Genomic DNA, 127,430 nt, shown 5'->3' on the forward strand with positions numbered 1-127,430 from the left:
GCACCCTTCATTGATGTACAAACTGGAACCTCGTGTTCAAAATCCTCAAAGAAATAAGATTTTGAAAAGAAGTAAGTGAAGTGGATGATAGGAGGTCATGAAGGAGATACAAGCTTCAAAAGAGATTCCAATCATGATTATATCGCCTACAAACATTATTTGAATTGTAATATGTTTTTCTTCGTCTTTCCATCTACCCTTTTCACTCTTTTAGTCTTTTGCCTTATTATTTTCTACCCATCCTTTCTTACATTAAATTAGCTTTGCTTAAAAGTTTAATCATTTCTGTCACATCAATAGCATAAAAAATTATGACAGAGTTTGGAATTTAGTTGGAGATCTCTCTACTTTCATTATGTACACTGAACGAATAGGTATGGCATACAAGGAGTAACAACACCGAGAGTGACATGCGTCCACCACATAATCTTCGACGACTTTGTACTTTATGGTTGTCTATAACCATGAAGTAATTATTGCAAGGGTCACTGTGAGCAAGTAAAACAAGAATGCAATGAAGAGGTCAACGTAACCATCTTGAAAGAGACAAGTACATGAGTGTTAGATAAAAAGGATAAGAGAAACTACCTAGGCCTACTTACGATCTCGGCTGGAAAGACCACATCCACGTACTCTCCGGGTGCGAGTTGCATTGGGGCTCCATTAAAACAAAATACTGTGACGTTTACCACCGAGTTTATCGAAAGCGAGGAAGAGGACGACGACGACGAGTCCTCTTCCTGTTCCCCCAATGTCGTGTCGTTGGTAATGTCTTCAGCACCAGATGAAAGGTCAGCTCCACAGTCTTCCTTCGGTTCATCAAATGCTGCAATGGATAGCTTGACTAAAGATAGGCAAATAACATGAATATGCCCTGTCATCATAAATGTTTCATTTCATAATTCGCCAATCGATTTTTTTTTAATTCTGGAAGTTTAGTCTTTTTTTTAAAGCTTTTGAGAAGAAATTGTAGGAAAAGCCTTCACAGTGGTAACGACTGTAGTTACAAAGCTACATTTTGAAGCATACAAAGTTTCGATCGAGTGGGGAAGTTGTTGGAAATGCAGTTGTTCTATTACAAAGCCGCAGCGACATGCTGCGGCATGGAATGCAATTACTCTGTGTAGCCAGGTTGACTATGCTCGATAAGTTTTCACTCCAATAAGCTTAGATGCCAAAGGCATTGATTAAAATTTCTTGAATTAACTTCACTCTCTCGCAGTTTTCTTTCTTTTTAATATCAGAAAATTTTCCCCAATGGAAAATTCCCATCTATTTTATTTCATATTATTCTTCTTGACATTTAAGTATTTATAGCGAGGTCATTTCAATTCATCGCCACACATTAACATTAAAGTTGTCGATGTGGTGGATCTTTAGTCACAATGTAATCTTCGACATCACAAGGAAAGATGCAACGAAAAATGTAATTGTACCTGGTATGCGTTCAAGTGAAGCCGACTTGAAATTAACAGCTAACTGTGGTTTACCAGGTTCGCTGGTTGACGTAAACGAAATAGGTCTGTATGGCTTGACGTCTGTTTCCCCTTGAGTTGCGTTACCTGATGGACAATAAAGGAAATCGAACATCGAAACACTCCTAAAAGCGCACGAATACAAAAAGTGTTTTTTTTTTAGTCATTCCCTAATTTTTGATAAGACGAGCTGCGCAATACCACACAGACCCCAGCACCGTTACGAACAAAGGAATTTGATAGTGTGTGTGTGTGTTTCCGTGTGTATGTGTACGTTTACACTTTTTTCATAGGAAAATAGATAATACCCCTGTAAGAAATTGTGGTATGTGCAATCTGAATTGCACATTGTCATATGCTCTCAAAATGATTCTCCCGATTACACTCCATCCTTAAAGTGAATTTATTCTGGTTTAGATAATTGAAAATGGTAAAACTGATTATTATTGATTTGTTTCCAATTTCTGCACGACAAAGGTTTTATAAAGGTACACATTTTTTGTATATGATTTTATCGATTATTGAGATTAATTATGAAACATGTTACTCAAAATTAAAACCAAGGAAGTGATCACGTGGCTAAAAAGTCATTTTAGCAAATGTTTTCTTCTCTGTAAAAGTGAAGATAAAATGCCTTAATACTCTTACAAATTTTTTTTTTTGGTAATTTTTATCACAGGGGTCACATAAAATACCGCACCAATTTCATCATACAATCTCAATTTGTGTTCCGCTCGTGCTCTTCCATTTTCCTTTCCCAATTTAACTCCAATGATGATTGAAAAGAGGTTGACATATTTTCTAATTTTCCTCTTCCAATAAGAGCAAATACAACCACCAGGCACATACATGTAACCGTCAACCCACAAATAATCAGTGATAGTAAAAACAAAGCTGATATTGAAGGAAATAGCCTCACCAAAGCATGCCAAGAGTAGCTCTTCGGCGGACAACGGTTCGCTTGTGGTTGTCATGGAGACCGTTGTAGAATTGGCTTCCACCGTCGTGTTGGCTTCCATTGTCGTGTTGGCTTCCACTGTCGTCGGAGAGGTCGTCCCAAGAGATTCGGACATTGTAGACAGTGTCGAAGAGTGTGCTAATGGTGTACTGCTTCCAGTCTCGTGTTGGGTCAAAATGGTGTTGGTAGTACCAGTGTCATCGGTAGTGATCTCCATTTCATTTGTTCCAATTCTAAGCTCACGAACTACGCCTTATAGCATGAAAATGACATGATTGTGACAACAAAAGTGTTTATTCGAGAATAAAAATGGTCTCTAAAATAAAGTTATGATGGCCCTTTACGAATATAGATTTAAATCATGTTATGATATCTACATGTACAGTATTACTGTGTTCAAATAGCTAAAGAGCGCGAACAATGACATTGATCTCTACATTGGTATGACGTAATGACTTTCTTCAAAGCTTAACAAAATTGATGTCTCTTCTAAAAAGGGGAGGCAAGAGAAAAGTCTAAAACAACATTAAAAGATGTTTAACAGATAGAAAATATCAGGAACATCGGAAGGCAAGATTCAATGTGCAATTCAATATTAAAAAACAAAAGAAATAGGGGATCTTTAACTGAATAAGAGCAGGCTAAACACCTTTAAGCATGGATGTTACAATATATAAACAGATTTTTCTATTTATTTATCTATACATTCATCCCGTTTTCTTTTTAAAGCGTAGCCCTTTCAGCTCACTCGGAACTATTCTGTCAAGGAGCCCTGCATCACATACAAAATGCAATTTGAGTATACAAATCTAAAGAGCGTACACGAAAAACGGTTGTATACAAGCCAATGAAAGAAAAAAAATCAAATCAGGGTGAGATAAAAAAAATACACAGCGCTCGCACGCACACGCACGCACATTCACACATACCCCACATACAAACATACCCACGCTTACGAATGATATCTAAAGTAGATCAATTAAGCTAGATTAAAGCATTCTGCAAAATGAATGAGGTAATGGAGGTAGCGTTTCGAATGAAATCAGGTAAATTTTTCGGATTTTAGATCCAAGATGACGAAAAGATTTCTTTGTGATATTCAGTTCTGATTAATATTAAGAGGACAGGTGATGGCATACCTACTGAGAAAAATGGATTTCGTTTTGTTACTAAAGGTTGTAAAAACGTTGGGATAAGGTCATGGCAACTTTGTATACAAAAACCCAATGTTGGTACTGGATTCTTTGTGTCACTGATTGCCAGTCTATAAATGTCTGTGAAGCAGTATCCTGTTTGGGTTCAAAAAATCTGCATTGGATATTAATCGGGCGAATCTGCGTTGGAGCTTCTGTAACCTTGTTATGTAACAACTGGTTGCATTTTCTCATACAACATTACAGTAATGGAGATGGGGTCAAATTATACTATTGTATTAACATATTATTTCATCCGGTAAAGAGTCCTTTGTCCTTTAAGCCCCTTTTACACTTTCACGGATCGCATCACGGATGACCACGGATCGGCGATCCGGGATCATCCGTACTGTTTCCTGCATGACCGTGTTGACTCCGTGAAGTCATCCGGCATTTTATCCTTGATCATCCGTCATGTCCGCGGACAAAATATTAAGCTTGCTTAATTTTTCATCCCGGACATCACGAATAAAAATCAATAAGAATTCTTCCTTGTTGGCACCGTCTACTCCGTGTTGTCTCCGTATTCCTTCCTTGTAGGCACCGGCTACTCCGTGTTGCCTCCGTATTCATTCAGGGACAATCTGTGAAGACATCGGGACGTCCGTATTAGCATCGGCTCCATCCGGGATGAAAAATTTGTGTATTTTGCCAATACAAGCTGATAAAGTTCATGAAATTTGTTCACATCTTCCCCCATCAGTACAGCTGTCAACCCCTCATACTGTTCATTGTAATGGTCGCGTGAGAAGCTTCAGTGACCCAAACACACTTTCTCGATGTTGTTGTTGTTGTTGTTGTTGTTGTTGTTGTTGTTGTGTTGTGTGTGTGTGTCTCTGTGTGTGTGTGTGTGTGTGTCTTGATTTGTTATGCTTTGTTTATGTCATGATGTGCCCGCAAAATGAGAGTTTACAACAAGAGATTTGCCGTGATGTCGACAAGCCGAGGCGTATATATGTAGGCTACTGTAGATTTTCTGGTGTGCTTATTATTAGCTCTGGAGGCATGTTGCTCGAGAATGATAAAGTATCAAAAGCAAAAGTAAATGTCATCTCTCAACATTTTAGGGATATCCGTGTAAAGACCGCGAAGGGGCCCAGTTGCATCCGCGCTCTTCCTTGATATCGGTGTTAGCTCCGTATCGTTTCCACCGTGGTCCGCGTTCGTTCCTGGTCTGTCCGTGTAGCCTCCGTACTTGTCCGTGTAGACACCCAGTTGGGATCGTATTCACACCGGCACTGCGAGGAAAATCGATATTTTGCATGCCGGAACATCCGTGGTCATCCGTAAAGCAATCCGTGAAAGTGTAAAAGGGGCTTTAGAGGCAACAACTCGTCCTACACATTTCCTGCACGGTGTGATTAATGTCGAATTATCTCTCTTGCTTTTCTCTTTTAATTCGCACAACATGACTAGTTGATGCCGTTTGCCTATTTTTGATAGTCACCTGGGGCGAACCACTGTAGGTAGGTGTACACCACTTGACCGGGTTAGCCCCTGCTCTTAGTGATGAATTAAAAAAAAAAAAACAAAAGGAGTGGGATTTTCTACTCACGCGAGTCGTGCCTAACTCACACCGGCACATGGCAGAGGATATTCATTTAATGTTAATGAGCTGCTCCTTTATCCAAGGGACAGAGTGTGTTGGCCCTATCTAGAGGGGACATTATTCACGGGAATTGAACCCTGGTCATCTGGATTGAGACGTAGACTCTCTACCTATTGCACCAAACTACAGCCCTGCATTTGTTGCTTTAACTTACATCGGTATCTGACCTCCGTGAAACGATGACTTGCGCTGCAGTAGGCCCTCCAAGGAAAATTACATTGATAATCACAGCGGCTCGAACCGTTGCAACGTCTCTCCACATGGGTAAGTCTGTCGCCCTGGCACGTCTGTATCGTTTGATTGGTGGGTACTGTATCGCAGCCATCCTGGCGGAGGCACACTGCCCACACTACAGAAATTACGAGGCCTGACTCGCATGAGAGATGTACGGCCGGTTTGTTCCTATTACAGTCCCGTACCTTTATTATGCTTGGATCTGTTCCAGAGTGGGAGATGGAGAACTGCCACTTTTTTTCCAAACATGATTATGATTTGAACAAACATTAACACACGAGTCACGCACACACACACACGAATAAATACTGAGCGTGGAAGTTACCGTTACTATTCTGACGTGATGACAGATGCCTTCATGATATTTCATTGAAAACTTCTTGTAACATATTTGTTCTATCAAAAGTTGAAATCGTGTTGAAATCGTGGACAGTATAACTAATGGACTGTATGATTTGTGGGCTGTATAGCTTGTGGACTGTATGACTGTCAGTTTCGTGACGTGCACCTGTACGTTTTGCCTACTGAGGGAGGTGTATTTTCAAAGCATTATTCAATACCCATAACATTGTGTGCATTAATGATATATCTATTTGTATTCAATGATTTTACAGGTATGCAGGTCATATACTGTGCCTATCAAAATTACCTTCAGTTGTAAAGATGACGTCTGATGTGGAAGTAGGTTCCTAGGAGGAATTTATGCAAGTATACCATTATTATAACGTGGGTCAAAGATAAGCAAGGCGAATTTTTTTTTTCTTTGAGGCGGCATTGCGGTTATATGATTGATCAAGAACCTTAAACAAAAAGTCATTTACGCTTACTCTAAGAGAGTACTAACAAAAATAATCTGTGTGTGTTTCATTGAAATTGGTGTGTAACTGCTTTTTCTAATTTCTGAAGAGCTAAACAACTGATAACACACACATATATGTATGCAGTATAATATGTATACTTATACACACATTTTATGACATTATAATGTGTGTATAAAATGTGTGTATGTTCGTATGAGGGAAAATGCAAGGCAAACGGGGTCTTATTAGGAATGGGTATTTAGAAGAGGTGAACGAGGGCGATGAGATTCATGAACTAACAATGACTGGTGTACTAAAAATGAATCACAAGATTAAATCATGACTGACCACGCGGTGAAGTACGATAGAAGAAATCCATATCATTCACATACGTTAAAATCATTGTAATTACCCTGACCGTGCATTATGGAGAAAAATAATTCAATACATAGAAAAGCTTGAATGGACTCACCGAACTGGTTAATTCCATTCTTTCTGTGGATACAGGTACGGGAATACCTGATGCACCGCGAACAATATGGAAAATGTGAGACATCGAAAATAAAAATGATATGAGGCATTTTAGTGCTGTTATAAAGCCTTATCAATCACCAACCATGAGTACTTTCAGTATGATATGTATAATTTCAGCAGAATGATGAAAGTGGTAACAAAGATAAATTGTAATCTGTGTATAGCAGCAACACTAACCACAAAGAAATCAGGCCATAGACGGAAAAAAAAAGTCTGACACTCTGACTCCTGTGAATGTTAGAAGAGATTTCATGCCAAATCTGTAGGGCTTACACGACAAGGGTGTGCAGCATCGTTAGCCGTTTCCCAAACCCGTAGAGGAACAGAATACTCTTTTTTGAATTTAATAGGCATCCTCTGCTTTATACTACTTGAACGCACCAATAGACAGACAACATGACTTTGAAGTGTCGATGATACCAGTGTTTAAATGGAGTTAATTTTTCATGTGTCATGTGTTCAAGCAACACATTTTATTGAAATATGTTTCAAATCAAGACTATCATGGAAGAACTATTAAACAATGAGATTGAAAGCAGAATTTCCAAGAGTTGCCGACCGACGTTTTACGAATAACAAGGTCCTACTCTCATTCTTTGATTGCCAATGTCCGTACGAACACAATGGTACCTCTCGGTCTTCGTATCTGTCTTTGCCTCTGTCTTCGTCCCTATCTCTGTTTTAGATCTCCATTTATGATAATTTGTTATACTGCAACATACTCATTATTAAGGCTCACTCGCCACAAGTGCTATATTTCTAGAGAGCATGCTCAAATTAATGGCATTGTTATTTGGACTTAATAATACAGTGTTTGTTGGAATAAATGTCGAAATCTTTGAAGGCTTCCGTGGTGGTTAAACGTTGGGTGGTGGAAGGCTTCACGGTGCACCACGTATTCCTTCCGGAGTAAGTGAGTGGCCCTGAAAAGCGCCTACCCGATCCCGACGTTTCGGCAAGCATGTTCTCGCCGTTCTCAAGAGAACGGCGATAACCTGCTTGCAGAAACGTCGGGATTGGGTAGGCGCTTTTCAGGGCCACTCACATACTCCAGAAGGAATAAATGTCATTGAATTGTACTGAACTGAATTGACTTTGTGCTTCTACTCGAAGAATAATCCTGAGATTATTTGACATGTTACAACATTCGATCATATATTTTTCATTGAAGGGAGAGAGAGAGAGAGAGAGAGGGAGAGAGACAGAAAAATGGAGAGAAGCACTATTTGAATACATGACTCTAAAAAAATGAAGATATTTGATCAAATATGTGCACCGATTTTGCCTTTGCTATTAGATTTTTTTCTTGTATTCATTAGCGTGCCTAGTGCAGATAAGAATAATTATGAACATTATAAGGCTTGAAGTAAACATAAGACGTTACATATGCCTTCTTCATTCCAATTATGAAAGATAAAGTCATCTATACTCGTATTGCTCACAATTGTGTACTTATGATAGCTCCCCGAAAAAGTCTACTTACACTCATATATCACGCTTATAAACACTTCAGGGTCGGTGCATCCATGTTCTTTTTCCTTCACTACTTTGTGGCACCGCGTCGTACACTCCCAAGCCCCATTGCAATGTCCCCGGAATCTTTCCGTCACATTGCCTTGACACATCGAAACTCGCCCATCGGTGTAGCTTGTATTGACGCCGTTACACACAGGGACGCGCACGCACAGAGCGTCGAGAACCTCAATTGTGAACCCCCTGTCACATTCAATCCTCACTTTATGATCTTCACTGCATGTGGTAGCTACATGCAGAGGGAGAGGGAGGGGAGGAAAGGAGAACATGAGGGGAAAAAATGCAAGTTGAAATTCATTTTTTCATAAGTCTTTGACAAAGATCAGCAAAGCCTAGCAAAAGCTGACAGAGTTGTTTTATGGGATAGTTATCATTCTTTATTTGGACCTTTTTGTCACACGTCACACTTATTATCACTGAGTAATTGATCAGAACCGAATTATCTTTCCGCAGTTACGATTATGACAGACATATAAATGTATTGTGACAAGGATCATTACTCCCCTAGTATATATTCCCTTGTTCTGTTGACATTGATCCCCTAAGACCAATAGTATCCCTAAAGGGATCGCTGATGAACGGTTCAAATAGACAAGGTACCCCGCATTCTTATTTCCTAAATTCACAGCGTTTTAATATTTTAACAGAAAAAATCATATAAACGAATATAAAAATATGTATCTGCCCTTGTTCATAATGGCAAGATGAGTATACCAATCACAGTTTATTGTACAGTGATGTATGATTTGAGAGTTTTTTTGTTGTCATAATCAGTCACTCAGCTTGCTACGATATGAACAATGAGTTCATTTTTCTCGCTTGCATCATGAAAACCCCGTTTTACACTTCTTTTGTTGTTAATATAAAGCTAACACACTAAATATGGTCTGCATGATCTAATATATGAATACGAGTATGTTCAATAGCGGATGATTACCTATGAGTGGATCAGCACCCACGAAAACAACAGGAATAACCAGGATAAAGGTCACCTGAGGGATATCAAAGAGAAGCAAGACTGTAGGGTTTTTTTTATTTTGCATACAAAGATATCGTTTAGGTATTTTTTAAATATAGTAAGTTTTTTTAAGTTTAAAGTGTTTCCAACACCTCTTTATTCAAGAGTTGCCGAATACCCTATGTGTAAGAATGAAGTATGCTGGTATATCCAATAATGTTGCTTTTTATACTGTATTTCAATTGCCAAGCTTTCGACCTTTCCTGGCTTTGTTCTCGGCTGAATGTGTTTGACAAGAAGTGAAATCATTTCAAGTGTGAAAGTATCCAAAACATCATCAACTGCTAACTGTATAGTACCAACATTTCTTTTTACATTCCATTTTAACAATCCTCTTTGTTTCCCCATGTACAACTCATCCACACAATCTTTATTGTTACATAAGCTTTTTGTGAATTTCCAGTGCAATTTGCATATCAAAATAAAACCATCCATCAAATTAATTTGCTCTCACTCCATAATATCAATGTGATTGTCCGTCAATCTTCTCGACACTTTGAAGAAATTAAAGCATAATCTAATATACTCTGAGCCAATAATTTCTGTCTATAAAGTATTATTCAATTCATCTGTTCTCTTGCATCATGTAGCCTCAACAAATTCATCGAAACTCTCAATAATCTCTTCCCAAGCACCAAATAAACATTCAAAATATTCAATGCAGAAGTAAACTTCCTCGACACAACACTCAAATTATCAACTCCCATCTTCAAGCAGAGACAGCAAACCAGCAGATACACACTCATACCTTCTCCCGCCCCATACACATAATACAAACAGTATCTCATACCGTCAGGCCCTACAATTATACAAAAAATGTCTAACAAAAAAAAAGTAAAATCTTTCACTAAACAGACACTCCTACTCGACCGCTAGTACAATCCCCCTCCTCCCCCTAATAAAAAAAACACCGATAAACTCCGTATTTACAATGAAAAGGCACCCAATCATCGGATACCCTTTGTGACCACATTCTCCAATACCAAAAACAAAATAAAACAAAATAAAATGAATTCTAAGTAATGCCAACTCAAGTCTAAACTATCCAAAAGAAATGAAATCCACATTCCCAGACAGTCCCTCATTTCATTCAGACAATACTTGATGCCCCATCTTCAGGACCTAAAAGTTTACGCCCAAGACCCAATGCCGAACAAACCTCCGTCAAAATTAGGATTACACAAATAAGAATTGAAAGAATGCTTCCTCTGACCATGTACCCAATATACAAGGACATTCATCGTATCTTTAATTAATCAATGCACCTGTACATCTCAAAAGCGCCACAAAGACATTTTAGGATGCTTCACTGCTTTGATACCATCGTCGTCACCGCCAGCAAGCCGGGAGAAGAACAAGACGAAGATTCGAGAAATCTAAAACTATATGCGCAGAAGAAAATAACTCACAAAAATCAAGTAAAATGAATATGTAGTCGTGGTGTATGTTAGGTAATCATGCCTCAAACAAATTCGCTTGGGAGAAGCAGGCAGTTTTTAAAAGAAAGCTAATATTTTGGCAGAATTATTGTCATTTGTGATCTCAATATTTCACTTTTCTGCAGCTTATTCCAGAACAAAAAGGGACGGTAGCGGTGGAGAACAGGTATATCTTGCCATTAGGTAAGGTCTTATGCGTGTACGAAAAAGTGCAATCAGCAATTACCCATCTTTTGACACAAAATTTGTCATCATCTCAGGTTTTGCTGCTCCTCATCATCTGTATTCATTCAAAGACATTTCCGTCTGAAAAAGGCACATCAGCGAAACAAGACTGAAATGAGGGAAGCGATTCTTTTGTTAGTGACGATACATGATCACACAATCGTTTTTGTCCAGACACCTGAATGTACTCATTAAGATGCACATAATCATGTGTCGGTGACGATGTTTACATCAAAGAAAGACTGCCGTGAACAGTCAATGTATATTAGGTCCATGCCCTGACAACAGGAATTCCAAATTACATCCTCCCCTTGGCTGCAACACCAGATTGGGCTTTCTACTTGATAATATGTCGGTAAAACAATCAGCTATCAGGGGAAAAATACACGGAAACCAACTACAACACAGAACGAAGCAAAACACTCCCATACACAGTCCATTTCAAGTCCCGAAGCCACGCGATATAAACCAACTCACTATAACATTAATTGAAACAATAATATCCACAAAACGCTGCTCAGTCATCCTCAACAAGAGTCATTCTCGCTGCACAAACTCAAGACACTCGCCCACACGGTATTAGTGCAGAATAATAACATACAACCTATGTTGTATCTTTTTTGATCGGCAAGGAACTTCTTGAATCTAGAACTTTCAAAGAGACTTTTGGGACAGAGTCTTCGTGTAGTGCAGTTAGCCAAGTCCTGTCTCAACTCATGTCGACTATGTATGTTAACGCAAAGTATCTGCCAATAAACTAGCAGTTCGCCCGGAAATACGCTCTTCGATTTGAACTCCATGTTGTACCTCTTTCATCATAATGGTGAATTGCGTGAATGTATTTGCACCCTATAAATAATTAACTCTCTTCCTTTGCGGAAAATCTGTCTATTTGGGGCTTATAATTCCCGCTCGGTCAACATCCTGCAAAACCCCTCCGATAGATTTCAGAGCTATCATCGTTTTAGGATCATCGAAATGAAAATTACTTTTCAGATTGTCCTGCAGGATATGAGTGTATACCCATGATCAACTGAAATAATGAGGAAAAAAAAGAAAATGGAAACTGACACCATGCAAACGAAATATAATTCTGTTAATATGGGAACTGAATGATCCTGAAACCTGAGTTAGTGCTTTCTTTTGTAAGAGTGATCAGTAATAATATGCTATCATTATAACTTTTTGAGGGTGCCCATGTAGATAATGTTGCAATGTTAGGCGTATGATGGTATCAAGTAGTTATAAAGCAGGAGTACACTAAATATACCTAGAAACATTACGGGAAATGTTATCACAGTTATGTTGCACATGAAAGTTCCATTACAAATTTTCAGCTTTACAAATCCCAAGAAATCCAGTGCTCTCTAATAATGTATCATCCACCATAATGTTGGGATATTGCCCATCTTCAATAGTATTTATAATAATTGAAAATGAATAAAACTAATCTTGTTTAAATTGACTGCTAATCTATTGCTATTAAATCATGAAGACAATTTCGGTAATTCAGTATAAAGAGTTCGTAAGAATGACTGAAATAATTAAATTGGGAACGGGATGGATCGGTATCGTCGGCATATCGAATGTATTGTATAGTAACAAAGTTAAGTTTGCTTATCATCCATCGAACGCCAAGAATAGTAAGGAGCCCAATATAGAGCCCTGTGGGAACCCACGTAGTCATGGTAGTGTGGGTAAGATAGGTAATAATTTAGAGTTAACTGATTTATAACACAAATATTTCTTTATACTTGACAAATAATTTTTATGCGTACAATTTGCAAGTATGTAATAAAATCATACAATATTGTGTGTACACGATGTATGCGTATATGTCCCATGTGGAAGTGTATATTGTTTTGGTTCACGTGTGTATTTTTGTGTAAATACTAATGAAGACATGTATACTCATGTAATAATTTCCATATTTTTACTGTTCTTTTGTTTTTCTTATATAACAAGTCAAGCAAGTTCTTTTTGTGAAACACCTTAATTGAACTCTTTTTTTTTCAATCTTGATTTGATTGATTTGTGGTGATGACGGGTCACAAATCAGATCGGAAACTTTTTTTTTCTTTCAGCAAGGAGATTAAATTACATTTTATCAATAAAAAAAACTCTAAAAATTTACGAAGAACTATAGGTAACACATGTATCAGAATACAGTATGTAATACAATTACAGAGAGCTGTAACATAACTCATAAAATCAATGTAAAGCAAATGTAAACAAATGAAACTGATATCAAACAGTCAAAAAGTCATTGGGTATGTCGTCGAAATTTGCTCTAATCATGTTTATGCTTTCTCAAATCGGACGTTTTGAGGAACATCAGTGGACATTTTTTTTTTTCTCTAGAGCAAGTTGCTCTGATCCACACAGAACCATGCGTCCGGTAAAATCCGAACGCATGGCTCAAGCCTTGTAAAGTGTTGTATGTGTACCGGACGAATGACAGGAAACAGGTTGAATTTCATGAATTTACGCGCCGAGTCTATATTGGACGGTCTCGTTTAACTTTGGAAACATTATAACTGATTTAAACAGTTGCAAAGTTAAAGAGATGGCATAGTATTGGTGGAGATGAGGATTGGCATTTCAACGTTTTGTGAGATATCTAGAAACCACTTATGAAATATTTAGATAATACCATCTTAAGAGGAATTCTAAATTAATTAGATAAAAATCGGTTTTAGAATGGCTGAGAAATCAAAAAGAAAACAAAGTAAAACAAAGTGATCCTAATAAAAGATGGGTCCCACTTTTCATTACGATTGCCCTGTTTGGATATCTCAGCTATTTCAAACCCAATTTTCACCAATAAACTCTGAATCCCTGTTGGAATTACATGCCCTTTCATATTTCATATGATGTTTCTCATTAAGTTAGAAACCTGACATTAGGTCTCAGCCGAAACAACTTTGTCCTGTACATATAATTTTCAGCAATAAGGTATAATTGCGTAGCTCTCTAACATTATAGGTAAATTTTGAAGCCTCTGTAGTATATACGAATTACAAAAAGTCAAGGATACTACGTAGTCTCACTTTCATATGCCACCTGAACTTTCTAAAAATGTATAGTAAATTAGTCTTTTCGATATTTCTGGTGGTGATATAGTTGTGGTTCGTTTGCTTTGAATATTCAGTATTTTACCAGGAACAAGCAATCCTACAATTTAAATGGTCACTCAAAGTTATATAGACGGCATCACATTTTCAAACATTTGATTAAATATGTGAATAAGCACAATCATTTAACGCATTCGTAAATGTTCTTTGATATCTTTTTTGTCCTTATATTGGCCAAAAGCAAACATTAGCTAATTCAGGCGTCCCTACATAATCATGAGAGTTCCAAATTATTGAAATTTTGAAATTTATTCATATCCCATGTAGTGGACGTAATATACAATAAAATGATAACAAAAACATGAATTAAACAGAAGACAATCATACGAGTATGCATTTTGAAAATACTTCTTGAAAACATTGGTTAAAATACATTGATATCAAGTACCGTGAAACCAATTATTGATATTCATCAAGAAGTATATTTGGAGCTTATATCAAAAGCTTTTGAAGCTTTGAGCTTGTTTCAATGAATGATAGAAAGAAATCCAAAGCTTAGAACCGGTAAACATAAAATTCCTTTCTCCGATCAATCCCTTTGCTCTTTTCTATAACCAAAGCACTCTGTCTATATGTTTGCACTGCATTCCCCCATGCTATTACGCCATGATTGAGGTGAGGTAGAATAAGAGTTGAAATCAACAACCAAAGTACTGATTCGGGGAGAACCAGTTTGACGTGATTGATAATTCCAATATTTCTTGAAACTATCTAGTGAATGTTATCAATATAGGATTTCCAGGTGAGCTTATTGTCAATTGTAAACCTAGATATTGTGTGGTCTTGACTTCCTTAATAACAACATTGTCAAATATCATTTGGGTAGGAATGTGAGTTATCGAGTTACTAAATAACATATAATTTCTTCGGTTATTTTAAGACAATGTATTCGCTTTTATCCAATTTGACACATTTACAAGCTCTGTATAGGCCTACATTAAAAAACCTTTACGAACTTATTAGGATCAGTTGGGTATCAAATAAACTTGTAATCATAATCAAAATTAGCAAGCACGGGAATGCAGCTTACCTCTTTGATATTTCTTTCTTTCTTTTTTTGTTTCTTTCTTTCTTTTTGTGTATCTAAAAATGTGCTACATTAAATCCAGTGACAGATTGTAGGGAATCAATTTGCATATACCTCGTTTCGATTTGTGACTTATCTTTTCACTTCTCCGTCATTCTCGAGTGAACCGACAGCATAAGTGTACAGATGTGAGGGCATTTTGATTTTATTTCGCACATTTCTCAGACTGTAAACAATGATTTTATCCCATATGATTCCGACACACAACACATATTGATTTTATTTAACTGTAAATACAACATCTCGGTGGCAAATCACTGTCATTTTCAAGTTTAAGACTTCGAGGAGACATTCCTTATACTGTATGGGGAAAACGGCAAATGACATCTTACACTTATGAAAAAAAGCAACAACTATAGCTTTCTTGTTCGAAACGACTTTCCTGATTGATGGTCCTTTATGACGTACATTTTAATATATATACTTGTAATTTATATTCACTGCATGTTCGCCTTGATTTGCAAGACATAAAATTTTGCTTGCACCACACATCAACATGATGAATGATCTGTTAGTGTAAATATAAAAAAACACTATTTTATCTTTCGCAGATTTTAATTTCACCATTTCTCCGCGTCCTATCCAAAAGCAGTGAAATAAGACCAAATATCAGGAAACTAAACATTTTCCATCCCAAATGATGAGATCCGTGAGCGAGTGAGAGGACGGCGTGTATGTCTTACCTGTGCGGTGATACTTCCCTCTTTCATTTTGTTCCTTTGTTCGTTGAATTACATTCCCTGTCGAAAGGGCGTTGACTACAAACGCTCAGATCAAAACACTCTATCCTCGAAAAGGAGACAAACTTCAACGTCAAGATTGAAAGAATACTAGTATCCTGTTGCATTGATGAACGTCTCCGACGCCTGATGTCAATGTGCGTATCTCTTCCTGGACTTTCTTTGCGTTCTACTACAAAACATTTGCATCGATAACTAGTAAATTTTTGGTAATGATCAAAGTGAAAGAGATGATAAAAAAGATGAAAAAAATACATAGATACAAATATGATAAACATATATATGTGTATGGAATCAAACTACAGAACGAGGTGAATGACGGATGTTCAAGACCACCCTTCCTCGTTGATGTGTTGCGAGTGTTCAACAAACGCAAATTTAAAACTCGAGGAATTGCGAATGCAGCAACCGGCGGTGGTTGAATGTGACCATGACAGGTTGGCATCACATGGAATGGTGCAACTACCGTGGATATTTTGGGCCAATCAAAAGGAGAGACCGTCCTTCTCAAAACTCTTTAATATGTGATGACGAGTGCGAAGCAAGACCGTCCCTTTTCAAAGGGCAGGTTATATTGTTCGTTGAAGGGGAAATCCAGTTCAAAAATAAATTAGTCTGATAGGGAAGGAAATGATCACTTTGCCATTTGCATATTCATATTGACCGTTCAAAAACTGTTTCCTGAAAAATTCGCAAAACTTCAAAATGTAAAAACTTCCTTATTTGTCACCCGATTTCGGTTAGAATTTTACCATTGAACTCGCAATATTTTACTCTTTCTTATGAGACTAACTTATATTTGGACTGGATTTCCCCTTTAAATTTTCATATTCTGTTATAACTCCTTCTCCCTATAAACCAATTCGATTTTGGTGCTGTTTTTATGGTAATTTCTAACTGGGGACTTCAAGTATACCGAACAAAAGATTTTTTTGCACTGACATAGCAATGCACCTGGCTCATTGCATATCCAATTGAAAATACTTATGTTGTTCTATGGAAGCCTCATTCCCTCCCACCCCCGCTACGGCCACCATATGTTACAGTGCTCTAAAGTCCGATTCATCTATGTTTAAAAAAAAATGGTGACGTGTCCTCCAACAAAACCAAATAATGAAAATGATGCCAGCAGAACCTGCTGCATATGTATACACTGTCTCTGTATAACTTGTACAGAGAGAGAAAATCGGGAGGGGGGACTTAAAAAAGGAAAACCTATACTGACAACGCATATTCGAGCTTAAGTTGCTGTCAGGAAAGCAACATACATTAACTATACGTGCACCTGAGCTAGGAGACTTTGTTGAATTTGACCTTTTATCGTATTAGACAATCATCATTCCTTAATAAAAAAAAAAAAATAATAATCGGAATTTTAGCCTTGCTCACTTGAATAACAATAAAAAGCACACAGGCAGGGAAAGGGAAATATATAAAAAAATATCCATAGTGTATCATGAGAACTTTTATACTTGTGTGTGTTGAGTTAGAGACTATTCAATGTGGTTATGTCTGTCTGACCAGATCTGTCAAGTGCAAGGGGTAAGGATTTATATTTACATACATAGTAAGGATTGTCAAAAATAAATGTTAATTATGGTCAAATCATAGAAATTAGAATTTAAAAAAAAAAACCATACAATTTCCTTCTTCAAGTAAACTTCGACATTCTGCAGCACACCACTCTTTGTCACCGGCAATTAATTAACCATGAGGTTCCGGAATGAAAAGAAAGAGAGAGAGAGAGGGGGGGGGAGGGGGAGAGGAGGAGGAATGGAGGATCTTGCGAGAGAAAGAGAGAGAGAGAGAGAGAGAGAGAGAGAGAGAGAGAGAACAAGCAGCTAGATGGTTACTGTCATCAGACTCCCGTGTGACGTGTGTTACAGAAAACAACGAACAGACAAGCAGGGTGTATTGTGAATAACCTAATGCCAGATGATATGCCTGCCTGAAAAACTAATCAAATATTCATGTTATAATCCTTTTAGGTGCCTCTGCTAATGAATATTACTTCCCGGTTTTATCTTGTTTGCGACGTAGGCACATTCCCCCCCCCCCTTTTTTCTCTCTCCCTCCTTCTCCCTCTCTCCCTCGTTCTTATCTACAGTATCTATCGGTGTCGCCCGCATGTTTTATTTTCTCGCTACATTTTGACGACCATTTTAAAGGAAAAATCTGTTTTCCAAATTTTAATTTTAATGAGAGGTGAAGAATTGGTATGACGTTAATGTCCACGAAATCAATGTGTCTTCGCGATTCTCAGAATAATGATTACAAAACGGGGAGTGCATCTATGTATTCAATGGGAGGGGGATAATTGCAAAAGCATCAAGATGATAACATGAAAATATCATGTTCAGTCACCTGATATTTCTCTGTCTATCACCCTCTCTCTATTTCAATTTCTTTTTTTCGTTCACGCTTTCTCATGGGTTTCTCATTTTACTTCTATCTTTTTTCTCTTTTTGTTTTGTTTTTGTTGCGTCTGTCTCTGCCTACTTCACTTACAATCATCTTCTCCTTAATGCTCTTTCATGCGTTCCTTCTTCAATTTTTATTTGTCTTGCTCTCATTATTTTTTTCGTTCTTATGTTTTCTGTTTAACTATCTCTGTTTATCTATCTGAGAGGACAATATTTAATTTTACTTGAAGTTTGACTTCGAAGTTTGATCATTTTAGTCTTCGCACATTTTAGTCTTCGCAAGTTACAAATATTCTTGTTATTTCGCTGAGGAAGAGCTGACTGCGCAGTGAATCATTTCCCTGAACCTGTAAAGGCCCCAACTCTACTTCTGCTGGACAGGTATAACTGTTGAATATTACATAAGGTACTAGAAGGCGACACCAATCAATCATCAGAGAGAAAATAATGACATTGAAATAGAATATTTTTGACCCTGATAGCTTCCTTTTAGCATCATTTACTTGATGTAGAAATTATGTAAATCATCAAACGTTTTTAGTTGTCTTGTCTGGAGCCATGATGATAGTCTAAAGAAGGCAACAAAATGATTATACAATCTGAAAATAAAAAGAAAAAAACTTTCAGTTTTCGTTTTTGTTTTTGTTTTGTTTTTTGGTCCATGTGCAAAGTATAGCCCCCTGTCCGTTTATAGTTCAAGACTGACGTTATTCATAAAGCGGTTATATATAAAGTGTGCTGGCAACTAAACCATGTGTTTATTATTTTGTTTGCAGGAAATAAAAGATATGCAGACAATTTGTCATAAAAAAAAACGGTTTAGCTATACTTCCATGCCAGAGGGTAGGATTATACGATTAAAAACACACTCTATAGTATATCCAGCCTTTGAAACCAGTATGAGCCAGCTATTCCTTTAAACCTCTGTGTGCCTAATTAATTACCCGTTCATAGATTTGTGAGTGAATTTTGTGCATTGATTATTGACTCAATTTCTACAATATTTGTGTATGTTTCTGTTGGAAATGAAAAAAAAAAATAAATGAATGAAATGAATGAATGAATGAGTAAATGAATGAATGTATGAATGAAATGAATGAATGAATGAGTAAATGAATGAATGTATGAATGAATGAATGAATGAATGAATGAATGAATGGATGAATTGAACAAAATAGGTTGAAGAAATTATAAAAACCATGTTCAGCAAGATGGTTTAATAATGAACTAAAGGAGATCAGTAGGTACGTAAATTGAGGGGTGAAGTCATACATCATTGAATGCCCATCGTCATTATAGACAAATTTCAAAATTGACGTCGACGGTAATAAAGGCAAGATGTGAGTTTACATCAATCAAGGGGATAACTGATGAAAACTCACATCAATCTTTTCCGACATAGACCTAAACACACAAATGAGTAACACAAACATAATGAAAATGGTTTCAGTATTAATTTTATAGACAGCATGTATTACTAGATGTATGTAAGTTGCATCATTGTCTAATGTTATTGTACGGTTGTTGTTTGACAGCTGAATATGATTTGCTTGCAAAAGCTGCAAGCAAAGAAAAGAGGGGCACTTTTGCTCTCTTGCTGAGATCATGAGAACGGAAAAAACATAAGGATTTGTGAAAAGATGGCAAAGAAATAATTTTGATATACCCGTCATTACTTCAATAATCATGAACTTACCAGTTACGGAACTTTCCTCTTTAAATATTTGATAGGTATCCGATGTTATAATTACACTTTGTAAGCAGTTCATAGTATACTTCATTCTATTTGAGTGTGTACTTTATTCATGATTATTATGTAGAATACAATATACATAAGGTCTTTGCCTGGGGATTTACTTTCGTTTATCTCAGCAAAAATCATTCAAATAGGAATGCAGTCGATCAAAATACATACATACAGAATATGTGAGAAAATATCGACGAATATACTGATGGATAGCCATATGAAACGCACACGAATAGTTAAATGGGAATAGTTTGTCACCTGAACCATACCAATTCATCTGTGTTCTAATACGTCTCTTTTATGTTTCAGTCATCTTCTATTCATACTTTTATTTCGGGAAGCATATTTCATAGGATGATGCATAAAATATCGTTTGTACATAACTGGTACACATCTTAGCACATTAAAGGCCTATATGTGAAGCAGGGGAGAGAAAAAAAATATTCCAAACCAATGACTTATGACTGACATCTAAAAACAGAGATCCACTTCAGGTGAAGCCAACCTCAAAAGGAGAGCTAGACAGACCTCTCTGGAGAGTAGCATGAAAATATCAAAACAGCAGCTATCCGCAAAGCATCCCCCTCCCCTTACAGATCAATGTGAATATGATTAGCTAGCCTACAACGCCATCGCCCAACAACACTCTTAACATAACCACGTCCACTCAAAGATAACAATAATCTCACACCACATAATCATGAATACCAACCACTCTCCAACCTGGTGCCAAACGAGGACACGCCTACATCTGCTCGCGCATATACATACAGAGACAAAACACGCCTCCAAATTACATGTTATTAACTATATCGCACATGTACATAGCATTTATAACCAATATCGTGATGAAATGACATCACCAACTCTCCTAATGTACAAACCGCACTGTCCCGAAATTGAGCAAAGATGGACACGTGATAAAAGGAATTTCTAATTCGGCTCTCATTGTATAAACTTCCTGTCATTCGCGAAGGCATCTCATGCTACAGTATGTCGTATGACCGTCGATAGAGTTTCTAAAGCTCCGGCAGCAGCTTCGTGAGTGGTGGAAATTTTTGGCCTTTCGAAAAATAGCCAGATGATCTTGCATCTTACATCTTCGTGTAACCTTCTAATATTGTTCGGGTGCCATCGTGTGACCTTCTTTAGGCGTCGTATTTGTTTCGGCTGTTGATCGGTGTTTAACCGAGTTTGAGGCCAACTTCATGTAAAACTGAATATTCCATATTATGTAACCGCGCACTCCAAAGCCAACAAAATGTCGCCAGACAAGGATTTTTAGGTAAGAACAGATTTGAAGGAGCAGAGTCTAAGCTTCAAAATGATGCATAACACAATTCAAATGGACTCTCCTATCAAACCTATCTAATGTTGAAAAGAAAACACCAACTGTGGAAAAACGTTTACTGAGAAATGAGGTTCTGAACTATAGGATATTTAAAGCACTCTTTACCATGCCATGCTGTGCAATGAATGAGACGAAAAAAGAACAGGATGTGAAACTCCGCAGTATAAACAATGAAGGGATTATCATAATTAGGCTGAAATTGATCACGATGTATCAACACATTTTTCTGTCAATGACTTGCACCAATTTTCAAAGCAGTGGCATCATCCTTTCAAAAGTTATTAGAGTTGAAAGAGAAGAGTGTGCAAAGGGTTTTTAAGAAATGAAAAGTGGATTCTAAGACACGCCTAATCACACTACTATAAAAAAGGTGTTCTAGAAAAACTGCTAAAATCACAATTTTCTCTTCGTTTTCTGATCTCAAACTTTACCGTGACGTAGCTGAAGTCTTGCACTTTCAGAAAACATGAAAAACTCAAAATTGAATTAGTTGACCCATGTCACCTATTTTGAGTCCTGACACAAAACCAGTGTGTGCGACTTTTTTTTTTTTTTTTGGTTGTGTGATGCAAGGTCATCTTTTGTCTCTATTTTGGGACAGTGTGACGTCACCGGTCCCTCTGAACACACATTCGGACCGGCCGACAAATGCCCCTTGAAAACATAAACATATTTAACTCACCTGTTTAATGTCTCATTGCATACCGGACTCATTCCAGATGAATGGAAGAAAGCCTGGGCCGGATGCATAAATACTGGCAATAGGCTTAGAGACCAACCATTTGCTTGAAAACGTATGCATAAAACGGACCTTTTGGCTTACAGTGCTTCTTGCTAGTAATTGCTTTCGATTTTCCAAGCTCTGTTAAACGAATTTGAGCTTTTGCTTAACTGGAACCTTCGATTTTCAAGCATCATTTTCATAATAAAATTCATAAAAGATTGGCCAATGTTGTTTCATTTATCAAGTTTCCACACAAATCATACAGTGTTATGTTTACAACATCCATCCATGACAATGTAAAATAACACATAAATTATAAGTTATAAGTGCAGAATTTACAAATAGCATTTACATTGCACAAAATCAATATTGAAATCATTCTCAAGTACATTACATTCATGACGGATAAATGAAATTGTGTGTGGTGGGAACCTACATAGAAGCCGATGCTTGTGAGAGTAGGTTCGCGGAAAGAAAGTTAAAGTTTTGGGTAAAGTATGGAAATTAGAGTTTAAAAAAATACATAATTTGCTACTTTAGGTAAAATTAGACATTATGCGGGACATTCACTCATTGTCACCGGCAATTAATTATCCATGAGATTCCAGGATAAAAGCGAGAGAGAAAGGGAAAGAGGGAGGGGGGTGGTAGGGGATCTTGCGAGAGAGGGAGAGGGAGAAAGAGAACTAGCAGCTAGATGGTTACTGTCAACAGACTCTCGTGTGACGTGTGTTACAGAACAGACACGCAAAGTGTATTGTGAATAACCTAATGCCTGATAATACGCCTGCCTGAAAAACTAATCAAATATTAATTGTATAATCCTTTTAAGTGCCTCTGCTAATGAATGTTGCTTCCCGGTTGTATGCTGTTTGCGACGTAGGCGCACCTCCACCCCCATCTTTCTCTCTCCCTCCCTCTCCCTCTCTCCCTCGTTCTTATCTACAGTATCTATCGGTGTCGCCCGCATGTTTTATCTCTCGCTACATTTGGACGAGCATTTTAAAGGAAATATCTGTTTTCAAAAGATTTTCAAAACCGTGCATTTTTGAGAGGTGAAGAAGTGGTATGACGTTAATGTCCACGAAATCAACGTGTCTTCGCGGTTCTCAGAATAATGATTACAAAACGCGGAGTGCATCTACGTATTAATGACAAATGAGGATGGGGGATAATTGTACAAAGCATCAAGATTATAACATGAAAATGTTATGTTCAGTCACGTGATATTTCTCCTTGGTTTCAGTTTCACCGTCTGTATGTCTATCGTCCTCTCTCCATTTCAATTTTCTCCTTTCGTTCACGCTTTTTGTTTTGCTTTTGTTGTGTCTGCGTGTTTCTGCCTACTTCACTTACAATCATTTTCTCCTTAACGTTCTCTCATGCGTTCCTTCTTTAATGTCTAGTTGTCTCACTCTCTTTATTTTTTCTTTCTGATGTTTTCTATTTACATATCTCTGTTATCTATCTATCTGAAAGGACAATATTTCATTTCACTTGAAGTTTGACTTATCATTTTACTCTTGGCACGCTGGTTACTATTGTCGATCATACTGGCAGGCACAACACATGGACTCGTCTGTGCCGCTTTTATCCACGGATAGCAAATTAGTTCTTTGCTATGGGAGACACCTCAATCGCTAAGTGACATCAGGGACGAAGCAATAAGATCAAACATAAAAAACGCGGTTGTTGTTACCATGACATTGAGTTTCAAGTCTGCCGGAGTAATTATCACGATCAATCGCACGAGGGAAGACCAATTTATTAATGAAATACCATCATGAAAAAGTTACAAATAATTCTTGTTATTTCGCGTAGGATGGCTGAGCTGACTGCGCAGTGAATCATTTCCCTGAACCTCTAAAGGCCCCAACTCCTCTTCTGTTGTGCAGGTATGACTGTTGAATATTACATACTAGTAGGCTATACCAATCAATAATCATAGAGAAAATAATGACAATCTATTATTAACTTTGATAGCTTCCATCTAGCATCATCTACTTGATGTAGAAATTATGTAAATCATCAAAAGTTTTTAGTTGTCTTGTCTGGAACCATGATTATAGTCTGAAGAAGGCAACAAAATGATTATACAATCTGAAAATAAAAAGAAAAAAACTTTGAGCTTTCGTTTTTTGTCCATGTGCAAAGTAGCCCCGTATCCGTTGATAGTTCAAGACTGACGTTATTCCTATAAAGCGGTTACATACAAAGTTTTGCTGGCAACAAAACCATGTGTTTGTTATTTTGTTTGCAAAATAAAAGATATGCAGGCAATTTGTCATCTTAAAAAAAAGACATCGGTTTAGCTATGCTTTCATGTCAGAGGGTAGGATTATACGATTAAAAACACACTCTATAGTATATCCAGCCTTTGAAACCAGTATGAGCCAACTATTCTTTTAACCCTCTGTGTGCCACATTAATTACCTATTCATAGATTTGTGCGTGAATTTTGTGCATATTGACTCAACTGCACAAAATGGGTTAAATAGATGTTCAGCAAGATGGTTTGATAATGAACTAATGGAGATCAGCAGGTACATAAATTGAGGGGTGAAGTCATAATCATGAAATGCCCGTCGTCATTGAATTATTAAACGATGCCCATCGTTCTATTAAATTTTTAGGCATCTTTATCGATGAAAACATATCTTGGAATGATCATATACGTTATGTTACAACCTGTATTTCTAGAAATATAAGTATTCTTTCAAAGATGAAAAGTTATCTTCCAAAATATACTCTTTTATGCTTTACAATTCCTTAATCCTAACCCTGTATTGTAATTTAGTGTGTGCAAAGACATTGGGATGCACCTTCCCCTCAACTCGGCATAACTTGCATATTCCCTCGCCATGTCTTTTCTTAAGGGGGTATCTCACCGGGCTTGAAACTAGTTCGCGACTAGTTCACGACTCTAGATTTTGCTAGTTGCAGAGACGTCTCCGCGACGTCTCCGAGACGTCTCCTGAAAATTACAGAGTCTCTGATTAGTCGCCAGTTAGTCGCAAGAAATTTCAACATGTTCGATTTTTCGCAAAGTCTCCGCGACGTCTCCGCGACGTCTCCGCGATGTCTCAGAGACGTCGCCGAGACCTGCTGGAGACCAGAAAAACTGGTGAGAGGTCGCGGAGACGTCTCCACGACGTCTCCGCGACTCTATTTGACGCTGTTTCACCTACTTTAAAAACCACGTGACCTATCTGCGTGCTGACATCCTGCCTAGATCAAGTCAGGTGATCCTGCAACGGCTCCCTCATATTTGATTTTTTTTTTTTGGCACCTGCCATAACTCGTCTCAGAGACTTCTCCTTGGTGAGACCGCAAGACATTTTTACGTTAGAGACGTCTCCGCGATTGCTGCGACTGATAAGTTGGAGACGTCGCAGAGACGTCTCCGTTGGTGAGATACTAGCTTAGTCACATTGATATGACAGAAACATGCAAGTTGTGCTGAGTCGAGGGGAAGTTGCATTCCAATGTCTTTTGTGAAACATTTCAGTATTTTAGCAATGATTGACAGATGAGGTTATCTCAAGAATATTGATATTGATTGGTTTGGAAGGATTTTTTTGGTGGGCGTTCCCAAGGAATCTGAAGAAAAATAGAAGAAAAAAAATCGTTAGAAATATACGAAATGTTTCTAGATATTCGTTTCACCGCAAAAGTGATGTTGAGGGTATCATAAATCAACACAAATCAACGTGCGTTTGAATTTCAGGGCCCCTTTAACTATATCGCACACGTACATAGCATTTATAACCAATATCGTGATGAAATGACGTCAACAACTCTGCTGATGTACCAACCACACTGTCCCGAAATAGAGCAAAGATGGACACGTGATAAAGAAAATTTTCTAATTCGGCTCTCATTGTATAAACTTCCTGTCATTCGCGAAGGCATCTCATGCCACAGTATATCGTATGACCGTCGACAGAGTTTCTCAAGCTCCGGCAGCAGCTTCGTGAGTGGACGTACCACCTTGTAAAAACAAGACTAATACATAAATACATTGTAGATAGATAGATAAAGAATATGAATAAATGAATGAATGAATAAAGGCCTTCGATACCATTGACCACAAAATACTTCTTTACAAATTATCCCATTATGGTATTCGAAGCATGGCCTTGGAGTGGTTCAGGAATAAACAATTCGTTTAAATTAATGGCCATACAGTCATTTGTTATGCATGATATCACTTGTGGTGTACCGCAAGGAAGTTTACTTGGTCCACTTTTATTTGTTCTTTATGTCAATAAAATTGAAAATTCATCAAGTATTCTTTCCTTTTTATTATTTCCTGATGATTCAAATGTGGTGGGGTTTTTTTTAGTTCTGATCCTGAGTTTTGGTTTGAATATCGAGTTAAAAAAGTTTCTTTACTGGATAAGAGCTAACAAATTGACAATTAATCTTTAAAAGAAACCTAAATGTATGCTGTTCAGTAATTCTTTGGAAAAATTACCTCAGAACATTTTCTTGGATAATATATCCGTAGAAGAAGTTTCTTCAATTAGATTTTTAGGTTTGATTCTTGCTAATAAGCTCACCTGGAATTTTGCATATCAATTCAATTTGCCGTACAATCTCTAAAAATATCGGCATTATCAATAAAGTTAGATTTTATTTTCCCAAAAATGTTTGACCAATGTTATATTCATCTTTAATTTTACCCTATCTGAATTATGGCATTCTCGCCTGGGGTAACACTTATTCGTCATATCTAGAAAGAATATTATTATTGTAGAAAAAAGCTCTTCGTATTATTTGTAGAGAATCGTGGAGATGTCATACTAATGATATGTTTCATCAAAATGATATTTTTAAAATAAAGGATTTGTATTGTTTGAATTTAGGACAGTTTATGTACAAATTCATAAATTATCCTCTTCCTTTTGTGTTTGACTCCATGTATATTCAAAATAAAACTGTACATTCATACCCCACTAGACAAACCAATGAAATTCATTTACCACTGTTTAGGATGATTTTTGCAAAGCCTATATTCTCTTTCGCTGGACCTAAATTCTGGAATTCCCTTGACAGCAGCATAAAAGAATCTCTAAGTTTCAACACTTTTACTCTGAAATTGAATAAAACTTTTATTAATTCTTATATCACGGGGATTTGCACTTTTGAAAGCTGCTTATTGATTTCTTTGCTGCTAACGTCTTAAACTTTGTTTAATTTATTTCATAACCGTTATAATACATTATGTGACCGTGCACCTCAAATCGAACATAAAGTCGCACACACTGATTTTGCGTGAGGACTGAAAATAAGTGAAATGGGTCAACCTAGCCGAACTTGACTTTTTCATATTTTCTGAAAGAGCGGGTCTTCTTTTACATCATGCTAAGATTTGGTATCATAAAACGGGCAGTAAAGTGTGTTTTTCAGCAGTTTATCTCGAACATATTTGGTAGAATAGTGTAATTAGGTGTGTCTTTAGAATCCCTCTACATTTCTGAAAAACCTTGTCCACACTCTTCACTTTCAACTCTAATAACTTTTGAAAGGATAGTGCTACTGTTTTGAAAGTTGGCATTAATTATGGACAGTATGTGTTAATAAGGCATGCTTAATTTCAGTTTAATCTGATAATCCCTTCATTGTTGTTACTCTGGTGGTTTACTTCCTGTTTTTTTGTCCCATTCATCTCACAGCCAGCACGGTTTGGTAAAGATTAAGCGCTTGAATAGACACTGTACTTCAGAGCCTCTTTTCTCAGTTCACACTTTTCCTGAGTTTGTGCTTTCTTTCCAATATTTAGATAGGTTAAGAGAGTCCATTTGATTTGAGTTATACATCATTTTAAAGCTTAAAGTCTGCTCTTTCAGAATATGGTCTTAACTAAAAATTCATGTCTGGCGACTTTTTGTTTGTTTTGAGGTGCAGGGTCACATATAGTCCACTTCTCGGTAAGACCAAAGTCTCATGTGCCTTAGCATCGACCCTTGAACTCTTCCTCCTTTGCTCCTTCCTCTGTCCTCTTCCTGTCCCTTTCTGGCCTTTGACCTCCTGTTTATTCTTTCCACGCGTATGTAAGAGAGCTGCTTTGTTTCTGTCTGTGTGTGCGTTTGTGTGCGTACTTGTTTTATGTTCTGCTTCCCGAGGAATATGTATAATTGTCTCTTTTCATTTATTACTACAAATTTTACTACTCACGAGGGGACTGCATTCTACAAGCTTGGCTTTTTAGCAGTCCCCTCCATTTCCGACTTTTTCTTTTTTATGATTCAGTCACATTTTGTCCGTGTATTTCTTCATCTAGAGTATGTTTATTGTTTCATTGTAAACAAATGACGTGCATTTAAATCCCATTTGGATATGCAAAAGTTACAATGTACTTTACTTTGTTTATATGCAATTGTCATATTGTATACTTTGGCCTGAAATGAAATAAAATGAAATCAATTAAACGACTAAATAAATAAATAAATAAATAAATACATAGATAAATAGATAAATAGATAAATGAATAAATAGATAAATAAATAAAAAACAAAACGATGAAATAGAAATAAAAAAAAATGCTCGACTGGGCATGCCCGGGCACTAATGTGATATATCTTTCAATATAACCATATCAATTTTATTTGTGGTAATAAAGTTGAAAGTGATAAAACCGGCTTTCCAAGACGCTACAGTTTTAAACACTTCCACATGATACAGCTCTGATTTAAACTTTTGCATGAATCTAGAACCTTTTTCTTGGGGGGGGGGGGAGAAAAAAATCCATCGCCTAATATTTACAGTTCTCACAAGAATTCCAATGCTATGAAAAAGTTCCTTTGTATAGGACTAAACAGTCACACAACTGTTCTCTCCTTGATTTTCACAAATTTAGTCGGGTATATCTTGATTACTCGCTTTTATTCCTTTAAAACAGCAGAGGACAGGAATTTGACATTTTAAAAGACCCGCGGCTACATTATGCTATAACATTAATTCAATTTCTTTTTCTTTCCATGAAGATGAATTTAATGCATTTATGTGTGTGTGAATTTTGAATGAACATCGGATGAAAAATGTATCTCGTTCAATCGATATCCCGTTTTTGTTGTTAAGATATCTAGGTCATGTTGCCGTGGTATTCACCCGTTGTATCTGTGTTCCGGTTTATCCGAGCTCCGCTTTCAATAATGGCGATTATAGATGATAATCTGTGAGCATTTGTGTGTGAGTGCTTGCAGATTGCCAGAGTGCCACTGATATCTGCCACCAAAAAGTAACCGGTGTAGCAATAAGCGCCATTACTTACTTATCGTAATTTGATAAGAAAAAAGACACGGCAAGAGATGGCGTTAGACCATTTTTCCCTGATGGGTCATTCAGGCCAGGGGCTTGACGTGATCGATATTTCTCATGCGCAGCTGATAACAAACAAGAGATGGCGCTAGCCCACTTCACTTGATGGGATACCATTTGACCCGCTCGTCAATGGCAAACTACGAAATTTGTAGAACAGCACAAGGGATTATAATATCGAGATTTCGAGTTCTATAGTACAATATCATTGCATCAATAGAACATGAACTACTCACAGCAGATTGACCCCTCGATCTTCATGCATTTTTCATAAGTCTATCGAAAATTTCTATTGATATAGCCACGCTCATAAACATAATCTCCCTGATCGACAGCCTTATTGTAAAACAATGTTTTCTTCTCGAAATGATATAGGTCCCCAAACGATAACACTCTTTTAAAGGAGACGTCCGGATGATTTTAAAACTTTTACGTTTGAACAACCATAAATTAGTTAAACTGAGTACAGAGTCTAAGAATTTATAGTGATTGGAATGAGGAATGAGATTGTTTTCAAAATTTGTGACAAATTGCAATGAAAAAGGATGATGACATGGCAGCCTCACCATAAGAATGCATGAGTTGGGGCTCAAGGAAGCAGAACAAAAGAAGAAGGCATGTAAAGATTGTTCACGGGTGAACTTGTTGAGCAAGCAGTATTGTAATAGAAATACAATATAGTTTGTTATTTATAAATCTATTTGGAGAGGCCCAGATAGAATAAGGCGAGATGTTTTAGTTAAAGATTATGAGGAGGGAGGTTTGAAAATGTGCTGTTTAAAGGCAATGATGCAAGCTCAAAAAATAAAATGGGTGCAGATGTTATTTGGGGCATGTTCAAAAGGGTGGAAATCCATTTGTTTGAATTTGTGACCGTGCACCTCAAAACGAACATAAAGTCGCACACACTGATTTTGCGTGAGGACTGAAAATAAGTGAAATGGGTCAACCTAACCGAACTTGACTTTTTCATATTTTCTGAAAGAGCGGGTCTTCTTTTACATTATGCTAAAATTTGGTATCATAAAACGGGCAGGAAAGTTTGTTTTTTAGCAGTTTATCTCAAACATTTTTGGTAGAATAGTGTGATTAGTTGTGGCTTTAGAATCTCTTTTTCATTTCTGAAAAACCTTGTCCACACTCTTCACTTTCAACTCTAATAACTTTTGAAAAGATAGGACTACTGCTTTGAAAGTTGGCATTAATTATGGACAGAATGTGTTAATGAGGCACGCTCAATTTCAGCTCAATTTGATAATGCCTTCATTGTTATTAATCTGGTGGTTTACTTCCTGTTTTTTGTCCTATTCATCGCACAGCCAGCATGGTTTGGTAAAGATTAAGCGCTTGAATACACACTGTACTTCAGAGCCTCTTTTCTCAGTTCACACTTTTCTTGAGTTTGTGCTTTCTTTCCAATATTTAGATAGGTTAGGAGAGTCCATTTGATTTGAGTTATACATCATTTTAAAGCTTAAAGTCTGCTCTTTCAGAATATGGTCTTAACTAAAAATTCATGTCTGGCGACTTTTTGTTTGTTTTGAGGTGCAGGGTCACATTTGGTAGCATCTGTAGGAGGTGAATTTTTGTTCTTCTGCAACTTTGATGTTTCAAAGTTAAAGATTAATGTTTCACGATGGTTTTTAGAGGTATTAGAAACGTGGTCCCTCCTTCAGAACAGAGAAGTAAGCATGCCCAATCAAATAATCTGGAATAATAAATACATTTTGTTTCATGGGAAGTCTATGTTTAATACACATATAGTACAGAAAGGTTTTATGAAGGTAACCTATATGTTAGATGAATACGGCCGACCTCTGCGTTGGAAGAATTGTAAGGGCAAAGGTTTGCAGTTTACTCAGTATTTCACTCTTCTTGATTGCTTCTAGAAGATATCAAGTGAATGGAAGCTCTTTTTTCTTCGTCAAGATTATCACCCCTTTATCAAACCCCTTAGTATTTTTCCTTTAATAAAGATTGAGGGTAGATGATTGGAATTATACAACGTAACAACAAAGCAGTTATAATATGTGCATTTGAAAAACCCTGGAAAATCTAGTGTTTTTGATCGTTTTGATGTTATGTATGACATTGGATTTGAAGATGTTCAATCGTTTTTCAAATTACCTGCCAGTTTGACAATTGATACAAAATTAAGAGTAACACAATATAAGATACTGAATAATTTGATCCCCATTAATTCGTGGCTAGTTCGAATAGGGAGAAAAGATGACTCAAGATGTTCCTTTTGTAAAAGTGAACCGGAAACAATAGAACATTAAGTTTTGTTTTTTGATTGCCGGAAGGTGTCAGTATTCTGGGAATCATTGTTTAAAGAGGAAAAAAGGAAAACTGATTCCTTGCAATTGTTTTCATGTCAAAAGGTGTTATATGGTGTTATACATCCGAGGAATGATTTTGTTTTTTCGTACAATTCCATAATATTGTTAGGTAAGCAATTCATTTTCAGCTGTAAGTATCAAAGTTCATGTCCTCAAAGGCAACATTTTGTGCAATATGTACAAAATATAGTTTGATTGAAGAAGAAATAGCTAAAAGCAAAAATAAATTTGATTTGCATGGGGCAAAATGGAGGAAAATCCTCACGGCAGTTTATATTCCTTTTTCTAATTCCCTCCCCCCCCCCCCTCTCTCTCTCTCTCTCTCTCTCTCTCTCTCTCGTCAAGGCGTTCACTGCAGTTTATGTTTATGAAACAATTGTTCTGTCCTGCATTATCATCCCAAAGACTGTTTAGCGTCGAATACCACCACCCCCCCCCCCCCCGGGCCGGGAGAGGGGACAAGAGACTTGGCATCTTCAGCCCAGGGCTGGGTGTATATGTTATTGTAGAGAGGAAGTTACGGAAAGTGCATAAATGAGCTATAGCTGAATAGTACCTTTGTTTTGTTTTTTCTTGGTTTTTTAAGATTGTAGTGTATGTTCTTGCACCTTTGGTTTGTTTTGTCTTGTCTTTATATAGTAATATTTAGTGTTTCCATTGAAGGCTATTTTTTTTCTTTCTTTCTTTTCCCTTGTTTTCTGTGTATACGATTCTAGAGTTATTGGTGTTAACGTGTGTTAGAGAGTATAGTCAAAAAAAAAAATAAAGGATCAGACGCCTGGTAATTTTACTATCATTGAATGCTATCAAATGTTTGTTTTGTGATGTCAAAAAGTATATGTCACATGATTTATGAAAAAGCACAATGTTTTTGATCTGATCAATAAAATCCAGAAATACAAAAAAAAAATAGAATTACACTGCTACATTTCTTAAATATGTGAGGCTCTGATGTCATAAACACTGTCCAGTGTAATTTTTGTTCAAGATTTCAGTTTATTGGTTTCTCTGCTCAAGGACTACAATAAATTCCACGAATCTATACATGGAGCTGCCGATGATGTAAAATTATGAAAATCGTCTGGAATGCCCCTTTTACAAATGACTCTTCTCCCATTTATTTACCACCGTGCTGAAATCAACGGTATGTGGCACGATCGAGCCCTATGCCGACATTTTCACACAATTCACAGATTCCAAACTTAACAGATCGACCACTGACTATTATGTTTTATATATTTGCAATATTCTATGTATGTCATGTATTTCTTTTAATTTTGTTATATTTGATGTAATTTTTCATCGAGAAATATGAAAATAAATTGAAATTGAAATTGAAATTGAAATTGCGCATAATCAGTAACCTATTTACCACTAATGTTATCACGATTTGATGTATAAAAATAATCATCACTACTCAGACGACACAACAGAAAGGCAAGACCAAGCAAGAGGGCGCCCTACACTTCTATTATTTTCTTGATTCATTCGATTCCTGTATCTGCACAGATAAAAGAATGGGAGAAAGGGAGAAAGGGAAGCAGATGGGCAAAGAACCAAGAGAGCAAAGGACGTTGTTTTGGTATTCTTTCTTGTTCATTAAAACATCCTCCGGTGTTGCAAAAAAAAGTAGGCAATACGACTTGTCTCACTCAAAATGTGGTCAGGCAAATTTCATAGTTGAAACAACAGTTGCATTTACAAAAGTAACGCTTTTGAACGGGTGCATTTCTGATAATGTGATCGCATTTCTAAATCAGCAGGACGTTGTTTTAGTGTTCGTTCTTGTTTGTTAAAACGTCTAAAATAAAGAGGGTAGACAATACGTTTTGTCTCAAACAAAATGTGGTCACAAATCTCATATTGCAATGAAACAACCGTTGCATTAAAAAACAACGTTTTTGTATAATGGGTCAGTTTCTGATAATGTGATCGCACTTCAAATCAACCTAATCATCACAATAATTCACGCATTGTTATACTGTACTGGTTTGTATGTTTCATGTTGGAAAAACACAATAACGCCGAAATTAATTTGAATATACAATTTTGTTTATTCAATACTACGTCAGCATATAAATAGATATGTAACACAAAACATCGAGTAAAATACTATCAAAAATGGGATGATTTAATGTACAAGGCATATCACGCATATGCATGTTGATTTTGGCAGAAAGAACTAAGAAAAGTTATAAAAGATGGGAGATTTAAAAGGAAAACAAATCAATTCATTTCTTAAATTCCCTGACATCATAGTGTGAGCCATTATGTATACATTTGAGTTGCATAGTTGACTTGCTGAAAGCTATACGAAGAGAGTAATAACCAATGTTCTAAACCTTACAGAAGTTTTTTTATTTTTCCATCATCAATACCATTGTTCGAAATACACAGCATGTTTAAGCGACGTAATCTAGTGTTGTGAGGTCGCATAGGTAAATTGCAAGAACGTATAGTTATACAAAAAAAAATATAGATCTTCACTACTGTTTAAACATGTAAGTAAATTGTGAACGAAATTCAAACTTGGGTAAAAGCGAAGTGAGACAACTGATCACCTATCAAAAATAAAAAAGGTGAGAAAGTGAATTTCTAGCTACATACGAGATCTTTACGCAGCAGGGATGAAAGACATATTATTATATGAAATATTTTTTACAATAATTAATTGTAGAGAGAACTTCAAGAGCCAAACTACAACGAATTTCACATTGCAATGAGGAAATTTACTGTAGTATACCGGAGGGTTTATCGTATTGGTGTTTATGAGGCAGTCACTTTGCATTTGGGTTGACAATAATGTTTTATATTTCGTATTAATTTAAAGTACAACTGTACATGTACAGGTGTATTACCACGTACCACTAACTCAACAGTCGCTTAGATTATAATACTGTACAACTAGTATATTAACAGAATATTTGCCAGGGCATTATGAATATTTAATACTAAAATGACAAATAATGCTATTCCATATTTTTTTTTTCAAAATCCTTCACTCACTCAGTCAGTACGATTTTCCCATGGTTTGATTGATGATTTCACATGCACGATCATCTTTAAAGTTGTATTGAATTTTCTATGAAAACAACAACAACCAATGTAGATGCACAATACTCATAATTACAATACGTATCAAAATAATGTTACAAACGACGCAAAGTTTCAAACAACAGAAAGTATTGTTTGTTTGCTTTTTCCTTGAAGAAGCACCGTGTTCTTTATGAGAGAATGATTATGCATACAAGTGGTAGGGTGATAGCGATAAGGGCGTTAAGTTGCCACTAAAGCCATTCGAGGAACCTTAACGCCCTTCTCTTCTCAATCGACGAAGTGTCTCTATTCTTAAAAATCTATTCTCAAAAATCTTTCGGGCCTATCTCCACTAATGTATCGGTTGAGAAGAATGTTGTTTTCACATCCTTTTACTGTTTACTACGTTCGTGTTGATAACAGTTACAAAGCATAATTCACTTATCATCAGCCTTTTACCAAATCAACACGTTGCTGATCCCGTTCAACTATACGGCTTTTAATTTAGACCTTAATACACTCACCACCCGATGCCGCCCTCGTCCTCCTTTCTCTTTTGTTTTCTTCATCTTTTCCATTTGATTACAAACACCATACGGCACAGGGACAAGTACTCAAAAAAGAAAGTGAGAATCAAGCAGGCGCGAGTGACACTTTCTCTAAGAAATAAATGAACAACGAGGAAAATTATAAACATTATGTACAATTCTTAATACGTTCTCCACCTCACTGAATCTTTGAGCTCATTGTTTCAGGCCCCATGCTGTACGGAGTTGGTTTTAAAGCCCTTGTGTTTGAAAAGAAAAAAATTTGATCTTAATTTTTCAAGGTTTTGACAGTCGTTAAAGATCTTTTAATCTTTTTTTAGTATCATCCTCTGTCTTCATTCATTAACGTTATTCCCCATCGATGTTTATGCAACGGGGTGTAAACGCCCGTTTTGAAATCCATAGCTGAACAAAAATTGCATCACTCCTGTTGTGAGCTCTCCATAGAATGATATCATTAAAGACATAATTTACCATTTGCAGATGAAACAAAAAACAACCATTAGTGCTTTAAAATAGTTCTGAAATGTGAGTTAGGGATTGAAACAACCACTGTAAAAAATAGAATCCGTATTATGGATGTTAAGTGTTGTTAAATACACAGAATATTAACGATAGCTTTAATAAAAATGTTTCCAGACTAAACCGTCTACAGTTATGGTTTAATGAGAAAAATACTGATATCTCCTTATATTCAAGGCTTTATGCAAAAACTCTATTATGGTAGGATGTTTTGTGATACAACAGGGCTACACATGTACATCAAATGTAATATTTTGAACATTTTTTTCAAAATTACTGCTCCCGGAGGTAAACTGGACCTTTAAGTGCAATTGAATTGTCGATTATAAAGGGGGAAATAATTTAGCTCAATATTTCAGATTTTCGCTTATCTGCAATCGAGGAAGGGGACATCGTTATTAATGTATTCGATGCCTTTCTATACTGAATAAATATCTGAAATTCCAGAATCAGTGTTTAAGTCAGGTGCACTACGAACATGAAACATGATTGCTTACTGCCAATGTGAGAGATCTTCTCCAAAATGGAAAAAAAAAATCCGTCATTATTCTAATATGAGAACTTCAGATTGTATTTTTCTTTATGAAACACGAGACATGGCAAAATTGATACAAGTCAAGCTGCCTTAGAATATCAAATAAAACCAAAATGGCTCAGCTAGATTTCTCAATTGTTCAAGCATCCATTACGTTTGAAAAAGAGTAGATTTTGAAGAAGAAAATATTGTGGGTTTAACGTTATTTATCAGTTCACTCGCTCAAAAGGCACAATCAGATTCACTGATAGCGATGCTCGTGCGTGTCTCGTGCATGCCTCTGTTTCCCCTCTGTGTTCGAACCCCCTGAATTCAGGTCTGTCTGTGACGTCAACGCGCTGAGCGAGCTTTGGGAACGGATCATCATGCGGAAGGACTTGAGGCAATACGTGTACTTGTGGCCCTCCCACGTGCCCCAATTCACTACGGCACCATTGAGTCCCCGGGCGTCGGCCCTTGCCAACCATCGGCCGTTCGGATTTGCTCGGTTGCACGATCGGAACCAGAATCCAGCCTGGCGTAAGTAAGCACAGTTTCCGACGCTGTTGTCATGGTCGCGGTCCTTTAACGGAACAAAAAACAGAGAAAGATTGTCGAAGGACACTGAATTGCAATGACAACAACAATCATTATTGTTAAACTTCCTTTTATTCACATGGTTTACTGCATGACCTCACTGAATTTATCATGATCAAAATTACAGACGAGTTGTTCTGTGTTTGATACAACGCCTACAATGTATGGCTTTCCCAAAGATATAGGTTTCATGACGATAGAGAAACAAAATACCCTTTTGGTAAAACTTTGTAGTAACAGAAAGTCATCTGTGGAAATATCTTCTTTATTCTCTTCCACAATTCATTTCCTAATATAAGTCATTGTCTTAACCACAGCTCTCACTGTCAATCAAAGGTATTTTTCGTAAAAATGATAATAACAACCTTAGGGAGAAAGCACCAACTAACATCGGTACGATAACGTGAAAAAAGTCGATTCCGATTCTTTGATGACAACCTAAAATGAATAAATGAATAAACGCCGTGTTAATGCTCCCTCCGAAAATAAATGAATAAAAAATAAATCGGGAGGAAAAGGAGGGGAAATGAGGAGGGGAGGAAAAGGGGTGGGATGGAGTGAGGGTGGAAGGAGGAAGATGGGGAAGAGGGACGGGAGAGGGGTAAATGGGAGGAGAGGAGGACACACCCAGTATAAAACACATAGACAAATACGAGGGCTAACAAGTGCATGCATCCACAGGAATCATTGTTTCACCGGTAAATTGTCATCTCTGCTTACCCTGGTGGAGAACTGCGAGTTGTTATGGTAAGAAAGGGCGTCCCCAGCGTTGCCTCCCGTAAACTCGCCCAAGGTCAAACGGTAGTAGTCTGTCTCATCATTGACCCGGAAGAGCGAGTATTCAGCATAACCCTTCACGTCATCCCAGTCAGTAAACTCTGAAATAAAGTAATCAAAGTAGAAAATCAACGGTTAGATTTTTTAACTTGCGGGTCTATCAATAACACTCCTCAAGGATTTCACGCGTCACAACTTCTTGTCCAATTAAACCGTGGTGATAGCGGATAGTATCGACCTGGCGATACAGTTTTTTTAAGTTGAATGACTTAAAACAAAAGTGTCTGTAACCACATACATGTACTTGTTTGACATTTGACACACAGTAGGCTTTACACCAATTGTATCTACAGCTGATGTGAGCGCTATTTTATGCACTGCATCTTCTAATATCATGATCTACCTTTTTTTAGGTATGTTTGCATATTTTTGTAGCATACTGTAGAAAAAATGCCTTCGAAACAGAATATGTTGTCTTTGTCCCCCCCCCCCCCCCCCCCCTGGATACCAGTAACCGAGCTGACAAATGATAGGGTTTAAGGTTACAATGTGGTTTCCACTGTTTTGTTTTAAAAGTTGTAACGGTTCTAGTTGCTATATGATGTATACCCCCCCCCCCCCCATTGTTTAAAAGAATGCAATTCTACTTTGTTTTTAATTGAGAAGCAGAGTGAATGCAGAGAATCACGGAAAACATTGTAGCCAACGGTATGGTGAATAGGCAGCGACACCGTCTGCTGTAGAAGTTCGTTTTTGTTAACTTATCACAGTAGCAAATTTTTCTGCGTTATTGAACACTGAAACCTGAGAGATGAAGTCATATAGAGAGATAAATTTACATCTTACCGACTCTAAGAACGAAATTTGCCTGCGAAGTGATAGCGTGAAGCATAGCATTTCCAAGCCAGAAGTCGGCGTCGAGGTATCCAAAGCCTTTTGCGTAGTCGTTCCAACCACGGTAAAAGTTTGTCGTGCCATTCTGAAGGGGGAAAATAATCAAAGTTTAACTTTTAGAATGCAGTGAAGCAGAAAAGGTCTCAGGAATAAACATAGGTCAACTGCCATGAAAGCAAGGTGAAATCTATTAGAGAGGTCACTTTTACGGCTATGTTAATTTCCGTTGATGAAGCAATCGAATCAATCAATCCTATGTTTACCTATAACACCTTGTTTAAAATTGAGTAAACAACAGTTGCAGTTGCTTATAGGTCTACTTATCACACCTATTGTAAGTCATGTTCCCAGCTTTTGGAAAGCTGAGACGTTTACGGGATCATAATAGAATATTCCGCAAATATCTTACCAGTAATCTTGTTGTTGTTGTTATTGTTGTTGTTGTTGTTGTTGTTGTTGTTGTTGTTGTTGTTGGGAACAGAAGAAATTTCTTAAAAGCATAATTACCACAGGGTGTCTTCTTACTATTGGAATTAACATTCCTATTCGATTTTCGCCCTATCACTGGTTTTGTAACTAGTACTTCAAGTGGGAAACTTATTATTGCTCACTCATCCTTGGATGATTTATTTTACAACTTGACCAAAATAAAGCATAAGGATTAATTGAAGTGTTACATGTTCAAGCATCAAATTAAAGCTGTTTGTGATATTATTGTGTTTGTGTTTGTGTTTGATAAAGCGTAACCGTGTGTTTTGGGGTTTTTTTCTGAAATTTAGTGGAGTGAACAACTTCCACAGTTTTGAAGCAATTGAAATCAAATTTGGTATGCATTATGGCCTTGAGGCATAGATGTGAGAAAAAAAAAACGTTGATTAGAAGTAGAAGATCTGCTGAAAGTTGATTTTTTTTAATAATAAGTATAATGATTATAGAATTTATTTAAATTAATGAATTGGATGAGATATATGTAATATGTATTATGAATATAACGGTTATTAGTTTCATTTTTTCTGCAACAAGTATTGCAAAACGTTTATGTTTCATGTTATTCGTAATCTGTGACGTATATGTTGTTCAATGAACAATTGTTATCTGTTTGTATCTCTTGTGTGTAACGCTGGTGGAAGGCGCATTTCCACATTCGCATTGTGGACAATAAAACAATCAACTCAATTCAATTCAATTCAATATTATTTTGTCAAAGACATTGAGGTTACACATAGAATTTGATATTTGTGTGTATGTAAATTAAAAGGTGCAGTTTGTACTTTGCTTATACTTTTCGAAAATAAATGTAAAAGGATAAATGTTACCTGTAGTTTAATAGGTGTAGTTTCACAATCACGTGACTTTTTGTGTAGGACAGCCATATTCTGTCAATAAGGACCTGATAGGTGAGCTTACTGGACTCCATCCCCTTGGAAATGTAATGATGTTAAGAAAATGATAAAAAAATGGTGACTTGAATGAGAATCATGTAATACATCACACCATTCATTCATTTTGGTATTTTGTTGTCTTTTGAACATTGTCATTATGAGCTATTTGGGGAGTGTAAAACTATCATTGATATAAATAATGATATTGTTGTTTGTTGTTGCTGCTTTTTCATTAATTCATAGTAAATACGTCGTTATTTGGAATGATATACCGGGGTGGGACAGCAAAATTCACTACCAATGAAACCTACCTGTCTGCGTTGTATGACCGTCCAACCACCGCCATCAGTTGTCATATCGCAGAGGAGTCGAATCCGCTTCCCGCGCTTGCCCGAGCCCTCAGGGTTGCTCATGTAGTAGATGCCGTCCTCTGTGAATCCCTTCATTCGCAGACACTGGCAGCCATCAATAATGCAGTCGTTGTTCCTGCCACGCCCCTTAGGGCGGGGCCTTTTCTCCCCGTCGAGCATGATGTTTCCCCGAATAGTCTTCAAGTCCATGAGTTCTTTGAAAATCTGTGGATTTTGTGATAACAGTATTAAGGGTACATCATAAACTACATGGGGACTGTGACCTAATGCATCCACTCGTAAAGTAGGCTTCGTTTACAAAAGACCATCAAGCAATAATTATTCGCCATTTCAAGTATTACTAGCTGAGCAGCCAACACATTGTACCGTTTAGTCCATGAAAGAAAACAACCCAATCCCCGCCCCCTTCCTCACCTTTTAAGACTGATTCCCTCATTTGCATGTCTAAAACTTTTTCCTTTTCCATCAATTTAAAGAGGAACGGAAAGCAGCTTGCTTAAAATTTTGAGCAACTAAACATGAAGGAGATCTATTATATCCAGTATTATGAGAAGCTATTGAATATATTTCCCTTTTGGTTGCACTTTTGCATCATGTTTATTTTGGCTTCGATATATTTGGATTAAAATGTGCTTAAAATCTGCTTATCAGAGCGCCATAGGTTCCACTTAACGCGAAACTTGAAATAGAGATGTGGTACTTATAAATCTCACTTGATTTCTTTAAGTCGTAGTCAGTTGTGGTATATAGGAGGAGGATGACATTGTCATTGTCATTGACTTGTTCAGAAAATTTAACTAAAATACTCTTTTTTTTACATAAACATGAAGAAAAAAGAAAACATATTATTCATATAAAATCTTGTAACCTTTCATCAACTAAGCATCCATGGTTTCCAAGGGGAAAGTGTTGTAATTACTAATTATTGTATTATCGTGTACTCAATTCATCTCTGTATGGTCTACTCATTCGTTACCAAAAAGAAGAGTAATGTATGTTTCGTCGAAGAATACAAATTACTTTTGAATTGAATGTCTGTATTTTTTTTTTCGAGGTGACATTCGATTCCATATGCATTGGTTCATCTGTATTGAGTTATGATTTCTCTTTTTTTTCCTGTGTATTTTTTTTTATGCTTTGCTTTGCTTTTTTTAGTCTTTTCGAGAGGAGTGGGAGGAGGTATTTTGGAAAATTACCTTCCACCTGGGTTTGTTAAGCTCTCCCCGATGGCCGTCCTGACTGGTCATTACGCCCATGAATGGACGAGGTGTCGTAGTCTTTTCCAAGTCCTTCCCATCTTGATCTAAAGAATCTAAGCCCTGTTCCTCGTGGACTTCGGTTGGGTCTCCGTTGTCGTCCCCGTCCGTCGGCACGGACTCTTCCGCTTCCCCGTCGCTGGAGCTGAAGATCAGGTATGAGCCTCCCTCGATCTCGGTGTCAAGGTACCTTTCAGACGACGTGATGAGAACATCGGCTTCAGAAGGAAAGTTTGCGACACCGCCATTGCTCACGTCTTCGACGAAGCTGATGCTCTCAGTCTCGGCGTCTACGTCGATATCAGCGTCACCGCCATCGCTTCCTATCAGCCCCTCATGTCCACTGCTTGTCCTGGTGCTCGTGATCGTTGAGGGTTTTTTAAGGGGCTTTTCCACCTTATCGTCAAGAGCGAGAACCGTTCGGTTTGGCGAGATCATATCTTCCTGGTGGGGTTTCGGTCTTGCCTGAGGGACTTGAAAGAAGGGCTTGAAGGGTTCGTCAGGCATAACCTCGCGTAGCGGAGGAACAGGCTGATGAGGTACGAGCACCTCCTGTAGGGTTGGCTTTGATTCCACAGAGGGGGCGCTGTTCACATCCACGCCCGGGGCGTCTGTGTTTTCTTTCATCGAAGACGAATAGGCTTCCGTAATTGAGTAGTCAGTATCATCGCAATTTGTGCACGGAACATTGGGACTGGTATTTCTGGCATCTAACAGAGTGGATAAACCAGATGGAAAGTGGAAAATCATCAGCTAAGATCGGTAAACAGCCCTGTATTTAAAGGGATGATCCCCGAGGTGCATGTAGCTCTTAATAAAGGCGTCATGTTGACCAATATGATCTGAGAAATCTGTAAAAATATTTCATATCAACAATTTGTAAACGTTTGACTATTGAATGCAAGTACAAGACCAAATATTGCATCACAAACTGCATATTTGTTATAATATCATTTGTTCATAATATATACTTTTATATTGTGTTCGATGAACTGTCCTTATCAGATAAATGAAAGTCAAATTGACAACTTGTACCGCTTTGAATAATTTTTTTTCTTTGATGGAAATAAACCATTGAATTGAATGGAATGGAATGGAATTGAATTGAATTGAACTGAATTAAACTGAATTGAATTGAATTGAACTGAATAGAATTGATTTGAATTTGTCTAAATACTGTGTGGTAATATCAGTTGGAACGGAGCTAAGTGATTACTTTGTGATTACACTGAGATAATCATCTGTGATGCAAAGATTCATGACGTAATCTTTATGATGTTTGCCAGCACATCCAACTGACAGCTGCATTCACGTGTTCATAAAAGTATTTGACAATATCATATTTGTATATACATAATACTTAAGTTTGTTCATGCAATCAATGCAAAACAATGAAATGGATGCTTCCCTAAATGTGAATTAATGGACCTTTCTAGGCACCTGGTGTACGAAGATTCACCCTTTGTTATTTCTTTCACGTAATGATTTTTATTGATTACCAAAATTCGCAGTCTGTGTCTGATTAACAATAATAAAAGTATTTAAAAAACGATAAAATATACTGCATGTAGGCCTACACTAATCATGCTATAAGAAAACACATTAGATAATAAATTTAGAAAAAATAGCATCAGTACACCAATACATGCATTCCATAATAGTTTAGGTTGAGCAAGATTTGCATTATGTCGCTCTGACATAGAATTAAGTGCAAACCTAAAAAAACTGAGGAAAAAAATGCCGACGCAGTCAAAACGCAGTCAAAAAAGGTCGACGCAGTCAAATGTGCACACTAATTACGATTTGGCTTTACCTGGAGAAATGGTTACATTAAAGTATAGAACTGTATTCTCATACACTTATGTAAAATCACACTCACGGTGAGGATAGAACAAGGATACGAGAAATCTTCCCTGACTCAACAGAAAACAAACGATTGAGACAACGCAGGAATGTGAAATACCTCGAGACTCTTGTATTAGAATCTACACTCACACGAACATCAGTTCAAGAGGTTGCTGCCCTCACCATGGCAAATTAAACCCTAGCTAAAGAGGGCGCTCTATCTTGATTTATTGTACGTGCTTCATTTCAATAAAAACTTGTCGACGAGCTTACACACGGAGAGTTAAGTATTTTGAAATATGTTGAAGTACTAGCAAGTGTTATTCCTTATTGTTAGTTTCGTTCATTAACTACAATACCATTAAACGCAAGATACACTAATGTGGGTTTGTTTGTTTTTTGTTTTTGTTTTTTGTTTTTTGTTTTTTGGAGATTTACCTAGAATGTAATTCGACGTATTTGGGTTGCATTGCAGATGGCGTGAATTCATTTCCCACACTAATTTAATGGTATGAAAAATTAGGTACAAGTGTCTACATCTGTAAGATGTGCACAAGTTGATGTGTCATGTATGACGTGACAGATATCACGCATCTCTATTGAATAATATATATATATATATATATATATATATATATATATATATATATACATATATATATATATATATGTATATATATAGCCAGCCAGCTTTAGGAGCTAGTCCGCCTGAAGATCGTCCAGCGGAAGGACGTGAAACCGTCGGTAGCGCTCTCCGTGCGCCCAAGGTGAATGACTATATTATACATACATACGCAATACATATCATATATATATGTATATATATATATATATATATATATATATATATATACATACATATATAACATTGCTCATTTGAGAAGCAAATAAGACGTAAGAAAAGTAACATTCAAAATAAATTCAGCTTTTCCCAATCCAAATAAAGTCTGGACTAGAGATCTTGATTAACTGAATTCCATTCATGTATAACAAATTGAATGAGTCCTAACTGTTAAACTGTTTTTCACTGCGACAAAAAAAAAAGAGAAAAGAAAAAGAAAAAGGTGGGTAAGAGAGAGAAAGATCAAAGAGTCCTTGCTCTCTCAGCCTACGTGATATTGTGTGTTATTGCGCGTTTTTGTGTTTACACCCAAACAAGCCAAGTTTTCAATTTCCCCCTGTTTGTGTCTTAACGGTTGACCTCGCATTCCGTACAACGAACTTAATTATCTACTCGCGTCGTAACGATCTTACTGATTGCAAAGTACTGACCTGGAAAGGCAATAGAATCTGCATGGGATTTTTGATATTACAACATTATTATTGTAGATAAGACTCGGGACTATAATTGCCTTGTCGGCAGAATATCTATCAGTTGAACTAGTAAAACTGCCGAAAGAGTAATCTGAACGTTCAAGTTCGTTTAACTGGTGTTTCTGACAATAAAAGGAGAAATTTAACAAAAAAAACTGACATGCAATTTCTCATCAGCTCTGCAGCACCTTACACGAGACACACGACAAGCAATATAGTAATAGGATAGCATGGGTATTTTTTAACACAAAGACGAACAAAATAGATTATTGCATCTGGTCCACAGGGGTCTTGTGGAGACAGTGGAGTTACCATAAATAATTTTAGAGATAAAATAGAGAAGTACAGCAAACTAGAATTCGGGATTTATCTCAGTTTTTAAAGCACTGTAAGTTGTAATGATTGGCGGTAATACTCGATACTGCAAGCACTATAAGATTGAGTTATGAGTTTTTCATCATTTATATCGTTCTCCTCGACAATGCCAAGAAACTTGTAAATCCTAAAAAAAGTGAACTATTTCGTCCTAGTAGTGGCACCGATTCATCTATGAATATGTGTAGGTAGGTAGGTTTATTTGGATATGTAAAAGTTACATTGTACTTAATCTGTTTATATGCAATTGTCATATTATATGCTTTGGCCGGAAATGAAATGAAAATGAATGAATGAATGAATTTGTGTTTATGTTTGTGCGTTTTTATGCATGTATTTATGTCTGGTTTTTTTTCTTTGTGGGTGTGTATGCATTTATGTTTTTATGCATGTAAGCTCTTTATCTTTTTGTTTGTTTATTTCTTCGTGTTATGACTTGTCGCAGCTAGTCGTTCGACGGGGTTCTTTTATTCAGAGTGCCCAGTTTTGGATAGTCGTCCGACTATCAGCGTACGATCGTCCTCACAATATCAGCGATTCACGTAGATCTGGCAAGTCCCAAAGGAGCTATAGTTAAAGTGATCGCAAGGAATTGCAAGACCTCGCATGTGAAGTTTCTTCAGACACTTGTCTCTCATCGATAAGACAACTGACTGCGCATTCGTTGAACCTGTTGCTTTTTCCTTGCCAACCATCTCTGTGTCAGGGAAGATGTCTCGAGCACACATTAAAGTTTTAGGTCAGCCAAGAAGATTCATTCTGCATGGCCATTTAAAATCAGTTTTCTTTATCACTCAAGAGCTTTGTATACAGAGGTAGTAATTAAGCTTGGCGTGGAATATGACAGAATTTGGCAAAACAAACCATCTTGATTTTGTCGCGTCTGACTGATTTAGTCGTAAATCTATATCTCAGCACAGTATGCATTTTTTTGAGTCATCCCTAAATGAATACAGCAATTACAACTGGCTAAGCACAGTGCATACTATGAAGTGAAACGACAATGGAAATTTTATTAGTATCATTATGAAGCATCTTGTGCAGTTTTCTGTATAATTTTGCATGTAGACAACTCATTTGGTTACAATCACCAGTGATCACGTACGCCTTGACGTCTTTGCAAGGTAATTTTTCTCTATGATGAAGGAGTTCTAAAGAAGAAATCCACTCCAGAATGTTATCGATTCCATAAGGAAGTGAACAAAATCTTCGCAGAACAGTGCAAAAAATGATCAAAATGGAATAAGAAAAAAGGAAGTTATGACATTTCGAAATTTATTTCAAAATTCTTCGGAAAACACTTCTTGACCAGTCGGTACGAATATTTAAAGCAGCAAGTTGAAGCTTTCATACTCTCACATTTTCTTACTTATTTCATGCAGAAATTACAAAAATCTCGTATTTCAGCTGTATAAATATAAAACTTATATATATACAATGTATATCTATATAAAAACTTCCTTATTACCACCTAAAATAAAATGGAGCAAATGTTAACTCTGATATATTTTAGTATGGGAATATGTTTTTGTTTTTATAAGCAAAAAATAACAGTTTTTCCGGATTTCGTATATAGCATAAATGAAAAAATTGTGAGGGCATGATGTCGTCAACACGCTCATTTGAATATTCATAAGGAGTGATCAAGAAATGTTTTCCGGAAAAAAAAAATGTGAAGTTTTAAAATGCAATATCTTTCTTATTTCTTATGCGATTTTGGTCATTTTTTGGGACGTTCTGTATGGATTCTTTGGGGGGGGGGTTTCTCTGGAGTTTATTCATTTTTGGGGTGGATTTCCTCTTTAATATCTCTCGCTTTTATCCCGCTTTTTATCTCTCGCATGCTCTCTATAGTTTGGTGATCTTACTATTTCTACTCTGTAAATTTCAAATGATTCATGATATCATGACTCTTTTCAGACAAAGAGATTTAAGACACTAAAGTTACTCTTTCTCATGTCATGTAGTGATATCTGATGTTTGTCTTTTTCTTTTCGACATCCACAGTACAAAGCTTACACGAGTTTGACATGTCCCGTTTTAATTACAGGGTATGACGTGACACAGGTGCAAACCATATGCCAACGTTCGGAACCATTCCACTCTTAATCTGAACGAACAGAAATAAGAAATTTTCGTGTTCAATTACCCTGGCGGAAACAAAGTTTTTCAAATGGGCGAAATATCAGTCCGCATGACGAACCCCGCTCGGGTCTCTTAGCAACATTGCGAAAATAACGTTCTGCAGAATATGACACATCCTTTTCTGGCATAGAGACGGTCGCAGCAATATTTCGTCACAGTGAGACATTTTGAAGTGCATGTGAAGCAAGGACAAGTAAACATAAATGCTGATGTCTCGGGCAGATAAGAAAAAAAGTCATTGGTGGAAATGTACAGTAGTAATGTTTTAATTCCACTGTGACTATCAACCGCACATTAGCGTGATTGCACAACTGCTCCCCACCATAATTCGATCTTAAACTGACGTGATCCCGCCCCTTGTCCCTCTTTTTTTTTTTTTTTTTTTTTTTGCTTTTTTGCTATCATTTCAGTTCATCAGTCTTTCTGTCTGATTGACACTACCTTCCATTGATACTCTTATAATCATTTTGCTATCTGTTTATCAATTGACATATCTATTACCTATTTATTTAATTTCCTAAACATGAATTCATAAATGATTTTATATGTCTGTTAATCTATCAGTTTCTCGCTGATCCGTCTTTCCCTGTCCCTCGATCCATTTATTGCTTTGTTCGTGCATTTCTTTCTTCAAGAATATTTGATATGACATGCATGAACTTTATATGTTTACTGTATACTTTGTATTATGTTTTACTTTTTGTTTTGTTTCATGGAAATAAAGTATAAATGAATTGAATTAAATCAAATAAACTCACCAAACCATTACTAAGACAGCATTACTTTCTTCTACCATGGTCAGAAAAAAACAAACAAAACACGTTTCCGGAAATATCTGCCACCCAATAGCAATTCGCTGAGACAATAGATCCGAAACTAATTGCTGTTAAAAAAAAACAACTTAAAAAAAACCCGAAACAGAAATCGTTTAATACAGAAGAAGCATGCACCGTGCATCTCATTCATGCAATAAATCAATGGGAGTATGTCTGTTTCTTAGAAGGAATAACGTAGCGAAAAGTGTTATTGATAAATTGTAAATGTAAATCCTTACCCAGCAGCTCTTCCACCAAGGCCTCCAAAACACTGACTCGCTCCTTCAGTGTGTCAATCTCACCCGTGTAATCGACGTGCTGGAACGAATCAAACAGGAGGAAGTTAATTCAGCAATGATCTATAGGGGAACAAATGAGTTTTAGCAGTATCATTGTTATATCAATAGCAGAATAGGCATGCTGGATTTACAACTGGGTTGCATACCATATTATTTGTACATGTACAGGACTAAAAATGCTAGACCACCTAGATTGTGGATAGGGTCATACCAATATGAATACCACAGCATTGTCGTGCATCCAATCGTACACTCCTGTTCAGAGATTAACGCAATCGAGTCCAAGATTTCTTTTCAATAATTTCATGCTCGAATCAAAATCTTAAGATCTCATTTCAATTTCTTACAATGAGAAATATTCGAATGCTTACAAAACGAATGTGAGAGAATGTGAAGACAACCCGAGGAATAAGGAGCTGCATTTGGCCAGGGTTTTGTTTTGTTTTGTTTTTTCTTCTTTGTTTTTGCATATAGCTACCACTATAGAGGCAATCCAAGGAGGTCATTATCAAACTGAGAGCAGTTCGTGGGCAGTTCTCCGGTTTGTTTTGTACATGAAATAGCGTGTTCTACAGCCCCCTCCCCTTTTCTCTGTCTATCTGCCTGTCTGTCTAAGTCTGTCTGACTCTCTCTCTCTCTCTCTCTCTCTCTCTCTCTCTCTCTCTCTCATATCAAGATGTTCCTATTACGCTACCTTATGAAACTGGACGCATTCACTGCAACGCCAATGAAAGTTTACAAACAAACACTTGTTTCCGCTTGAGCGTCGCGCTCTTGTTATGATCCTTTAAACATTCTTTAACCACTGTAATCTAATTCATTTGAACACTGCACAATTTGTACTTTTACTAAACGCTTATCGGATTTTATTTTCCTGATCGATTTAGCTGTATCATTTTCACCACTCTTCTTTTTGATTCTTCATCATGACCGCTTGGAGACTTACGTGCTATTTGCCCTTGACAAAAGGACAACTATTGTGATGGTACAACGTAGTTTGGTTACAGTTCGCTATTTCGAAGGTTCGTTTATCAGAAAATGAAAGAAGGTCGTTATTCCGAAGGTTCGTAATTCCGTAGGTTCGTAATTCCGAAGGTTCGTTAATCCGAAAATGAAAGGAAGGTTCGTTATTCCGAAAATGAAATAAACTATATTTAGTGACAACATACGGTGTTGTAGTTTAAAAAACTAACAACAACCAGAATAAGATTTTTAAATGAAATATGACAGCACGTACACAATCACACACTAACACACTAAAACACACAAACACTCAAGCACATACGATAAACACTTGATGAATCGGAATACAAACGTAATTTGTAAGTTTAATGCGTTTTTGATGAAAAAAAAAGCACTTTCTCCTCCTCCGTATTGTACCCTTTCCCCTCATCTGCATCATCATCAGGATGAGCCATTCTTTGCCAAGGATTATTCAATTTCCGGATTAACAAACATCATTTCATTTTCGGACCTTACGGACCTTACTTCATTTTCGGATTAACGAACCTTCGGAATAACAAACCTTATATCATTTTTGGATTATCGAACCTTCTGAATAACGAACTCTACTTCACTTTTGGATTAACGAGCCTTCGGAATAGCAAACCTTATTTCATTTTCGGACAAACGAACCTTCGGAATAACGAATCTTCGAACTAACACTACAAGTGTTCGTTTATTCATTCATTTATTTTTTTATTACGAACCTGCAGGTATAGGAAATTAATGTGTTTCTGACTTACGAATCTTCGGAATAAATAAAATTTGTTTTTTTCCATTTTCGAATTAAGGAAACTTCGGAATAACATGCATCACCCACTGTTTTAGTCGTCACCATCATCATCATTGTTGCAAAATCATCAATATGTTCTAAATGTTTTAGAACTTCTAACAACACGAACAAACTGACACGACAAACCGAGCTTAAAAATCAAGTAACCCCATGAAGTCAAAATGTAACCCTATCAATATAGGTACGCGTAGTTCGCAACAATATGGCTTTAAATTTCCAAAATTATCAAAAGATAATGTCATGGGCAAGTTGTCAAGAACCATTCTTTATGTGTACTGACCAGTTTACGTTGATAACTGTCTAATTGCGTAGATTACGGTCTTATTATTCCATTGTTGCGAGATGAGCTCCTTAGGTAATTGTCAGAAATGTGGTTGCACAATGTTAATTCCCTATTCTTGGGCTCTTAACCGTGAATATGGATCCATTCGATATGAGAAAATGTCTAGCACTAAAGTGTTGGGGGGGGGGGGGGGTAAGTTCGGCTCGGCCTTGACCAGACAATTGGCAAGTAGAATTTGCGAGCGCGGCAACATGACGACCGAATGAACGCCAACGAAACGTGAAATGGGCTGGCAGCGCTTCAACATGATGCTTATCATCGACTCGACCAAAACCTTGGCGGAGATTATCAACTTCTTTATGTTGACATGAAAATAAAACGGCGATCAGCCCCAACCATGTTCGATCGGCGACCTAAAAAAAAAGAGAAAAAATAAACATCTATCGTTCTCAGATGGTGTTCATTACGAGCGCGTCATTTCAAGCCGCTGGGCTGCTCACGTAACAAAGTAGGAATTAGTGAATGCAGAGAGTAGTACCTCCCGGATCTCGCCAACTGTTGATTATAAACTGGACTGATCTTAGAGGTGGATACATGCAGGCGACACGGTACCGGCTCGTCCGTCCGCAGCGAGGACTCGGGTGGAAATTAACCGTGGCATAGCATCGATGGCAGGCGTGATTCCAACCATCAACGAAGACACAAAGCTGATGGGAACGGACCAGCGAGAAAGCATTAGCGCCCTCAACCCCTCCACTGACGACCAGTCATGCGTGTGAGAGATCGGATACTGCTTCAAGAACATCACCGTGGAGGCTATTATGGATATCTACAGGGGAGGAGGTATTCGGCCTCTCTTGGGATGGTCTCAAGAGCTCATTCCAGAAGCATCTTTTCTGATATAGAAGATGATGTGATGATGATAGCCTCTCCAAGAGACGAAGACCATCATCACAGAGATATTATTTCTGAATTAATGTGAACCGCTTTAAGGTGTATTTGACGCGACGCTGATGTACACAATTGTACACGTCACCCTCCAAACAAGAAAGAGAGGGAGAGAGGCAGGGGAGGAGAGAGGGTGAGAAAGAGAGGGAAAAGAGAGCGAGAGAGAGAGAGAAAAAAAAAACAAAAGGAGACACAGGAATACACTGCCATCAATCCAAAACCTGACACCACGTAGAAGACGAGTAGAGGGATGATTGCAGTATTGTGTTAAGCATCTGCTGCTCACTTTACTACTGCTTCTACTGCGTTGAAATATTACCATCATTGTATTACTAGTACTGGACTGTATTGTATTCACTATTATTATTGTTATTACTAGTGCTAGAACACAATATGTGATGATAATAAGATTATCACTATCAGCACTGTTACTATTAACTTCAATGTATTATTGTTACTGCCATTTCAATTTCTACTACGACATTATATGTGACCCTGCACCTCAAAACAAACAAAAAGTCGCCAGACATGAATTTTTAGTTAAGACCATATTCTGAAAGAGCAGACTTTAAGCTTTAAAATGATGTATAACTCAAATCAAATGGACTCTCCTAACCTATCTAAATATTGGAAAAAAAGCACACACTCAGGAAAAGTGTGAACTGAGAAAAGAGGCTCTGAAGTACAGTGTCTATTCAAGCGCTTAATCTTTACCAAACCGTGCTGGCTGTGCGATGAATGGGACAAAAAACAGGAAGTAAACCACCAGAGTAATAACAATGAAGAGATTATCAAATTAAACTGAAATTAAGCATGCCTCATTAACACATTCTGTCCATAATTAATGCCAACTTTCAAAGCAGTAGCACTATCCTTTCAAAAGTTATTAGAGTTGACAGTGAAGAGTGTGGACAAGGTTTTTCAGAAATGAAAAAGGGATTCTAAAGACACACCTAATCACACTATTCTACCAAAAATGTTCGAGATAAACTGCTAAAAAACACACTTTCCTGCCCGTTCTATGATACCAAATTTTAGCATAATGTAAAAGAAGACCCTCTCTTTCAGAAAATATGAAAAAGTCAAGTTCGGCTAGGTTGACCCACTTCACTTATTTTCAGTCCTCACGCAAAATCAGTGTGTGCGACTTTATGTTCGTTTTGAGGTGCACAGTCACATATCACAACTACATACTGCTAGCACAAGTTGCAACAGAAGTTCAACTTCTATTTCTTCTTTTGCAACTATCCTATAATTGTTGCCGTTACTACTACTGCTGCTAGAGCTATAGCATCAAGCATCATTGCTGTATAAGCAAGTCACGGCATATCTGGATTTTATGTGATTTTGCGCAAGATAATCCGTGCAATCGGTGGTACTCGGCTCTTCCTGTGTAACGGGGATAAAATGTGTACAGGACTCGGAATCCGTTACGGGCTCCCTGATGAGAGCATAGCTGGAATGCTTCCCATTGAGGAATCATAGTATATAATAGTAATAATGATAATAATGATAAAAATAATAATAATGATAATAATAATAATAATAATGATAATAATGATGATAATAATAATAATGATAATAATAATAATAATAACAAAATAATAATAATAATAATAATAATAATAATACTAATAGTAATGATAATAATAATAATTATTATTATTATTATTATTATTATTATTATCATTATTATAATTTACACTTTTATCGCGCTTTATACCGAGTTTCTAAGCGTCTATACCAAACAAACATAATCTTACATTATTAAACATAATACTATACACAAACTGTACAATTAAAGGCCGAGTGTCTTTGATTATGCTGGTGTCTCCTTGGTGTGATTCTATGCACCAATACCCTTTGAGCACAAAAGGTAAGGTATAAAGGCATGTAAGTCATACTCAATACACAAATCTATCACCATTACCTCTATTATTATTTTGTTACGTAAATCATTATACCTGCTACTAATTATCTATACTGCTATTATCACTATCGGTATTATTTCCATTGATATTAGTGGAAGCAGTAGCGTGGTGGTAGCGTGTAGCAGCAGCAGAAGCAGCAACAGTAGTAGCAGTAGTAATAGTAGTAGTAGTAGTAGTAGTAGTAGTAGTAGTAGCAGTTGTTGTTGTAGTACATGTAGTAGTAGTAGTAGTAGTATGTAGTAGTAGTAGTAGTAGCAGTAGTAGTAGTAGTAGTAGAAGTAGTAGTAGTAGTAGTAGTAGTAGTTAGTAGTGTTGTTGTTGTTGCTGTTGTTGTTGTTGTTGTTGTTGTTGTTGTTGTTGTTGTTGTTGTTGTTGTTTAGTAGAGGAATAGTAGTTGAGGAAGACGCTACCTTTGCAAAAGATCATAAAAAGCTGGGATTGTGTGCACAACTATAATTATATGCTGGAAAGCAATTAACTCCGCTTTGCAAAATTTGCTCGACAAGTAAGCAAACATAACGATGCAACAACAAGGAAAAATAATGAGTACTGGTGTAATTCAGGAGTTCAATGTCAGCGAATGCAGACATGCTAGAAACCGAGAACGTTGGCAAATAGATTTAACGAGTCTTGCGGGAAAATGCCTGCAGACTTTGAGGAGACCAGAGATACCTCCTTTGATGTAACTCCTGTGTGAAAAGTTGACATCGGGGGGAGCAGACGCAACGAGGGACTTTTTATTTGGCCACCCCTATGATGAGTACACTATAACCTTTCCCTAGAATTCTGTAGTTGATGCAAACGTTTTTTTCATAACGTGTATTTCTGATATCCACTAGGATAAAACAATGACACTAGGCATCCCTGGTGCAAAATGTAAGCAGGGAATTTCAGAAAGCATCAAGAGTTTCGCAACTTTTTTTATTATACGCAAGAAGCGAAACAGAAATCAAAGTAGTTATTCCTTAATAATCAGAAAGCAGGCAGAATAAAGAGAAAAGGAAAAGGGAAGAAATGTATAGCAAAACTAGGAAAGAAATCAAATTAATTTTCTAGGGAATATGGGGAAGAAGAACAGGAACAAATCTAGCAGCAGAAAATGCAGAAGACGTACAAGAAGAACGCGAGCAGGAGCAGGCATTAGCTGTTATATGCACGGTGGTACTTTTCTTTTCCATCAAACAAGGTTCACTGTGTTGTTGTTGTTGTTGTTGTTGTTGTTGTTGTTGTTGTTGTTGTTTCTGTTGTTTCTGTTATTTACTAGTAAACTGACACTTTGGTCAGCGTCTCAGACAATAAGCAGCTCACGATGTCTCTTTATGCATCTCCTCCTGGTTGAGGCTGATTTCTTCCGTCTGTGATAGAGTTCTATTAAGTGTGATGAGTGTATAAGGGCGAGAATCCTGCGTAGTAGTAGACTTGAGCAGGAACGCTTCTTGTGAACGTTTCAACCGTTAACGTATGGCGACAGCGAACGGAATACCCAAGTTTGGACGTTAATTGCTGAACGTTTCATGTTCACGGTCGCGCCGCCGCCGCAAATTTTACTTGGCGGCTAAGTTCAGGCACTTATTAGTCACCGAAAGACCCTGATTCAACATTCAAGAAATGTGTGCTTTGAGATGCGTGGGAAAACCGCCTCAAGTTAGCTCTAAATTAGATGGCAACCTTGCTGTAGGGTGACGTTAAACTTTAACACTTCTATGTTCGCATCACAAGACTGCAAGATGGTTATTGGGCCGGGATCAGATAAGCTCAACTCGTTATGAACGCTGCTGCGGGTGCAGCACAACTCACGTCACATCCCTCTTGTTGTTATTTCTATCACAGTATCATAGGCTCGTCAGTTGCTCCTCAGCTTTCAAACCCAAACCTTGGAATTTCCAAGGGTCTTTGAAATTCTGATTCCCTTCCTTTAAAAAAAACACATGTCGGAGAAGCCGATAAAATAGATAACAGGAGTGAAACATTATTCTTTGATATTGACTGTAAACTTATATGAAATGCGCTAAACTTCTACGTCTAAATTCCAATCGTCAAGCATCATCTCAGCACCCATGCGGAGATGTATGGGCGGGACTAGGGTGGACAAATGGAAAAGGGAAATTCAACGTCATGGAAACTCTGTCGATATCTAAGTAGTTTAACGCAGAAATATACCAACGGAAACTAATTACTATCCATATAAATAGGCTTTATACATCTGCAGTATTTCGAGTACGATCTGTCTTAAAGCAAGGATAGCCATCGTGGAGTGAGTATAAAAAGGATAATAGCTTGAAATGACATTCTGGATTGAATTGCATAAAACCGTATGACAGTCATCATGGCAGACGTTCAAGGTGGTCGAGAAAAGCAGACGAAAATCACCGACATGCTTCCCCTCACTTCACCTTGTCAATCTCCAGAGTGAAGTGAATGGAAATTTGAAGCGTGCCTTTCATATTCCAGCTGGCAATTTAAGACGACATTTGGCGAATTTTCGGCTGGTTTTATGAGAACGAGGACAACTCCCCATGGCGCTGATAACGTCGACGAATCTTTAATTGCAGCTCGTCATTTCGACGACAAAGTCAAGCCGATGTCTCTCCACACGCTCGAGAAGCTCAGTGGGTCTCGAGCTTCACCGACGTACTATCGAACAGTTATAGCTAGCCTCATCTTTCTAACACCCATCCCCATCTCTAATAGCAATATAGCTCCTTGTCCAGCTGCGTTTATCGAAATAAGTGTGTCGAAAAGTGTCCGAAAGAGACGTTGGTATGAGAAGACGAAACGGATAGATCTACTACGTCATTTCCTGTCTTCAGTCCACACCCCTGAGCATCATCGAGATATTGAGTCAAAGGACAGCGAAAGGTCACATAAATACAAAGTTTCCGACACTATGGAGTTTGATAAAGTCTTCAAGAAGATGAAAAAAACCGTGAGCATCAAGAGGTCAAGGGGAATTTGAAATCATTTCTACGGTAACGATATCAAGAGATTCATTGTGTTAACGAGCGCATCCAGGTTGACAGGATGACGAAAAATCCATTACGCCATCAACTGTCTCGATAGAATGTAGTGGATGGCGGTGAAAACACTCAAACAATAACTATAAATCTCTTAATGTTAATCGTTAAAGTCGACAGAAATCACTAGTTCATATATATCAGAAACTGAAAAAACAATCGCCATATGGTTGTTTTGTTATATTTAACATTACCACCACCACAAATGATAACAACAACAACAAATATTGTAGTAGAGAATATTGCTGGATTCACTTCATGACACGAATACAGGGATTGATAACCCATAGCAATCTATACACAAACTTTGGACAACTCAGTCTCAGCTTGTGACAACATGGAGGACATTTCTTTGTTACATGTTTGCATAAGAAAGAATCATGCCGCCATCGTGCTATCTACAGGAGTAGAGTTGGGCAGAATCACTGGGCAGGTACTGGGATATTAGGTGGGAGGTGTTCATACGTAGACCACCCTCTACGGATTTTTTTTTCTTGGAATTTCGGAGGTTGAATATCAATAAATTAGTAAGGTCTTAAGGGAGGCCAGATGATCAGAAGAGACTTAACACTTATGGGATAGTTTTTATGTATATTTGTATTATTTCATCATCTTTTAACGAGGAATATTGTATTAATATCATGGAAGATAATTACACTACTGTTGATATTGTAGCGCAGAAATAGTATATGTATTGATATTTGATTGATTGATTAATATTTGACAGTTTATGTGTGATATAATATGCATACTTTGTGTTGCAGTAATGTAAACTCCAATGTTGTTGCTTTTTTGTACCCCATGTACATGTCTTAACCTGCCATTCGTTTTGAATAAAACGGTGGACCTGGTCCTTTTGTATACATGTCATTCTAACAATTCCTTGAACTTGAATAGAGTCATGATTAAACAACATGGTCACGAATTGGCGGAAAGTTAACAAAAAGAAGTAGACAAAAATGAACAAATATAAAAAGGGAAACCTGGGCTTTTGAGTTTCGCAAAGTTTTGCAGCTCAAATGGTCCTTCCAAAGTCAAAGCTTTAGTCGGCTTACTCAGTATCTGGGAAACGGTAGAAATGACAATATTCCGTATGTTTATACCCCTGCGTTGCTCTGGAACGACCTCAAATTTGTTCACTCTGTCTAAGCATGACCACCGAAATCCTCCAATGTCTCCGGGGTATGTAAGTCATTTCATGTCAATTTTCAAACGAAAATAAGTCTGCTTGTGAATCGAAGAAGAAGGGAGGGATAAAGTTCGAGAGTTACATTGATCCCCGCAAAGCAACTGCTAATGACAGACCGTTTGGTCCCTCTGCAAAACAGGTGCTCCCCGGAGATTCCGAGATGCCGGACAGAATGAGGAAGAGAGACGGTTACTTACAAATTTGATTTGCCACAATTCACGCCTCTGTGCGTTTCACAAGATGTTCTGTTTCCGCCCTTTTGCCCTCACTGTGTTCAAAGAGTTTTCCTCGCCTTGTCGTGTTCTTCAAAGAATGATAATCAAATCAAGGAGCTTCAATTGAAGCTCCTTGATCAAATATAGCCATTGAATGAAAGTATTGTATATGACCTTTTTGTAGATATTTTTATGACTATTATGTTTGTACATTTAGAAAAAACCGGATATGTAAATCCTCTACTTTTAGTTTCATTCTTGATGTTCATTGTCAAAGTCGCTTACCAACTACTACTCCTCCTCTTTCCTTCTTCTTCCTCCTCCTCCTCCTTCTCCTCCTCCTTCTTCTTCTTATTCTCATTCCCATTCGCTTTGTTTCTCCTACCTCTGCTTCATCTACAAACAAGCAAAGACCAGATAGTGGTCTAAAGTCTCTCCGTAAAAAAAGAGAAAACAAGAACATTCACTTGTCATGTTAATCTTCAATAGTAACCCGATGCCCTCAATCTAATCTTAGTACATCTTCTCATTACGCGTAAATCCATAGGAATTAATCATTAAAGGAACACTCACAAAGATGTTACCTCGAGCTCATCATCAGGAGGTGACTGAACATTTCACACACAACTGAAAAACTAATGAGTCTTTAACATGAACACTGTAGTCTGATCTGACCGCCAGGTTTTCCGTATGATGAACTAGATCTGGCCACTCTCTCGAGTGATCTATTTTCGTCGGTTTAGATTTTGATAGATTTATGATTAAATTGGGCAAACACTTTTTTTCCAGAGTTCAACCGGGTTTTATACCATTAGTATAACCCTTCATCTTTTGAGATAAAGGAAACCCCAAGAATGACAATAAATTGAGCAAAGAATAGCCTCACGAAGCCAATGAATGACTCTCTGCATTACTAATGTCTGTTCCTTTCATAGCCTTTCATGCTTATTATTCTTCTTCCACTTTATCTTTTTTTTTCCTGTCTTTCGTGTTGAGCAGTATGCTTATAGGTCTAATCAGATTCTCCATGTGTGTTCTGTTGCAGTGATCCCGAACAAAAAGAAATGTTTTGTTTCATTGTGTTTTTTTTTCCTCCCTTATCATGGTTATAAAAGTTGAACATCATAATATTTCCTATAACAAGAATAGCTGCACCCTAATGCAGATTCCAAAGTTTCTCTAATTGCTCAAATCACACTTTCGAGGTCACGGTACCTTATCTTGTAAATGTTAAAGTTCAATTCCAATGTGTTTCTTCAACTTTTTTCCCCCAAGAATACAATATACGAACGAAAATACAACGATAATTTTGGTTTTCTTAGGAGAATCCAATTTACGAACAAATTCCACAAATCATTTGATATAAAATAAAGTAAATTGTTGCATTTTCTCTTCCATGGCATGTTGCACGTTGCAGGGGCCGTCACAGCAAACATTATGTAATGATGAGGGAACAAAATATAAGTGTATGATTAACAAAATCTTTACGGAGCTGAGATAGTCATTCATATTTTATGACTAATATCTGACGAAGTGCACGTTTCAGGAATGAGGGAGGCAAGCCCCAAAATGGGTGGTTTGGGACCCACCCCCTGGGTACTTCAAAGCGCCACGATTTCGATCATTGATACTACTGTAATTTCTGACAAGGCCTTCCGATAAGGAGCTCCATTATTTGATCGGAAAACACCGCGATATGGATCTTGAAATTGAAGACGAAATATTTGACCTCCTGTGACCTCACAATATTTAATCGTTGACAGTCGGTGTCGTCTGGTAAGTTACCCACAGACTACAAAGGCATGGTCCGCTAGGAGAAGGTAACCTTCGCAGTTGCCCAGATGTAATCCCCGTTTATGGACAGTTTATCTTCTGCGCTACTTTATGGAGAAATAAAAGCAGAAAAGAGAGAGGAGGAAGGATCTATCCTGTGCAATAATTAGTAGGTAAAATTGTTCATGATATGATAAATCCATAAGAAAGTGTGTGAACAAACCAAGGAAACTGCCATATCAATAGCATCATAGCAAACAACGCCCCGGTATATATCGCGCGCAACATTGTGTATCTAAATGACACACACAAAAGTTAGCTTCCCACTGTTGGAGTACCGTAAAATTTGTATCAAAGCCCATTTTGGCAATCATAAAAGAGAGAAAGAATGAAATTAGATAGTGAGAGACCCACGTTAATTTTCATCCTGTTTACTTACAAAAGAATTCTGACTGTAAAATTTTTCGCGCACAAAGTGAAACAAGAGAAATTCATATCATTGGCTATTTTAACAAACAAAATCCGATCTACGAGTACAAATTTTAAAAAGAAATAATTGTTGATCTCAACAGTATTAGCTTATACTACTAAGCTGATTGAATGCATGTCTTTAGGGTCTAGGGCAATTACCCCCTGGGCAATTACCCCGGACCCTTCCTCTGGACATGATCCTGATCCTAATCCTAATCCTGAACCTTATCGTATCCCTATTAAACCCAAACCTAACCCTAAACCCAAACCTAACCCTAATCTTTACTCTAACCTTACCACTATTAAACCAGTATTTAGCCGGGGGGGGGGGAATTGCCCTCTGGGGGTTATTGCCCGATACGGTTTCTTTTTCCTCCCGTAGATTTCATGACTCGTAATCTTTGCTTATAAGGTCTTTATGCTGAAGCAAAAGCTGATTGGCTGAAAGTGAGTTATGTTTGCTTTTGAATGATACGCAACAGTGCCCAGTGTATACACATAGGTACCCATTATTCTATGGAGCTACAATCCTGTAGCTCCATCGTTCGACATAATGTTCTACCGTATTTCCCACGGTAGGTGAGCACATGTGAACAGCTGTGCTGGAATTTATACCACTAAGTCTTGGTTTACAATGGCGTTCAACCTGTGCCCAATTAGTAGCAAGTGCGTGGTTTACTTTTCCATTACAGGAATAATTAGAAACACTCCCTCTGGAGTAGAAAGCACAGGTTTTATCGCAAGCAACTTCCATTTTGTGTGAAAGGCATGGTGACGCGGATCTTGTTTCTCCGTTCTTCCTGCTTACTTTGCAGCCTTCTCTATTTTCGTCTAAAAGCGTGTTTTATTCTTTCCTAAGTCAATTTTCTGTTGCTTATTATAGGTTCTAAGGTTGCTTAATAGATAGATTGATTTGTTCGATCGTTGCAGCAATACTGGGCTGTGACTCTTCTTTGGAAAAGAAAAAAAAATTGAAATTGGCCTGTACATTACCGCAGCACGCAGCGTTATTAAACAACTATGTACCTTCACACTCTGTACGCTCACTCGCAGACTCAAACACAGACACAATTATTGTGTACATGTATGCATACACGAACATACACATCAAAACGTTTAAAGTGAGGCAGTCCTCACAAATTTAAAAAAAAATGTTTTTGTTGGTACCTCCAATGAAATACTTTCACCAAAAACAAACTTTCAAATCACCAAATAAGCTCGTAAATTTTGGTTGAAAAAGTGTGAATCTGCATGGTGAATATGCTAATGATCAAATCCTGTCGGAGAGTCAGACGTCACCGAGGCACAACTCTTCCCAGCCGTGTTCTGCTCGTTATCCGTACGCTCCCTAGTTACCCGGATGCATGAAGAAGTCGGTGGCTACTAGTATTTGACATTGTTTCTACGTACTGTGTGTGTGTGTGTGTGTGTGTGTGTGTGTATCGTGTATTATATATTCGCACAGTACACGTGTGGACGGTACAACTAGATCTACGGTAGATACCCCGTACGTGGTTTGCCCTTCGCACTTTTCCAGTCTATCACAAGCGCAGCTGCAGCCCTGTCGCCGCGCATGCATGTTCTAGTACGTACAGATTGTAGGTAGAAACGGTTCTACACAGACCTACTAGTACACTAGTATAGAGGGGCGACCGCATTCAGCGTCGTCTGGTCTGGCTATCTTACATCAGTAGTTTGCTCGAATCGTGCAGAAATTTTCCCAGGAAAATAATTTTTCCGTCCCAGACCCACAAAAGTATCGTGGAAGGTGAGCTGCATGTCTGGGAAATCTCGGTACAACGAAGCCGAACATAAGAAACTTAGGGCCTACAAAATCTCGATATCGTGTTGTGACCTACCTGTGCGTGGACCATTTGAGAAGCAATGTTTTTACGTGGACCGGCAGGCTGTGGCCCTCGGTTATAAACCGAGAAAACTCCTGAAGCCAGATGTCATCCCGACCATTTGCTCGCATGAGTTATAAAACAGAAACACCTCGAGCATCGACTTCGAAGAGAACCGAGGAAAAAAATCGTAGAGAGGTAAGAAAAGTGGCTAGCTATGTTTCATTTACGGTGGGGCTGCAGCCGGGGTTGGACTGCACTACAGTGGCAGCGCCACTGAGCTAGCTGGAGCGAAATCATATCCCTACGACCCCCTGTGATTACCCTGCCCGGCAGACGTCATATTTTTTCGAGGAAAGGCGATATCTGAGTACTTACAGAAATATCGAGATAGGAGCAATATTTTCTTTGAAGAATTCGACTCTCTTATGCACAGGTTATCTTCGGTTTGAACGCCAAACTCAGCTAGACGGAGTACTGTGTATGCATTATAGTATGGTAAGAATTCGCACACGAGAGTGGTTTGTACGCTAAGAAGTATGCAACACGGACGGATGCTAGAAAAGGACCGTGCCTATTTGATGTGAAGTTCATGGTATATTTGATTTAAAAATACATATAAATTTATGTTAACAATATCAATTTTCATGAATTATATATAACTAAGCTTGAAATATTTTGTTTGAAATAATAAAATCACATACTTTCACATTTTATGATAAAATTACAACTGATCATTTGAATACTTAAATTGGTTTTTAGAGACACGGCGTTCAACTTGGTGAGTAGGGCATGCATGACGTAGCATCTTTTTGCCGGCTCTTACACGATCGCTTGCAGGAATTATTTTTCTAAAATCGCGTACGGAGACAGTTTTTCATTTCCACGCGTATAAACTGGTGAAAGGTTATGTATTTTACTCTTCTTAATTATCATTACAGTGAAAATCTCAGGACCGCCTCCCTTTTAAGGAAGAATATGATGCATTTTTACAACAAACAGTCATACTACTTTACCTTAAAAAAATTCACCCTTCTTTCATCATTTCTAAAATGCGTCATTTCTTTTCCCAAACATGAGGTGTGTTGAATCAAGGACTCCTGGGCTGAATGGTAGCCATATTTGCACCATATCCTGTAGTCGTTTGCCGAGAAGCAAGTTCGATCGCTTTATCGCGCGCTGCATGAATGAAGCGGGAAATACTAAACGGACAATCCGTTTCGTCGCCTACTAGCTAGATGCGTCAAAATTTTGCTCGAATGGCGTCCAGCGTTAGATCACTTTGACTCTTGACGTAAGCAGATGACGCGAAGTGAATCCAAGCAATTACAACCCGAGGAGAGCCATGCCGCGTTCATACCAAAAGAAACAAGTACACGATTTAATCATATGCTTCCGAAGAGCGACTGATTCGATACCAGTGTGGTAACAACTTGCGCAATGAACATGCGGTGCAAATTAATTAGAGAATCAATTGATATAATTAGGCAAGAGAAACGCTATACTTAATTAGGTGTTATGGCACTTTATAACGGAGTGACGTAACTAATGGGAGCGCTGAATTCCCGTCCCCCTATTTATCTATCCATCTCTACCTCTCTCCATCTCTCTCTCCCTCTCTCTCTCTTGATCGGGATGTTGATGCTGGTTCACTTAAACGGTACAACTAATGTAATCTTTGATGACAACTAAACTATGTGCTCTGAGCTCGATAGGGAGCAACACTTGAAAAAAGCAACGTGTGTCGCTACTTGCAGCAAACAAATATCAGCGAAAATTGGAAGGGCAATGCCCACTGGAACGTGAAGTGCATTCAGTCTTTCAAGAGGTCTGTCTCAGAGAAAGTAGATTTGAAAAGTTATTTGCTTCCTTATCAAGTTCGTGTAATGTCATCTTATAAGAGCATCACTTTAGGTGACTCAGGAGTTTTACCACTGACTTTTTTCGTACATGCAATTTGCGCATGAAAAGAAGTCTTGGGCAAATGTATCAATGCAGAGTGATTTGCACTTGAGGGACAGAGTGTTTCAGTACGTTATGCCAAAGGTTCGTTATTTCTGAGGATCGTAATACTACAAAAGAAATAAGGTTTCTTTTTCCAAAGGTTCGTTAATCCAAGAATGGGGGAAAAACATCTCGAAAGTCCAAAAAAGAAATACGGCTTATTATCCGAAAACGAAATGAGGTTCGTAGGCCTAATTCGGAGGATTCGTTAGTATATCCCCCTATCATAGAAAAACTTTTTTTTTTATTTTCGGATGGAAGAACCTTGTGCTCTTAAGCATTCGCGTTCACAAAACCATTGACAACGAAAATACAAATAGATAGGATGACAGCGACGATAAAGCAGAAGAAGAGTGAAAGGTGGAATGTATACATGAAGAAGGAAAGAACGAAGGATGTGACCCACATATGCCGATATTTCTCTTTATTTTCTGATTCCTGCATCGACATGTTTCCGATTTCCCGCGCCGTGAAATTCGATTTGAACCCAGCAAACTCCCGACGGACATCATAGAAGAAAAACTTCCTATCAGAAGAGTGCCACAAGGAGTGACGAGAGAGCCTGAGCTTCAATACCAGAAAAAAAAAAAATATTCAATGACGGGAAGAGCACGAAGTAAACACTTGCATTGGATTTCTCACTTCCGACAAAAATAAAAAAAAAGGTGATATAGTGAGATCAATCGACTGTGCTCAGTGCATTCCATTTTATTCTACAGCATTGTTCGCATTTACGTGGCAAACAAGATTTCGCATTTCACACAACAACAAACATTCGTAGAGGTATTTCTCTCCCTCCCTCTTCTCTTCTCTTTCTTTCTTTCTTTCTTTCTTTTTCTCTCTCTCCCTCTCTCTCTCTCTCTCTCTCTCTCTCATTCTGTCACGCTATCAACTCTCAACGTGCTGAAGGGGCAGAATACTGTACGGTATTACTCTACATTTGAACCGACAGAGACAGAAAACTATGACAATTTAGAATATCGCAGTGTGTTGTAACCCCTAACTCTACAAACATGTTTAGAGTACCAAAATTCATAGGAGCTGTCGAAGAAGAACCCCACTCTATGAGTAACTAGTTCATACCGAGCAATCCCATTTTTGCGGATTTGTGGAGTATCTTTTCTTCTTTTCTTTTTTTGTTTGGATAACTTTCTACTGTTAATTCATTTTTATTGTTTATAATGTATAGAAAACAATAATGTGCTTCATTTCTGAGCTCTTTGATAGTCATATCATAATCAATTATTGGAAGACTTTTTCCGATGAAGAATATTCAGAGCCTCTCGATGCTTTTAGTAATTTTCTGTGTGATTTTGTGCAAAATTTAATGAATTTAACCTGTTCCCGCTGATCTGTCCTTCCCCCTGCGTATCAAAAATCAGAGTTTTGGGTGTGTTTTTTTTTTGTAATCTAACGAGGAAGAGATAAGAATTTCTGCAGCACAATACATGTAGAGGACCTGTTGGGTTGGATGTCAATGATTAATAGAAAACAACATGAATTTTTAAAAAAATCGAGCCATTAACAGAAAAGTGAAAGTTTTGTGAAACTTATCTCTGACGTGAAATCTGAAACTTATAGGAATTTGAAGTAAACGTGTTTGGCGCGTTTAAAAAAAACCAAAAAAACGTTAATGACATTGTGGTGGATTATTGTACACTTTTTTTCTTTTTCTTTGATAGGTCAACAGAAATCTGTCATAGACATGCAAACCTTGATAATGATTCGTTATAATCCTTTTCAGAGACATTGTTGGAATGTGTAATGTTTGATGTTGGTGTAGGTGTGGGAACGTTATTTACTTCCATGCTCATATTTACAATCTAGCAATTCTTTTTTAACTACTCGTCGACATGACGAGATCGTATTCAGAGATAGTACACGTGATTTATGTGTATTTTCTCTGCCGTTTAATTTAACATTTACTTCAACATTTCACACATAACATCTCACAACCCAAACACATGCAGGTTCAAAGCTTAATAGGTGATGAATGATGGAATACAGTTGCAAACAACAGGAACGTGGAAAAAGCCATTCAAGTAGCACGCGTTGTACAAAGTACGGATATAGTTTCGAAAATAAACTGCGTAGAAGTACAATCTGTATATAGCATAAGCTGGAGCGGGAAAAAATGACAAAAATATGTAGTTTAATAGTACTACATATTTTCGTCATTCGTTGAGGATCCTTCTATACAGCTGATAGCTTTGATTGTGTAGGTCCCTCAGGAAAGAAGGAACTAGGAAGTACACTTCGACTGTTCAGTTAAGTTTATTAACCTTTTAGCCAGTACATGGCAATACTTGAATGTTTCATGTATCCTTTATCAACATTACTTGGTTATTCGAAATGAGTAGAGAAGGAAAAGAAATACTATCCTAAGAATGGCATCACTCCCTTAAAGGTCCAGTTTACCTTTGGGAGCAGTGATTTTAAAGATGCTCAAGATATCACATTTGATGCATATGTGTATATAGGTCTGTTGTATCACAAAGCATCCTACCATATAAAAATTTCGTAATAAAGTCTAAAATATAAGGAGATATCAGTATTTTTCTCAATAAACCGTAACTGTAGACGGTTTAATCTGGAAGCATTCTTATTATAACTATTGTTCACATTTTGTGTATTTGATAATACTTAACATTAATTATATGGATTCAGTTTTTTACAGTGGTTGTTTCTATCCCTAACTCACATTTTAAAACTATTTTAAAGCACCAATGCTGGGTTTAAAGTGTTTCATCTCCAAATGGTCAGTTATGCCTTTATACTTCCGAGCAAACATTTTGCAACTGTATGAAACAGACCGCAGAAGCACGCCACGCACGACAACATGAAGCAACATACGCTGCTTGAGTGTTTGATTTATAGGTTAATCTGCCTGGTGACAGCGCTCGGAAATAGTTTTGGAATTGGCTCAGCACCCAAACATTCATTTCCTTTTTCCTTCCAGTTGCTCTGTTCCACTTTTGAGCCATGTGCAAAGAGTCTGTCCAATCTGACCCCTTCCTAACATGATTTTTGAATTTCCTGTATTTATAAACAAACACGTCGTTTGAATCCTGTTCACTCACACATACACAAACATCACACACACACACACACACACACACACACACACACACATTCTCTCTGCGCCCCCTCTCTCACAATAGATAAAAATAAACTAGTTTGTCGTTACCTATATGTGAAACGCCACAAGTACTTTCAAATGTTTTGAGTTACAACCTGCATATAACCCACCTGTGGGAAGAACCACTAGCCGTGCGAATCTTTTTCCACACGATCTAAATCTGTCGGACGAGAGTGGGAAACACATTTCTCCAATTGAAAAATCTGTTTCTTGTCAGCTGCTTGTCCTGTCGGGGTGTTATATTTACACTATGCCTTTCGTCCGCCAACATAATCAAATCTCGGTAGAAATGGAGACGCAGTCACTGTGTTAATAGATGTCGTGGGGGTTTATGCACACTGAATGAACAACGGAACGACAGTGCTGTTATCTGCTTGATTTTTGTCCAGCGACCCTCAAACAACACTCTGTTACTGCTAAGATTCGTTATTCCGAAGGTCTGTTAGTCTAAAGGTTCGTTATTCCAGAGGTTCGGTAGTCCGAAAATTGAATAGGGCTCATTAATCCAAACATGAAAAACGGTTCCTTATTCCGAAGGTTCATTATCCGAAAACGAAATAAGGTTTGTTATTCCAAAAATTCTGTAGTAGTTCTGTAGAACTTTTTCCCCCTTTTCATATTATCAAATGTCATTTCAAAAGCTTGTAAGTTTTAAGGGGTAATAACCACGAGTAAACCGACAGCACTCGCTTACAAGTACTAACATACAGACATGTTGCTTATATACAGATTCTGACACATAATCATATAAACATACAAACATACATATACACATACATACATTACATGTAGGCATACATGCAGCACATTGAAACACGCATAGGCTTACATGCAATGATGAACACTAAGCAACAAAAAAAAAAACAGAAGAAAGTGAACACTTTCTTCAGTTCATATTTTTTCATTGAAGATTATGATAAAAAAATTAATGTATTGTAGATCATATGAAAGGTAATTTAGTTGGATGTAAACGTGGCGTAGGTCAAAACAAAGGAATTTTTTACCAATGGGCGAACTCATTCGTTTTTGTCCTCCAAGGCACAAAAGTAAAAAATGCAAAAATTAACATGCTTTCATTCATTTGCAAATGCCCTGCAAGATAACAATGATTACACAGGCCCAATTTAACACAACGACAGACATGATTGAAATAGCAACAATAAGCTTTTGTTGTATTTAATCTCTTTATAGCCTCAAACAAAAAACAAAGTGGGAAACTAAAGTGGAAAAAAAATTTCTGACAACTTCTATTTCTAATGACATAGGCAATAAAGCCACAAAGGTGATGGAATGGACAGAATGTCATTACATGTACGTTACTCCTCTAATTTAGGAATTTACGAATTCATGAGCAAATTCAAGAATCAAATATTGTTTCCATTTTTCCTAATTTAAACATTAATTCAAATTTTTACCATTTTAATTGATAGAATGTATTGTCTATTCTCTAAAGTAATTTTAATTTGGATTTGACAGAAGATTCTTTATTTTCCTCCATTATCTCTAGCCTTTCTTTTTATTTGGGGTCTACAAAGACATTATAAAGATTTATTTTTGCAAATTAATTAATGTTTCTTGTTGTGTTTAATTTGTCTTTTGTTCTTATTGTTACATGGAAGAGCATTTGCGCGTGAATGACAACTTTATGATATATTTTGTGCCTTGAAAGTGAAAATCAATGTGATCACTCATGCATCAAATTTTCTTGTCGTTATTGACCTAGTAATTTGATAGGTAAGTAAATTATCTATGATATGGTATGCAATACGTTAATTTTTAATCAAATATTCTATGAGAAATATAAACTAGAAATTATGTTTACTTTTGTTTTGTTTTGTTTTGTTCCGTTTTTTGCTGAGTGTATAATACTGCTGTGTCGAGGAGGAGCGCACGATCAAATTTCTTGAGCTCCCAAGGCAGAGAAATATCACCAGCCACAATGGCGCGGATGTGATAGTAAAAATTGAGTACAATCGAAACTAGATGTAATTCTTCATGAATCGTCGCCAACACTTGTGGTTAAAGGTGGAGAGAAAAGTTAGTTGAGCAGCATTTTTTGCTCCCTCTTCTCTTTCATGTTCACGATCATCGCATTCTTCTTCTCCTCCTCCACCTCCTACTCCTACTCTTTATCTTGTACCCGCTTGTAGTTTAGTTTCATTTGTCAGCAAATGTGTGGATTGCGAAAAACTGATTTAAAGAATATATTTGCGCTATGTTACATTATCAAGATATTTCCATTATAATGGCGATAGTTAGGTTTATCTAATACAAGTCATCATGGACACATGTGATGTAAATAACACAATACTTCACATTTACAGATATGAACGATAACGAATCATATAAATTCTTTCGTATAATGTGTCTGACAGGCTTATATACATTAAAAAAAAACATTTAAACTTGTACATACAAGGTTAGTGAGGATTTCTATCTTTGGAAATTAAACAGCAAGCATCAATAGTGCATTAATTTTTCCTCCCGTTCAGGCTTTGAATATGTGAGTTCTTGTACATTTCGGTACATACAAAGTAAATGTATGAGAATAAATGACTGCCTACGAGTTGAGTTTAGTAGAGTTTGAGTTTTCATACTCAATACTTTTGAAGTCGTACACAATATCAAGACAAACAAACAATATGCAAACTCTTTAAATTACTATTTTGGTATTCTGCGGCAATCCACTCTATTGGATGTATAGTAACATTATCATGATACTGAATGACTTGGACTTGCATGACTTGGACACCGAAAATAAACTGTCGCAATGACTAGAATCTTGTAACTGGAAATTCAAGGGATATACTCTGAGACTGAACTGTGGGAGCTACATGATTCAAAACCCTAATAATAGCATCTTCAGATCAAAGGATTATAGGCAGAAAACCTGGCAAAGAAGACTATAGTTCTTTCAGAGGAGATAAGCATTATTGAGGTCGTCGAGCTAGCCCATGACTTGTTGTCTGTAATTCGATTTTTGTCATTATGGCAGTACTCAAGAACGGTCTCTGTTTATCAATTGCAAACATGTCAGTCAAACATTATCGGGCGCACAAACGCAGATGTCCAATGCTAATGGTTGGGGTTCGACCGATCGGTTGCAATTACCGAAGTTATCCATGCGTCATCCCAATACATGAGACAATGATTAGATGTTGACCCGGGGTTCAACACCATGGGTGATGAATGATCTATTTCATCTCCATCCGGGCTTCTCCAAGTTGAGCGTAGATTTAATTTTAGATTTTGCAAGTTGCGGTGAAGCAGGTTAACTACCTTTCGACCTAGAGATCACTGAAATCAAATGTAGACCCATATTTGCTATAGTATCGTGCGATTTTAATAACAGATGAAAAAAATGACTCCTCAGTCATTAAAGGTTTGATTGAGACCTTGGCTTTTTGAAAAATCACGTATTAAGAGGGCAAATATTTCATGCACATGCATAATATATATGTTTATAATACTATATAAATACATATATTTATATGCACAATTATCACTAACAAAACCAAATCATTTGTTTCTGATCAGTTTTCCCTTTGTTTGCTTTTATTTCATATGCATATATTATATATAACAATATTTATTTATTTATTTATTTATTTATTTATGTACTTATCTATTTAATCATTCTTTTATTTATGAATTTATAAATTTATTTATTCATTCATATAAGCTGTTACATATACTATCATGAGGCATCTAAATTAAAGCAGAACAAAACGGGAAACACTCCCACTATACAGACCATCTTTAAAGTACCATACAAACCTGTAGACCTTTTGATGACACTTGTAATGGAATTCGAGAGTGAAAAAATGGTGATGTGAGCTCCAGGCAAGGGGGGGGGGGAGGGCAGTCAGAAAATGAGACAGAAAGATAGATAGATGGACAGACAGACAGACAGACAGGGAGGGAGGGAGGGTAGGCGAGAAGACTCGCCCTGTTCCTTTCTTATTATAGCTAACCTTATGCACTTGGTAATAGGAACGGTTGGATTGGCAGCACAGGTGCGAGGTGCGAAAACACTTAGCGCCCTCATTGCTGCAATTCGATCACCTCCCGTGCCTCTATCGTTCATTTTTTATCTTCGGTGGAAAAAAATTCTACGTTTTATCAAGGAATGGACAGATAAGAAAGGAAAGAAAACTAATGCAAAGACGAGACGATAGGATGAAGAAAATGGAAGAAGAGACAGAAAGCACAAAGTGGAGAAATAATGATAAAAAATTTAAAAACTTGAAGAAGCAAGAGTAAAAATGATTCATCTGGAAGGTAGCAAGAACTAGGGAATGCAGAAGAAAAGGAGCCCATTAGTTGCAGAATGAAATGAAAAGGAGTTGGAGGTAGAAAATTAAGGAAGCTAAAAATCATAGGATGCATAAAGGGGAAATGGTTGCTGTGAGTGACCAAAATTACCATACTCATTTTTTCCTGATCAATGGTCGTCAAGGAAAATAGACAATCGGATACGGTTTATTATCAGGGTGACATTTTGTTACAACTATCTTGATATTAACAAACATTGGTTTGATAAAAGATTGCATAATGCTTTTTTCATCCAATCTGAGCATTATTGTACAGGTCGAATTGCGGCAATCTTTAAAATTGAAACGCCACAATGAAACGCAGCATCTTTAAACGCGAAACGTGACTACAGGTAATTTCACGACTGCGGTGATCATATTTGCCTAAACCTGGATTTGCAATTTTTGGCCACACAATACATGACCTTGCTACACATAGAGTTGAAGCACATGCCTCATTTTCACCTACTTCCTCATTTCCATATTATTATTTCTGGAAAAACTTAAACCATGCTCCAAATCTCACTCAAGAATAAAGATATATTCAAAGAAATCATTTTTTTCCAACTCTTGCTTACTTTTTAGATTAGGTTGATGCTACAAGAAAGGCAAATATGAGTTGTTGTTATTTTAGTGTACCACTTGAGTTGGCATATTCAACACGACTGTTTCCCCAATTTTATTAGCAGACCTTGTCAGTCGTATGTTTGTTTCTTTGTTTGGTGTTCTTTGTTTCAATTAACCCGACTTAAATCAAAGTCATAATATAAATGGATAATATTCATTTCTTTTCACCGAGCATTGATAAGTCTTTTTTTAAACATGCCGTCATTAATAGAAGACTGATTGTAGCTTTACAAGGGGGAAAAAGAAATCTGCATCTGAAGAGGATAGTTTAGAGGGGAGGAACTGAATAAATTAAATGAATGAAAGATAAGTGGAAATGACAAATAATGTAAAAGAGATAGAATTGTCTTCGGTTGAACATTGCGTTTTTACAAAAAAAAAAGCAAAAGGCCACTCCCATTCATGATGTATAGATTTTGATAAAAAGAGTGAAATAAAACACACAAAAATACAAGGAAACTTTCATCACACTTGAACTGAATTAGGAATATGAGGGAAGCTCATATTTTAAGCAATTTTTCTCGAAACGGTGCTGACATCGGTCACTGTTAAACTATAGACGAGATAATAATACCACCGTCTCACAGGTCTCCCTTCGATTACATACCCCTGATGGAAAGACCACAGTGTCCCACAGTGTAAACACAATGTGAAACACACACAGTGTAAACACAATGTGAACACAGTGTGAAATCTCTTCACACCGTTATATTTTAGTGTTTTAACACTGTGACCACATTGTGAATCATCAATATTCAAAGTGTATAATCATAAAGCAGAGTATTTTCATGTGGACTCTCTGTGAAAAACCACACCAAGTGTGAAATCATCTTCACACTATTTCATTCGAGCGTTTTCACATGGTAGATTATGTAAACACTTTGTGAACATACTGTGACACACTATGTTCTTTCCAGGAGGGAAAATCATTACTATATTTGTTTTTAGTCAAATACTAACAAAACAAATCGAATAACTTACGGCTTACAACAACTTCGAAGTGACTTTTTTTTTTCTTTTTTATTTAAAACAGCGGGTTCGGAAAACAGGGCTGATTTCCTATATTACTAATTAAGTCAATGGCAGTGTTGTGAGGCAATGACTGAATCTCGGCTTCACAGTGGTGATGTGGCTTTGCTTCATCCATATGATTATATGCACTGTTTCTCCAAACAAATAAACCTTAATATTCTACAGACTTCGTATTCTATGGGGGTTGCAAGTGACTTGTATTTAACTATTCTGATTTATATAGTAGATTTTACTTTTATTTTGCACAGTCAACCTGCACATAACGTGGAGCTTTCATCTAACTGTCTAACGTAGTCAAACATAATTGTTATAGGATACTTACAGTTCACAAACCACGGCTTGGCATAATAATGCACTTGACTCGCTAATTTACAGTTGATAACAGATGGGTTAAGGAACAGAAACACAAAGGTCATCGCAATGCGGTCAGCAAAAGTTCAAGTGACTCTTCGTATCGGCTAACCGATCAGGATAATTCAGGACATGAAGGTCATAAGATGAGAGCCACTAGGGTGGTCATGGGATTTGAGCCATGACAAGAAGTCAAAGTTCAAGTAGCTTATTACCTCCAGATCGCCTCACCTGCATGGTAGAGTTGCGTCAGGGCAAAATTTAGGAAAATTTGAATAGATTGTAAAATATTAAAGACAGCTAGATAGACAGATTGATAGATAGATAGACAGTTAGATAGATAGATAGTTAGATAGATAGATAGATAGATAGATGGATGGATGGATGGATAGATAGATAGATGGATGGATGGATGGATAGATAGATAGATAGATAGATAGGGAAATTTGAATAGATTGTAAAATAAAGCGGATAGATAGATAGAATGCATACATGTAAATGTACATGATTATACGTAGCCTATACCCAGAAAAAAAAAACACCACCACCAACAACAACAACAACTACAACAAACAAACATGGGTTGAGACACACAATGAGTAGGGAGAACATAATGATAATTGTAACCAAGCCATCGGATACTGTGAGCATGTCCTTATTGTGAGTATATCTATGACATATCCCTTTGAACAACTGATTGCGCAAACACTTTACTGCGCGTTACGAAATTGCCACTATCCCAAAAAGGTGGCGGTCCACATTATACAAAACATGAAAAACATTGATCATATATATATATTCTTTTTATGATATCAGTATATGGATGCACTCTGTGCTCTGGCTGTTGTTGGATTTTTAGATTTCTTTTTCCATTCATTGGTACTTCTACGTGACACCTTAAACTCATTCAAAGAGGGAGGTTTCAAACTCATTTTGATGCAATGGATCTTGGCAAGTCTCCTTATCAAGTAATGGCAGTCTGCAGTCATTCAATCGCTTATGAATTGCTCTATGAATTTTGCTCTAAATTGGTGAATATGCGATTGCAAAGATTTATGATTGTATCATTCCTAACCTTGTACCTTAAAAGCCAAAGGTTATCAAACTCTTGTGTTTTGATAAGGAATTTACTGGGCAGAAAAACAAAATTGCCCTGAAAAAAAAGTTAGTGGAGATTTGTCAGAATATCACCACATCATATTTAGCGTGCTTTGTGTTCAAATCGGATTCAGTGTAATTCCTTTCAGTAAAGCGGTCAAGGCTGTCTCGAACAATCAGCCCGTTTTGGGTCTGAGTTTTGGGATTAGCCTAAATCGAGGGACTTGTTTTCATTAAAAGTGAGATAACGAGCCTAAAAGTCGGTAGCATTCCTTTGATGTCTATTTCCAGGAGCAAAAACCATTTATGAAGAACGTGCCTATTTATTTTTCATATACATGATTAAGTGGCGTGACATTTTATGTTATAGAAATTTTGCGCGTTTCAAAACATTGTGTGTGTGTGTCGTGATGTAATCAGGAAATCTTGATCAACCACTACGTGCAGTGATGTGGCGTTATCTACAAAGCGGAGTGGATATTGATGGGGAGGTCTCCTCTTAGCATGTAACTTTTTGATTTAAAGTAATCAAATACGAATGGAAGGGATTCTGCACGTCACTTTGAATGACCTGTGGACCTCTGCATGATAACCGACCATCAGGTCCCTTTTCTGACGTTCTATAGAGCTCATTAAAATCTACATCGTAATGATCTAGGAGACACATTCTATTTTATGCATAGGCTTACCTCCTTGGATGGATGGATCTCCGGTTTAAAACCATAAATGCCCTCACCTCCTAACTTTATGTTGTAATCCGGTGAAGATCATTGGCACATGCTCACAAAATGGCAAATGGATGACTAGACATTATTGTATGGATTTTTTTCAGCAATACTTACGAGCGTTTCTTCCCCTATCCCTCCCCACCCCCCCCCCCCCAAAAAAAGGAAATCATCATAAACCTTTAAATGAAATTAACCCCCTACGGGGAGGATTGCTCTATTTGTGCTCCAAAGTCGATGACATTCGTGTATCCGGTTCGAGAAACAAGACCAAAATACAAACGAATACAATAAAAAAAAAATGAAAATAAAATACACGAAGAATAAAAAACCTGGCCATGTCACGTGAATAGATCATTCACCTGTTATTCATGCTTAATTAATAGCTGCATCTTAGTGAACTTAGGGAAACGAACGCTCATTCCTCGAAGAAAAGAGTTATGTGGTCATGTGCGTCAATCATTCTAACTCAAAGTGAAACAGTTTATCAATTAACTACTTCCAGCTACTTCACCGCTTTGTAACTCACTTGATTATACGATACATCCTGCTACTGCTGATATATTCAACAAGCGTGCTTCTTGCACAAACCATTTGCAAGAATGGAGCAAAGATAAAAACCAACCCAACAACAACAACAAACAACCTGCATAAAGGTCCCAAAATTTTACTTATTGCGAAAATCAATTTTCATATGTGTCAATTACATCTTCCCATTCTTTGTCTTTCTTTGTGAAGTCACCGCCTCTAACCTTTTTTCCTCGATTTTCTTACTTTCCCTGGTCCTCAGCTTCTCGGCAATTTTATCCTTCATCAGACAATTAGGTGATGGACATGGAATGTACTCTCATGTTAGCTAGTAGTCTGTCAATCTGCTATTAAATGGTTGCGGGCCTCAAAAAGAAAACAAAAAGAAAGATAAAAACAATGAATTTAAAGTGAAGAGAGAAAAAAAACCCTGTCACAGCAACCTTGACGTGGTCATATACTATCGAAATGAAATTGTTTACATGAAGTGGCAGTTTATATCTGTCGAGAACATAACCCAAATCTGTGTTATCAGGTCGGATTTTTTTTTTCGCTATAGAAGGTTCGTCATGTTGTAGGGTGCTTTTGTTTTGCCTACATAACCAAACCCCATTGTGCGTAGATTAAAGCTTTCTGGAAAAAAATCCATACACCATCTTCCGTTGTATTTATACAGTGTCTATTTCTATAATTTGTAAGCACACTGAGCCTTATAGGAAGAGTGCACTGAAAACATCAATCGAATTGTATGGCATCATCTTTCTTATCCTTCCTAAAGAAAGCGTCAGTAACCTAACGAACATGCTTGCTTTGTTCAAACATTTCGTTATCATTGCGTATATAGTAGAGGGGGGCTAGCTCTCATGGTTCTAAGTTTGATTGATTCCATAGTTTAATTTGATGTTGGTAATGATTATGGTTATATGATTGTAAAAATGATGTTTTCTTCACTAATATTATTATCATTATCATTATCACCACCAATAATGTAATATTGTTATTAAAATTGTCTTGATTGTCTCGTCGTGTGTAACCCTCCCTGATATTATTATCATTGTTATTAGCATCACCATCAATGTTACGTTGTTATTATTAAATAATTGACTGAAAGTCTCGTCATGTGTAACCCTCTGCTCACTGTTAAGATTACAAGCACAGAATATCGGTTCCATAGGAAGAGAACGAAGCGTCTCTCATCACTGAAACAGTCATGACACTATGTGACTTCATCGGATTTCCTCCTCTCTGATCTGATTTCAATCTGCCCTTGAGTAAATAGTCCTGAATGACGTCATTTTTAAATGGACGCACCGGGGTAAAGGGGAGATGGTTGTGGAGTCTTGAAGTAGAAGGTCGTAGGTTCTATTCCTGCCAGGAGCACTCTGCCTACGGACAAGATGTTCTATCCACCATGTCTTACCATGTCTCAGGTGTATCGAATGTTTGCCAACGTAGCGAATTGATATCTTTATTTTTCGTCTTTGCAAATCAATTGCAATGAATTCCGCAAACAGTTTTTACTGTCGCAAACAGGTTTTCTTATCGCAAAGAAACTGTACGTGTTCTAAATTTCCATTCTCATCATCATTCCATTCGTCCTTAAAAATGTGTTTTCTACTTCGTCCTGGACACTCTAGAATGTGAGAAGGAATTTTTTTTTTCTTACGTCGTATTTTGTCCGTCAAATAGTTTTAAAAGCTGTCCTCCAGTTTCATGCTTTGTCAACCGTTTTCTTCGATTGTAATTCAAATTTGTCACAGAAGCTGAACACAAAACTGCAAAATCAATAATATTTCGTTTTTTTGAATGTATTTTCATCAAAGTTTTACGAAAAATAGTTTCCTATTTTATTATATAATGTGATTTTGTAAAATTGTCCTTGTCGAATTGTTTGCTCATCAAAATTGTGTCGCTTTATAAATAATCATACATGAAAATATATTTTCTTTTCACATCACTAACTTACTTTCTCATGCCTATCCACTAGACGGACACACAAGAATATTATGCTCAAACAAACACGTACAGTGCCACAATATTGTATGATGAAAATGACAAGAGAAAATGATTAAAGAGCTGGTGTACCCTTCATTATAAAGGCTCATGTAACACTTGACGACTTTCAATGATGACTTTCAATGACGAAAACAAAAATGAATTTGTTTGAAACAATGTAACACTTGACGGCTTTCAATGATGAAATAATGAATTTGTTGGAATTAATGTAGAATTTGCGATCCAGGCATTCTTAACTCGTCACTGAGTGGCAGAGACGAATGTCTTTAACGATTGACGAATCTGAATGCCTGGTTTTCGATGTCGTTGAACCTGTCAATAAAATACCTCCTGCCCCGGAAGGTCGCGCGTTCAGTCTTTCGTGGGTGGTCAGCATAAAGAGGTATCACTGCATATTAAAATGATCTAGCAAAGATAATCATCGCTTGCGCTCACAAGTGCAGTATAAAAAAATAATAATAATGATGAAATGGTCCAATAAACCTAGATTTGAAGGAAAGGAACAAGGATTACACATGCGGGGCTACACTGACTGCCCCCACCCCCCTACTCTCTCAGAGCCAATGCTAGCCGTCTAATCCGATCCGTCGTGCTGTTATATGACAATCATCATATGCCTACAGTGCTATAGTGACCAAGATTGGCATACGTAGAAAAGATAAATGTACAGTATATAACTTTTATATCGGTGTGTAACTCCAGTCCTTTTCTAATCAAGTGCTTTTCAAACTCAGTGGAACCATCTGTAGCTCCGTGGTGGAACAATGATGAAATATATGACGTTTTATGTCGTCATAACCATAGCATTGACACCATTTCGTTTGTTTTCTCAGCTCATTTACGATACGTGACCCAGTCTGCCAATTCTGACATCTCGTGCGCTCCGAATCTAGCGATGAAATTCCCCACGTGGGCCTCCACTATTTCTAATTGACAAGGAACACGTGAAGTACCATGCCTACGTGTTCAGTATGATCCCCCGACAAATTTTGCATGTCGATAGACTTCTTTGTGGCTCCTTGGAAGTTATATCGTTCACTTTCTTCAGCTTATTAGACCCAATAAGATAACACATTTCTCTCCGCTTAACTTTGTCCTCCAACTACAACAAAACAGCAAGGAATATGAAGGAAAATGAAATGGTTATTAAATTTTTGAGGTCTGAAATTAGCCGCAAAGACATAAGGATAAAGCTGTAATAGGCATATAAATCATGATGTACGGTAATAAAGGTATCGTCTCAATGAAATATCTATTACCAGATGTAGTAGATAATGATAAAAAATACAATCAGAACGATGTGCAATTTTCATATAATAGTAAACATCTATAAGGACAGGACTTTACTGTCATATTCTTTCCTTTTTTATTGAATCGGAATAAGCCAGACATGCGGCGAGTTTGTTTACTGAAATACAATCGCGATACGGGCACGACAAGGGGAAATATTCAAAATTTGTGGAATATTCAGCCCAGTTTCTCTCGTATTTCAGCCGTATCTTCCCACCGTTAACACACAATACAGTAGCCGCCCACTGTTAGGCCGAGTGATAACATCGCTCCCATCTCACGGTAAGGTTTCCCCCGATGACGAAAGACGATACGGGCTTCTCAGGTGAGCAACGATCGTGAGTGCATGAAAGCCGTGCGGTTTGAATGTCTCTCGATGTCAGGAAACAGAATTGGGATCTATAACGCGTCTAAATACTCAAAGCCTGACTCGGAAATACGTGATTGATTAGCATCCGATGAGCTGTCGCTATACCGCCTTGGGTAATTGGAATCTGATAGAAGACGAGTCGAGTGCATTCCACTATGTTCCATGGTTCAACCGAAGAAGTATGATGAAATCAGAAAGAGTTTCATGTTCATCATCGCCATGACGTAGACCACAGAGCCTACTTCTCCATAATAATCCGATGATACAGCATCGCAACCTAATGTCCTTTCAAACTGTTTTTCTTTTCTGTCACCTACTCTTTCCCTTTCCTTACATAATCACGCACACAATCAACACTTAAACTTTTTAATTCTTCCTTCCTTTCTTCCTTTTTTTTTCGTCGTGTCGTCGTTTTTCCTTCGCCAGTTTTTTTTTTCCGCGCTTTCCTTCCAAAGTATATCGCACACCCATCGTGATACTTGTGCTGCTTTGCCAACCTCAGTTCCTCCAGTTCCTCTCTCCTTCTTCTCCCTAATGGAATCGTCCTTTTCAACTTTCACTCTTCCATCTCTCCCTCACTATTCTTCCTTATTTTATTTTGTATGTTTATACTGCTATCACCACAAACATAATAAGTGCAACAAAAAGAACGTAAATTATATATTATACACAATATATAGTTATATATGTATATTCATATTCATATTCATATTCATATATACACCATGCTTCATGGGGCCCATGAAAATTCAAACTTGCATTAAATCATATGTCCTGCGGACAACAACAAAAAAAAAAATGCTTCTTCACGCAAGATTTGCCGGGAAAACAGTTTTAAAGATTCGTTATAATGCACTGGTTTTTTTTTTTTTTTAAGTTTTAGTTTTTCGAGAGCTTTTTCTCGCGAGTGGTAATATAAACATTTCCGCATTGAGGCTATCTACGTCACAATTATGTTATTGCAATGTACAGTACTTTATTTCAACGTTGACTCTGTAGGATGCATCATATTTAATTGCAAAATCCTTTAGTATTACAGCATTAGTTCATTCTCTTTCTTTCTTTCTTTTTTGGGTTCTTTCTTTCTTTCTTCATTAGTTTGTACATGCATCGTGTTACATCTAAGTTCGGTTTTCTTTTTCTTCTCCCTCCAAAGATTTTGGGTTTCCCCCGGCCGGTAATCCGTGCGCATGCTCTTTAACGCGGATTCCATTTGGCATCGTGTTTGCGAGCAACACTTGTGTTTCGTGGGACGCGAGCGATGTATACATCAATCAATAAGAACAATAGAGGGCGGCAAGTTTCAGATGCAGTGCTTTTGCCGTATCTTCATATAAAGAATTTGGTAAAACATATGAGGCGAACCTGAGATGCTTGTCAAACTCCTAAGCATCTTCTGAATTGTATCACCCATTCATTATTATCACATTAACGTCACACAAAGTGGTTTTTCTTTTAATACGTTGTACCACGAGAGCGCACAATCAGCTGGGCCTACTTCATGTAGGTCTGGGTGTTAGCAGGGAGGTGAGAGGCACTCCCTGGTGTTAGTGACTCGACTGAGGCCGCGCTGATGACGAGCGAGATGCATTGCATAGAGATAATCAGATCACGCCAACAATCATGACAGTCTACATCTGGAAGAAGCATAAACCTAGATATTTCTACTCCACGAGCCAAAAAGCTTTCTTTAAAACTGCCTGACAACTTCATAGCTTGTTGGTTTCTACGAAGAGTGACCGTCCGTCCACGCTGATTTCACATCACAGAAATTGAGATGGCTCGACCACATTTTTTGAGGGGCATGACGTTATTTTCGTGTAGTGGTACCGCATGTGTGGGAGAGTGCGTAATGTCTGAGGGCGTGCTTCAGAAAAAAAAAAACGCTTTTGTTGCCCACATTCGCATTATTGTAAATCTTCCCTCCCCCTCCCCTTTCCTAACTCATACGCGCGCACCCTCACCCACACCTGCCCCTCCCACACACACACACACACACGCGCACACACACACATGCACACACACACACACACACACACCTTTTTTATGATGTTCTTTATTTGAATTTCATTCGATATCACTTATCAGCATCATTACATTCACAATGAAACGAATATAAACAAAACTACGCAGCTATAAATTTGTGCTGCTTAATAGTTCCATACTAGAAGGCCTACTCATCGAAATTTCAATTTACTGAAGTATATTGATATAATCAGGAAATAGGTAGAAAATTGTATATGTAAACAGAGCGGAAGTCGGCAAGCGTGTCATCTAAAATGTAAGGTGACTGCACTTTGAAGCCTCAACTTGCAGAGACATTCAAAGTACTGACCACTCAAGGTTTTGGCAGTAAGACTAATGACATGTAGTATGCCGTATGACGTTTGTAGGTTCCAGGTTGACTTCTGCTGGACTGATGGTTAACCAAAGAATAACGAAAATCGAATCCCAGTAAAATGTTGCAAATTCTTAATCATAATAGTCGTTACCATAGCAAGTGTCTCTGCAAAAAAGAAAACACCAACCAAACAAATAAACAAACAAACAACAACAACTCTCAGGGAAATACAGAAAAAAAAGTGGTTCTATATATCTTCACTTTTTTGTCTTACTCCCTCCCTCTATCTGTCTGTCTGTCTGTCTGTCCGTCCTTCTGTCCATATCTCTCACTCTCTTTCCTTTCCCTTCTCATCCTATTTATATTTCTCGAAGCTTTCTCTCTGTCATTCTTCAGGATATAAAGGACCTGACTGCTCTCGGACACGGCAGATTAAATCCGACACTTTCCATCGCAAAAGTACTCAAAAAGAAAGAATAGATGTTCTTTGTCTTGATGATAGCTGTGCTTTAAATTGTCGCTATACTCCGTACGAATCTGATTTGTCTTGTTCTCGTCAATTCAAGGACAAACAACCTTTGGATATATTTGGATTTGTGATCTGTCTGAAGCAGAAGTAAAGCTCCATGGAATTCTCACACATCATAGTTCTAACGTTGTCCGTTGAACTTGTCGCCAAGTGCAGCTCTGTTCGCGTCAATGACCATTTGAACTCTACCCTCTTTCCGTCATCACCGAAAACGAACATAAAGTTCAACGGACGACTTTTATATGTCGTTCGTTTGATTATTATATAGGGTCAAGGAAACATCTCTAACATTGTCGAGCAATGTCTACCACTCAAAAATATTGTATGGTCATCTTCAAGTGTCAAGATTCACACCCAGTACAGAAGTAAGGTGGTCTTTGAAGCTGTCTCCTGCGTTTTCTCTTCTGTCACATTCTTTCTCAGAGCTTACCGTCTTCTTCGTCTTCCTTCTTCTTTTTCGTCTTTGTTCCTTTTCCTCCTCCTCTCCCATTTTAATCTTTATCCCCATATTTCTAGACGCAAAGCTGATTGTAGACACTCCTTGCACACTATACCACAATGTCGAAGACAGTCACTATAATACGTATAGATAGTAAAATAAAAAGGAAAAAATATATATCATTGTACTCAAATCGCTGTTGATACGTGGCAACGGCCCATTTTCCCTTAACCTTCTCTTCCCTTGTAAATTCCTAAAATTTAAAGGGATAATACAGTTTTGGTTAAGATGGTGCTTCAGGTTTTCAACATTTTGTAAGCTACTGAGAAACCTTATATGACATATGAAAGAATATACAATTCTAAGAGGAATTCATAGTTTATTTGATGACTGTCGGTTTTGAATAGGACCAATTTGCTTTACTTTGTTTTTTGGTATCTCAGCCATTGCAAAACCGATTTTCATCAAATAAATTTTGAATTCCTCTTAAAATAGTATATGCTCTTTAATATTTCATAAGTGGTTTCTATTCATCTCGCAAAAAGTTAAAATCTGAATCACCCATCTCAACCAAAACAATATCATCCCTTTAAAACTAGTCTCTGATTAAGAGTTGGTTGAGGATTATGCCTTGGAGACCATGGCGTACATGGTGTATAGTGCGGTCGTTGCGAAAAGAAAGAGCCTAAACGAACAATTTTTCTTTTTACACTCATGCACACAATCAACAAATGACACACGAATGAAACGCCCCTCATTATGTTAATCACTAATACCAACAGTTTTATCTCGACATCCTCTCCCTGTAATGTACGACAGGCAAATGTCTTTCTTAACAGTGTCAGGCTTGGAATGTTATGTTCGTTTTAACAATGTCACGGCATTGTATCATCTACCATCGATTGAACGGCCGACCTGTTGAAAAAATTGTTTTGATTCAGATATCAGTTCATGGCTTCTCTAACAATTGAATGTTGAATTCCTTGGATATAGGCCTATTCACATGGCTTCTCTAACAATTGAATGTTGAATTCCTTGGATATAGGCCTGTTCACGTTTTTCTTTTTATGCTGTGGTAGTGATATTGAACGAGGAAACTATGGTTCATTATCTTCTTTTTTTGCCACATAACTGATAGTTTCAATGAGAAGAATATATAAGGGATAGATTGTAATATACATCTAAAAAGGGGGAATTCCTTCGTCCGAACGAAAATCCAGTCTGTTCTTTTCTTCAATTTAGTGTTATCATTTGATCTGGTCTGATTTTTTTTTCAAATCTGCTCTCCATGTTTATTTACAGCCCACTCTTCATTCCGGCTTACAGCTAAACAAGCTTGCTGTTATGTATAGGTCCCGTCATACTTCTCTAATATTTGTACAACTCGAATCGTAAATTTCGATATGGCCCGGTTATCATCAAAATTATAGTGTATAATATGTGTATTCTTTTGTAAAGCACAATGACTTGGGCTCATATTATTTTCAGTGTGACCTGATATGAGAAGTATGAGATAGAAATGAATTGAATTGAATTGAATAAAGGATCAATGTTTTTATTACACGTAACAGAGACCATGAGGGCACTATGTTTCACTCGCGCCGTTTACCCCTCAAGGTGACGGATACAAGAAGATGATTGATAAAGTTCAAGAGCAGACCTCCAGATGACCTACTAAAGTGTGTTTTTATTTTATGAAAAAAAAAGAAACAGAATGACTTTTTGAGATGCCTCTTTTGCAATCTTGTCTCCATGCCAACAGACATGAGTTTAGAGCAGTGGGATAACATGGCTAATTGCATTAAAAGCATGTGCAGTACCCAGACATCTGATAAGAATGATAACATCTTCCGTGGAACATTAAAACCGCTTCGCTATTACATCGCACTGCAGTTAACAGCTCATCTCCATTTCTGAAAGCAGGGAAATGGCAACACAACCAATTGGCTCTTACCAGGTAGAAAATTGGTCTTCCCGTTAAGCCCTTACGTTTTGATATACGTTTTCCCTCCCACTTTCGTCAGCTATCATTCAGTTTCAAAATGTGTTTTCAATTTCGTCCCGGACACTCTGGAATGTGCGAATGCCCGTTTAAAGTTCGTCTTTCGTCAATCAATCTTGAAACATGATTGTCATAAAATTTGTGCTTTTTCACCCGATTTCGTCAATCGCAATTCAAAAATCGTCTTCCAGATATACGGTTTAAACGCTTGTAATTCATGCCTTGATTGAATCTGTGGCTCATAAAATTTTAATCATAATTCAACGCTTTAATCATGTTTTATACATAAAACACTTTTTTTTTCTTTCACAACGCTCCCGCACTTACTCATAACTATCCACCCGACCGACACACATGAACAGTGAAAGATCTGTTTCATCCTCCACAGAAGGCCCATATGATATTTGGCAAATTTGAATAATAAAACAAAAAGTTAATGTTTGAAAAAAAAGACGAAGTTGATTCGAGCAATCTCATCTCGCCTAGCAGCAGAGACACACAGAAGACAGTTGAGGTATTGGAATGATTGATTTTTAATCTAATTGACCAAAAACGAATGAATGAAGAACAATTTGACCAATAGCAGTAAGCTTCTCCGGACAACGCTAAATTGAGAAATGATGGTATTGAATGAAGACGTGACGAAAATGGGCCTGGAGACCGTCAGTTCTTTGTTTTTTTCTGGTTTGTTGGATTTTGTGAGTTCTCTGTATCTGTATAAAGCTGTTAGGTTGTCGAGTTATAGCCAACATCAATAGAAGACCTATTCACTTTACCAGAAACTCTTCTGATTTTCATTTCCCTTCTATTCTTATTGAAATGTCTTGATATGGCATGAAATACCACACAAGATAAAAAAAAGTATCGTTTGATATAACATTCAATGGAAATACATTAGATCTGCACAAAATCAGAAAGATACAAATATTGCCTATTTCGAGACAAACATTGACATGAATGCTCTAAAATATCTTGTCAATATTTCAAGTGTCTGCTATAAATTGAGATTTAGAGGATTTTGATAATCTAACAACATTGGGTTGTATGGTATACAACGAATCATTGCTCGATGGAAAGAAAAGTGCTTATTCTACCTTAAAACAATGAGCAAACCGTAATCAAAGGATACAGAATGAAACCTGTCCACAGAAATGTCTTTCTTCTTACTCAAGGCAGGGTTTAACAAGGTAACAAAAAAGGTATTGGTTGTTTCCAAAACGCACGAGGATATTCGACATTCATTACATCAGTCATGAGGGTTGCCATGCGGGCGCTCTATACAGAGTTCAGTGTCCCCCTCCTCCGCGAAGTACTTGATTGGGTCGTCAAGGTGATGCCACGCTGGCTAGAGTTCCTGCTGCCTGGTGTCCTAATTGATGCTAACTAGGAGAACTCTTATGGTCACGGTCACTCTAAAGGAGAGTACTTAGACAAAACTGATGAGACATGATGACCTGTTTCTTTTCAAATCTATATCGCGGCAGCTAAGCGGGCGTTCTAAGCCTCTTTGAGTATGCTACGACCATTAACGTAATGAAACTAGGCGTAACTCGACTACTACCAGTGGGATGCCAAAGTAAAGGGGAAAAAATTCATTCAAGTACAGTTGATGTCCACTTTTACATACATGTAGATAAGATAATATCTTCTGAGTCTGGATATCCTTCATTTCACGTCAAAATTATATTTTGCCCTCTCTTTCCTTAGGCATAAAAGTTTACATGGATATGAAGATCTGTTGGTGAATTTGTTTTGGTGTGCAAATAATTCAAGCAACAAAAAAAAATGCATTTTTATCACATAATGGGGAAACGAGTCATGCTTGTGAGAGCGAAGCCTTAATTGTTACGAGATGTTTTTGGCCTCAGCATTTATCAAAACATCCGTATTTATAGTGACGAATCGAACGAAAAAGAACTGCTTCCTAAATTACATTTTGTAAGGCACGAGTCATTACATTATACAAAGACACAGCGGGAACAAACAGGACATGTGTGTCCATCATCTCTGACGAATTTGCTAGAAAATAATTGCTTCAGAAACAAAGTAAAATTTGTCATCTAATTCTGACGCCTTAAGGGAGCTGAACATTATGGCAAGGGTGTTCATTCGGTCACTTTAATCATTCCACCCCATTCTTCGTTTTTCTCTTCCATGATATAGGCCTAAATCCTCATTGAGTATCGTTGCTCTTTTGTTGTTGTTTTTGTTGAATAAACTTTTAGCTCCAAAATGATGATGAAATTATCAAAAGATAAAGTTTTTCTTGACCTTTAATTGAACTTTTCATCTCATTTCCTAGCATGTGTTTTTCTCGTAATATAGTTTCCTGATAAACAATAAGATAACTGCCACCCTCCCACAAGTAATAATAATAATCATAATAATGATAGTAATGATAATGATAATAATAATAATAATGATAATAATAATAATAATAATAATAATAACAATAATAATAAAGGTAATGATAACAATCAAATATACATATATATATAATCGCCAAATTTGAGAAGTCTGGACTCCTGATACACTTTCAGAGGAAGGCGAAATCGTTCGCAATTGTTGGGGAAATAAAAGACTCGCAGCATCCGCGAAAGCAGTATAATGAACGGAACTTGAAAATTATGTCTGCCATGCATGGGTCATTGCACTATTATCGTGATGGGGAAAAAAAGGCTGGGTAACGTACATTTCTGATGGTAATACATCACTCCATTTCAATGATGAAAATGGAGGCTGAACAAACGGCAGACACGTCAGCGGTGAGAGCACAGATCTTTACTCGAAAATCCAGTCCTCGCAGAGAGTTGTATAATAGCCTCCATCCTTTAGTAAAGATCCGGGAAGGAGCATACACATCGTCCTATCCTTAACCACCCCTTCCATTCACTATCCCTTCCCCCTTTACCACCATTTTCCCGTAACCACCACCTCACCTTCCCCCCCCCTCCCAAAAATAGTAAATAGATAAGTGAAAAAAACCACTGGGATATTTATACTGCAGATATAAATAAGTAGACGGAGTGTCAAAAGCTACATGCCCCAGCCTCCTTCACTACCCACAAGATCTCCATTTCCTTTCCCCATCCCCACCCCCACCCCCGGGAGAGGGGAAAGAAACTGGAGTTCCCACATCTGGCTTTCTTTAGTAGCAGCCGTACATGACTTTAAAAAATAAAATGATGTTCAATCAATTTCTCTGCGTTCTTCGAGAACAAAGTAAGGGCACAGGGTTTTGAGTATTGCCTTCACCCTTTTTTTTTTTTTTTTTTTTTTGCTAGATCATTAGAAACCACTTATGAAATATTATAGGACATGCGATTTTAAGAGGTATTCAAAGTTTATTTGGTCAAAATCAAATTGAAATAGTTGAGATATTAGAAAACCGTAAAGTAAAACAAAGTGGTCCAAATAAGATATGGGTCCCATGCATTTTTTATTAGGAACTCTTTTGTTTTGGATATCTCAGCCATTTCAAAACCAGTGAATTTTCATGAAATAAACTTTGAATTCCTTTAGATTTTCATATTATTTCATGAGCGGTTTCTAATTATCTTGCAAAAAAGAATAGTTGGAAACCTGAAGCCCCATCTCAACTAAAACTATACCACCCCTTTGAATAGTCGGGTGAAGTTAGCCGTAAAGCTTTTTGTTATTGTATGTCGGGAATGTAAAATTAGGACAGCTGAGATTACTTCATCTCCTCGAATACGATTTTTTTTACAAAGTCATTGGCTACTCCTTCACTCTAAATTCTCGACGCAACAGTAGTTCAATCACAGAAAAGAACAATCATTATGTAAATCATACACGGCATCGAAAAATGATGATTCAGTTCCTTGAAAGAAAAAAAAAAAACAGATGCAAGAAAATCAGGGATTTCCAGGCAGTGGTAAATTTGCTGTTCATAAAGGAAGTGTTCTCACACTATTAGTGATTACGTTATTTTCGTCTCGCACGACAACGTTGAGACTGAGCCGTACATGCCGTAGAGGGCTCATTATAACAGCGAAATGAAAAGGATAATCACTTTTCTTCTTCGAACGATAGAAACACTGTAATAGGTGCAGTTCGTAGGCCTCAGGAATCAGGATCATACCAGATTTCGCTGTCTCTAACGCTCAAAAGTCACTCGAGGAAAAGATATTTAATATATTACCCACAATGAATTTAGACTTACGCCATTTGGTGATATGATGTGAGTTTAATTGGATTTTGTGATTTATCAAGATTTCACATGATGGCACTAGAGAGACAGACACATCACAATACTTTGAAATGGCGCCATACCGATTATCTCAATTCTATAACTTTGACAAGTTTGTTAGAAAAAGCTTGCTCGAAAACAGAATTTCTCGCCTATTCTGGCACGTATCTGGTAAGCACGTCTCGAATCGGAAAATGGGTGGAAGATAGAATATTGAATGTGAAAGCTTCGCACAATCTGAATGTGCAGTCAACAATATCAGCTATACCACAGTCAATGAGATCAAAGGATACCGACTACAGTCATTATAAATGACTGCCGATCATTGAACGAGTTGGTCTATAAAATCTGCGATCGGTTGGAGTTAGTTGCTGTTGCTGCTGCTGCTTTGCACAAGGGAAAGAAAAAAAAACACACTAACACGTATTCAGGGTGTTTTTATGTGAAGTATCTACTTGGAAATGATATATATACTATGGATTTGTTTGTTCTTTTACTGACCCATCATTTAAAATATGAGACTCACTGTTGGGTTTTTCCTCGGAAGAATGAGGTATTTATCCTTACGGTATGACAGCATTATTTCCAATAATTCATCATGATTTTTGTTAGTTGATCTCTTTTTTAAACATGTATTCTAAACATTATTTCTCATACATTCAACATCGCTTGTCTATTTTTTCTCTCTTCTTTTTTTTTTGTCTGAATGTGGGAACTTCACCTACCCTCGTTTCTCCTTCTCTCTTGCCTTCTCCCACCCCCCCCCCCCCTTCTCTCTCTTTTCTCTCTCTTTCCCTGTGTATGTATGCAGGTGGAGGCGATGTGGACAGGTCAGTCTGTTTATGCAGCACACACAAAGTACACAGAATGAACTTACTGCATATTTTGATCACACAAACTAACTAAATCTTGACAAAATGGGTACGAGTATGCCAAAAAAAAGGGTTCTCCTTGATCAAATGACTCAACAGTAAATGTTATATACACGAAGGCTGTGAAATATGTCTTCATGCAATACTTTTTGTGCGCGCACGAAGGCATTATGTGATCATGCAGCTAACTAGTTACCTCCTCGATGCAACTTAAATCATTAATGAATATACCTATAAGTTGATCGATATGAATCAAGAAGTATTTATATTATATTGTTGCGTGAATCTATACCTTTTTCTTGCATTATTGTATGCTTTCGTTGTACATGATATGACAATAAGATCAATGGGTGGAAAGAACGTACCAGGTTTTTTTTTTTTTTTTTTTTTTTTTTTTTTTTTTTTTTTTTTTTTTTTTTTTTTTTTTTACTTTTCATTTTGGTGTAAATATGTCACTGCGTGAATATGATTTTTAAATCATTGATCAAAATTTGAACGAGGAATTACGGGAAGATAAAATCATGTGTGTGTGTTCGAATAAATTCAATCTGTGCATGGCGCGCGTTTACTTTCTGCGTCATCTGTAATGGCGTCACACCTTCCCACAATCCCCTGATTACCCGATCTTCCTCACATTGATTGGTGGTGCGTAGAGATATGGAATTTTTAGTATGCTGTGCCCGTCAGTCTCGGGCGGGAGCCAAAGTTACGGTAAGTGACTTAACACTCCACTTGAATTACCGGCGACTTTGCCATCCGCCCAGGCACGAAATTGTTAAAATTGTGCTCGAAGCTCATCTATAACATTATTCTCTTTCTGGTAGAGCGATAACCCCGCACTGCTTTGAGTTGGTTAGTGCCGACGAACCAACCAATCATGCTGAGATTTCAATGCGTGGTACAAATCGCCAACATCATCGTCATACACACACAAATGCATGTATTATCATACATAACTATTCAGTTTCAGTTCAGTTTGAAACTGAACTATTACCTTATCTGTATTCAGACGTTTATACACATTAATCTAACTATCTACATTTCCTGTTTACTTTTTGCTAAGATCAGAGCTTCTTCTGAATGTCGAGTCTCCTTTTTTTTCATCAACTATTCAGATTCAATGAGGGATGACGTTGTCATAAAACCACAGACATAACCCAGCGGGAACAAAAAAAGAAATCCATGACACCCTGGAATTTCGAATTTTGGACATTATGAATTAAAATCACCCTGATGATATAAAAACGCGTTCCAGGCATATCGTTTACGCTATAGCTTTTTTTATCTATCACATAGACCCCCTCTGTTTTTAATACCATCTTCGCCCCTCGCGAAACACATCCAGTCACGTATCAGTAAACTTCTATATCCAAGTCATATCCCTGACAGAAGCTAGCATACATGAGATACCAATCGGTGTCGTCAGAAACCTCTAACACAGCGCATGGTCCGATATGCTTCGTCTACATGAGATTATGTTGCATTTGTTTTATACAATGTAGTTTCATCCAGGTGGTGTAGAGCCTTGCTAAGATCTGCCAGATCTCAGCTCATTTGTTTGTTTTTTGTAACCCTCGAACTCTCATCCAATGTTGTAGATGTATCATATGTTGCAGATGTATTACAGTTTCATCCAGGTGGTGTAAAACCTTGGATAAGATCGGCCAGATCTCAGCTCATTATTTGTTTGTTTCTTGTAACCCTCGAACTTTTATCTGAAGTTCTTGCGAATATGACACAACCATGTATGAACGACTGTGACACTTGATTAGCAGAGGCAATCAAGCAGTGTGGGCATGATTAGATCGATATAAACTGCACGAGGCGTTCTTAATAGGCTGATCTCTGATTCTATTCCTTAATTCTCTGTGCTGACATTTTTGGAAAATGTCAGTACAGAGAATTATTTCCATGTTTTGATGTAGATATAGAATGGAATACTTCACAATGCCGGAATAACTGACATTGATAGTGCCTTCTGAAAGAGAAGCGCTCATATCACTATTAGCCTGCCCTGCGTATTATAAGGCAACACAATTATTCTATCTCTTGAACACAATACATTGCTTAGTTTCCGTTTACTTATTCAATTTTGATTTCATAACGTTGAAAAATATCAGGTATTTCCAATTCTATATGCATGGTCCAATCAAACTTACTTTCAGTCTGAAAAAAAAATCATCTGGAGATTTTGTATTAATGATGATGTGTAAAGGTTTATTTATGATGACGTGATAATCATGAATAACATAAAGTGATATAAATATTGTCACAATACATGTTCGAGAAACACCTTAAAGGGCCCACTCACTCAACGGGCACAATGAGGGTATGTATAATATCATTGGGCAGTGTTGGGGTTAATACAAAAACTCCAGATGATTTTCAGACTTTTGCATTTAAACACATATAAATTTGTTATACTGGGTACAGAGTTACAGAATTTATAGTGATGGGGTAAGTATAAGATTATTTCAAAATTCATAACAGAGAGTGAACAAGGATGATGACATAGCAGCTTCACCATAAGGAATGCAGAATTGGGTGCTCGTGGATCCAGAACAAAAGTAGAATGCAAGCATGAATTCTATCATTGTCTATACAGGTGAAGTTGTTGCGCAAGTGGTATTGTAATGGAATTACATATTGATTACCGGAATATTTGAGTTTCCTATGTCATCATCCTTCTTCAGTGTAATATGTTTTGGGTTTTTTCGAAGTATTTGTCTATCTACTCATGGGCCACAATAAATTCCACAAATCTATACCTGGCACTATCGACATTCCTGCACTACATGATGTGAAATTATGAAAATCGTTTGCAATCTCCCTTTAAGCAATGCCGTTTTGCTAGACTGCCATGAATACGTGTTCTCATGTGTATACGAATATCCACTTTAACTTTGTAGACGGATTATCTATGTGTATAGCCCATAAGGAGATCTTTCTCTGCAACGTTTTCTTTGATTAATTACACTGTCAACTCAAATTAGATAAAGTGACACAAAAGAGATACTACTGAACTTGAAGACGAGATAATGATACACTAAAGCCCGCAGGCCAGAAACAGACTTATATTACAAATTGTGACATTAGGTAACCCCGCGAAAGTGTGGACGTGTTTCCCGCCATAAAAGAAAGCATAGAAAAGAGACAGACAAAGGAGAGAGAGAGAGAGAGAGATGAATAGATAGACGGACTGACGACAGGCAGACAGACAGACAGACAGACAGACAGACAAACAGACAAACAGACGACCAAGCAGACTGACAAACAGAAGGACTGACAGAAAAGGAGAGAGGGGGAGGGGGAGAGAAGGAGAGAAACATCGGTGACTGTTTGTGAGAGTAATTCTGCTTACAAACCGTAGGCGCGCGTGACAAGTAATCATAATTTTGTTTACGTTTGCGTGGTTACCATAGTAAACGACAATAGCTTCCGGAATTACAAAATAATAACAATTTACACTCACTTCTCTGGCAAGCGCGAAATGGAAGGGTCCCTTAGTTTTCCGTCCAATTTTTGATAAATTTAATTTCGCGTCTGTTTTAAGCCTATTACCACAAAGCTCGACGGGTCTATTGCATCTCCATATCGACCAACCAAAGTAACACGGAAGATTGCGACTGGGCTATGTTAGTCCTTAAATGTCACGATTACAAAATTACAGATTGCTGAAGTGATTGAGGTGCCCTGAAATGCAATTATTCGTTCTTCTAAAAGGCAAATTACGTTGGCCCACTAAATTCAAGGCAAAAATTGTGCTTTACTGCGTTGCTTCACGCCGATAACCTATTTTTGGTATATTAACCCCTGTATTCGACTTCAAATACCCTGTCTGGTGTAGTTATTGTAATGTTGTTGGAAGCAATTTTGTACTATTTTAATTTTGTAGGTCCTATTTGTTTGCGGGACTGCCTTGATTTACTGAATGAGCTATTGTTTTTTTTTTTTAAAGTAATGACACTAAAATGATATTATTTTATGCGTATCACATGAATCACCTGTTCACCTGCTCGACAGTTCTCTCGCAGAGCTCGAGTTTTCATTGAACCACACTCGCCCCTTCAACGACAAAGGAGTGAAATACAGCTGCAAGCAACTGCGACCTATTTCATCTTTGTAATCATGGGGGAGGGGTGACATCCATGTAATGCTCCATAGAGACACCAAGGTATGTCGGTGCTGGGGATGCAGGGCCTACATTTCGGATTTTTTTTTTTTTCAAATGCAATTAATTGCACATGAGAATTGACTAATATTCTTGACAGCTGATCCTTCACTGGAAGCTTCTGCACAGAAAAAAACAAACGGGTAAGGTTTAAACGATGCATGTCATGGCAAATGTCTCATGTTGAGGCCATGACATGGAAAACGGATCGGTTTACATCCCACTGTTCAGACGGCATTGGGATTGGGTGTAAATCAAGCTTCAAGACCCGCCTTACAGCTTCGAACATGTTGAACGTGATGGTTCTTTCGTCCTGGAAGTACGCGGCGACCCTCCCTTCACAGACGATGGCAGCACAAGCCAAAAATATGATTAAATCGTCAACGAGAGGCACTCTAATCTCTACCATCCAAACCGCAATACCAGTGCCAGGATTGTCAGCGCCACTTCCCCTTGCTCCCATTTGCTCCCATTCTCACTCCCCCAGCTAATCTCCTCACACCTTTGGCTTCTTTCTCACTCATGTACTCGGCAACTTTTTCCCCGCGATCAAGTGCAAGCACCAGTTATCCACCCTTCTGGGGTGGTGGCGGGCTCGCTGTTCAAGGCAATTTTCTCTTCAGCGCTTATTACACACAACTGAACTTTTATTTTTAACATGCCACCCGTTGTTTCTTTGCCATCTTGTTTAAGTCGGATGCAGAATGTGGAACTTGTGGGCGAAAAGTCGAACACGGTTTGACGATCACGCAATGAGGACCATGTACTTGGATGCTCACGGTTTGATCTTTATCTTTTAAAGATGTAACTGCTCGTGCTACATGTATTAGATCCTGATGAATAAGACACAGACAGCGTTATCATCTAAAATGCGTTTTATACAAGCGCGTGGCTTTGATTACACCCACCAGGGTGGTGCACCTCCATGCACCCACTTGAACGAGATCATTGAGGAAAAACAACATTATTTGACACAGAAATGGACAACAAAATTAATACGACTAAAATTGAACCAATATTAATGGTTGGTTTTTTTACGTTTACATGTACGGTGCACATCTTCACATAAAAGTGTATTATTTTTTGTCATATTTAATGTAAACTTGGTTTTCTATTTTCTCGTCATCATCTTTTCGCAGCTAATCGTATAAAACGAGCACGAGAGCGAAGATAACAATATGAGGTACTTACATGCAGTGGATAACGACTTTGACATACAATTATCGCTAAATATCGGAAACTCCAAGAACACTATATGGCAGACGGTCTTTTTTTTTTTGTGCGTTGTGCCGAATCATGACGCGTATCGGTCTTCAGTATTTTTTTTTCTGCGATGCGCATAATATGTAAAACCATAGTCGTGTATAACATGCACCTAACAATGCAAACATATGTAATAATGTGTGTGTTTGCATGTGTCATTTGGCTGAACGATTTCTTGAAATGCGCAACATGACGCGTATCGGTCTTTAGTATTTTTTTTTTCTGCGATGCGCATAATATGTAAAACCATATTCGTGTATAACATGCACCTAACAATGCAAAAATATGTAATAATGTGTGTGTTTGCATGTGTCATTTGGCTGAACGATTTCTTGAAATGCGCAAGTTCGAACGCCAGGCATTCGCTCATCACTAACACCAAGGTCACACCCCTCTTCACACCAACTCACCTCACATGACTGCTCCGGAGATGGTATTTTGATTACGTAAGAGCAGGAGTCTGTGTCGTGGGTAACGCTAGGCTGCTGTGAGTGTGACGGTCGACGTCTCCGGGAGCCTTCTCCCGCTCCTCCGGAACACGTCGAGATGAAGAGGAGATGGACAAGGAGCACGGCTTTGACTCTTGATGTCTGCTTCATTGTGACTTCCTGGACACCACGGGAAGAGAGAAGGGGATTGAGCCGCTGACGAAGAAAAGCCAAAGACTTTGAGGGCAGAACGGAAAACACTGCAGGCCCTGAACGAGATCGACTTCAAATGAGCAGCTAAGTCCAGAATAAGTGGCCAGATAAGAAAAAAAAAACTTGGGGTGTGGTAGTAACAATGAGGTCCCGCTCTCTCTTCAGAATGATTTCGCTGAGTTCTTTAGGTCCAGATTCAAAAATCACACATTCGAAGAGCTGCAGATCCCTGTTTGATATGAATGAAAACATCAAACACTCATCGGTGGGTATCCGGGTCTTATCGTTTCTGTCAGGAGCACCGCAGCCTCCCTGGAAATATCGTCTCTCTGGCCCTCTTTCTTGACTCCTGGCAGTGATTTCGCTCAACGGAGCAACAGACCAGAGACCAGTCTCGGGAGAAGAGGCTTTGCCAAGTGAAATGTTGACTGCTCCTTACAAGCACGCAAACGCATCCGAATACTGCCTCGGGTCTGTTGGTTTTGACAACAGAATAGAGCAAGTGTGGTTATATGTTCTCAACTTTGCTCACACCAAACATGCCGAGCTCTCGATGGTCGACTCCGACTTTTGTAGCTCTGTGAGTTTGGCAGATTTTGACAAGTGAGGGCGCAATAATTTTTAATGTTTTTTCCCCAACTCCGAAACCGCGGTTACTGACTCCGCGTGTTGTGTCCCTGTGGGAGGTACACATCGGAGGAGTAAGCGACCGAGAATTCCATGCTAGTGAAGGCGGTGCAAAGTCTTGGACATGCTTTTGCCATTGCGTCATAACATCATCGGGGATATGGTACGCACTTGTCATTTTTATTTCATTTCTCGGCCTAAAGGGTGGGTTGAAATCGTTTGCCTTTGCGGTTTGGGGTTCGTCGTATGTCATGTGCGGATTCTATTTTTTCGTCTTCAGTATTCTCTCTCTAGCTCCGTTTCTCTTAGCTTGCAAACATATTTCTGTAATAACATGGTTAAACATGATCAAATTAGTCATCGTCTGGCACTTAAACTGGTGATGTCTCTATCGGGAAAGTTTCTCCACTGTAATCCTCTTCTCACAAGCCCCTACCCGGTTTCACAATACATTATCATGATGCAGGATGAGACACATGCAAGCCACGGAAACAATCGACATTTATGAATATGTAATAGCACAGCTCCCTCAATGGACCAATGACGCCTTGCGTCACAACGGGGGGGGGGGGGGCTCTATAAACATCCAGCCAATCAACGACCTTTCTTTTTTTTATGAAGCAACACAACACGAAACTGGAGTTATTTGGACACTTGATATTGGGACAGTGTATCGTGGTGACAGGTTAGGCCTATAAATTGACAAAACAAGTCCGCATAATGTCTCTTGGTATCCGGCAGCATTGCAGGGCCATGAGTGTCACATGGATTTTATCGATATACTTTTTTTGGCGATTGCCTTGCTCTGACTAGCGCAGTGTGACTAATTGGGTGTGTAACGCGTACACACCTACCTGCGATACAAAATATACCAAAAGTATGCCGAGATTATCGTAGTCAACAGATTATTTTTATTATTATTTTACATATGATTATATTCCCCTGAATTATGAGGTAATTCTGGATACGAATTCCCTGCAATCAGGAGGTTTGATATTACTTTGTATCAAACCAACTAATATCTGAAAGAAAGAAAGATGTTATTCAGAGGGGTGAAGGTTCAGGTGCAAATTTCTTCACTTTGTCTCCCTCTACAAATTAAATTTGTTAAGATCGCAACTGCTGATCTGTAAATTAACAAACATGTCGGGAAAAAAGGAGCTAGTGGGACTCGAGCCTGTCATCTATACTGCTTTCCGGGCAGTAGATGACAGGTTCGAGTCCAACTGGCTCCTTTTTTTCCGACATGTTTGTTAATTTACAGATCAGCAGTTGCGATCTTAACAAATTTGATTTGTAGAGGGAGACAAAGTGATGAAATTTGCACCTGAAAATTGATATCTAGAATACAAATTAACTCCGGAAAACAACAACAACAACAAAATAGCAGATAGATATTTTTTTCAATACTCCGCCTGCATTTCATTCCTTTTTTGTTTTTTCCTTTTTTATGCCTGTTGTGATAAATGCAATGGTATTGTCTCAGTTTCAATTTCAGTTCAGTTTATCTTATTTTAGCAAAGGAACCTGCTTCAGCCATTCGCTGTTCTTTAGCTGGCTCGTGCGCGATACATCATCATACGTTATACAATAGCAAACATATCAAACATATCAAACAAGCAAAACAAAAGTACAATACATTGATTAAGATAACAAAAGAAATACACACAAAAAAGAAAGTAAAAAAAAAAACGCCATTACTCTCTCCCTACCCCCCCCCCCCCGTCCACTCATAACATAATACTAAATATCATCATTATAATTATATCTTTATCCATTAAATATGTTTCATATATCAACTCCATTTCTGTCTTATACGTAAACACTTATCTTACATCCAGTAAATGACTTATTTTTTGGTATGTACAGGAAGGTGATTCCATCGTGTGATTCCCCTATTTGATAAACTCCGTTTCTTAAAATTTGTACGTGGTCTTGGTAATTCTATATTTTTACATATATTTCTCAATTTATAATAAAATTCTTTAAATACAATATATTTCATAAACTTACCGGGCATCATTTCGCGGACAATCTTATACGTAATATAAAACACATGTTTATCTCTCCGTACTGAAAGATTATCAATATTCAAACATTCATATATCTCGACTAGAAAATCTCCACTCAACATTGATGTTGAGTAGGATCTGTTACCCGGGGGAAGAATGTCTGTCAAATCATCATTGGCATTCGTTTTGATGTCGGATGCCCCCATCGAGATTAAAAACATTGATCCCGTAATACCTCAAAGTTCGAATATAGATAGAGGAGCATTGAGAAAACGTCCTTGTTATGCCAGATTATTCGAGCAAGAGGTGCGAGATTGAGGGTATAAACAGCCTTTCCTCCCGCGGGTTTCAGTGTGGAACATTCGTGAGCGCTCCCGTCGCAATCGGCAGCTTTCGTTGATGATTGATGAGTCCTACAATTTACTTGCAGGACCCAGGTCCGTGTGTCAGAAAATGGAGGTTCTTGTTTGTTTTGATCACATACTTCCTCTTTGTTTAATCCTTTAATTGTTAATTTGCTTGCCTGCAATATATAGTTGTAATGCAAGGGCTCTGCTCTGTCAGTTAATGTTGCGCTCGATGTTCAAATTCAATTGATTGTCTTTTGATTTTTAGGAATATTGTGTAGACAACTTAACATTAACAGTGCCGGGGGGACTCAATAAAATCTGTCAAAGAATTAAGAAAGTTAAACGCTTGAGTTGTTTTTTTTTTATTTCATTTCCTCCAAAAACACCGACATGAGTCATAATCATAATTATATATTGGTAGTCCACATGAAATTACGCATTTTGATAGAGGCATTCTTGAATAGTGAACACTAGATAAGGGTAAGGGAATATAGAAGCTTTTAATCTTCATGCGAAAACAAAAAGGAAACCTTTGCGAGTGTACGACATTCTTGTCTTGTCTGTCAAGTGTGTATACAGGATTGAGAAAGATATAGGCCTAATTTTATTAAATTTCCACGTGATTTTGTTTTGTCCTTAATGACGTGCCGTAGAGCAAATGGTCCCCTGGACACAGACTCGAACTATAAACCTTTCAGGGCCACCAATCTCAAAAAATGGTAATGATGATTGTATGTACCAACAGGTTAACAGACTTGAGGGGATTTTTAGCAAGGAAGATGCAATAGAGAAATCAGGGTTAAGACATCATCATCATCCTTCACGCTAGGTTATCTCCTCGATTTCCAGCCAGACTTAGCACCACACGCTCCCAGTGTATATTCCCTATCTGTCAGCGGGATACAAAATAAGAACATGTAGGACGTCGTGTGGAAACAGACTGGAACTTATCCGCATCAGCCAGACGTTGGGGGTTTGCAATGTTCTCATTACCGGAGAGAAAGTGGGCCAGTCGACACTTCTACAGCGATTAGCGATTGAGCCTTTTCAGCCGCAGGTAATGTACACAATGATCCGCACGATATACGTCACTCCCACAACCCAGTTTCACTAATCTATATTCAGTAGATTAAGAAGGAGAAAAAGGGGAAATATTTGTCCATGTATTCTGCTCATGTTCAACGACATCACCTCATAGTTCGTTCAATAGATCAGAAACCCCCCCCCCAAAAAAAAAAAGAAGAAGATTTTAGTGTGATATACTTTTTGACATTATGATTTATGGAGATAAGTAGATTTTTACTGGCAATTCTCCAATCAACTTTTTATCATTCATATTTTCTTTACTGTTTATTGCATGTTGTATTAGTAATCTTGAGCAGAGACAAAAATTAAATGAATATTTTGTCGATATCGGATATAAGGATGTAGAATATCAAGGTTTCATATTTTGTCTTCAGATAATTATTTCAGTCAGAAACACATACAATGGAAATAAACACTATGTTGATTTTGTTATTTCACACTCGTTCATTAGTTTGTGATTGGAGAACAACATCAAATCACTATACTGTGATCAGAAACTCTTACCTTACCCTCCTCCTGTCTTTTAACATGGTTACAGTCACATCAAAATTATCAAAACTTTAAGACTTTTATGTACAAAAAAAAAGTAGATTAAAACGTGAATTATGAAAAATTATGTCAATTGTTATTTCTGTTTCGTCAATAACAGATATACAACTGTGGCACTCCATAACATCTTCATCGAATATCAATGAAACTGTTCTGATTTCATTTCACTCTTTATCAAAGTCAATTCAAATATGGATATGGAGTAGAGTTTCTCTTTAATCACATATCATTGTTGCTCCTTTCCCTCCAAATTTGATGGAAAATATATCCAATATCGAGACTGGATAGTTCTTTTTGTCCAAGAATTCACATTTCACAACCGTTTCCATGACACTTGCTCCTGCGACAATACTTGTTCCCATGAAATATCTGCACGCTATACAACAGCCAAACATAAAACCCATCCACAAACATTACCCTATATATACCTAAAACCCTATCACAACCCTAACCCTAGCCCTATAAGTCCTTGGAGAAAATAAAACAGGAGCAATTGTCGCAGGAGCAAATTGTTGTGTCACCTTATCAACCACAAACAACCAGTTCTACTCAAATTGGAGTTCTTCACTCTTAATGTTTTTTTTTCTCCTTTTCATAATTATTCACTCAAGTACTTATGGATATCACCATAATGATAAAAGGGCCTAGACATGTCCGTTGTATCAGAAGGTGCAAAAAACTTACAGCTGCTGGAATGTACGGAGCGTGGTAAATGACGTCATCGAATATATCATGTGAGATCTCAGTTTGACCTGTCACTCAATGTCTCGCTCCTTCTAAATGTCAAGTAAATAGGAATAAACGTGTCTATCTCATGACTATATATATCATGAAAACTGTAGAATGCACAGCAACTCGGGTCCCCCGCAGTAGAGTGCTATAATTATACTATACAGGGAGGTGGGAGAAAATAAGGTATATTTTAATCTCACCTCCCTGTACTAATGCAGAACTAATCAACAACTGATCCGTAAAAGCTGAGTAATCGTAGATCTTTTAGGCAATGGCTGCGTTGTTTACGGTAGTAGGGAATCATGTTAATTTATGCCCTGACACCCATAATTGTATGGAGTGTCGATTATTTGATTTACACAGCTGATGGCAAGTACCGTCTGCAAAGTATTAACCTGTCAACTCCTGGGGAAATTTAATGTAGAAAAATATGTTAGTCCCTTCCACCTCCCTGTTTAAAATGACAACTCAGAATTTTACGCCGTGTCCTGTATTGGTAGAATACTAGATGGAACTGGTTAAATTCTTTGAAACTGCACAAAGAAGATTCTAATGCCAAATTTTTAATGAGATGTTGACTTTATTGGCTAATATGTCTTGGCAACCTTGGGATTGGTAAGAGATAGACCGTTTCAGAGGCTTGAGACAATTCTACAATGTACAACTAACAAACGAGACCATGCATATCTTTTTAGTACGGTACACTGACAATGGATAGCCAAAATTAGGAATAAGAATATTGACTTCAACTCTTTAATCATTATCATTATTATCATGATAAGTAGAAGTAGCAGAAAAACATCATCTATTTATCCAATGCTTAAATCTTTGGTCTTCGGAAGGGACCTGCCTGTTTTTAGGGCACCGTTTTGTGAAAGTTGTCAGCTCTGACAAGTTGTCGGTCTCTGACAATAATTACCATAGTAACTGTCAGTGACCAGAATTTCTCAGCTAGTCAAAACCAAGGATTTTACTGACATTGTCAGAGCTGACAACTTTCGTGAAACGGTACTCAAGTGGTAGTAAGACTTCTCCATCAGCATACAGCTACTCCCAAACCTCCCTGTCATTCCTGCATCTCCTGTACATCTGTTTCGAAGGGAATTACACGAGTGCAACATTTCGTCCAAGGATGTATAAATAGGATTGATTTTTTTTTTCAATTTTCCCACTATAACAGAACCCTTTCAACAACTGCACGTAGACGAATTTTCACATGTGAATTTTTACAAATTAGATTTTGTATGTGAATATTCATCTACATAGGCTACATTGGTTCGAAGTTTTCTGCTATAGTGGGGGGGGGGTCTGGATTCTTTACATGGAGTATATCCTTGCACTATATTACAAATTGGATGAAAAAGTCTGTGTATTATTTCAGCTAAGCATTTCCTTGAGATTTACATGTTATTTTTTATGTTGCATGTCATCGGGAACTATAATATCATGATGTTGTGTCTATATCATGACGTCAATTTCGTACAGAAAGGGAATATGATCAATATCTTTAGAAGAAATCTAATAGGCCACCATGGAAGTAGTTGAACCGCAGTGACAGAGGTTTTCATAAAACAAATCCACATAAAAGCTGAAAAAAGAACCAAACAGAATAGCTAAACGAAAACAACAAGGCTTACCAGTAAGTAAAATGGAGAGCAAAATAAGAAGCAGCTCAGGATGCATGAGTCTCACTGACGAGTTCAAGAAGAACGGAAGACGACGTGATATTATTGGAGTGACCATGAGACTGATTAGCGGGCTAATGTGTCAATACCGGAGTAATCTTTTCTGGTCAAACTTCTCTAGTTGTCCCTGTAATGGACTCCAGACGAATGATATTCAATCCGCTTTTTGAGGTCTCTGTCGCGGATGATTTTCATATAATATACAGCATGCCGCCCCCCCCCCAAAAAAAAAAACCCAAAACAACAACAACAACAACAACAACAACAACAACAACAATCGGATTTTCGCACTGATAACTCCCAATGTGATTAAACCGTCTAAATGCTACTTCAGGATCTTAAAATATAACATCTTAGCTCTTCTTTTCTTTTCGGTTTTTTTTTTCGGGTTTTTTTTTTACAGAAAATCCCATTCAATTTGGTTCAGTAGTCACAGAGATATGTGGATTGTTGTAAAGCATGTCATAGGTCAGATTCTTTCAAGTTTAGCACTTGGATGCTCTTGGAACTGCATATCAATGTGTAAAGATAATGGGCAGAACTTGGAGGGAAGGGATTCCTGACATCCTCTACAAAACTCCTTATTTCTCTTTGACCACTGAAAGCAAATCGAGTGGGGTTTTCTGTAAGATGTAGGCAATGAGTTATAGTTTCATACCCTGAAGTTGTATTTGGACTGATACGCTATTTTTTAAATCATCATTGCGGAGGGTCCCGTTGTATTTTTTCCCTTTTTTTTGGGGGGGGGGGGGCATACGATACAACAACCATCCAGCTGTGGGATTCCAGAGTAAACTAAAACTGGACAGGTGCTGCAATGAGTTTTACTGTCTGACTGTGCTAAGATCTGGACAGTGGATATAAGTCTCTGGACTTTCAAACAGGAATTGAGTCTGATTTCTATCCTCTCCCCAGACCTAGTGAATACATCCTTGAACATGAAGTTTTAGCTACTTGGTCCATTTTGACCAAGGTTTTTAAATGGGTACCAACCAAGGTGATCTATCATTTGGTCTACTCCCACTTCGTCTAACCATTCATTGTTAACCCACATGGTTTAATCCCGTTTCATCTATGACCAGTTCGTCTAATGACCATTTAGTTCAATTGAAACTTAGCCTCATTACCAGTTGGTCTACTTCCAGATGAGCTATTCCCATTTCGTCTGAATACCCACAGTTAATTAGACAAAATTGGGAAAAATCCAAGGAGACAAAATTGCGATTAGACCATCTGGTCGTTAGACGAAACGATAATTAGCCAAACTGGGCATTAGACCAAGTGAGGATTAGACCACATTAGACGAAATTGATAGTAGACAAAATGAGTTTAACCGTATAGTGGTGTTAGACGAACTGGAAAGTAGACCATCTGATATTAGACCAAGTGACAATTAACCCCAACTAACACGGTTGAGTAATGATAACGGTGATAATGGTCGTCCAATAAGCAGTGTTATTTTCCTGTCATCAGTGTGCTTTATACCTATCAATTTGTTTTTATTCATCCATTGATTTTTGTGAACCATTTCCATTTTTCCTTCTTTTCGGATTATTTTTTCCCTTATGAATAACCCCCTCATTAATTCATCGATTTATTGATCAAATGCATCAGTCTTTCATTCATTTAACACTGATCTAAATAGTAAAATCTAGGGATTATGTTGCTGGAGGGCAGATTAGAGTTACGGGGGGGGGGGGGGGGGAGGTGGAAGCAAGAGCGCACCTCCGTAAGAGGAAATAAAAAAACCAACCCAACAATTTAAGATTCCATTTGGACAAGACATTTCTTATGTTCCACATTGAACAAACAAAATATAATGATTAAGGAAACAAATCGCCACTTTCAAGTTCATAAGACTTTAATAAGCTCTCGAGCTGGTTATCAGGTTGGCGCACCAAGTTTAACGTTTAATCTTGGCCAAATGATTAAAGGGATCGTACAGTTTTGGTTGAGACCTAATTTCAGGTTTCTAACATTTTTGGTGAGATAATGAGAAACCTCTTATGAAATATGAAAGAGCATGTAGTTCCATGAGGAATTCAACGTTAACTAGTATTTGATGAAAATTGGTTTAGAAATGGCTGAGATATCAAAAACAGAGCGATTCTAATGGAGTGTGGGACCCATCTTTTATTACGATCGCTTTGTTTTACTTTGTTTTTGGATGTTTCAGTCCTTTTAGGAGAAATAGATTGGGAGAGAGAGAGAGACAAAGAGACAGAGAGAGCGTGTGTGTCTGTCTGTGTGCGTGTGTGTGTGTGAGAAAGAGAAAAGGGATTTAAGTTATACTTAGTATATAATTTCATTTTCATTCGTGTAATAATATCATGTTCGCATTCACCAGAGTACAATGTCTTCCAACTTTCAAGAGCATTGGATGCGTTCCCATCAGATCTCCTCCAAGGCATGCCTACACCCTGGCAAGCTTTGCTCGCAGAGGTCGTCGACTCGACGTTCGTCTGGACTGTGACGTAACGGCCTGATCGTGGGCCGACGATAGGCGTCGCTCCATCGTCACTCTCTTCAGTGTGTTTGAACGCGCGGGCAGTTATTTCCTCCAGTAATTGAAATACAACAGTGAACCGTTTCGGAGAGACGGAAAGAGAGAGGGAGAGGGAGAAATTTTGCCGAAACATTTTGAGTATTCCCTGGATGGTACACTCGAAGTATTCCCAGGTATGGCGACGTGCTATGGCAACGAAAAACACATGAAAAGGGAGAAAAAGTTAGTGTTTTTAAGCCAAAATTTGGAAATGCAGACAGGACTGAAAATTCCGAGGCTGTGCTATGGGTCGTTGTTTTCATCAACAACACGACCCAAATGGTCTGCTTGTCTTCGAAAGCGTGTTATCCCAGTGAAGATTGTCAGTGTTATTGATAGTTTTGTGAAAGAGGAACGAACTCCCCGATTTTTGCAGAGATTACTGATTCATACATAATCAATAGAGACATAACCCAAATTCATAAAGTGTAGCTTGACACTTTTTGTAAAGATCGATTACGATTCGGATTGGTTTGCAAAGCATAACACTTTAGCACCTAACTGTGCATATTCGAAAAAAAAAAAATCGCATAATTATTGCAACGCGGGAAACGTCTAAGTCAACGAATGAAAGAAGAAAGCTTAGAAATCAGTTCCCATGCTACCAAACGTTCTTCTGCATTCTTGGTGAAAGGAAAGTCGCTGATTCCGGTTTGTTGTTGGTATGATGGAATGTGACTGAAAGTACCACCCCCCCCCCCTATATATCTATAAGGTACATTACACGTTTCGATTTATAAAAGCATTCTTTGATGAGTCACCTTGAATCCCAGACATTAGACTCAACATAATTACTTTGTCATCGCAGTGGCATCCATACATTCTGACTAAGATTGCAAAAAATCTCATCACATACAACCATATTACGATTCTGTTATTGTTTTTTAAACAGTTATTAGTCGTCAGTTTCCGTTAGGTATAAAACAGCGTGAGAGTTCCACATCACCGTATCCAGCCCCTTGCAGTGACCGCTGGATGGACTCCGAGACAAGGTGAGAAATTTTCTTTCGACAGAGAAACGGAAAAGAAAACAAAATTGAATTTGAAGAAATGACCTATAAGCAGGACGATGTGTGTACAGCGTGAATTCAGCCGCAATTTGTGGGAGTCCGTCGGGCCACACTTTGCGAGACAACCGTTGTGACCACGACGATGTTTATTCTGGGAAGGCACAGCATGTGTGCCTATATTGCGGAATTTCTGAAGCGATAAGAATCATTTTTTATTTGTGCCCGCGTTGCACACATGACGTTGATGTAAAATGTTTTGCGGTGACCTTACTCCAATAACATTTGACAATCTCGCTATAGGGATGACACTATTTTCATCTCATTTCCTTTTGTTTATAAGGTCAACGATGGAATGGTGCTGTGTTTAAATTATTTACGATGATGAACAAAATGCTATGATTTGACCCAAGGTTCACCCCTTTTGTCTGTTCCAACCTGAAAACACACTCACATGTAGGCCTTGCATTCAAAGGTTTACAAGCTTACAGCTTGTAGTATGCTTTGGAAGTAGAATTATTATTGACTCTGTAATCCTGTAATGACCAATTAAGAATCAGAAAATGTTCATTATTTTGATGCTCATAAAATGCCTAATTTTGTAATCTGATAAGAACTGCCCAGTTGGTGAATGTAAACAGAATTAAGAATCTTTTTTTTTCAAAGAAACAATAACATCGCGCCATTAAAAGTTATCGACACATCTGCCGCAACTTGAATGTCATTTCTACACTTCACCTGACGTGCACACATCGTCTCATGTCGTTGTTCATGATGACTGAACAAGTTTTGATCTAATCTTTGTTCTCTTCAATGGTTTATCGCCTTAAAATTGTACAAGGGGAGCATTCACATTTAACCCTTGACTTTCTGGAACCGGAGGTGCCATACACTTTGTGTATAAGGGCACTATACTTCGAAAAGACAATGGGTTAAGTTAAATGAGCATATCACGCTGACCCGTTGCCCTCGGATGATTGAGAGAAGAATCTGGACTTAAAGGGACGATATGGTATTGGATGAGGTGAAAATTCAGCTTTTCACTTTTTGTGAGATACTTAGAAACCTCTTTAGAAAAAATTAAAACGCATACAATTCTAAGAGGAATTCAAGCTTATGTTTATTTGATGAAAATCGGTTTTGAAATAGCTGAGATATAAAAAATAAAGTAAAACCTTTTCTTAGGATCACTTTGCTTTGGATATCTCGGCGATTTCAAAGCTGATTTTCATCAAAAATAAACTTTGAATTCCTCTCAAAATACATGCTCTTTCATATTCCATAAGAAGTTTCTCATTATCTCAAAAAATCATCATTAAAAAAAAAATCGTTGGAAACGTCAATCCCCATCTCAACCGAAATTGTACCCTCTTTTTAAGAAATGGAGGGAGCTGATCAAACAGGCATTTCCAAAATAAATGTCAAAGTTTTGTTAAGACTTGAAGGGTCACATAGTTTGTGACCTGATTGTGTATATCATGGATTACTCTAAGTAGCTGATGGACTGTGTGGAGTTTTATCTACTTCGGCTCAATAGCGGATGAATACGAGTCCAAGAGGAGTCCATCCCATTCAGGAGGAGCCAAGCAATTTCAGGAACAAGGATAAAGGAATGTCTAAAAACAAAATCAGAATATTGTAAAGATTGCCTAGTTTTCTAAGTACACCACCATAGCAATCTGCGATCTGATGCCTATATCTGCAGTATACTGGTTTCGTTGTTCTGTGACTTTTCTCAGTGATATTCCCAACTATCTTGGATCCTTCTTTTAACCTTTTGGGTGCCACATTTCTTTCCCGTTCGTAGGTTTGTGTGTTAAACCTGTGCACATTATAAACTCATTGGCATATACTAGGGTTAAAGGGGATGGCTAGTAACTGATCAGTGGGAATCAGTGGGAATGCTGGGGGATGATTGTTCCAATTCTTGCGGGATTAATTTAAGAGTACATTATTGTTGAGTGAAAATCATTTGCTTTAGAATGGTCTCATACTCAAGTAATGTGCAGTTTAGTGTTTCCAGGCTAGCATGCCTGTACAGTGACGGGGCATTAAACTGCACATTACTTGAATATGAGACCGTTCTGAAGCAAAATTGTCCCACAACAATAGATATATAATGTACTCTTAAATGAATCCCACAAAAATTGGAACAATCATCCTCCAGCATTCCCAATGATTCCCACTGATCAGTTACTAGCCATCCCCTTTAAGGAATTTTAATCCTACGCAACATTACGGTGAAGTCTATGAATCCTTTAAACAAACAGCTGTTTCGATTACAAGCAATAACTACAAACTATACTGTTTTGAATGATTGCACTAAGTCACGCTTATTCCCGAAAGTGCGCTTACGCTTATTCCCGAAAGTGCGCTTACACACCCGTGTATCACTCTTCTTTTATAAAAGAATATAATATAGTCTCTTATTCATTTGTTTGTAAGAATATATTCTATTGAAACAGACTGAAAACAACATTAGTTCATATCTGGATCTTTGATGTTTTTGGACGTCAGACCTGTGGTAAAGCTAGTGGGGTAGAAAAGGGCAGTGGAGGGGAGTTTCTGAGCAGGAAAGCACAGAGGAAGAAGAAAAAAAAAAGAGAAGAAAAATAGAGAAAATAGTGGAAACTTCTAGGAAGAGAAAGAAGAGAAATGAAAAATAAATAACTTGGTCTCTTATTTTTTTCTCTCTTCTGAAACAGATATTTATCGAATATTGATTAAGCAAAATGCAATAAAGATTAAGGACTTATTCCCCTATTGCCTCACAAAATTAAATGGTTTTGCGAAGCAACGAAAAGCAATGAAAATTAGTTTTGAGTGTCTACGAAGCATGTCCTATATTGTCTGATAAGTGGAGAAACGGGCAGTTGAAGGTATTATACCCTGAAGAAAAATAAAAAGATATATATATATATATATATATATATATATATATATATATATATATATATATCACTCGTGAGTAACAAAGAGACCCTATTCACAGACTTCAAGTTTGAGTGGGAGGGACGATTAGGTCTCAAGTGGCATATTCTTATTCCGCGAGAAATCTCTTCGGCCTTGAGATTTGGCTTTCCAGGGAGAATTCATATTTCCTCTTGGCCAGATGATTTTTTTTTCTTCCTCCTGGACAAATTCCAGATGACTTTAAATTATCTCAAGATGGCCCTTCACCGCCACTTCAGTTGGTCAAATTGTGCCACAGAATCGCCGTCTCCTTCTCTAGATGTTTTGACATAACCAAAAACAGAAAGAGAGAGGCAGATGGAGAGTGAGCTTCGGGGATACAGAGGAAGAAAGGGAGAGAGAGAGGGAGGGGGTGGAGGGGAGGAGAGCGGGAGGTTGAGAAAGTGTCGTCTGGCTCCCGCCAAGTTTCCGAAACGAACACCGGAAGATTGCTTCAGGAAAAGAAAGGCTGAATCATGGCACTTCAAAGAAAATATGAAATATCAACAGGGAAATCACATAGCGGTGTTTGTCCAAAAGACCTATACATTCCACTATTGCGAGAACTATTTCCTCTTTTTTAGTGGTCGAGTTGTTTCCTCTTCTGTTTTTGTTTTGTTTGTTTTTTTGCTTTTTGTTTCTTGTTTAACATTACTGAAAGTGGAAGTACTCTGTAAGTTTTACACGCACGGTGCTCAAACAAACAGAATTACACATTTTGTTGTTGCTATTATAAAGAGGATCCTTTCTGTGTAAATCATTCCTTGACTAGTGTTTTACGGAGGCAGCTGAAAGTTTATGACAGTTTGCACCATAGTGGAAAGAGGAAGAGACCAGATATTCAAATTGTCGTTTGTAAATTAAATCCAGTCTTTGTTGGGAAGAAAATGAGATGCGTTAGAAATTATGATTTGCTGCAATTTTGCTAAGTTGATGAAAATCATGTCAATCTTATCGACGTGTTTTATGAGACATTTCTCGTCTTGAAAATGAATGCATCGCAGTAAATTTGGGTATCAAGTCAGTTGAGTTAAACGGCGTATTGCTATCATAATCAAGTCTCAAAAAATTCATACTTTCTTTCTTTTTTTATTTCCTTAAGTTAAGCCTTCCAGAACTGTAAGGTATGAACAAGAGCCATTTATCTGTTTAAGGCATGGGCTACATATTTTGTTTTATGGTGAGTGTATGATAAGATATGTGTAAGTTGTTACGACTTAGACAATGAGATGGACCAGATCGATCGCACACGCATCATTACCGTGATACTCGACAAATATAGAAGTCCCCAACTGTTGTAACTTCGAGGAAGAGAAGGACCAGATCGACTGCACACACATCGTTAAAGTGACACTGGACAATAAAGCCACATCACCACTCATCTTTCAGGGGGAAACGGCAAAGCCAAACTGTATTAGCCTTTCTCCCCAATGGGTTATTCATGAGCACACGAATTAGCATAATTCGAATATGCATACTCAACATGCGTACCCAACATGAATAAAGGCTCTTTCAAAGAGCGGGCAATTTCCAAAGTGTCGATAAGTTATAATTTCCAAAGTGTCGATAAATTATGTATATCTTTGATGCGGTTTGAAAGGACCTACCTGTTTTCCTCCTTTTGAGTTTCGCTTTACTCTATAGGCCTAAATCTTCGCACCTTCCTGCCTTAATACACTTGTCCTGTCTTTAGCAACTCTTCCCAATGGCAAAACGAGTTATGCGCAGGCGCATCAGGAAAAAACTTTTTTCTCGTGTGTCCACACTACTTTCCTCCAATGGAATGGGTTTGACTGTCAACTTTCAAACTGAAATTCCCCAATTCTCTCTCTCCTTCTCCTCTCTCTCTCTCTCTCTCTCTCTCTCTCTCTCTCAATCTATCTATCTATCATCTATCTATCTATCTATCTATCTATCTATCTATCTATCTAAGTATCTGTCTGTCTGTCTGTCTGTCTGTCTTTCTTTCTCGAAGAAAGCCAACCATAATTGAGCCACTTGGGACAACTCCCTGTCATCTGTTAAAATTGGGCTCCTAATTTGCGGTTGAACGAGTAGTGGGGAAGTTATATACATGTATATGTGGAAAGAGGAATGTTTTACCACTCATACAAAAAGTCCAGTGTTTTGCTCTTTGATAACAATGCCTTGATGACAGAAGAGGCAGGAAGAAAGTGGGCGAAAATTTCGTTTGACTGCAGACAAGGAACCATTGTGTACTCCAATATGTGGGCTAAATACCAAACTCTGGAATGATTTATACAAGATGTGAGCACCAAAAGACTTACTTTTAGTCAGATCTTCCGATGACATCCATTAAGATCTTATCAATTTTTTTTCAAGCCTTTTAGTCGTTTTCTTAGGCTGTTTAGATTTAGGTTTGTACTCGAATCGTTTAATTTGACGGTAAAACAAGTAGGCTGTATAGATAGTTTCGACAGCTTGTCAATTGTTTAAAGAGAATGGATAATTATGATGCTTATAAATGTGATAGGGATCGGTGTGTTTCATATACGTTACATCAATACCTTTAGTCTACAATTGTATACAAATGTACTTTGGACATTATGTAGATAATTTGTGTTAGAATTATGACAATGTTTTCCTCTTATATCAGTGCATGTTACAAGTAAACAAAATCACCTCTGAGTATTACACGTGTTTCCTGTTAAACCATAGTGGTAGCAATCACTGCTTGTACGATCATCGACTCTCATGATGAAAAATTGAATAATTGTTATTTGATTATATTGAAGGGTTTACACTGTCTTGTTGAAATCAGCCGCAAAAACAATGTCAACGATTAAGTGGTGTACCGACTGATACAGCTACAACCTGATTTGTCTTGTGAACTTGATGATTTCAAACGAACATTCGAAAATGTTTATAATTCTTCGTAATGATAAGTGAATGAAAGATAGACTGAAGTGAGGAACTAATGAACGGGAATGAATGGACGGATGGTGAAAAAAAAGTTTACAAAGTGAACTTATGAATGAAAGAAGGAATGAAAAATGAATAACAGCTATATTTATTTTTCAAATGTACACATTAAAAGGTAATTAGGTTGCTGAACAGTAGTGCCATAAACGTGTATGGTATAGCCTTGATAATGACTACGAATTGCAAGTTTCATCAAAGTCGTACAAGAACAATTAAGGAACATGGATAGTTAACGTGTTGGTATCGGATAGTGATATCAGTATCAACCAAAAATGGACATAACCTCACAATGCTCGCATTTGCTTTCACACATAGTGTGGATCAATACTTATGCACCTATTACTCATCCCATGAGTCTTCTAGGTTAAACAGGACAACTGTTATTTGATTCGGGGGACACAGCTTACTATTTCTTTATTTCAGGTCAGAAAAGGAAATCAGGCAAAGATTTATATAGGTACTTGTCGGTGGGATATTTGTGAGTTGATGACATTATTTGCAGATGCGTTTGAGCCGAATATCACTGAATTGTGCAAAGTCGCCTTTTTTGTAAAGTTGTTTTTCATTATTGTAAGTTAGATTTTAAGGAAACACATAGATCTCCATGTGTCTTATGTATGCACAATCAATTCAAGTTAACATGCACATTGTGTGGAACCGCAACTTTAAGATCAAGACGCGTTCTATTTTATGATTATTTGAATCATCCTCCCTTCCTCCCTCCCTCTCTCTTTCTCCCTCTCTTGAATGGTATTGAGTTGATTCTGTGTCCTGCTTCCTTGTAAAAATATTGGACAATCCCCTAATGTAAATCAGTCTGTTTGTTGAAAACATCATCGCCCATCTTGGCTTACTCGGCTCGTGGGTGGAATGAAAATACTTTCATTTTCCTGCTTCAAAGAATCGGCATTCCGTTTCCATGGTAATGGAACGCCGCATGGTTGGGAGGGCTCTGTTTTTGAAGAGATTCACTTACCATGCACGGCTGGAATACGCACGTGCTCTCCGTATTGATGGGAGGGGATTTATTTTTGCGTTCTTTTGTTACAACCTCTGGAATAAACGCTTTTCTCCTTAATGTCCAGAAGGGAAAAAAACGACATGAAAATATCTCAGAAATATTTGCAATGTTTGGTAAGTGAAAAAAAAAGTTGGAGCCTAGTTTTGTGTGTTAGTGTCAAATCGAACAATGACGCATTACTGCACAGAGAAAAGACGAAGAAAGAGGATGCGTCATAATGCGACATACTGGCTAGAAAAGCAAATAAAAAGGTAAACGTAGATTATAACAGCTGTACCGCATCTTAAAACCCAACCCAATAAATCAAAATGGACTACGTGACAGTCTATTGACTGCATGATAGTTACGGTAAGACCCGGGCACTGCTATAGAAGGACGTGATAATTGACTGTGAGACTTCATTCATGGCAAATTGCTCATGACGCAATGTTATCCGTCTAACTTATCAGTGTCATCAAACTATGTTGCATCTTATACACATCGGTTCCCCATAACGATTATGACGCCACAATCGGCCGCTTGGCCACCGAGAGAAGAAAGAGAGAAAACAGTCCTGTATTTTCATGTCTATAATTATGTCATGATGATGACCTTGGAATCTGGAAGAGAAGTAGGAACACTTCATTCTCACAGAGATGAATATTTATCAAATTTTTATTCATTTTCGTAATTTTGTGGAGATGGGAGGATTTTATATCATTTATCAGACGATTTCGTCACCGTCAACCTTGGATATCTATGACACGCGTAGATAATTATTATTAACTACGATATAAGGGGTTCGATCCCATGTTGGAGAGGATTGAATCAATATTGAGCGTAATTGCATCATATCAGAGAAACACTTAAGCCATTTATAGACGCGTCAAACATATCCCCGGGAGAGTAATACAGAGCATTCAAGAGGAGAAACACTTGTCGTGCATAGGGAAGATGGGCTGTACCGGATAAGAGACATCCCGAAAAAAAAAAAAAACGGGAATCCATTCCCTTACTCATCCAGAGATACTGGTGTCATTCTGTGTCATAGGAGAAAATGTCAGTCATTGTCCTCGGAAGGTGGCGGAGAGCAGACTGGAGTAGATGTCCGCGCATCCGACGCTCGGCGGGCAACGACCAGGGGAGATTATACTCAACGAAAAAGCAAAGGACGACTATAGATGAAAAACGTCTGCAGCGGGAGTCGACGAACTGCTACTGAGTTAAAGTAAAGCTTCAATCCATATTAAATGAATCTTTCATGACTACAGTAAGTAGAATCCAGCCAACAGAATTGCGACAGTGTCGTGAAATTAACCAAAAGACAAAGAGACGGAAATTCAAACTCCACTATTACATACTGCAACCTACAACGCTCACAGAACTTGAGATGAGCCAATGTGTTCATACACGTCTCCGATTGCGTCATAATCACACATCACATTGCATTTCACTGTTGTAAATATTAATAAGCAAGCATAAATATGACTTTTTAAAAAGAGATGAGGATTGTGAGTGGTGTTAACACTATTGACATTGTGTGAATCTCTCAAGTTCTGTCCATAACATTTAAAGAGTTTTAAATCTCTCAATTATTATACCCGTAACATTCAATAGTTGCAAATTTCTGGTCTTGGAGGCATGCATATACAGGCTGTGTGTTCCGTGGTTCGGTAGGCTAGATTACTCCAACTCAGCTTTGATATGGACATGGATGTGAATTATTCAAATAACTAGACCTTATAGTTTGTCAATTTTCAGCCCGCTTTGTGCTTCGAGCAAGCAGAGTTGTGGGCGTATTTCCATTTCTCAAAAAATTGCCTTGGATGCCTGATGACAAAGGAATCACATGTGACTACGTTTGTAAGTTTTCCAGTGCCAGATTCTGACCTAAGTTTTCATCGCATATTAATTTTCATTCTCCCTGTCACTCAATCCAACAAGAACTAGGCTTGCCTTCATAAAGTATACTTCCTTGCTCAAATCATGAATAAAGCGATGCCAAATACAGCTATACCGAGCTCCTGGTACCACATGTAAAGACACCCCATCCCTCTCTGTCTGTTTGTCTGTCTGTCTGTCTGTCTCCGTCTGCCCTCTCTTTTTTTATCTCTATATCTCTCTCCATCTATCTATAATACCTATATATATCTATCTACCTACCTGTCTGTCTGTCTGTCTGTCTGTCTATCTAGCTATTTATCTACCTATTTATCTGTCTGTCTGCCTGTCTATCTATCTATTCATTTATCTATCTATCCATCTATATATATATATATATATATATATATATATATATATATATATATATATAATTTTCTCTATACAGATATATTTCTCTATACGCAAAAACAAAAATCTTTCCGACAGCGTGGTCAGGTAAATTAAGTGAACTGCAATGATTGAATATGTTCTGCGACATCTTTCAGTGAAGACTTGGCGAATTAATTTCACATTTCATCATGAAGAGGGGAAAAGACGAAGGCAAAATTCATCAAAATAAAAGAAAAATGGTGATAAAAACGGTGCAAAGCTCCTTCACAGTCAAGAGACGACGAATTGAACTTTCCTGGGGACGAGGTCGAGTTTGCAGATAGATTGCGAGTTTCGCTTAGCCAATCGGCTCTTTATCATATATATCTAGCATTATCATCTGCCCTTTCGGTCAAAAACCTCGCCTTGTGCTGTCGGGTTCAGCAACGACAGGTGGAGGTGCGGGACTGCCAGCGCTGATGAAAATTGTATCCATGATAAGGGCATACGCCAGAGTCTTACGTCAAGACAGACTCTCTCAAGACAGACTTCTTCGGAAGAGCAATAACCTCCGATTATGATCTCTATGCACATGGCACATGACCTGTTGAAGAATACAAGAGGGACATATAAATGAACCTAAAGAGTATAGTCTCACTAATTACTAAGGTTATGTAATCACTTTGTGATGACAGAAGAGTATTTGACCATGATTTTAACATTTTTCTCTGGAGAAATTCCTTTTTCTCGAAAACTTTCATGAACGCCAAATATTGTCTACCTAAATTTGAAAGATGGTTGCTGTCGGGGGAAAGTCAATCAATCATTAGCTGTATTCAACCATATCGTATTCCTGACGACCGAGTACTTCCGATTTTACTGTGTTGTTTTGTTTTTCTTTTTTTTTCTTACACTGATATAAAGCAAAAATAATTTGCAAGATGTATTAGGTAAATTGATAGTCAGACAAACTGATGAGTAGATAGTAAGAAATTGAAACGAGACAAACAGGACAGAGAGAATAAGAGAAGACAGATCGTTATTCGTTTACCCAAATAGTGCAGTTTTTACTTACAACACCATAGCTGTGCCAATACGATATGTTTACCTTTTCTACAGACATAAGTTGTGAACGATACATTTGAGCGAAACGCTGGAATGAGTTACCAGCTTTTATTAAAGATTGCCCAACTCTGTCATTTTTCAAACGTAGCAATAAATGTTTTTCAGTTAGAGTGCATTCATTTTTTTGGGGGGTAATATTCATCTGTTTCTGGTTTGGTTGGTTGGTTGTTTGTTTGTTTATTTGTTTGTTTGTTTGTTTGTTTTGTGATGTAATTACTTTCTTATTTTGTTGCTTAGTGTATAGGCTTTTATTTCTTAACCTGTGGTTGTACATTTCTCTGCTTAGTTGCAAATTGTACCTTAAAGGGGATGGCTAGTAACTGATCAGTGGGAATCAGTGGGAATGCTGGGGGATGATTGTTCCAATCCTTGTGGGATTCATTTAAGAGTACATTATATATCTATTGTATTGTGAAAATTATTTGCTTCAGAATGGTCTCATATTCAAGTAATGTGCAGTTTAAGGCCCCGTCACTGTATACAGGCATGCTAACCTGGAAACATTAAACTGCACATTACTTGAATATGAGACCCTTCTGAAGCAAATAATTTTCACACAACAATAGATATATAATGTACTCTTAAATGAATCCCACAAGGACTGGAATAAACATCCTCCGGTATTCCCACTGATTCCCACTGATCAGTTACTAGCCATCCCCTTTAAGGGAATCAGGCTCGATAGGCCTCATAATATGGTCTTTTCTGATCCCTCAAGTGTATGTGTGTATATTTGTTTCCTTCTGGTTGTTTGTCCTGTCTTGACATATTTTTTCAGCATGTGGAATAAAACGAATTGAATTGAATTGATTATCCGGATGAACAAACTAGAATTGAGAGAGAAATGAAGGCAGACATAGGAGGACAAAAAAAAAATAAAACTGAATTCTGAACTCACAACATAGTGAGCAAGCACTTGAGCTTCTTATTATGTTCGACTGCCAAGTTATAAAGAAGAAGGGACAGTTGACAATCACACTTACACGTATATAGCATACAAAATCAAGATGGGGGGGGGGGGTGGAGGAAGAGAAGGGGAGTGAGTAAAGGAATGAAGAAAATGATGGAGATCTATATACAGGAGAGGTCATTGACTTAGTTTCCTGAAATGAACACACACAAAAAGGAATTCATTCGTAAGTTCTAGAAGGGAAGGATTTCTGTAACTGTTATTGAAATGAAAGCAAAAGAGAAACTTTAGTGTAGAAAATTTCCCAAAGATGACTCAAATCTATTAACAGTCTATCACTTCATCGACACTACTGTTGATTCTGACTCTCAGTTTATTATATAAAAAAGCCCCTCCCCCATTTTTCTCCCTCCCTCTCACACACACACACACACACACACACACACACACACACAAACACCAGGGGCGGATCCAGGAATTCTGTAAAAGGTGGGGGCGCAAAAAGTATTTATGGTGCCACTTCCGGGTTTCATTTTATGTTCTTCTTTTTATTTCTTTTGTTTTTAAGGAATAATGCGCCCCCCCCCCCTAGATCCGCCACTGCACACACAACCCCCCCCCCCTCTCTCTCTCTCTTACTTACGTTAATGCGTATACATTATGTACCTATTATACGGTCGAAAATTTCAGTTTAGTCTATCTAGGTGATTTAATGAGTACCATGGTAGTTAGGATTATCAGATTATAGGTATCAATCTGGGGGGCATTTCATGAAGCAGTTTGTCAGATATTTCGTCTGACAAAGCGTTAAAAGCTACCGAAATCCTTGCATCTGATTGGCTGAGAGCAATTTTTCTGACAAGTTGTCGGACAAAATGCTTCATGAAATGCCACCCAGGGCTGTGTGCTAACATTTGTCTTTTCATCTAAGGTTTTACGATTAGTTTTGGCATTTAGGGCCTACTATATTCTCTGTTATAGGCATGATCTCACATGAACCGCAGACAGACTCTACAAAGAAATATTAATGTCATGGTGTAAAATAGATATGGCGCAAAAGTTTTGATATTGGGAAAAAAAAATCCAATACGCCATTAGAACAAGATTGCAACCTGCAGTTTAAAGGATTTTTAAACTAAAACTAATACCTGTTATGTTTATGTTTAAACTGGCTTTGTTTCACCTGTCAGTATCACATCATTACTGTATCATGTGATGAAAATTTGAGGCGGCGGAAAAATTAGTATGGGTCGCGTTTTATTAATTCACATGCTACGTTGCTGTACTTTATGCTTCCGAAATGGAGGGACATATACTTCCGAAAAAACAGTAAGCGGTAATGAAAGGCAGTCCTATTACAACTCTGAATCATCCTCGGACATCAATCTCACATTTCTCCCATCGGAGATGGCGGCGACCTCATCCGATGAACTTGTTTTGCCTACGCGTTACCATGGCAATGTTTCTTGCCACCAAACAACTTCAGAAGCCTCGCTGGCGTGTTCTAGAATAGTTAGTTACACACATCACGAGTCTCGGTAATCCGTGGATCGCTCCTTTAATGTCTCACCAAGGTTTCTGGACTCTTCTTGTGAATGTATACCACTACTGCTAGTAATAGAAACTGTCTCCCAGCTATAAGGTTGGAAATGGTGCTATACATTTTCCCAAGACTTCTGATAGAACGCTGAGAGAAACACTTAGAACTGGGGAATACTGATTCATAGAGCATCAGATCCGCCATGTATATCCTATACCAGTGATCAGTGATATTTATGTGTATACAGTGAATGTGCTCGACCAGTGCAGTGACATTCATATGCTGGTCATGCAATATAATTTATAGCAGAGGTGATGTCATGTCCTCGAAATCTCTCATGCGCTTGCACACAATCTGTACACAAAGTTTCCTTTTCGTACATAAAATAAGAAAGAAGAATGAGGATAAATTGTTGAAGGGGAGCACATCAGTGGTATATATTTTAAAGCTGAGGTATCAATGAACAGAATGATATTCTGTTAAAAAATATCTTTATTTTCAAACCAATTATAGGATTTAGAGTCGCAGATACCATCGACTTGTGTGATTTGCATACTTGCAATCTCGGTGTATCAGGAAGAAAACATTTTCAATTTCAGTTCTCTCAATTCAATTCAATTCATTTCAATTCAATTCAATTCGATATTTTTCCCGTCCGACAAAGTGCGAAACAAAATACAAAGCATGCATCAAACAATCACATTGTTTGATCAATTTGAAAAAAAAACAAACAATGTAAATCGTCCAGTATATGAAAAGATGTGATATGTACATAAAAATAAGTAGAATAACTAAGAACACATGTGCATGCTTTGAAGGTTAACAGAAAAGTAAGTATGGAAGAGTTGTCCACTAAGTTGTACCACTCAAAAACCATGATAAGTAAATATACATCATCATTATAAAGTACCCAAAAAAAAATGCAAACTCAGGCTAATCTAACAATGATTAACCTGCAGGCACTATTCATTGAGCCGTGTAAGAATGGTAAAAGTAAAGGAGAAGGAAAAAATAAAACACACACCTCACAATCAACTGTTGTTGTTGTTGAGTTTATTGGCGTTTTTCAGTCAGACTTGACTATTTACACCAACGACACAATCAACAACAATAGTGAATGTATATACAGTGTATACGCACATGCTCAGCCACTTGCCCACACACATGAAAACGAATGAAAAAAACAACAACAACAACAAAAACGCTCTCTTGCTCCTTGCCTCGTTTTCGATACTCACGTGACGCTACGTGTCCCCAGTGTCTGGAAATGGGTGTAGAGTTCGATTACATCAAATTGCACATGCTTTGATCTGCACTGGCGCTAATTGACTCAAGACTGTCGACAGTTTACGCGACTACTAGTCTGTCAAGAATATAGAGCACTTTGGGGGAATTACGGCCAAAAGGCCCAATCCTTGTATTTGAAACGACTTTCTTTTCCCAGTTCAACTCAAAGGAGGCGAGTCGAGTCTATTCACATCACAGTCAACAAATGGAGTTTGTAGACTTCATTTCACCCGTTCACGATATGAAACCGATGCGTATCTGCAACCAAACAAAATAAATTGTTTGTATCATTAGACGCTATATATGTAGAGGATATTCCGAGTGTTTATCCATTATACGTATAGCGCAAGAAAACTGTGGTGAAAACAATGGAAAGCACTGCTGGTGAGTCCTTCCTTTGTAAAGCCAAACAATAAAGAAGAATATGAAATTGATAAATAACAAAACAGAGGAAGGGATAAAGCTGCAGTCATGTAGGGGAATAACATGATTATATTGAGAGAAGGTTTTGTCGGTGTAAGTCATTGTGGAGAGCAAATGAGCATGCAATTCTCTTTAATTTCTGTATGATATACTTCCACTATTTCAACACTGAAGCAATTGAAGATGACACTATAGTAACATCCCTAATGGGGGATTCGCCTTATATTTTTCATACTGTGCCGGTTTGAAAATAGGTTTGAACTTCGTACAGGATTTGTTGTCTGCAGAATTTCGTAACCTTGAAACGTAAAGTTACAAATTGAAGAAAAAACACTCCACCGTTATCTATATAGCATTAGGTACGACAAACGTGCACATAATAAATGGGAAATTAGGCCTATGCATGTTTGTAATCTCTTTATAGGTCAGTATTAAATTACGTATATAAATGAGATGGATATTCAACAACATCGTACATGTGTTTTTTAGGGTGCTGTTCGTTATTCCGAAGGTTCACTAATCCGAAACACACAAATTCCCTATAACACCTAGAGGTTCGTTCATCCGAAAATGAAAAAGGGTTCGTTAATCCGAACATTTTGTGACGTTATTCCGAAGGCTCGTTTATCTGAAAATGAAAAAGGGTTCGCTATTCCAATGGCTCGTTTATCCGAAAATGAAATAGGGTTTGTTATTCCGAAGGTTCGTTGATCCGACAATGAAATAGGGTCCGTACCGAACCTTCGGAATAACGAGCTTTGTTTCATTTTTGGATTAACGAACCTTCGGAAGGACGAACCTTATGTCATTTTCGGATTAATGAACCTTCGGAATAACGAACCTTCGGACTAAAGAACCTTCGTAATAACGAACTTTCGGAATAACGAACTGTAACCGTTTTTTAAATGCATGATACAAGTATCAAAAGAACATAAGCGTATTATAAAATAGAGAAAGAGATTCGATATGTATACAACGATAATGAGTAAGGAAGAACCCCACCTTTGCCCACCCTTCCCCAAGGTTTAATAGGATTTATGTATGTACATACTCAGTATGATTATGAATACATTTCATGATGGCCTTACTTAAAAGATAAAACTTCGAAAATGATTTTAATTGGTTTTAACATTAAAAATCTTATATGTAAATCACAAGTATTTATTCGCATGTATAGGCTATAATGAGCTAAAAAATTAATATTGAAATTAACTTTTTGCATAATAATCATAAATTGAAACACAGTACAATGTATATAAATGGTCAGTATGGCTGGATGTCTGTGAAAGCATTGATGATATTTTACATGTTTTAAAATCTATGTTCAATGTTTGAGACAATGTAATTTGACAATGTCATGACCATTGAGAAAGTCTGAAGATCCAAATGAAACTGTCTAACCCTTCAGTCAATATCAGCCAGTCCTGCTTGTATAATTCCATGTCAGCGAAAAAAAAAAATATGAAAAATGAGAAACAGAAAGAGAGAGAGAGAGAGAGAGAGAGAGAGGGGGAGAGAGAGAGAGAGAGGGGGGAGAGAGAGAGAGGGAGAGAGAGAGAGAGAGATGTATAAGGACGGAATGATGGAAAGTTATCACGTTTAAGAAGCTGGACCTCTGTGTGCGTCTTCCGTTCGGACCATGATGAAAACTTCCACCGGTCTCTGTCGTCGCCCATCGAACCCCTGGACGTCGAGGGCAGGGGCTGCAGCACGCCATGACTCACTTCCGATCTCGGTGTGCTGGTTGTCCGCCAAAAGATGACACCTATAGCTATTCTCCTCCGCGATGACAGTCAGTGGACCCGCGTTCATCATCTCCATCCCAGCTTTGACTTTCGTTCCATGACCGGTGCATGGCCATATTCCCGATGGATCTAGTGACATTAAGACAGTCTGCCAATTCCATGATTTCTTATCAAGTTGAATCATTTTTTTTTTTCTTTTAAAATGCTTGAAGTTGAATGCTGAGTTCCCCTAGGCACAACCTTCTGTGCTTGCGGAAAGAATATTGGCATGTTACATGCTCACAGCAACGACAATATAAAATAGATAAAAGAGCAGGAAAGCAGAAATGCACAATACTAGAAATTGGAAGTTGCAACTGGTATAACCTAAACTGTACCTATATAACAGAGATTATCTTTACAAAATAACGCATGGTCCAGTCGGCTACATGATGGGCGAGAGGTCGGGAATTTACACAAACCAGCAAGTGAGATGTAATTTCTCTTAATTTCATAGTCGGCTCACGTGACCAACGACTCCGGATCTGAATACAAACAAGTAACCAACATGTAGAGTAAAATACACGAATTACAAAGGCATTGAAGTATGGGAAAGAGCCGATGCCATCAAGCGCGCCGCGGAACACTTCTGGGTTTTTTTTTTTTGTTTTTTTTTTTTTTTTTTTGGGGGGGGGGGAGCAAGATCTCGACGGGGGCACATTTATGCGAGCGGGGGGGGGGGGGTGGAAAAGGGGATCCCCCCCCCCCCCCCCCCACTGAGGGACTTTTTGTGAAAACAGAGTATAAAAGTCGTGTTTATAGAGCATTTAAAAGAAATTTCTAGGGAATTAAGACATTGAAAAAATCAGTTGGAAGGACTATGATTATAACATACGGAAGTACACTAATAATGTGATGGTGTGAGATCCTCGGCGAGGGAGCGAAGCGACCGAGTGGGGGGAAGGTGTGGGAGGGCGATACCCCCTCCCACGGTAGGGAGTTTTTGTAAAAACAGAGTATAAAAGTCGCATTTATAGAGCATTTAAAAGCAAATTCTAGGGAATTAACATATTGAAGAAAAAAAATCAGGTGGAAGGACTATGATCATAACATACGGGGGGTATATTATGTGATGGTGTGAGATCCTCGTAGAGGGAGCGAAGCGACCGGGGGGGGGGGGGAGAGGGGAGATACCCCCTCCCACGGTATAGGGACTTTTTTTAAAACAGATTGTAAAAGTCGCTTTTATAGAGCATTTTGAATTAAATTTCTGAGGAATTGAACATAGTAAAAGAAATCACTGCGAAGGACTATGATAATAACTTATGAAAATTTTTAATTTTACTGGGCCTATAAGTACGGGCAGAACGAGCGAGCCATTTTCACTTTGCCATTTATCTGAAATGTACTCATTAAAAGCTTAAACGTGATCGCATCATTCGAACAATAAAAAATATTCTTATACTGCTAGAAAGCAAAGAAGAAAATGAAAAATGTAAGGTTTACTGAAGGTATGTTTCAGCGGGCACACTCGAGGACGCGAGGCTATACCATCTATACTCTAATTTTACTCATAAGTTACTGTTAGTGTATAGATACAATAATGTATGTTGTTAGTGTATTATAATTTTCACCCCGTTAGGGGCGAAAATTTTGCATTTTCAGTTATGAAATTACAACATTTAGACAAGAAAATATGCCTTTATTGTTCATTTTGGTCTTTAGATAAGTGATTAGTTATTTGTTTGAAAATTGTTATGTGACAGCATCATTAGCTCACCCACTTGCATTTTCATATAAACTTTTCAAAAACTGCTGTGCAAAAATTAGCAAAACTTCGCAATTTGGCAAATCTTTATCCGACTTTGATCAAATTTTCACTGTTACTCTGCTAATTGCATTCTCATATTAACTTTTAACTGGTCCAGAGGGATGATAATGATAGGCTTAATATTAACAATTCTGGTCATTGTTATAATAAGTTTTACTATGTCTTTCATAACCATTCAACTCGGCTGCGCCTCGTTGAATGGATCAAACATTTCATCTTTCACCTCATGAAATAGTCTGTCCTTTGTACTCGTAAACATTCATTATTTGTATATTAATGATGCCACTGAGCAATGGTGACATCATAAAACAATTCTGACACCGCGCGCTGCTTCGTACAGCCACTCTGTGAAATGTACGATCGTAACGAAGCAATATGTCACATCCCAAAACATATCGCGCGTTGCTTTCGCAATGACCGTAGGAAGTTCGTACATGGTCATCACGACCTGCTTCGTGCGTTCACTGTACATGGCCCTTCCACATCACATCCAGCGCTCGACTTCTCGCCTAATATTACCCCCCCCCCCCCCCCCCCCCCCACACCCCGCCTCGTTTGTTTAGATTTTCGGTCCCAATTATAACACAAATATATTCTGCCTAATTTGGAGTTTCTGGTTAAAAATGTGGATCTTGGTATACACTCAAAGTAATCTGCATAGGCCTACCCATTGTCAAACGACTGTGCCCGGTTTGTAATTGAGAAAAGAGAGAGGGAAAGAGGGAGAGAGAGAAGGGGAGAGAGAAAAGTAAAAATCATAGCAGACCTATCTATAGAGGGCGCGATACGAGAAACGAAATAGAGCTTATTGATTTTCGCGACCTGTGAAAGCCCTCGGCCTCGCGCACCGTTTTTTTTTTTTTTTTTTTTTTTTTTTTTTTTTTTTGGTGGGGGGTGGGATGATGATAAGTTATTAAATACACAGAATGGTCAAACGTCAAGGACTTTATAAAGCATTTCATCCACAACGGTGATGTCACTTAAAGGACAGGCCAACCTTTATATACATGTGGATTGAGTGAATGCAACAATATTAGTGGGACATATCAGTGAAAGTTCGGGGGAAAATCCGACAATCCGTTAAGAAGTTATGAATTTTTAAAGTACATATCTGCGCAATCATTGCTGGATGAGAAGACTATTACAGTGCATGATGTCACACGTGTACAACGATCTAAAGGAAAATAAAAAGAGAATTTCACAAAACTTTACTTTTTGAAAGTACACAGGCTTCGACCTATTACTGACGTATGTCAAGTGTAATAATATATTCCCCCTGCCTTCTAAAAGAGAGAAGTTGAGTGTTCTTTTGTTATGCGAGGAAAGTGAAAATATCTATGTTGAATTTTTATACTTTCTTTATATCGTTGTACACATGTGATATCACAAGTTATGTCTTCTCACCCTGCCGTGACTGAGCAGAAACTTCACAAATTCATAACTTTTGAACGGATTGTCCAATTTTCCTCAAACTCTCATTGATTGTGTTCTACTAATTTATTGCTGCATTCACACAACCCACATGTCTATGAAGGTTAGGTGAACTTGTCCTTTAAGACTACAGGGTATGCAATTGAGCTAGGATGATTATCATTCCATACGACCTACCAATCCTCGCGGACACCTACTCACAATTCTCCACTCATCTCATTTTTTTTTTTCCTGGCGGAAATACAAACTCTTTGTTGCATGGAATGACAGATGATTACATATCGAACATCACTTTGAAAACAATAGGCCTACACTGTCACTTTGGCTTTTGAGGATAACGTTCTTCTCTTTTTTGTTTTGTTTTTTCATGCCATCATCTGCATCATATTCCCATTTACAATACGAGTAGCACAACTAGAAAACGACAATGTTTTTATCGTAAAAATCGAATAAAATCGAACACTCCCTCTATGTACCAGCTGGCACAAAGAGGGAAATCCCCGCACGTACACGTGTAATACGAACTCGATGATGATACGCTTGATAAGGCGAGTTGTTATTTTGTTTGATGATGGCAGTTTCAATATTGGGCCATTGGACATGCATGGCCAACAGCGCACGTGGTTCCATAGTCCAGGAAAAAAAAAGGTTTACTTGTTTTCCTGATAATATCGACTGACCTCATGATGGTGAACGCATTTCAAGTCAGTCTATCGTGTCCACGAAAATAAACAAAGACGCAGTAACACTTTTTAAAACGAACATCAACGATTGGAACGTATACTTTATTTATACTAATATTAGTGTGCTAATCCATATTATTACCTATACGAGGGAGTTTTGCGAGGCAATTCCGGTCGTTATTTTGCAGGGTTAAAGGTCAGGAGTTGTTATTTTGCAGGGTTAAAGGTCAGCAGTCAATATGCTTTTCGCCACATCGCGACGCGTCGCTGCGTAACAGTATGTGCAAACAGTGCAATCTTCCGGTTTGGAAAGGTGGGAAGAGAAAGAGTTTATGTTGTTTACCTGTTGGTTTACATCCAATAAAAAGGAAAAAAATGTATCCGGTGACCCGACAGGAAAAAAAAAGAGTGGAATCTCCCTCCGACCACGAAAAGAAAACATTCCAGGACGTCCAGGGTGTCAGTTACACGCACCGCAGAAGAACGCTGATAAATCAACTCATACAAGGGCGACCACTTACAGCAGCACTAGGCAATGACTAGTCCATTTGTGATCAGTAATTGCACAGTGACCATCAGTTTTACAACTCTCAAACTTTTAACAGAGAAGTAAAAATAAAGTGTAAGAACGTTCAGAAGTTTGAAGTTTGCCTGTCATAACTACATGTATCTTTGAAGTTGGAGTTGAATGATATACATTGGTGAACAATTTTGCAATTATTCAACATGTTG

At 37.7% G+C, this 127,430-nt stretch overlaps 1 protein-coding gene across 1 annotated transcript; it reads right to left on the bottom strand.

The window, feature by feature from the left end:
• Positions 1 to 36,542: 36,542 nt before the first annotated feature.
• On the bottom strand, positions 36,543 to 96,500 carry LOC139734474 (uncharacterized). The gene is made up of 7 exons (XM_071645257.1): positions 95,773 to 96,500; positions 48,520 to 48,598; positions 41,727 to 42,496; positions 40,471 to 40,734; positions 38,730 to 38,862; positions 37,827 to 37,984; positions 36,543 to 37,092 (listed from the first exon to the last, which is right to left on the bottom strand). Exons 1-7 carry the CDS (start codon positions 95,959 to 95,961, stop codon positions 36,772 to 36,774), a joined length of 1,914 nt encoding a protein of 637 aa, XP_071501358.1. The 5' UTR covers positions 95,962 to 96,500; the 3' UTR covers positions 36,543 to 36,771.
• Between the last annotated feature and the right edge of the window lie 30,930 nt (positions 96,501 to 127,430).

Source organism: Diadema antillarum, unplaced genomic scaffold (assembly GCF_040938485.1).
Source record: "Diadema antillarum isolate AM-2024a unplaced genomic scaffold, OU_Dant_1.0 seq00000527_RagTag, whole genome shotgun sequence".
Classification (NCBI taxonomy): domain Eukaryota; kingdom Metazoa; phylum Echinodermata; class Echinoidea; order Diadematoida; family Diadematidae; genus Diadema; species Diadema antillarum.

Bases quoted from the DNA above. Each gene is read 5' to 3' on its own strand.
- LOC139734474 (XM_071645257.1), bottom strand. From the start codon at position 95,961: ATGAAGCAGACATCAAGAGTCAAAGCCGTGCTCCTTGTCCATCTCCTC. The intron at 48,599-95,772 runs GTGAGTTGGTGT...GATTCGTTCCAG, and splicing joins CTCCGGAGCAGTCATGTGAG to CACGTCGATTACACGGGTGA. The intron at 42,497-48,519 runs GTAAGGATTTAC...CCACTCTGTTAG, and splicing joins CTTGGTGGAAGAGCTGCTGG to ATGCCAGAAATACCAGTCCC.